Raw genomic sequence first — 143019 nt, forward strand, 5'->3', positions numbered from 1 at the left:
CCCCCAGAGAAAAGCAGTCAGTCACTGCCATGTCCCCAGTCTCCGGCCGCACTGCGTGCTCACCCGGCCTGTGACCGAGCGTTTCTATCTCTGGCACCCGACTCGGTGTGGAGTCTCCAAACCCAGCAGATCCCTACGGTGCGCTCCTGCGCCGCTCCTCCCCGGGGAGAAAGGGGAGTCTCCCCGGCTCTGCTGCTTGTTGGGTCCCTGCTGGAGGAGCAGTGGCCCGACTGGGCCGCGGATCACAGTTTATGGCAACCCCAAGCTGAGAGCCCGCGCCTGGGCTCCGTCTCTGCAGCCGGCTTCCCCGCTCCGATACCTGGGAGCTCTGCTGCACTCAGGCACCCCCGGTCTTTCTGTGACCCCGAGGGTCCTGAGACCGCACTGTCCCGGGAGGATTCCACCCCCCGCTTAGCCACTGGAGCGACGTCCCTCAGCGGAGCCGACTTCTAAAAGTTCCGATTTTGTGCTCAGCGGCTCTATCACTTGCCAGAAACGGCCGACGGAGGCCCCCTCCCCCGCTGTCTATCCTCCCGAATATCGCCTCGGATTCACTTCTCCGCACGTCCTACCTTCCAGTAAGTGGTCGCTTCTCTGTTCAGAGAGTTGTTGCTACTCTCCTCTTCAATCTCCTGTTGAGTTCGTAGGTGTTCAGAATGGTTTGATCCCTATTCAGCTGAATTCCTGAGACCAGACCCATTTTCCTTCTTTTTTAAGTTTTCTTTTCTCTCTCTTTTTCATGGCTGTTGTTTACATGCTATTTATATGTTTTTCTAAAAGCTATCTTACTCTAAAACATTTTTTGGGGCCACAAAACACTTTAGTTACAAAGTATACCTACTGACTACTATGGGGCAGGTCCTGTCACCATGGAAATCACTGCGGGGAGGGTTAAAGAAAGGTGGTGCCCACCCAAAGGGCCAAGCTCCCGCTCCTAGCCACCCTTCCACCTCAGGACAAAGTTCCCATTAGAGCCTGAGACTGGGAGGTAGGCTTAGAGCCCACGAAGGATGGCGGGCCTCGTGGGGACTGAGGTGCTGGTGGGGGCCAGCTGCTCTGCAGGCACCCAGGAAATGGGCAATGCTGGGAATGGGCAGGAGGAGGGAGAGCAGTACCCAGCAGGGAGAGCTGGAGGAGTACAAGCCAGAGAGGAGGCAGCAGAGGGCAGGGCCCTGGGCACTCCAGGACTCTGCGGCTCTGAAGATCAGGGCAAAGGGGTCAGGTCATATCTTGACATCCTGCAAAGGCGTCCACTTGTGCTGGTAGCTGCTTTTGCCAGCCACATTGCACCTTGGCGGGGAGGGGTGGGGTGGGGGGGTTCTCCTACATCAGAGAGTAGCTCTTGCTCAGCCTCGTGTAGCTCCTCAGCAGCTGTGGCTATCCACGGGAGTAGGTGATGGTGAACCTGGTCCACCTGCTTTTGATTTTGGACATCCATTACCACAGCCACCACCACCCCGACCCAGGTGATGAGGAAGAAAGGCCCCAACACATAATCTGCCGTAGAGTCACTATGGGCCGGGGGTGGGGGGGGGCACTGGGCACTGTGGTGCTCCTCCTGACATTGGCAGCCGGAAGGCTGGGTGGTCAGCACACGAAGTGGTGCCGTGGGGGCCACCTCCACTGGGTCCTCTCCCGCTGCTGCAGTCCCAGCAGGAACACCCTTGGTTGGCTTCCAGGCCTGAGAATTTTTTTTTTTTTTTGTAACTACCTATGCCTTTTTCCCCCAGAATATTTTGGACATATATTGCCTCCTCAGCCAGTGAAAGATCAGCCTCAGAGGCAGAACAGAAAAAAAATATTTGAAGAAACAAGGGCCAACGTTTTTCCAAATTTGATAAAGACTATAAACTCACAGACTCAAGAAGCTCAGTAAACCCCAAGCATAAGAAACATGAAGAAAACTACACTGAGGAACATTGTAATCCAATTACTCAAAATCAATGATAAAGAGAACACCTTAAAAGCAGCCAAAGGAATTATGTATAAAGGAGCAAAGACAAAGAGGACAGCAGATTTCCTATTGGAAAAAAAAATGGCAGGCAAGAAAGCGGTGTGGAGGGGCGCCTGGGTGGCTCAGTCGTTAAGCGTCTGCCTTCGGCTTGGGTCATGATCCCAGGGTCCTGGGATGGAGCCCCGCATCGGGCTCCCTGCTCAGCGGGAAGCCTGCTTCTCCCTCTCCCACTCCCCCTGCTTGTGTTCCCTCTTTCGCTGTGTCTCTCTCTGCCAAATAAATAAATAAAATCTTAAAAAAAAAGAAAGCAAGCAGTGTGGAGCATCTTTATAGTACTGCATGAAAAAGTCAAACCTGCTGACTAGAATTCCGTAACTCACACAAGTATCTGTCATAAATAAAGGTGAAATAAAAGCTTTTTTTTTTTTTTAGACATACAAAAACGGAAGGAATTCATCACCAGCAGACCCGCACGCACTACAGCAAAGGTTAAAGAAGTCCCTTAGGCAGAAGGTCAGTGACACCAGATGAAAATATGGAACTACATAGAGAAGGAAGAGCAACTGTGTGGGTAAATACATAAAACATTTTTTCTTATTATCTAAATCTCTATTTTTTTAAAGATGTATTTATTAGAGAGAGAGAGAGAGAGTGCATGTGCACGTGGGTGAGGAGGAGCAGAGAGAAAGGGAGGGAGAAACCCAAGCCCAAACACTGGGCGCAGAGCCTGACCCGGGGCTCAATCCCGGGGCTCCATCCCGGGGCTGGATCCCGTGACCCAAGACCATGACATGGAAACCACAACCTGAGCCGAAACCAAGAGTCCAACGTCCAACCAATTGCGCCACCTAGGCGCCCCTATCTAAATCTCTTTAAAGGACAGTGGACTGAATAGAAATAGGAACAATGTAGTGTAGGCCTTATAGGGCATGTAAAAGTAAAATGTAAACCACAGCCGCAGAAAAGTGAGGAGGAGAGAGATTAAACCGCGGTGTGGTCCCTCCTGTACGTGTGTTAACGTGGTTTGCAGGTGAACCGTGCTAAGTTAAAGACATACTGTAAACCTGCAGACAGCCTCTTCTTGGCCTTTCAGGTTCCTTTCTGGTAAACTAGGCACATTAGTTTAATGATAATCTATTTTTACTTGAATGAAAGGAAAGTCCTTTTGTAAACTGATAAACAAAATGTCGTGTTAGCCGTTTTCCCACCAACTTGCACTTCTTTGCGGTGACAGCGTCCTGTGACAGGTGATTTGCGCTGTAATGGAAAGGCAGTGTTTACTCATTTTGTCTCAAGCTTCCTTCTTTTTCTCTCTTCATCTCTCTTGTTTTGTCTGTCTCCTTTTCCCACACAGGGGATTCCAGAATCCCAGCGCTTCCAGTAGGTGAAGTGTTGGTCCAGGGTTGGAAAGAACGTGGAGGCAAGAACAGCCCACAAGTGCTGGGTGAAGGAGGAAGGTCCCGGGGGACGGACCAGGTGAGCTGCTGACCATGGCTGAAGGCAGACAGCCAGACACACCCGGCTGAAGGTTTCACCGTGGTTTGGTTTTCACTCTGCTGAGCTCCGGATCCACATGGCTATATGCCTCCTGCTCTTGTCGAGATCACCAGGGAGTTCCACAGGCTGTTAAAATCAGTGATCAGTTCTCAGTCCTCAGGTTTGACCTATCAGCGGCCTTTGAAGTGCTTGGTCACTTCAACCTCTTTAACACGCTTTGTTCACCTGGCTTCCAGGGGATCACTCTTTCTGGGCTCTTCTCCTGCCTCCTGCCTGTTCCTTCTCTGTCTCATTTGCCAGTTCCCCCTTTCCTCCCTGACTCTTAAGTTTCGGAGGGCCTCAGGGTTCAAATCTAGGGCCACTTCTTTTCTCTACATATCACCTCCCTTCATGTCTAATCCAGGTTCTAGAAGTTATTCGGTCCAGCCCAGGTCTCTTCCAGACTGGACTGCAGATTCCATGTCTCCCTCTGGGTGTGTATGCATCTCAAAATTAACATGTTCAAAATCGAACTCTAACCTTCCACTTAAAATCTGCTCTCAAAACACCTCCCCCCACCCCCGGTCTCAGTTAATGGAGCTACATGACAGTCTCTCTCTCTCTCTCACCCTTCCATCTGATCTGGTAGCAAATCCTGGGGACTTTATCTTCAAAGCATGTCAGGATCAGCCACTTCTCACACCTCTGCTACTAGAGGTAGCCAGTCTGAGCCACCATAGTCTCTCTCCTAAATTATTCTAACTGGCTCCTAATTGATCTCTGCTTCCATCTTTGACCTTCTTCCAAATATTGTCTATTCTCAAAATAGCACTCAGAGAAATTGTTTCAGAATCGAAGTCCATCATGTTACTCCTCTTCTCAAAACCCTTCAGTGGGTCCCATCCCAACCAGTAAAGCCCAGATCCCGGTAATCTGGCCCCAGCTCCCTCAGACCACACTGCTCTTCTCTCATTGGCTCTGCTCCAGCTACCAGGGCCTCTTTGCGCATGCCTAACTCACTGCGCATGCTCATGCCTCCTTTCGCACTCGCCGTTCCGGGTGGGCGCGTGGATGCTGGTCCCCGAGCGAGGCAGCGTTATTACTGTGCTAATGGAGCATAAGCTTCAGACCCTTCATTACATGTGCTAATGGAGCATAAGCTTCAGACCCTTCATTTTTTTAAAAGAGGGTCTCCAAATGGCTTAAAGATCAGGCCCCACAAATCTTAGATCTACTCCTGTTCTCCAGATATCTGCATGGTGCACGCTCCACCTCCTTCAAGTTTTTGTTCAAATACCACCTTCAGAAGTGCCTGGCTGTCTCAGTCAGTAGAACATGCAACTCTTGATTTTGGGGCTGTGAGTTCAAGCCCCACCTTGGGCCCACACCTTGCTTAAAAGATAAAAACTCTTCAAAAAATATCACTTTTAGCATAAAATTATTTTATTTATTTTATATATTTATTTGAGAGAGAGCACGAGCAGAGAGAGAGGCAGAGGGACAAGCAGAATCCCCACGGAGTGGGGAGCCGGAGGGGGCTCAATCCCAGGACCCTGAAACCATGACCTGAGCTGAAGTCGGATGATTAACCAGTTGAGCCCACCCAGGCGCCTCCAGCATAAAGCAACTGTAAATTGTACCACCAACCCTTTATTTCTGGCAACTCCCTATCTTCTTTTCCTACTTTATGTATATTTGAAGCACTTATCACCATTGGCAATACTAATATTTATCTTATTTTCTCTGTCCCTCACTAGATTTTAGCTCCACAAGAGCAGGGATTTTGATATCTTGTCTAGGTATATCCCCAGCACCTAAAGCAAATAGTAAGTGCTCATAAATTTTTGTTGACTGGAGGAACTTCTACTTTTGCAGTGAAGGAGTGGAATAAGGTAATTTGTATTTCTAGATTCCAAAAGAAAGGCAGCAGGACCCTGGGAGGAGAACAGAGATAGAAGGAATGGAAAAGATAGGTGGCTCTGTGTTCACCAAGGGCCCAAAGCCTATGACACCCTGACGACCCTCCTATGCTGGTGTTTGGTCTGGAGGTACAGGGCCAGCAGAATATGGATGTCCTGTGTGGGGCTGATGACCAGAAGCAGGAACAAGGATGAGGGCCCACTTCTGCTCTATCATTTCTAAGGCACCTCCCTGTGGAAGGATGCTTCACTTCTGAGCAGTATCCTTGAAGTCCTCCTTCTGCTTCAGAGACTTCTTCCATGATAAACCCTGTTCCCAGTAATGCTCTAGGACACTTGCTAGCCCTAGGGGGCCACCGAACACCTAAAAAGAGTGGAGGTAGAAGGGAAGCAAAGATAAGAGTTAGAGGGTCAGCAGTGGAATTAAAGGGTAGGTAAGATTAGTCCAAAGCCAGGGAAGTAAGACACAGCAGGGAAGTCCAGGACAGATCAGAGTAGACTTGGAGCTGCTCAAGATTCATGATTCTGGACAAATGCCACGAACGTGCAGGAGTTCTCAAGGCTCAGCAGTAAGTGGTACGAGCTGTGTGGTTCAGGGGCCAGGAGGCTTGGTGGTGGCAGAAAGCACAGGTGCATCTTGCCGACAGAGCTCCTAAGGCCCAAATCTCCTGCCAGTTGTGCCTGCCACCCAGGACCTATTATCAGCTGACTTTGATCTTTGACAGGGTCACTGCCTTTCCAGGGCTATCATTTGGCCTGGATCTCAAAGCCTTGTATCCAGCTGGGAGTATCCAAAGGACTTGAGAGATAGAGCAGTAGTCAGGAAAGCAAGTTTCTAAACATCCTCTAGGGATTGAGTTTGCTACTGATTTAAATGCCACTGAGCATTTGGGAGCAAAATGATGCATTTTTTGTATGGTTGTTTTGTTAAGGAGATAAATACCTATGACTTTGTGGTTGTGAACAAATTTCTTCAGCCCTCGATTTGAGAGGCATCTTCCAAAGCCTTATTTTAATTAATTTAAGCCCATTAGATTGAATTTCTGAGTGTTTCTGGCCTAAACTATGTTGTCACACTCAGATTAATTTCTCCTAGATGAGAAGCAGGGCAATTATGATTGTACACATGTGAGTCACTCATCACTGGCAAAGGCTACTGATATTTGAAAGGGTATTATTTACCTAACACGGTCAGTGATACACTGCTGAATGATAATATTTAATTAGACCATTAACTCAACATACAGCCTAATTCTTTCTCAACTAAATGGAGAGCGCCACCTCTAGCCAGTTTGGTTCATTGCAGTTTCTCACAAGTGCTGGTACCTATGTTGGTGAGGGGTGCTGGACTCTTTTCTGGCTCTCCACCTTGTCTCCTGCTTGTATGCCCTGGATCACGAAGGCGGTGAAGTTCATGGAGGAGTCAGGAGGGTAATTCTACTTTTAACTTTTTGAGGAAACTCCAAACTTTTCCAGAGTGGCTGCACCAGTTTGCGTTCCCACCAATGGTGCACGAGGGTTCGTTTTTCTCCACATCCTCACCAACACTTGTTTCTTGACTTGTTTTTAGCCATTCTGACAGGTGTGAGGTGATATCGCACTGTGGTTTTGATTTTCATCTCCCTGACGATGAGTGATGATGAGCATCTTTTCATGTGTCTGTTGGCCATCTGGATGTCTCCTTTGGAGAAGTATCTGTTCATGTCTTCTGCCCATTTATTAATTGGATTATTTGGTTTTTGGGTGTTGAGTCGTATCTGTTCTTTATGCATTTTGGATACTAACTCTTTATTGGATATGTCATTTGCAAATATCTTCTCCCATTCTGTAGGTTGCCGTTTAGGGTTTTTTTTTTTTTTATTGTTTCCTTTGCTGTGCAGAAGATTTTTAGGTTGTTGTAGTCCTAATAGTTTATTTTTGCTTTTATTTCCTTTGCCTCAGGAGACATATCTAGAAAAAATGTTGCTACAACTGATATCAGAGAAATTACTGCCTATGCTCTCTTCTAGGATTTTTATGGTTTTAGGTCTCACATTTAGGTCTTTAATCCATTTTATTTATTTATTTATTTATTTATTTATTTATTTAAAGATTTTATTTATTTATTTGAGAGAGAGAATGAGAGAGAGAGAGAGCACATGAGAGGAGGGAGGGTCAGAGGGAGAAGCAGACTCCCTGCTGAGCAGGGAGCCCAATGCTGGACTTGATTTTGGAACTCCAGGATCATGACCTGAGCCGAAGGCAGTCGCTTAACCAACTGAGCCACCCAGGCGCCCTCTTTAATCCATTAAAAAAAAAAGATTTTATTTATTTATTTGAGAAAGAGAGAAAAAGAGGGAAAGAAGGAGAGTGCGAGCAGGGGGAGGAGCAGAGCCAGAGGGATAAGCAGACTCCATGCTAAGCATGGAGCCCAGCATGGCCTCCCTCTCAAGACCCTGAGATCATGACCTGAGCCGAAATCAAGAGTCAGATGCTTAACTGACTGAGCCACCCAGGCGCCCCTTTAATCCATTTTGAGTTTATTTTTGTGTATGGTGTATGATGTGTGTGGTGTAAGAAAGTGGTCCAGTTTCATTCCTTTGCATGTAGCTGTCCAGTTTTCCCAACACCATTTGTTGAAGAGACCATCTTTTTCCTACTGCATATTCTTGCCTCTTTTGTCAGAGATCAATTAACCATATAATTGTGGGTTTCTTTCTGGGCTTTCTCTCCTGTTCCATTGATCTATGTGTCTATTTTTTTGCCTGTACCATACTGTTTTGATTACTACAGCTTTGTAATATAACTTAAAATCTGGAATTGTTATACTTCTAGTTTCATTTTTGTTTTCTTTTTTTTCAAGATTGCTTTGTCTGTTTGGGGTCTTTTGTGGTTCCATACAAATTTTAGGATTATTTGTTCTAGTTCTGTGAAAAATGCTGTTGATATTTTGCTGGGGACTGCATTAAATCTGTAGATTGCTTTGGGTGGTATGGACATATTAACAGTATTTGTTCTTCCAATCCATGAGCTTGGAATATCTTTCCATTGGTTTATGTTGTCTTCGATTTCTTTCATCAGTCTTTTATAGTTTTCAGAGTACAGGTCTTTTACCTCCTTGGTTAAGTTATTCCTAGGTATTTTATTATTTTTGGTGTAATTGTAAATGCAATCATTTTATTAATTTCTTTCTGTTGCTTCTTTATTAGTGTATAGAAATGCCATGGATTTCTGTACATTGATTTTGTATCCCACAACCTTACTGAATTCATTTATCAGTTCTAGTAGTTTGTGTGTGTGTGTGTGTGTGTGTGTGTGTGTGTGTGTGTGTGTAGTCTTTAGGATTTTCTGTATATAGCATCATATCATCTGTATGCAGTGAAAGTTTTACTTCCTTCTTACCAATTTGAATGCCTTTTATTCCTTTTTCTTGTCTGATTGCTGTGGCTAGGACTTCCAGTACTATGTTGAATAAAAGTGATGAGGTGAACATCCTTGTCTTGTTCCCAGGGAGGAGAGGTTTTAAGGTCACAAGGCAAGATAGTGGCAGAAACTGGATGCTGGTTTTTTGATTCTTGAGAAGTATTCAGAGTGTTGAACTGCTAATTTATAATTAGACTCTAGAAAAAGAGTTCTTTCTAGCTTTGTCATTTTGATGCAAGCTGCCCTTAAAAATCCTGTCTCTCAGAGCACTTTAAGAACAGGGAAAACGAGAACAGGAGTGGTCACCACCATTTTTCAGGACTTCCCTTTGGCACTCTCCCCTCAGGGCAAAGGTGAAGTGGTAAATAAAAGCAAAAAGCTTGTGTGTTGTTCCACCAAACCTTAGGAAACAAACACTAGAGAGACCTCAGAAGATGAACTAAATATCGGCACAGATGTGAGTGGCTGTCCCACACTGTTAACACAGCGTTCCTGGGTGACTCCATTGCTATCACAGGAATCAGGTTACCTGCTACCTCATGGGGGAAGTTCCTTTCACTTTGTTCTCTGCCTCTGGCTAAGACTGTGTAAATATTGGAACCGGTTTCAGGACAACTCTGCCCTCTTGGCCTCCAGTGGAATTAGGGGAAAAGTCTGTACTCGTGCCTGGGTGGAAAGGTAAAGGGGAGTAGCCTTGGGCATACCTACGAAGGGAACCCTGGAGGCAGGAGCCGGGGCTGTGGGCAGGAGCTGCACTCCAGAGTGTTGGGATTCTCCCTTTGATTACCTTGGAAAGTCTTACTGGAGGTTTTAATGCTGAAGCAAGCAAGGGTGAATGTGCCTATTTAATGTTGTTATTCCTTCATTTATTTACTTAATAAATATCTATAGAATGCCTTTTATGTGTCCAGAATTGCTTATAATATCCCCTCATATTCCTTCCAGTTGGCTTAGCCCCTTCAACTAAGTCCAGCTTGCCTGTTCCAGCATATGATAGGCATCCCCACATACTGCAGTATGCTGCCGTGTGCATTGGCCACATCTCTAGGGTTGCCCCTCTCTCTCCCTTTCTCCTATTTCCCCTTCCTCCTTTGGGGACCATGCCTTGCCCATGCCCCACCCCCACTTTTGGTTCCATATCTTAGTTCCTTGGATCCTGGAGGCTTTCGTTTGTTGTTTGTTTTTTAACCTACTATACATTCAGTATTAGTCTAGAATGTATGTTCCATAAGGGTAGGAATTTGCTGTGTCCAGTGTCTACATCGGGGGCTAGCTTTCCACATAGCAGGGGCTCAATAAATATTTATAGAATAAATCAATGAATACTGGGCAATTTAAAAAAGTGCGTAGGGCAGCACTACTGCTCTCAGACATCTTCTTAATTTAAAATTAATACGCCAGGATTAGGAGCTCCATTCCCTCCCCTTGAGCATGAGCTAGACTTAGTGACTTATCTCCAAAGAATGAATATGGAAATGGAAAAATAGGAACTTTACTGGGTAGAAATCTGGCAGACATTTCCTTAGCCAAGTGTCAAGGTTAATGTCATCTGTGTTAAGTTATGTTGATAATATATATCCTTGATATGATATGATGAGGAAGGCACTTCACCTCTGTGGTATTCTCCCCCCAAGACCGAATCCCGGGAACCATAAGAAACACATCAAACAATTGAGGAGTAGTCGACAGAATACCGGATGCATTCTTTCAAACTATCAAGGTCCTGAAAAATCAAAGCAAGACTGGGAAGCTATCATAAATTAAAAGAAAGTAGGAGACATGACATCTAAATGTGATGTGGTATTTTAGATTAGATCCCAGGGATGGAAAAAGGACATTAGTGAAAAAAAACTAGTGAAATCCAAATAAAGCCTGGAGTTCAGTTAATAGTGTTGTGTCAGTATTAGTTTCTCAGTTTTGACAAATATGTTTATATAAAATGTTCACATTAGGTGAAGAGTATATGGGAATTTTTCTGTACATCTAAAATTATTCAAAATAAAAAGTTTATTAAGGCGTAAAAGAAGCAGTATATTCTCCCTCTCTTTTTTAAAGATTTTATTTATTTATTTGACAGAGAGAGCGAGAGAGGGAACACAAGCAGGGGGAGTGGGAGAGGGAGAAGCAGGCTTCCCGCTGAGCAGGGAGCCCGACGTGGGGCTCGATCCCAGGACCCTGGGATCATGACCTGAGCCGAAGGCAGACACTTAACGACTGAGCCACCCAGGCACCCCTATTTGTTTTTTTTTTTTAAGATTTTATTTATTTGTCTGTCAGAGAGAGAGCAAGAGCACAAGCAGGTGGAGCAGCAGGGAGAGGGAGAAGCAGGCTCCCTGCTGAGCAAGGAGCCCAATGCAGGACTTGATCCCAGGACTCTAGGATCATGACCTGAGCCAAAGGCAGACGCCCAACTGACTAAGCCACCCAGGTGCCCCCAAACTCCATGATTATTGTAATAGCTATGATGTTAACTATCCTGAATAGTCTGGATTAGTAATTATAGGACCTGCAGTAAGAGCAGTTTTAACTCCTTTTATTTACACTTCATTTCCTTTTCTTGCTTTCCAGCCTTGCCATCGAGTGTCTGGGTGTAGTGTGTCTCTTTGGCACTCCTTAGGGACATGACACTGGGCCTCTGACTTCCTGCTGCAAGTCCTTCAACCATGGGTGAAGCTCTATTACTATTGTGTGCGTGTGAGTGGGACCCATCCCCTGAACCAGCTTCTGCTTATCAGAACACACTCCATGCAAGCAAGGCTCTCATCCTTCTCTCTTGTGGCTGCCGCAGCCTCACATCATGCAAGAAAATGAGCAGCCATTTGAGGAAACACCTCTAAGGATGACCTGCTGTGCCCTGAATGCCAGCAAACATCTCGCTTCCCTGCACACTGCCAGTTCTGCCTTTGCTTCCAGCTCGCTCAGTCCTGGAAGACGGGGCTGCTCAGTCTGGTGGTCTTTTGCTTCCAGCTTACCACGTTGCCCTTTGTGCTTCTCCTCATGTCCCATGCTCTCTTTGACTCCACTCTCATTGGCCCACTAGGATGCCAACTTGTGTTTCCATCCCCTGCCTCCCCATACCCGAGCCAGTGATGGGAGAGAGGAACGAGAATACTGGGCAGTTGCACTGGAGGCCGGCTGCAGAACCTGGTGAAATGGGAGGGATGAAGAAGTAAGGAGAGGTTCCAGAAACTCTTGGTCTGCCTGAAGTAGTTTTCCACTATGAGGAAACATTGTGCTAGAATAACCCAGAGATAGCCCAGCTGGCCAGGATCCCCTACAAAAGGACAGGTTGCTGGTGGTTGTATAACCGTAAGAACACACCTATTATAACCCACCGAATCTGCCAGGAGTCAAGGGGACACTGCAAACACCATGAAATTCAAACTCCCCAGCTCCCCACCGCACCCCACCTGAGCCCAGCCACTCCTCAGCCTCATCTCTTTAGACTCTCTTCATTTCTATAAGCTCTTCCTTCCGGTATGGCCACTGATTTGGCCCACAACTAGTCTGGATTCCTCAAACTGTCAACATCATGAAAGACCCTGTCCCCAAAAAGAAAAGGCAGGGCACTGTTCTAGATTAAGAGAGACTAAAGAGACATGATAAGTAAACATAAGTCATTATCCTCAGTTGGAATCTTGACCAAGGGAAAAAAACTACAAAACCACAAAAGGACATTATTGGGACAACTGAAAAAATCTGAGTACAGATGAACTGGATCCTACTACTGTTATCAGTGTTAAATTTCTTGAATGTGACAATATAGTATCATGGTTGTATAGGAGAATTGCCTTATTGCCTTGTTCCTTTGAAATAGATTCTGAAATATTTGGGAGTGGTGTGTCGTGATGTCTGGCTGCAACATACTTTCAAATGACTCAGCAAAGTGTCTAAGTGTAAGTGCACGTATGTGTGTTTAGGGAAGGCAAACATGACCAACTGTTAACGATTGGGACTTTAGGGGCGCCTGGGTGGCTCAGTCGTTAAGCGTCTGCCTTCGGCTCAGGTCATGATCCCAGGGTCCTGGGATCGAGCCCTGCATCGGGCTCCCTGCTCGGCGGGAAGCCTGCTTCTCCCTCTCCCACTGCCCCTGCTTGTGTTCCCTCTCTCGCTGTGTCTCTCTCTGTCAAATAAATAAATAAAATCTTTAAAAAAAAAACAATTGGGACTTTAGATTATGGTCGTATGGGTGTTCATTATACTCTTCATCTTTTCTGTAAGTTTAAACTTTTTCAAGATAAAAATTTGGAGGAAAAATATTCTATCGATCTTTGAATTTGCAATCCAAGGCAGTCACCTCCTCTATGAAGCCTGCTGCTTGGCCCCAATCTGAAGGAACAGCTCCCTCTTCCATCCTCCTGGAGCCCATGGTTTTGCCTGTTACATCATCGAGCACAAGCTGCCCTGGAGTGCCACAGTCCCTCTCCTCGGGCTGTGAACCCCTGCAGGGCAGTGACGGCAGGGGTCTCAGGAGGAGGAGAGGGTGAAAAGCAAGGCTTGCCACAGCCTAGCTTGGCCTGAAGAGCAACCCTCTTGCCTCTGACCTGTGCCCTGAATGCCAGCAAACATCTCACCTCCCTGCACGCTGCCAGTTCTGCCTTTGCAGTAATGGCCCTCCCTGCTCCTTTGGGGTCCTGCCCTCCCAGACAGAAAGAGGGACCAATTCCAGAGTAGAGGGATCTATTTCAATGTTGTCTCGGGGTCCAATTAGGGAAGCAGATCACTCTGAGTGGGTATATTAAGGTTAGGGTTCTGCCGAGGAACAGAATCAACAGGATGTATATAAATGAAGAGAGGGGTGGGAAGAGCAAGGGTTTGGGGGAGAGAGAGGGAAAGAGAGAAAGATTTTAAGGAACTGGCTCACATGATTGTAGAGGCTTGGCAAGTTCAAAATCATCAGCATAGGCCAGCAGGGTAGAGACCCAGAGAAGAGCTCCAGAGAAGAGTCCAAAGGTGGCCGGCCAGCAGAATTCCCTCTCCTGAAGAGGTCAGTCTTCCTATTAAGGCCTTCATTTGGTTGGATGAGGCCATCCACGCTATGAAGGATAATCTGCTTTACTCAAAGTCCACTGATTTAAATATTAATTTCACCTAACAACATATTCACAAAAACATTCAGAATAATGTGTGACCAAATACGTGGGCACTGTGGACTAGCCAAGTTGACATACAAGATTCAACATCAACAGCCATTCCATGTTAACTTGGCATCCATACATATCTCCTTAAACCGCACTTACTCTCCAAATAAAGACAATAATAAGGTAATAATTCCACCTAACTTGATATGACTATCTTGTATACAATTGAAAATGCACTAACCCTTTCCCTAGAAGAGGATGCAAAGTCCTTGGATGATGTTTATTCTCCTTGATATCCCATAACTGAAATACTATGCCGTAAAGTTAACAATACTATGATATAAAGTCAGAACATCTTATGTTACATAAGGGGGTAACAGAGGAAAGAAAACAAAGATATTAAACACACACACACACACACACACCACAAAATAAGGAAGAAATCCTCATGACAATTACAGTCCTTGTTTTCTGTAACTGGGAATGTGGTTGTAGCTGATATTTATAATTACCTTTTCCTACTGCCCATTCCATATTCCCTTTGTCCTTGGCTGATGTGTTTCTTTACCTGGTAGGTTGCCCTGAACCATCATTCATGGAGGATCAAGGTCGTTAGTAATCTTGCCTGAATTTGATTGTTGTAATTTTCCACTGACTTTAATGACAGGGCACCGTAATACTAAGAGACACCCTTCAGGGATCTCCTATACTCCACACATACTCTTTCTTACCTCCATTGTGATGTTCAAGGGGTATGTTTTTGCTCCACCTTCTCACAACTGACTCTGTCTAAAGCTACTTGGTCATCTTGAAATCTTTCTCAAGTCCTGATTCTGGGTCATGCTCAGGGCATTCTCTGGATATTTCCTTCTGTTCAGGCCATTTCCTATGTTCATTTATGTCTACATATACCTGGTAGGGGGAGCTTAAGATGAAGTTGGTTGGAGCTGCCCTTTGGCATAATTTTTTCTTAATTATCTCTAATCAGCGGCATTTACTCTTGACCCTCTGCTTGTCAGAGGGCCAAACTTACAGACATTTTAAGCTTAAAACAAACATTTACAAAGCTGAACTTTGCCTATTCAGTGACAAACACACAAACATCCAGAACTCTAAATATTGTATTTTATCATTAGTTCGTTTTATGAAATGAGTGTGAGAATTTCCCTTCCCTGCTAGAGGCAAACATTGAAATAATACACATACATTTTGGAAGAGATTTCCAGGGGTGTGTATTATACACTATTAACTGAGCATTAAGAGGACTCCAGGTGTATCTGCCTTGTAACTTACCTGGAGAGTACCCTGCGTACTGATAGTGCTGAGGGGGCATTTTTACCCCACCACCAGCTAAGGTGAGTGAACACTGAATGCAAGAAATATCAACAGAAGGAAAACCTTTAAGTCTTGGAAAGAGTCTGGTTGGGGGGAGGGAGTTGGGGAGGACCAGATATGCCTTGGGAAAATAGAGAGGCAGCAGCCTGGCAATTTGATTTCCCTTTTGAAATAGTAGGCTCTGTCCTTGGTAGCAAGAAGCAGAAAATATTAAAAAAAAATACATATTCATTTGAAAAAAATTGAAAAGCTATGAATAAAAATAAGCACATGGTTTGGTATCCTGATTTTTAAGAGTTTACTGTAACAAATATTCTTTGAAAAAACAGAATTTGAAGGCCAGAAAATTAAATCAGATTTAAGGGTTGAGAATCTTGTCCCATATTTTTCTCTTGCAAAGTTTATATGGTCAATTAGAACCTATAATTACTTTTCCTAGTTGAGGGCATCAGATCTTGGCATCTGTATTGTATTTGTTGAAAGAAATTTCCATATAATAAGGCGTTTGAGCTTCTGTTAAATCATCCACAGAAACAATGCCCAACAGGTTATAAAAAATTCTCTATTCCAAATACCCTTATAAACTGGAATTTCCGTTCTTTTTTTAAGCAAGAACCTTAGGACAATTGGTGGTAGGCTTAAAGAAATTCTTTGGAGGGTGCCTGGGTGGCTCAGTCCATTGAGCGTCCAACTTGATTTCGGCTCAGGTCATGGTCTCAGGGTGGTGAGATCGAGCCCCACATCAGGCTTTGCACAGAGCACGGAGCCTGCTTGAGATTCTCTCTCTCCCTATCCTGCCCCCCTGCCCCTGGCTCGTGCGCATTCTCTCTAAGAAAAGAAAGATAGAAAATCTTTGGAAAAGGACGGACTTACGTGGCATCTGTCTCTGTCACTTGCTAGTTGTGTTGCTGTGGGCAATTATTTGACCTCTCTAGGCCTCAACTTCCTTAGATGCAAAATGAGGATGATCTTAGGTCACTTTTAAGACTGTTACAGAGATTAAGTGAAATAATGCATACAAAGCTCTCGGCATGGGGCGCCTGGGTGGCTCAGTTGGTTAAGCAACTGCCTTCGGCTCAGGTCATGATCCTGGAGTGCCTGGATCGAGTCCCGCATCGGGCTCCCTGCTCGGTGAGGGGCCTGCTTCTCCCTCTGACCCTCCTCGCTCTCATGTACTCTCTCTCATTCTCACTGTCTCAAAATAAATAAATAAATCTTTAAAAAAAACAACAACAAAAACAAAGCTCTTGGCATAGTGTCTGGTACATAGCAATTAACTGCTAAGTTGTGCTGTTGAAGACAGGGACCCAGCATTTTGTTATCACTACATTCTGAGAACAAAGCACAATGCTTGTGATATATATAATAAGGCTCAGATGTAAACTGAAAGAAGAAAGGAAGGAGACTTATGGGTTGCTCTAGCTTGGGGTGAATGAGCAGAGTCACTGTTTTTTATCTTCTCGTACTTTCCCTCTTCAAAGATCCCAATTACCTCAAAGAAACTTTGCTTAAATTTCCAAACTATTTTTGGGGCACCTGCCTAGCTCACTTGGTAGAGCATGTGACTCTTGATCTCAGGGTCCTGAGTTCAGGTCCCATGTTGGGCACAGAGCCCACTTAAAAAGAAAAAAAATTTCAAAATGACTCCTCATACCAAACCGTGGTTAAAAAAAAAACCCAAAATTTTAGTTAAATACATCTGTCAAGAGACAGAAAGGGGGTGAGGATGCAGATGCCTGACACTGCCCCTCTTTTTCCAGAAAGGTCCAAGCTCTTGTCTTACTTGCTCATTCACTGCAGGGGAAAGGCTGGGTCTCCATTTCTCAGTCATGGGCAGAATTCAGTATTATAGTAACGTCAGGATCAAGGGCTCTTTTCAGCACATTAGATTTTGAGCACCACTGCTTTTAGAATAATCCATTGGGCTTTTTCTTCATTTCACTATAAATTATAGAAAAAAACTGCTTGATATTTCCAAATTCTGCAGAATTAAGGGCATGATACCTAGCCCCCCAACCCCATTTTTTTTTTAAAGAAAATTCAATTGTATCAAAACAAACAGAAGCCCTGCAGGATTTGGAATAGTAAATGGTGTTATTCTTCTCTCTTCCCCAGCAATGCTCAGCACAGAGGGCTGCACAGGTGGGCTCCTGGAGGGCTTCGAGGTGGCTGGCCAAGGGCAGGATTTAACCTGTTCCATTTGACATTCAACACTTAACACTGAGGGCAGAGAAGACCAAGGGCATTCAGAGGTGGAACAGGGTCAGGTCTGGAGGGGGAGGGCTGGGGCCTCGGAAGATGAGGGAATGATTAGCTTGACTGGGATTCAGGAAGCGTGTGAGCCAGGAGGCAGTTAGGAACTGATGTGGACGGGAGCCAACACTGTGGCTCTTGGGGCAGTGGGATCTCTTCAGGGGGCTTCTTTCAGGATGCTACCTCTTCTACAAAGCCCATCCTGAAGCCTTGCCAGGAACTCCCACTACACGTACATGTCCCTCTTTTAGAAGACTTACAGGACTTCTAATGATTCATTAATTTATGTACAGGTCTCATTTCCCTCCTTGAAGGCAGAGGCGAAGGGCCGCTTCCCTCCCAGACTAGCTGCGTAATTTGCAGCAGCACCGTTGGTGTTGAAATGAGACGAAATGTGCTATGTGCCACACATCCTGGCCTGAGACTTTGTATCTGGGTGGAGGAACAGCTTTTTACAAGGGGGTGAGGGGAACAGGAGGGCAGAAAGGAGACAGAATCTTGGCACACGCTGGACTGGGAGTGAATTGGGTCCCACATCAGCTCCACTTCCATGTTCAACCCCAGAGCTGAGAGTTTCTCTAGTTTCAAAGTCAGCAGCCAGGACCTCGGAAATAGGGGAGAGATTTAAGGGGTTCTGAGAATGACTTTGTCAGACTCATTTAGACCCAGGCCTTCAGCTGGCCCTATCTCTTGGGAGTCCCCATGCGTCCTGCCTGTCTCTGAGAGCTTACTGGTGATGTTCTAGAGGGCAGGGCAACTGGGAGAAAAAAGGAGCAAAAGCTCAGGCTGAACAAACTGATTCCTTGGCTAGCCGACTTGGGAAAGGTCTGCTGAGAATGACCCTGAAAGGTGGGCAGAGATGCCTCTTTTGGTTTAATGATTGGCTTAGTCCGGGTTCCCGGGAAAAACACTCTGAGCAAGAATTTAGGTGGAGGTAGTTTATTTTGGGAACAAATCCCAAGGAACAGGAGTGGAGGGGTGGGAAGATCAGGCAAGCAAAGAAGAACAGAGAAGAGCAAGCAAAGGGTTCAGTACTGAACTGATAAAGTTGGGCATCACCCTGGGCAACCGGGGCTCTATCCTCTTAGCTACACAGAATGCTCCTCAGAACTGCCAACCAGAAGAATGGAAGAGGGGAGCATTTCTCCACCAGCTCAAAGCGTTAGTTCTTTTGCATTTGCAGGTATGCGCATGTGTCAGAATGGGCAGGGATTTCCCTGCAGGGGTCCCTGGCTGCTGTGACAGTGAAAACCAGAGGCAAGAAGACAACAGGTGCAGCCAAGGCAAGGTGCTCTCAGGTAACACCTGTATGCAATCGTTTGTCACAGCAAAGGTGGAATAAAAAGATGGGTTGGGAAGCTGTGAGGTCAGCCACAGGTGCAGTCTGATATAACTTCAGGTGCAATGTCCTTTCCCTGCCTTCCATAAATAGAACTACGTTTCCATTTAATTCTCAGTTCAAAGTCAGGACCTCTGGTTTTTCTAGGTGGAAACACTAATTCTTCCTTTAATTAAATGCTTTTCTAGCAATGCATAACCCTCAAAGTGTAACCAGCAACCCAATGTAACGATTTATGTTATGGCTGTGGCATGGCGTACAGAGTGAGTATTCTGAAACACAACACCTTAGAAAGTACGCTGGCTTGAGTTTGTAAAATGGGTACAGAGAATCAAGTGCATCCTGCCTTTTGATCCTCCCATTCTTCAAGACTCTATGTGTCAGGAGCTGGGGATAAAGAAGAAACAGTAACTCTCAAGAAGCTCGTGGAACAGAGCTGACAAGTTTCTTTCAAAGCCCTACCAGGCAAGCACTTCCTTCCCGTTTTCATCTGCATAGCCCCTTTCCAATCAGCGCTTCTGTAATTTGACGGAAACATAGCTCCTGTCACTAATTTGTGGATAGTCGGTTTTTCATCTCAGAAAGTTGGCTTGGTCATCCTGATCTGTGGCCATTTGGCCCCTGACGTTCTATTGTTAAAACTCTGGGAGCTGTGCTATTCTTAAATTACTTTTAAAGATTCATAGGAGTAATTCTTTCAATGCAATCCGATCTAAAGACAAATATAAAAACCACCCAACCAACTCCGATGAGTTCTAACGTCAGCAAACATGCACAGAAGCTGGAAGGCGCCTCATTCCTCACCAGGTTCCCTCAGTGCCTGGTGCGGCACCTGCTCCTTCCAGCCCAAGAGCCCCAGCCTCTCCAGAACGCGGCTGGCGGTGGAGATCAGCGCCCGGCAAGGGGTTAATCTCGGGCTGGGAGCCAGATTGGGGGTACCCTCTGCTGGAGAAGGGCCAGGCGAGACGCGGGAGGAGGAAGGAGAAAGCGCAGGAGCACTCCCCTCCCCCGCGACACCGGCGGTTCGCTCCGCCCCGCCCCGCGCCGCCGGGCAGCTTGCACCCACCGTTTCTAGGCTCGGCCGCATCCGGTAGCCGGAGGAAGCCGCCCTAGTGGGAGCGTGCAGAGGGGCTTCGAGAAGGAAACGGCGGCAGCGCCCCCCCTCGGTCGTCCAAGCCAGGAGCGCGGGTATCCGCGAAGCATCGGTCTCAGGGGAACGCGCCAGCTGGGCCCTCCGCAGCCGGAGCCCCTCCACCCATTTGGTTTGGGGTAAGAGGAGGGGTCCGCATCTCGGCAGCTCGGGAGGGATGCGCCGACGCCCCCTGCTCAGTTTGGTTTGGCCTTGCGCGGCCCCTTGGCCGAGTCGCCAGGATGCGGGTGGGGCACAGATTCCTGTAGGTCTGGCCCTGCAGCTGCGGCCGGGGTAAGGGTGGGAAGATGGACGGGTCCTGTCCAGATCTGTGTCAGTCCCAGGTGGCCCTCACCCACCGCCTTCCTGGGCCTTCTGTCCGCGCTCTGGGAGCCCGCCTGGCGTTTATTCGGCATAACGTGCTCAACAGGAGGAGGCCCAGGTTGAACACGCAGCCCCGAGGCGCCCCAGGGGAAACCCTCGGCGCTCATCCTTACCCCCCTGCGCATTTTACGAAAGACCACCCCGGCACCCCAGTAGGGAAGGAAGCGGTCCAAGGTCATTTCATAGTCGGAAGCCGAGCCAGTACCGAAGCCCGTCGTTCCAGCCCCAGGCCCGACCCTCCCCTTCACCGCATCTCCCTCCTCCTGCCCCACATCGCGTCCTCCACGAAGCCCTGTTCTCAGGACTTGGGGAGTGCTCCTCCCCTCCCGCTGCGCCCTGGGAAGGATGGTAGACAGTGGTTAGGCTGCCGGTCCAGCCGCCTGGAGCACGAGCTGAGCCTGCGGATGCTGGAGGACCGGACGGGCAGCCGGACAGGGGGTGGGGTGAGGGGGGAGCACGGTGGAGGCGCCGCGGGGGCAGCTTAGGGATGCTGAGGCTGGGTCAGGCCCCGGCACGCCGAGCCGCGGGGGCGGACTGCGCGGCTTTGTCTGGGCGGTTCCGTCCCAGCCAATGGCAGCGCGGCTCGAGCCGAGCCCCTTGGCTCCCGCCTCCTACCGGCGGGAAGGAACTCCGGCCCTGCGATTGGCTGCGCGGCCCTCCGCGCGGTATGGAGCGAGGTGGCGCGGTCGCCTCTCCGGCCGCCCCCGTTCCGCTAACGTCCCTGAGCCTGCGAGAGAAGGTGTCTTCTTGGCTGTCCGCCCGCAGCCGCTTTGGGGAGAGTTTGGCGCTGCTCGCGTCCTTGAGCTCTGCTCGCGTCCTTGAGCCCCGCGGGGTTTTTTTCCAGCTAGTCGGCCAAAATCGGCCTCGAGTCAGCTGATGCGGAGTCACGGGCTAGCCCTGCTTGGGGGTAGTATGCAGAGGCACATGTTTCATTGCGGAGGGCTGCCCGCAGGCCTCCTGCCGCCGGGATCCTTCAGGACGCAGCGTATGTCCTATTTTCTACCTGAGCTTTGGAGCCCGGCCGTGCTCGGGTTTATACGCACCCCTGGCCAACGTGGAAGCTGACCTTTGGAATTGGTGTAGCTTTCATACTCTCTCCATACACATGCGTATAGTGTCTGTTTCCTGTCGGACACCAGTGTAGATATTTTGGAGGAGGCGGAAGTCAGTGATATAACACGTGGATCCTATCTGTGGGGAGCGCACAGACCAGGTGGGAATTGGCGGATAGGGGCTGTGAATGCTACCTCTATCTAGTATTGCTTGCTTGGGTAAGTGCTGTTCCAAGTGCTGTTACAGAGGCACAGAAGGAAGGGATGGAATGGAAGTGTCGGCGAGAGATTGATTTTTTTTTTTAAAGTTAGGGCATCAGGAAAGGCATCTTGGAGGAGTGTTCTTTGAATCAGCACTTGGTCATATGAACAAGTCACATGAGCAAGACATGGAAGTTGGAGAGTACAGGGCTTGTTGAGCGATGGGGTAGCAAGTGGTAATGCGTAGATGAGAAAAGTATAGTGATTTGGAGGGGCCAAGTGAGGTCCGGCTTGTGTACCCCGATTTGAAATATGGTAAGTGCTTATGAGTAGAATGGCTCTTTAATTTGTCAGTTGTGCTGATATTATTATTTTTTTTACATCTGCTCCAAAAATCTTGGAAATATCTTTGATTTTTCGTTCTTGCACATTCTCCATTAAATTTGTCAGTTAAATCATATGGGGCTCTGCCTTCAAAAGGTAGCCAGACTCTGCCCACGTCTTGTTACCTTCATAGTTCCACCAGGTCTGGCAGCTCTTCTGTGTATCTCCAGTGAGTACCTTTTCACATTTCACTGGAGTTGTGCACTTTATGGCTATAAATTGTTTCCCTGGATTACTGCCCCAGCATATAAATGGACTCCCTGCTTCTGCTTTTGTTCATCCTCAGTTTATCCTTAAGCCAGTGAGACTTATTATATTAAATGTAAGTGTGATAGGGGCGCCTGGGTGGCTCAGTTGGTTAAGCCACTGCCTTTGGCTCAGGTCATGATCCTGGAGTCCCAGGATCGAGTCCTGTATTGGGCTACAGGCTCAGCAAGGTGTCTGCTTCTCCCTCTGACCCTCCCCACCTCATGCTCTCTCTCTCTCAAATAAATTAACTCTTTAAAAATAAATAAATTTAAATAAATAAATAAATAAATAAATAGTCTGATCATAGTATTCCTCTGCTGAAAACCCCCTTAAGTAATTCACATATTATGTGCCTACTGGGTAGAAGGCACTGTTAGGTGTTGGGGATATGACAGTGACCAAAGCAGACAAAACCCTTTGTTCTCAGAGTTTACATTCTAATGGGACTGAGAGATAACAAGAGAAATAAGTACAATGTGTATAATGTTATAATGTAGTAAGTCAAGGAGGGGGGAAAATGGAAGCAGGGAAGGGGGAATAGAAAATGCCAGGGTGGGGGTGGGATTGATGGGGTAGCCAGGGAATGTTTAGTGAGGAAACATTTGAGTAAAAGACTGAAGTGAGAGAAGGAGACCTGTGGATAGTGAGGGGGAAGAATGTTCCAGGTAGAGGGACAATTAAGGGCAAAGTTTCCGAAGCAGGTGCTTACTTGTCATGTTCTAAGTATAGCAAGAAGGCTATTATAACCAAGGTGCAGTGAAGTGGGGGGGAGGGATGAGGACCCGGATCGTGGAGGGTCTTGGGGGCAGTCTACAGTGATTTTGGCTTTTACTGCAAGCAAGAGTTTGGTGCAGGAGTGAGATGATCTGAGTTATATTTCACAGGATCATGCAAGCCCATGTTGAGCAGTGTCTGAAGGGGGACAAGGGTAGAAGCAGGGAGCCAAGTTGGGTGGCAGCGATTGCAATAATCCAGGCAAGAAGTGAAGACAGCTTGGACAAAAATGATATCAGAGGGCTCTAGATATATTGTGAAGGTGGAGTCAGGATTTGCTGACCCCTTGGCTGTGGAGTGTGCAAAAAATCAGAGGGATCAAGAATGAGGAAGATGCAGAGAAGCAGATATTCAGTGCCATACACAAGCTCAATTTTGGACAGGTTATTATAAATAATAATAGATAACCTATTAAACATTCCAGTGGAGATGTTGGATGGGCAGGTGGATATGTAAGTCTGGAGTTTGGAGGAGAAGGCTGGTTGGAGATAAAGATTTAGGAGTTGGCAGCATGTAAATACTATTTAGAGCTCTGAGAGCTCACCATGGGTGTGGGAAGAGCCCACCAGTGGAGCCCTGAGACTCCCATCATTTAGCTAGCGGTCTGACTTGAATTTGATAGGCGAGCCCTATTATCCTGGGGTTGGAATGCTAGCTTAATCTGGCAATTGTGATTATGGCAATTTTGACAGCTCTAGTAACACTTTCTCTTGGGGCAGGACAGATGACAAGTGGAGAGGAGGCACAGGTTTCTGTTATCACTGCAAGATCTACAGCTTGGCATTCTCCGAAGATGGGGCAAGCTTAACAATGCTGTGGAAAGAACCTGTTTCTCTGCATTTTAGCTGGTATTGTTTTGGCTGCAAGGAACAGAGACTTTAGGCTCATTTAAATCCCATGGAGAATAAAGACCTCAAGTGCCTTACAGAGCTGGAGGACAGGAGGGCAAACGGGTCTCAGAAGCAGCTCCACCCTGAGGAGGCTCAGCCGTTGTGTTTCTCTTTTTTCTCCCTGCCCATCTCTCCTCCTTTCCGCATGTGTGCCTGACTCTTCTCTCTGCAGGTTGGCTTTAAGATAGATAGTAAGTGTATACTTTGTACTGAGTTCAAGCATAATTTAGCTGCCTAGTTACATTGCCTTTTTTTTTTTAAGAGTTTATTTATTTATTTGAGAGAGAGAATGAGATAGAGAGAGCATGAGAAGGAAGGGTCAGAGGGAGAAGCAGACTCTGCTGAGCAGGGAGCCTGATGCGGGACTCGATCCCGGGACTCCAGGATCATGACCTGAGCTGACGGCAGTCGCTTAATCAACTGAGCCACCCAGGTGCCCCTACATTGCCTTTTAAAACACTAGGCTGGCCAAACAGAAACAGCCAGGTAGAACACATTGGAGGCAGGCTGCCAATTCTCAGAACTTCGAATCTCACACAGAAGCTCACGGGTCTTAAGCTCCTCAGTGTGGGGTCCCTTTACAGGAGCATTTCCTGCCTAAACCCATCCTGCCGTCAGTCGGATAGGGCCTTCCTTTCCCACGTGGTAGTGCCCAGGCTCATCCAGACTTCATGGCTAGAAACACATACTTTCTCTTTCCTGCCTAAGGCCTGCCTCCTGTGTTCCATTTGCCTGCTGGTGGCCTTGCTTTTTCCAAGGATTTCAGTATGGGGAATGTCTGTCCCTTGCAAGAGAGACCCTGATCCTAACCCACAGGAATGCAACCAGCTATGTCCTCTGTGAGATAGTCCTGTCAGCATGCCACAAGGGAGCCCAACACTGGGGCGAGGATGCACACACTGTTTTTTTGGAGAGAAGGTACATTCCACAGGTTATGCATGGGTAACATATTGAAAATGGAAAGGGGTGCCCTGGAGAGTAGACCCAGGTGTTCTTAGTGTTAGAAAAGTTTCTCCCTTAGGGCACCTGGTGGCTCAGTCAGTTAAATGTCTGCCTTCAGCTCAGGTCATGATCCTGGGGTCCTGGGATCGAGCCCCACGTCTGGCTCTCTGCTCAGCGGGGAGCCTGCTTCTCCCTCTCCCTCTGCCTGCCGCTCCCCCTGCTTGTGCTCTCTCTCTCTCTCTCTCTCTCAAATAAAAAAAAAAATAAAATCTTTAAAAAAGAAAAGAAAAGTTCCTCCCAGATTCCAGATTGGCATGTGAGCATCTTGATTTCGTGACAGTATCTTACAAATTTGGTCCCTGGAAGTCAAGTCCTCTGTGCCAAGTTACCCTGGGGCAGCTGACTGAGTTGAAGGCCCAGGAGACTGTCCCCCTCCCGCCCCTCCCCCCCCAAGATGCTCTGGCTTCTTGCAGCGTCCACCTCTCACAGCCATCTCTGTTTCCAAACCAAAAAGGCAAGTGAGGGCTTTTCAAGTTTGAGAACTTCACATTTGCAGAGAAGAAAGCCCAGCACTAGGCATTAAGATGGCAAACAGTGCAGCGTTGGGCGTATGGTGGCGAGCATAGCTGCCTTCTAAGATGGCAGACATCCCGGAAGACTGCATGGGAATCCCACGGCCTACAGCACTGTGTTTGCAGTGGAAAAAGCAACATGTTTTAGAAACTTAAAAAGGAAGAAGAGTTCTAAAATCCTCCCATTCTGTGTGTAAGAGACGACATCACAAAAAGTGCGTTATTCAAAGGGCCGAGTTTTCGTGTACTTTAAGCTATTTTTACTCCAGCACTTTCCGATATTGCTGACTTGAGGGAAAATAAAATTGAAAGCAGCCCTCTGTGTGGAGATAACATTGAAGTGGTCTCTGCCACAGACACTGAGCAGAAGGGATGAAGGGCTTTAATTATAGGCTACTGGATTAGGAGTCCGCCAGTGGCAGTGACCTCAGACTCTAGTCCTGTCAGGAGAGGCAGAGAGGCATGTGTTCTGCCAGCTCAGCCGCTAGGTTGGGGGTTGGGGGCGGGTGAGCACCCCCGTGAAGACTCTGAGCCACGTGGGCTTGTGCTTCCTCTGAAGGGCCAGTTTGGGCTCCATTCTGCTGTTGCCTGCCAAGTGCTTGCTATGGCAACTTCAGTTTTGGCCGCAGGCTGACTTTCTACACGCAGCTCATCCCCACTTGCAGAGACTCACTGAACGCCTCTTTTGTGTCAGGCTTCTTCTAGGCATGAGGGATTCAGTGGTGAACAAGACGGACAAGGCCCCTGGCCCCACTGAGCTTATGATCCAAAAGGGGAGGATGAAGTAAAGAAACACGGTGGTTTTGGACTGAAGAGTGATCTTAACAGAGAGCAACCTCTGTGTGTTGCATGGGGGATCTGGACAGCCCCCCTGAAGTCCACAGAGTCAGAAGGACTCAGCCACCTTCAGTGAGGGAAGAGCAAAGGCCGGGGAGTGGGGGGAGGGGGCACAGAGGCAGGAAAGAGCTTGGCACACACACGAGAAGCTTTTAGAAGGCAATGTGGCCATAGAGCAGTGAGCAGAGGGGAGGGTGGTACCAGACAAGGGTGGGAAGGGAGGCAGAGGCCCATGCCCAACAGGCATGGAGAGGAGGCCTTTAGGCAAAAGAGTCACATAACTCGACTGGTATTTTTTTTTTTTAAGATTTTATTTATTAGAGAGAGAGAGCACAAGCAGGGGGAGGGACAAGCAGACTCCCTGCTGAGCAGGGAGCCCAATGCGAGGCTCAATCCCAGGACCCTGAGATCATGACCTGAGCTGACGTTTAACTGACTGAGCCACCCAGGTGCCCCACTTGACTGGTATTATAAAGATCTTTCGGGGCGCCTGGGTGGCTCAGTCGTTGGGCGTCTGCCTTCGGCTCAGGTCATGATCCCAGGGTCCTGGGATCGAGCCCCACGTCTGGCTCCCTGCTCAGCGGGAAGCCTGCTTCTCCCTCTCCCACTCCCCCTGCTTGTGTTCCCTCTTTTGCTGTGTCTCTCTCTGTCGAATAAATAAAATCTTAAAAAAAAAAAAGATCTTTCTGGCTACAGTGCTGGGAATAGTGTGGTGAGTAGGGACAGGAGTGGAAGCAAGAGCCTGCTGCATAGTCAGGGAAAGATTACACAAGCCAAGGGATCCCTATTTGTTTTCCTTTCTTGAGGATTAAACAGATTAAATACCTCCACTTGCTGCCCACAGTGAACCATGCAGTGGTTGGCTAGATAATGAATTGATTCCAGACCTAGTGGCCCAGGTGGCTGGTCATCAGTTAGGTTTGGGTGGCAGCACAAGGGCAGGAAGGAGCTGCCTCCCAGGCACAACCTCATTCCTGATAACAATGGTATAACAAAGCACAGGCAGGTGTGCAAACGAGAGGCTAGGATGGTTCACCAGGAAAAGAGTAACAGCTCGTCTGGCTGTGGTTGCCTTGCTCAGCTCCCTCCTAGCCTCCCCTTCCTGCCCTGGGCCAAAACTAATGCACACAGCAATCAACAGTCAATAATGCCCAACTAGTTCTGGTGCTGAGTAGCCTTAAGGTGACACCACGTGGTACATGGCCTTGTTGCAATAAGATTGATTTGACTTCAAAAGAGGGGGGTGGGGGGTGGGAGAGACTCTGTGTGTGTGTGTTTATGTGTGTTTTAACTTAGGCTGATGAACATGTGTCTCATTTTCTAGCTCCAGTCTCCATGCACCAGAGCTACTGATGAGTTGAGCCTCCGAGCCAGACCCTGTGTGTTGGTGGGGTGGGAGAGAGAGTAGAAGGTTGAACCCAGTGATTTGTCATGGGTTGGAAGAGCTGCCTTGGAGGCACGTGGCCAAACAGCGTGCAGGCTGATGCCCTGGGTGACCACAGATAGATGATCTGCTGGTTATGGGGAACACAGACAAGAGAATGGAGCCCCTGAGAGACGATGGACTCTGAAAAACAAACTGAGGGTTCTAGAGGGGAGGGGGGTGGGGGGATGGGTTAGCCTGGTGATGGGTATTAAAGAGGGCACGTTCTGCATGGAGCACTGGGTGTTATACGCAAACAATGAGTCATGGAACACTACATCAAAAACTAATGATGTAATGTATGGTGGTTAACATAACCAATTCCAAGAGAATGGAGCCCCATGAGTTGGAATCCCTGAGGGGATGGGTCCCCAAGTGCCCCCTGTGGTTGCTACTTCACTTGGTTGTAGGATCACCAGTCTGGTCCCACCTTCTCATGTTACAGACGGGTGACAGCATGCCCACAGTTGCCCAAGGAGTTGGTGGCACCGCCAGAACTAGAACACAGCTCCCAACTCTTTCCATCAGATGAGGCTGCAGCTTGATAAGGGAGGTGTAGGAAGACCCTGCCCGGTACCGTGACCAGATGTGGGCCAGACAGACAGAGCCCAGTTGGACTCTTACAACCTGGAGTGAAAATGGCCACTCCTGCCTCAGCCCCTGAAGGGTACACCCATGGAGGCAACAAGGCAACACTGAGGGTGCATTTTGTGTTTCAGAACCTACCAGGAGGAGGCCCACTGTTCTACCTCTTGTGGCTGCCATGCTGACCGCCCGCCTCTTCAGACCCCTGTCACAGCTCCCGGGGAGAACCCTGAGTTGCTATGATAGAGAAAATGGAACAAGGTAAGAAATGAAAGGGTGGGAGGAGGAAAAGATGGTAGAGGAGTAGGGGGCCCTATTCCAACCAGTCCCTAGAATTGAGCTGGATATCTACCAGACCACTCTGAACACCCATGAAATCAGCCTGAGAGGTAAGAAGATGGATCTGGATCTCTACAAACAGAATATTGCAGGTGGTTGGTTTCGAGTATGAAGCAGGGAGCTGTGATTCCACAGGCACATATGGGAAAATAAACGGCAGGGGGAGGGAGCCGTGGTGATCATACACCCCTGGTGAGTGATAGCCTCCTGCCCTGGGGACAGGGCACAGACTCACAGACTGGTAGTGGCAGGGAAAGGACTTTAGGGCAGCCCCCCAGACTGAAACCCAGAGCGGCGGGGCCGCACGTGCGAACTGGGGGCAACTGGTGGTTTTAGAAGCACAAAGGGCAGAGACGTGCCCCAACCTGGAGGCGAGGACTGGGAGCGCTGCTGAGGGGCGCACAACCCAGGATGCTGCAGTTTATAGCAGCACAGACAGAAACAGAGATAGCGTGGCCTGGAGAGCTCAATGAAGAACAGACTGCGATCTCGCCACTCTGAGACAGATGGTTGGAAACGATCTCTTCTGCTCTGGCTCTCGGAAGAGACACTGAAAGCCACCAGGGAAAGCTGCCAGAGAACAAAAGCCCCCCAAAACCTGTTTTCAATGAGCCCATCCCCCACCACAGGGGGCATGGCAACTCTGCCCAAACAGGGTTGCCTGAATAATAGTGCGGCAGGCCCCTCCCCCAGAAGACAATCTAGGAGAACAAGAGGCCAACAACCCTAAGGTCCCTATAAAACAGGTTCATCTTGCTTGGGTTGTGGTCAATAATTTGGACTCTACATTCCCTCAACCATCCCTCAACAGAATGACTAGGACGAGGAACCCCCAAACTAGGAAAGACTTAGAGACTGTGACTTCTGCCACAGATTTACAAATGGATACAGATACAACCAAGATGTCGGAAATGTAATTCAGGTAGCAGTTCTGAAGACAATAGGTAGAATGGAGAAATCGATTAATGGCAACATAGAGTCTCTAAGGGCAGAAATGAAAGCTGAACTGGCAGAACTTAAAAATGCTATCAATGAGAGCCAATCTAATCTCGATAATATAACGGCTAGGGTAAGCGAGGCAGAAGAACAAATTAGTGATCTAGAAGACCAATTGATAGAAGGAAAAAGAGAAGACCAGGGAAAAACAAATCAAGATCCATGAAAATAGAGAAATAAGTAACCCCATGAAACGTTCCAATGTCAGAATTATTGGGATCCCTGAGTAGAGAGAGAGAGAGAGGACTAGAAGATATATTTGAGCAAATCAGAGCTGAGAACTTCCCTAATCTGGGGAATGAAACAAACATTCCTGTCCTAGAGGCAGAGAGGACCCCTCCCAAGATCAAGGAAAACAGGCCAACGCCCCGGCATGTAATAGTAAAACTTGCAAATCTTAGAACCAAGGAAACCATCTTAAGGACAGTTAGGGGGCAGAGATTCCTTACATACAGAGGGAGGAACATCAGAATAACGTCAGACCTATCCACAGAGACCTGGCAAGCCAGAAAGGGCTGGCAAGACATATTCAGGGTACTAAACGAGAAGAATATGTGGCTAAGAATACTTTATCCGGCAAGGCTGTCATTTAGGATGGATGGAGTGATGCAGAGCTTCCAAGACCAGCAGAGACTGAAAGAATATGTGACCACTAAGCCGGCCCTGCAAGAAATATTAAGGGGGGTTCTATAAAAGGAGAAAGACCCCAAGAGTGATATAGAACAGAAATTTACAGACAATCTATAGAAACAAGGTCTTCACAGGCAACATGATGACAATAAATTCATATCTTTCAATAATCACTCTCCATGTGAACGGCCTAAATGCTCCCATAAAACGGCACAGGGTTGCAGATTGGATAAAAAGACAGGACCCATCCATATGCTGTCTACAAGAGACTCATTTTGAACCTAAAGATATATCCAAACTGAAAGTGAAGGGATGGAGATCCATCTTCCCATGCCAACGTACCTCAAAAGAAAGCTGGGGTAGCAATTCTTATATCAGACAAATTAGATTTTAAGCTAAAGACTGTAGTTAGAGACACAGAAGGACACTGTATCATTCTTAAAGGGTTTATCCAACAAGAAGATCTAACAGTTTTAAGTATCTATGCCCCCAACATGGGAGCAGCTGTCTGCATAAGCCAACTGTTAACCAAAATAAAGAGTCATATTGATAACAATATGTTAATTGTAGGAGACCTCAATACTCCACTCTCAGCAACAGACAGATCATCTAAGCAGAAAATCAACAAAGAAACAAGAGCTTTGAATGACACACTGGACCAGATGGACCTTATAGATATATACAGAACATTCCACCCTAAAACAACAGAATACTCATTCTTCTCCAGTGCACACGGAACTTTCTCCAAAATTGACCACATACTAGGTCACAAATCAGGTCTCAACTGATACCAAAAAACTGAGATTATTCCCTGCATATTCTCAGACCATAATGCTTTAAAACTGGACCTCAATCACAAGAGAAAATTTGGAAGAAATTCAAACACTTGGAAGCTAAAGACCACTCTGCTCAAGAATGTTTGGGTCAACCAAGAAATCAAAGAAGAACTTAAACAATTCATGGAAACCAATGAGAATGAAAACACATTGGTCCAAAACCTATGGGATACTGCAAAGGCGGTCCTAAGAGGGTAATACATAGCCATCCAAGCCTCAGTCAAAAAATAGAAAAATCCCGAATTCACCAGCTAACTTTACACCTTAAAGAACTAGAGAAAAAGCAACAAAATGATGCCTAAGCCATGCATTAGAAGAGAAATAATTAAAATTAGAGCGGAGATCAATGAATTAGAAACCTGAAACACAGTAGATCAGATCAACGAAACTAGAAGCTGGTTCTTTGGAAGAATTAATAAGATTGATAAACCATGGCCAGACTTATCCAAAAGAAAAGAGAAAGGACCCAGATTAATAAAATTATGAATGAAAGGGGAGGGATCATGACTAACACCAAGGAAATAGAAATGATTATTAGAAATTATTATCAACAACTATATGCTGATAAATTAAGCAACCTGGAAGAAATGGATGCCTTCCTGGAAATCTATAAACTGCCAAAACTGAAACAGGAAGAAACTGACAACCTGATTAGGCCAATAATCAGTAATGAGATTGAAGCAGTAATCAAAAACCTCCCAAAAAACAAAAAGTCCAGGGCCTGATGGATTCCCTGGGGAATTCTACCAAACATTCGAAGAAGAAATAATACCTATTCTCCTGAAGCTGTTTCAAAAAATAGAAGGAGAAGGAAAGCTTCCAGACTCATTCTATGAGGCCAGCATTACCTTAATCCCCAAACCAGGCAAAGACCCCATCAAAAAGGAGAATTTCAGACTAATATCCCTGATGAATATGGATTCCAAAATTCTCAACAAAATCCTAGCTAATAGGATCCAACAATACATCAAAAGGATCATCCACCACGACCAAGAGGGATTTATCCCTGGGATGCAGGAGTGGTTCAACACTCGCAAGTCAATCAGTGTGATAGAACACATTAATAAGAGGAGAGAGAAGAACTATATGGTCCTCTCAATTGAAGCGGAAAAAGCATTTGACAAAATACAGCATCCTTTCCTAATTAAAACTCTTCAGAGTATAGGGATAGAGGGAACATTCCTCAAGTTTATAAAACCCATCTATGAAAAACCCACAGCGAATATCATCCTCAATGGGGAAAGGATGAGAGCCTTTCCCTTAAGATCAGGAACACGTCAAGGATGCCCACTCTTGCCACTATTGTTCAACATAGTACTAGAAGTCCTGGCAATAGCAATCAGACAACAAAAAGAAATAAAACGTATTCAAATTGGCAAAGAAGAAGTCAAACTCTCTCTCTTTGCAGATGACATGATACTTTATATGGAAAATCCAAAAGACTCCATCCCCAAATTACTAGAACTCATACAGCAATTCAGTAATGTGGCAGGATACAAAATCAATGCACAGAAATCAGTTGCTTTCTTATACACTAACAATGCAACTGTAGAAAAATTAGAGAAATGATTCCATTTACAATAGCACCAAAAACCATAAGATACCTCAGAATAAACCTAACCAAAGAGGTAAAGGATCTATACTCTAGGAACTACAGAACACTCATGGAAGAAGTTGACGAAGTCACAAAAAGATGGAAAAACATTCCATGCTTATGGATTGGAAGAATAAACATTGTTAAAGTGTCTATGCTACCCAGAGCAATCTATACCTTCAACACCACCCCGATCAAAATTCCAATGACATTTTTCAAAGTGCTGCAACAAACAATCCTAAAATTTGTATGGAATCAGAAAAGACCCCGAATTGCCAAGGAAATGTTGAAAAAGAAAAATAAAGCTGGGGGCATCACGTTGCTGGATTTCAAGCTATATTACAAAGCAGTGATCACCAAGACAGCATGGTACTGGCACAAAAACAGACATACAGACCAGTGGAACAGAATAGAGAGCCCAGATATGGACCCTCAACTCTATGGTCAAATAATCTTCGACAAAGCAGGAAAAAAGATGGACTGGAAAAAAGACAGTCTCTTCAATAAAGGGTGCTGGGAAAATTGGACAGCTATATACAGAAGAATGAAACTCGACCATTCTCTAACACCATACACGAAGATAAACTCAAAGTGGATGAAAGACCTCAATGTGTGAGACAGGAATCCATCAAAATCCTAGAGGAGAACATAAGCAGTAACATCTTTGACATCGGCCATAGCAACTTCTTTCAAGATACATCTCCAAAGGCTAGTGAAACAAAAGCAAAAATGAACTTTTGGGACTTCATCAAGATGAAAAGCTTCTGCACAGCAAAGGAAACAGTCAACAGAACAAAGAGGCAACCCACAGAATGGGAGAAGATATTTGCAAATGACACTACAGACAAAGCACTGATTTCCAAGATCTGTAAAGAACTTATCAAACCCAACACCCAAAAAACAAATAATCAAGTCAAAAAATGGGCAGAAGACATGAACAGACACTTCTCAAAAGAAGACATAAAAATGGCTAACAGACACATGAAAAAATGTTCATCATCATTAGCCATCAGGGAAATTCAAATCAAAACCACATTGAGATACCACTTTACTCCAGTTAGAATGGCAAAAATTGACAAGGCAAGAAACAACAAACGTTGGAGAGGGTGTGGAGAAAGGGGAACCCTCTTACACTGTTGGTGGGAATGCAAGTTGGTACAGCCACTTTGGAAAACAGTGTGGAGGTTTCTCAAAAAATTAAAAATAGATTTACCCTATGACCCAGCAATTGCACTACTGGGTATTTAGCCCAAAGACACAGATGTAGTGAAAAGAAGGGCCATATGCCCCCCAATGTTCATAGCAGCAATGTCTGCAATAGCCAAACTGTGGAGAGAGTCACGATGCCCTCAAACAGATGAGTGGATAAAGAAGACGTGGTCCATATATACAATGGACTATTACTCAGCCATCAGAAAGGATGAATACCCAACTTTTACATCAACATGGATGGGACTGGAGGAGATTATGCTAAGTGAAATAAGCAGAGAAAGTCAATTATCATATGGTTTCACTTATTTGTGGAACATGAGCAATAGCCTGGAGGACATTAGGAGAAGGAAGGGAAAAAGGAAGAGGGGGAAATCGGAGGGGGAGACGAACCATGAGAGACTATGGACTCCGGGAAACAATCTGAGGGTTTGAGAGGGGAGCGATGGTTTAGCCCAGTAATTAAGTATTAAGGAGGGCACGTACTGCATGGAGCACTGGGTGTTATACAAAAACAATGAATCGTGGATCACTACATCAAAAACTAATGATGTATTGTATGATGAGTAACATAACATAGTAAACTTAAATTAAATTAAAAAAAAGAAAAGAAGAGAAAATCCCAGAGAGAAAATATGTCTCCTAAGTCATCATCAATATGGAAGCCAAACTTGAATCCCCATGTGAAATGAAAGCACAGGGCATATATTCTAAGCAGAAAAATCTGTAAACAGTTAAAGATTAATGCACCTTAGTGAGGCTCCGGCCAGATTTAAAAAGAAAAATCTTGCTAGACCAATGTTTTTGCATTCCTGGGGCAGAATTATACAATGAGGGATGGAAGGGAGGCAGCTGGTCAAACACACACATTAAAAAAAAAGAAAAGAAAAGAAACAAAAGGGTGGAGGTGCCCTCGAGGGTCACACTTGGTGGGCAAAACAGAGCTCCTCACACATGGATGCTGCAGGAGGTGAGAAGGCCTGACTCTCAGAGATGTCTGTCAGTACCTGCTGTCCACCAGCAGAGGAAACTCAAGGGTGTCCTCAAAAGAAAAGACCTTCACAGGGCACAGAAGAAGATCTTTCATCCCTGCTTTGTGTTTTTCAACTTTTTATTTTGAAATAACTACCCTTATGTGAAAGTTGCAAAAAGAGTACAGAGAGTTCCTGTCTCTCCTTCACCTCACTTCCCTGCATGTCAACATCTTACAAACCGCAGCGCAATCATCAAACCGAGGAAATTACTGCTGCGGGAATATGCTGAACTAATCTATAGACCTGATTCAGATTTCACCAAATGGCCTACTAATGGATCTTTTCCAGGTCCCACGTACAAACCAAGCTCCCATAGTGCATTTAGTTGTCATGCCTCCTCAGTCTCTTCCTACTGGGGACAGTTCTTCAGTCTTGGTTGTTCATAACCTTGACCCTTTGGAAGAATGCTTGTCAGTTTGGGTTTGTGTGGTGTTGCGTTGCGTGTACATTCAGATGTGTATGTTTGGAAGGATCCCCCCTAAGTGAGGTGATGCCCCTCTTGGAACATTGCATCAGGAGGCATAGAATGTTTTGTTTTGTTTTAAAATTTTATTTATTTGACAGAGAGAGAGAGAGAGAGCACAAGCAGGGGGAGCGGCAGGCAGAGGAGAGGGAGAAGCAGGCTCCCCGCTGAGCCGAGAGCCGGAAAACAAGGGGCTTAATCCCAGGACTCCGGGATCATGACCTGAGCCGAAGGTAGATGCTTAACCGACTGAGCCACCCAGGTGCCCCAGGAGGCATAGAATGTTGATGTGTCTCAATCCTTCGCTCACCTGGATAACTGCTCTTTTTAAATCTTACATATGAAACCAGTTAATTAAAATGTCCCGAGGCTTTCCTGAATGGTTTGCGCGATTTAGAGAAAGCATTAAGTACAAATTAAACAAGCAGCTCTTTGAGAACTTCTGGAATTGCCTTTTCCCAGGGGACTCAGAGTGCTCTGTTACCTCATTTTCTTCTTTTGCAGCCAGAGCAAGGAAAAAATAATATACTTTCCGTTCTTTTATATTTGAGAGGAGTGAAATTAAGGGTCAGGTTAAATGCAAAGTCTCAGCAGCTAGAAAATCGATGGTTATTTTCGATGCCAATAAATAAGCCTGTCTAGGAGAACATGCATTTAGGCTTTTAGGACCATTTGCTTAAAAGCATTTCCATGGGCTACAGAAGCTTGGTTGGAAACGGGCTTCAACTAGTAGAGGACATCATAGAAAAAGAGTAAGAAATGACCCTTCCCATAGAGGCCACATCCCATGGAAGGGGGAGTAGAGCCTGGCTCTCCTGAAGGACTCTGACCTGACAAGCTGCCCTGCTCACTGGCTCTGCACAACCCTTGGATTTTGAGTTTCTGGCTTTGGTAGAAGGCCCTGCCCCTGCCCTAGGAGAGGTGACTTACTGATGCATTCCCCACCTCCTGGATCCTGGATGCACATACCAACTGGCTGAAGGCCAGTGCTTGGCTCTGCCTGCCTGGGCATGACGTGTAATACTCCAGGATAGCCTGATCTGGGCAGAGTGGAGAAGGGCGCCTTTATCCCTTCCAGCCCTGGCTCACGTAGATTCTGTTGGCAGTCACATCACTTACGATTCATGGTTGACCATGATGTTGTTTTTACATATGCTGCCGTGTGAGACCATATTTCTCCCAGGCTGCGCTGTGTCAATGATATTTGCCCCTCCTAGACCCCATCTTGTTATAGCGAGCTTGTGAAATTACTTAATCATGACTCCTTGCCCCAGAAAGCCGGGTTACTCGTTATTGTTGCTGATTCATGATGGACGAGACACAGACCAATAAGATGGAGAAGAAGCCAGAATTAATGCTGGGCCAGCATGGGGTGGCATCTCAAATGTGGCCGACTGAGCCACCCAGGTACCCCTGGATAACACATTTTTATAAATATTTTAAAAACTTTATGTTTTGAATAGGTAATATATTCACATAGTACAAAATTCAAATGGTACAAAATAGTACATGGTAAATAAGTTTATCTCCTACCTCCTCTCCCCTGTTACCAGCTGCTCAGGTGTCCCTACCACCTCCATTTATTGTTCGTGGTTTAATATTTATTTAAAAATTAACAGTACCTTGGGGCACCTGGGTGGCTCAGGTGGTTAAGCGTCTGCCTTCGGCTCAGGTCATGATCTTAGGTCTTGGGATCGAGCCCCATGTTGGGCTCCCTGCTCCGCTGCAGGTCTTCTTCTCCCTCTCCCTCTGCCCCTCTCCCCTTTTGCTCGCTCTCTCTCTCTCCTCTCAAATAAATAAATAAAATTTTTTAAAAAGATTAAAAAAAAAACCTCACAGTACTTCTCCTTCTGGGAAGATGGAGTAGATGTACTTTTCTCTATTCCTCCCATTGGATACAACTAAAACCCCCAGGTTCTATAAAACAAGCATAACAAGACTCTAGAAGATGGAGAGAAGAAGATGGATCAGCTAGGGACCTCAGGGTCCAAGAAACAACACAGTGATGAGCTCTTTAGGTTTACTTTGCCCTTCATCTCTCCCATACCACACTGGAGCTGAAGAGGCTAGCAACCCAGAAATGCCAGTGAGCTCAGGACAAAAAGCCCCAGCAGAAGCCTGCTCTCTCTAGCCCAAAGGCCAGCCTAGCAAGACAGAAAACTTGGGACAGTAATTGCTCTACTCCAGCTGAACACCACAGGAAAACCTGTGGCCCCACCCCTATCTGCACCTGCAAAAGCCAGTGCTGAGCCTCAACTTCCACGATCACCAGGCTGTAGGGGGTACCCCAGTCCCTCCAGCAGAGGTAGTGTCCGAGAAAGCTTTTGTTCTCACCCAGCAGTAATCAGGCACCCTGCCTGCTTGGGTGGGAGTCTGGGAGAGTCAGGACTTTACCAGCCTCTCAGCAGTAATGAGACCACACGCTCCCATGCATGTGGGGAGCAGTAGTGAGGCACTCCAACCCTTCCCAGCCAGGGAGTAGGAGTGGAGACCGAGTCAAGGTGGGAACTCCCATCCCTACCCCGCACTAACACTTCCCAGTTTAGTTTATGAAGGTAGTATTACCCTGATTCCCAAGCCAGACAAAGACTACAAAAAAAAGAGAACCTTACACCAATATTCCTCATGAATATAAATGCAAAAGTTCTTAAAATTTTAGCAAATAGAATTCAGCAATACATAAAAATAGAAACCATGAAAAAATGGGTTTCTCCAGGAATTGAGATAACACACAAAAATGCGTGTATTTTTGTATTCTAGCAATGAACTTGAGGATATCAAAATTTAAAACAATACCATTTAAAATGCTCAAAAAATGAGATACCAGAGGTATAAATACAATAAACATGTACAGGATTTGGGGCGCCTGGGTGGCTCAGTCATTAAGCTTCTGCTTTCGGCTCAGGTCATGGTCCCAGGGTCCTGGGATGGAGTCCCTCATCAGGCTCCCTGCTCAGCAGGAAGCCTGCTTCTCCCTCTCCCCCACTTGTGTTCCCTCTCTCGCTGTGTCTCTCTCTGTCAAAGAAGTAAGTAAAATCTTCAAAAAAAAAAAAAAAGTACAGGATTTGTATGCAGAAAACTATACAGTACTGATGAAAGAAAATCAATGATTTAAATAAATGGAGACCCATACTAAGTTCAGGGGGGATTGAAGAACTCGAAAAAGTAAAAATGTCAGTTTCCTCCAAATTGTTATAGGAGTTTAGCACAATTTCTATCAAAATCACAGTCAGATTTTTATAGATAAGGACAAGATTGTTCTAAAATTTATATGAATAGGCAAGGAAGATAGGATAGCAAAAACAATTTTGAAAAAGAAAAATAAGATGGGAGCACATAGCTCAATGAAACATAAGAGAGAATCCAGAAATAGACCCACACATATATGCCGGACTGATGTTTGACAAAGGTGCAAAAGCAATTCAAGGCAGAAAAGAGAACATTTCAAAAAAAAAAAAAAAAAGGTCCTGGAGCCATTGGACATTCATAAACAAATAAATAAACTTTGACCTAAGTCTCACATTATATGCAAAACTCAAAATAGATTGTGGGCTTAAAATGTGAAACATAAAACTATCAAATTTTTAGGAAAAAAAACAAGAGAAAATCTTCGGGTTCTGGGATAGGCAAAGAGTTCTAAAACTTGACACCAAAAGCGTGACCCATAAAAGGAAACATTGATAAATCAGACTTCATCCAAATGAAACAGTTTCCCTCTGCAAAAGACCTTGTGAAGAGGAAGAAAAGACAACTTGTAGAATAGGAGAAAATAGTTGCATCCTGCATATGTAACAGAGGACTTGCATCTAAAGCCTGTAAAGAACTCTCAGAACTCAATAGTGAAAGAACAAACAATACAGTTAGGATATGGACAAAAGAGGGGCGCCTGGTGGGCTCAGACAGGAGAGCGTGTGACTCTTGATCTCAGGTTGTTAAGATCGAGCCCCAGACTGGGTGTGGAGATTACTTGAAGATAAAATCTTTTTTTTTTTTTTAAAGAAGAATATGGACAAAGGACACGAAGAGACATTTTACCAAAGAGGATATACAGATGGCAAATAAGCACATGCAAAGATGTTCAACGTCATTAGCCATTTGAGAAATATACTTTGAAACCACCATAATCAGAATGGCTAAAATTAAAAAAATGTGACATCACCAAATGCTGGTGAGGATATGGAGAAACTGGATCACTCATCCATTGCTGCTGGGAATGTAGAATGCTATAGCCACTCTGGAAAGCAGTTTGACAGTTTCTTAAAAACTAAATGTGCATCTACCATATGACCCAGCAATTATTCCCCTGGGCGCTTACTCAAGAGAACCGATGTGTACAAAAACTCACACAGGAATGTTGATAGCAGCTTTATTTGTAATAACCCCAAACCGGAAACAGCACAGATGCCCTTGACTAGTTGAATGGTTAGGGGTGCCTGACTGGCTTAGCCGGTAGAGCACGCGACTCTTGAGCTCAGGGTTGAGTTCGAGCCCCACATTGGGCATGGAGCCTACTTAAAAACAAAAACAAGCAAACAAAAATAGTTGAATGGTTAAACAAACTGTGGTATATCTGTGCCATGGAATATAATTTAGCAATTAAAAAAAGAACAAATTACCGGTACATGCGACAATCTGGTTGAATCTCCAGAGAATTATGTTGAGGGAAAAAAGCAATCCTGAAAGGTTATATACAGTGTGACTCCATTTATATAACGCTCTTGAAAGGACAGAATTATAGAGATGGAGAGCAGATTAGTGGTTAAAGAGGACGTCGGGGGGACAGAAGTGGGTGTGGCTATGAAAGGGTAACATGAGGGATCCTTGTGGTGATGGAAATGTTTTGTATTTTCACTGCATCTGTGTCAATATCCTGGTTGTGATACAGTGCTATAGTTTTGCAAAATATTGCCATTGGGGGAAATTGGGTAAAAGGTTACAGGACATCTCTCTGTGTTATTTCTTAACTGCATTTGAATCCATAATTATTTCAAAATAAAAGTTTAATTGAAAAAAAAACTATCAGGGGGGCGCCTGGGTAGCTCAGTGGGTTAAGCGTCTGCCTTCAGCTCAGGTCATGATCCCAGGGTCCTGGGATCGGAATGAGTTCCGCCTTGGGCTCCCTGCTCAGTGGGGAGTCTGCTTCTCCCTCTCCGTCTGCCCCTCCCCCATTCATGCTTTTTTTAAATTTCTCTCTCAAATAAATAAATAAAATCTTAAAAAAAAAAGGAAGGAAAAAAGTATCAGGAGGCAGCGTGAAACCTCAGGGTGAAGCCACTGAATTTGCAGAAGGCTTTGTTAACAAAGCTGTATCCCCGGACGGCGATTCCTACACAGTGGCAAAAATGGCCACTGCACCTGCTAGCTGACTTCGTCCCAGCTAAAAAAGGCTGGAGGAAAGAGGCTGTCTTCCTCAGCAGTACCAGCAGATTGTCCTCAGGGGCTTGGGGTAGGGAGCAGTCGGGGGGGGCACACTGGTGGCTGAGGGTCCTCTGAGTTGTTTGCCCCAGGAACGAGGTCCAGGCAGGAGCACAGCGTTTGCTCACGGCTTCCTTTTCTCCTGCAGGCGCATGCTGATGTTTTACTCCGTCTCTTTGGTCCCTATCAGCCGTCGTGCTTATTCCAATGAGGTGAAGCCGGTGAGTGGCAGCCCAGCTACGGTGGTCACAGCACTTCCCTAGGGGCCCCCAGCCCTGGGCCACCCTCAGAGCGGGACTTTATTGCCTCTGGGATGCTCGGAGCCACTTTCTCACTCTCTCAACCGCCCCACTTCCACCATCAGATGAAGTTGGGGGTTAAGAGTTTAGACTCTGGGTTCTCTCAGTCCAGGTTTCGGTGCCAGCTCTACCACGGACTGACTACCTTGGGCATTTCGGAAATATCTGTTTCCTCACTTGTAATGTGGCATAATGATCATACTTAACTGTGTGGAGTTACTGTGGGTATTAAATAAGAAAAATGTGTGCACAGTGCCTTGCATATGGTAGGAAATGATAAATACCTTGATGATGGGTGTCGTGATGATGGGGGTTGTAGATGAGGAACCTGAGGTCCAGAAGGGAGAAGTGACTTCCCCAGGTAACATTGTCAGTTGGTGGCAGAATTTGGGTTAGAACCTCGTCTCCTGATTCTGAGTCCCAAGCACTTTCCACTCTACTATGGTGCTTCTCGAATAGCTAGAGGCAGGTGGGGAGGGCCAGGACTGGCCCACTTAGTAAACACTAATCGTTACTGCCCAGAGGAGGTTTGGTCACCATGCTCTTAGGATCCTGGGTTCCTAATGTGGGGTCTGACCTTCTAAAACAGGTTGGCAGCAAAGCCGTCCTGGTCACAGGCTGTGACTCGGGATTTGGGTTCTCCTTGGCCAAGCATCTGCATTCAAAAGGCTTCCTTGTGTTTGCCGGCTGCTTGATGAAGGTAAGAGATAGATCATCTTTGTCACCATTGTCCTTTACACATAGTTACTGTTTTGTAGAGTTTTAAAAATTGTAGTAAAATACACATAACATAAAATTTACCTTAACCATTTTTTTTTTTTTAAAGAGAGAGGGAAAGAGAGTGTGGGGTGGGGAGGGACAGAGGGAGAGAGAGAGAATCTTGAGAAGGCTCTACACTCAGTGCAGAGCCCGAAGGCAGGCTCGATCTCATGACCCTGAGATCATGACCTGAGCCAAAACCAAGAGTCAGATGCTTAACCAACTGAGCCACCCAGGCGCCCCTACCATCTTAACCATTTTTAAGTGTAACATTCACACTCTTATACAACCATTGCTCCCATCCATCCCCATAACACTTTTCATCTTGTAAAACTGAAACTCTATACCCAATAACTGTCCATTTCCCCCTCTGTCCACCCAATGGCAACCATTACAATTTCTGTCTTTAGGAATTTGTCTATTCTAAGTACCTCATATAAGTAGAATTTTATGGTATTTGTCTTTTTTGTGACTGGCTTATTTCACTTGGCATAATGTCCTCAAAATTTGTCCCTATTGTAGCATATTACAGAATGTTTCCTTTTTAAGGCTGAATAATATTCCATCACATGTGTATATCCCATTTGCTTATCCATTCATCTGTCATTGGACACTTGGGTTGCTTCCAAGTTTTAGCTGTTGTGAATAAGGATGCTATGAACATGGGTGTACAGATATCTTTTTGAGACCCTGCTTTCAATTCTTCTCGGTATATACTCAGAAGTAGAATCGCTAGATCACATGATAATTCTGTTTTTAATCGAGGAACTGCCATAGTGTTTTCCACGGTGGCTGCACCATTTTACATTCTCACCAACAGGGCACAAGGGGTCCAATTTTTCCACATCCTCACCAATACTTGTTTTTTTTTAATAGTGGCCATCTTAATGCTGTGAGGTAGTATCTCATTGTAGTTTTGATTTGCATTTCCCTAATGATTAGTGATATTGAGCATCTTTTCATGTGCTTATTGGCCATTCATATATCTTCTTTGGAGAAATGTCTATTCAAGTTCTTTGCCCAGTTTCAAACTGGATTGTTTGTTTTTATTGTTGTTGCTGAATTTTAGGGGTTGTATATTCTGGATATTAATTCCTTATCAAATATATGATTTGCAGATATCTTCTCCCATTCTACAGGTTGCTTTTTTATTCCATGGGTAGTGTCTCTTGATGTACAAAATTTTAAAATTTTTATAAAGTCCAATTTGCCAATGTTTTCTTTTGTTACCTGTGCCTTTGATGTCATATCCAAGAAATCATTGCCAAATCCAAAGTTGTGATGCTTTTGTCCTGTTTTCTTCTAAGCGTTTTACTTTTGGGGGTCCTATACTTAGGCCCTTGATCCATTTGGAATTAATTTTTGTATATGGTATTAGGTAAGGGTCCAACTTTTTTCTTTTGCATGTGGGCACCCAGTTTTCCCAGCACCATTTGTTGAAAATACTGTCCTTTCCCTCCCATTGAATAGTCTTGGCACTCTTGTCAACAACCATCTGACCGGGGCGCCTGGGTGGCTCAGTCGGTTAAGCGACTGCCTTCGGCTCCGGTCATGATCCTGGAGTCCCGGGATCGAGTCCCGCATCGGGCTCCCTGCTCAGCGGGGAGTCTGCTTCTACCTCTGACCCTCTTCCCTCTCGTGCTCTCTATCTCTCATCCTCTCTCTCTCAAATAAATAAATAAAATCTTTAAAAAAAAAAAATCATTTGACCGGGGCGCCTGGGTGGCTCGGTCGGTTAAGTGACTGCCTTCAGCTCAGGTCATGATCCTGGAGTCCCAGGATCGAGTCCCGCATCGGGCTCCCTGCTCAGCAAGGAGCCTGCTTCTCCCTCTGACCCTCCCCCGTTTCATGTACTATCTCTCTCTCTCTCATTCTCACTCTCTCAAAATAAATAAATAAATCTTTAAAAAAAATCATTTGACCGTATATGTGAATGTTTATTTCTGGGCTCTTTCTTCTATTCCATTGTTCCATGTGTCTGTCTTTATGCCAGTACTAGATTATTTTGATTAGTGTAGCTTTGTGGAAAGTTTTAAATCAGTAAATCTATATCATCCAGATTTGTTCTTCTTTTTCAAGATTGTTTTGGCTCTTTCGGGTCTGTTGAGATTTCCTAAGGATTTTAGGATATGTTTTTCTGCAGAAAACATCATTAAGACTTGGACAGGTATGGGATTAAATCTGCAGGTTGCTTTCAGTTGTATCTACATTTTAACAATATTAAGTCTTCTGATCCACGCATGTGGGATGTGTTTCCATTTATTTCTGCCTTCTTTAATTTCTTTCAGAAATGTTTCATAGTTTCATTGTACCTCCTTGGTTAAGTTGATTCCTAAGTATTTTATTCTTTTTGTTGGAATAAAATGGAATTATTTTTGTAATTTTGTAACTTCCTTTTCAGGTTGTGCGTTGTTTGTGTAGAGAAATGCAACTAATTTTTGTGTGTTGACTTGATATCCTGCTACTTTGCTGAATTCATTTATTAGTTCCAATAAGTTCTTGGGGGAATCTTTCGGGTTTTCTACATATAAGATCCTATCATCTGAAAACATAATTTTCCTTCTTCCTTTCCAATTTGGATGCCTTTCATCTCTTCAACAGACTCCAGAGTTCCAGAATAGTGCACTTGTCTAGGTGGGGAAAGTGATTCCTGCTGCCTTCTATTCTGCCATCTTCCAAGAATCCTACTTCAAGCTGAGTATTTAATCCCAGGACTACCCTGGACTTGGGCTGGCGTTTGTAGTTGTTTTTTTTCATTGCTTTCCGAACAGCTGGTTCATCTGTTGCTTAAAACAGTCCATACCTTTTCTCTTCATTTGTAGTCTCACTTGTTCTTCATAGCTTTGTTCATTCATTCATTCACTCGTCCATTTGCCAAATGCTTATGATGTGCCTGCCACTTTGATAGGTACTGTAGAAGAATATTACCTGGTCCCTGCATCTAGGGAGCTCACTGTCCAGTGGTGAAGGACCGTCATCCACAGATTCACCCAGAAGAGTTAGAGTGAAGAGGGTTCTCAGAGTTGTGTGGGGTGTTTAATGAGAGTGCGTAGAAGGAAGGGATTGATTCTGGCGTGACAGAGGTGACCTTCGTTCTGGGTCACGGAGAATGAGCAATGCTGTCCCAGGTAGAGACTGAGGATCCTTTGCGATTCAACAAGTGGAATTTAGGGTGTCTGAGGGGAAGCACTGGGACGTGAGGCTGCAAAAGGAATAGGGGACGGTTCTTCCAGTCTGGAGAGTTGTGCAACCTCACCACAGGGTGTCACTCAGAAATTTCTCTCCCTGGGGAAGCTGGGAAATATAGTTCATATTCTGGGACATTATGTACCCTGCTTAAAATCAGGGGTTCTGCTATAGAAGAAGGGAAGAATAGGCGTTTGGGACAATTTGCTGTCTCTGCTCTGTAGATGAGGTATTTTTCTTTATTTTGAAGGCAGTAAGAATCCAGAGAAGGAATTTTTTTTTTTATTTTCTTGTTGTTATGTTAATCACCATACATTACATCATTAGCTTTGGATGTAGTGTTCCATGATTCATTGTTTGTGCATAACGCCCAGTGCTCCACGCAGAACGTGCCCTCTTTAATACCCATCACCGGGCTAACCCCTCCCCCACCCCCTCCCCTCTAGAACCCGCAGTTTGTTTTTCAGAGTCCATCGTCTCTCATGGTTTGTCTCCCTCTCCGATTTACTCCCGAGAAGGAATTGTTTTTATACTAGATTTAATATCTGTAAAAATAATACCTGTTCAATGTAAAAGTTTCAATAATATAAACAAACAAAAATAATAAAGTAATTTGCATTGCCACAGTTTGAACATATTTTCAGGTCAGAGAGGGTTTATTTGTCCTTTTAATTTTTCTTCTTTTGAATCATGAAAGTAATACATATTTATAATAGATTCAAATCAGACAGAAGTGGATGATGTAAAAAAGTAAAGTATTTTTTTTTTAAGATTTTATTTATTTATTTGAGAGAGAGAGAATGAGAGATAGAGAGCACAAGAGGGAAGAGGGTCAGAGGGAGAAGCAGACTCCCTCCTGAGCAGGGAGCCCGATGTGGGACTCGATCCCGGGACTCCAGGATCATGACCTGAGCCGAAGGCAGTCGCTTAACCAACTGAGCCACCCAGGGGCCCAAAAAGTAAAGTATTTTTACTGCAGTCTCTTGCCCCAGAGTAACTAAAATGTATGTGTGTACATTATTTCTGACTTTTGCTAATATAATCAAAGCCACAGTGAATATTCTTACACATATCTTTGCTGGTTTTCATTAGTAATTCTTGGGAAATTTTTCTAGATGTGGAAAATACTGGCTAGAAAGGTGTGCAGATTTTAGGTTTTATTCAAGTCTGTCACACTGCTGCTCCCAAAAGCCATACCAATGCCTACTCCCTCTGACATACATGCACAAACTTGTTTCAAAATGGATTTGGGGGTGATGGGTGAGGCACACTTGGAGTTGGGTTCTCTGCATAATGTGGACTTGCTTCAACAAGTCCTCACAGGAGCTGTGATGCTACAGAACATTTCGTGCCTTTGAAGTTCCTTCTCCATGTTTCCAGTGCCTGTGCCATCATGCTGGCTTGTCCAGTAATGCAGGGACTATGTCCTGACTCCATGGTGCAGAATTGTGCGGAGGAGCCTTTGAGAGAGAGAGTCAGGGCCTTGGATTCTAGTCCCATATCAGCCACTAGCCCAGGGACTAGGCAGACACCTCCCCTCCCCGAGCCCCTTTCTTATAATAAGGGGGTTGGACTGGGTGCTCTGACGTCCTCCTACGCCCACAGCCACGATCCTGACTTAGTGACTGGTGTTTTCTTTAAAATACCAGACAAGGTGACTACCGGATTATGTCTGTTGGTGTTACTTAGTGACTGTTTTGGTGTCATGTGTGTCTTTGCTGGTCAAAAGCTAGAGGAGGCAGAAGTCACTAGAGGTTTGAGTTAATGATGCCAATCAGAAAGCAGTCAGAGCCACTGGAGACCTCGGATAAAGTCTTCCAGCTTGCTGCTGAGATGTTAAGCCATGTGGTGGATTCTGGCTACATCTGTACCCCCAAAACTCTGCCTGCTCTTACTTAGACTTACTCCAACTCTTGTGCTTCAGGTCTCAGTGCCTTGGGCCAACGCAAGGGCTTGGCTCCAGCAGATGTCTCTAATCTCCTGCGGCATTAACTCCTCACTCTCTGCGGGATCATTTTGGCGCGCACGCACACACACACACACACACACACTGACAACCTCCCATCCCATGTGCACTACTAGCTCATTTCTCTGCACCCCCAGAGGGTTGTTTGTACTGGATAGTTTCACCTATTTACTTCCCATTTTCCTTTCAACCCATATGGATTGGGCTTTGGGCCCCTCCCCTCTGTTTATTTGTTCTTTCATCCAACAAATATCTCTTGAGTACCTACAAGAGCCAACAATATTCTGCTTTGGAGATACAGCATATACCAATTCAATGAAAGGTTCTTGCCCTTGTGGAGCTTACATGGGCGAGGGGGGAGACACACAAGGGGGTAGATAAATAAGTAGATTGCTTTCCTATGGGATGTTGAAGTTATGGAGAAAAATAAAGCAGGAAAAGGAGATGGAGGGTGAATGTGGTAGAGGGGGTGTTGGGTTTTAAAGAGGAAAGAAAGACCTTACCGAGAAAGTGACATTGGAAGGAGGTGAGGGGTTAGGGAGCAAGTCTTGCAGATAGAAGGGGTAAGAACAGTCAGTCAGGCCAGAGCCCCAGGCAGGGCATGTGCCTTTGTGTTAGAGAACAGCAGGAGGCGTCTGCGGCTGCAGTGAGGCGGGGAGTGGGGAGAATGGGGTTTGGGGGCAGATCTTGCATCATAGAAGGGACAGAGTGCCTCTCTCTGGGTGCAAGGGAAGGCTTGATAGGCCAAGGTGGCATCTCATTGCCATCTGGAGGGACAAATGGGAGTTCCCTGTGGTGGGTAGTGATGGCATATTTAGTCTGAGGAAGCTGAAGCCCAGAGCCCTCATGGAGTAAGGGGAGACCAGCTGAGAAAAGAAGGCAGGGCCAGACCAGGGGGGCCCAGGGTGCCTCTGACATGGCTTTTATCGAGGATGCCAGCAGCCCCCATGTCGCCAGATCAATTGGCCACTTCTCAGACCACATCGTACTGAACCTATCACAACTTTAACAAACAAACCACTCTTGCATGTTATCCCTTGTTTTGTGACTTTTGGACACCCCACTCTCTTGGTTTTTCTTCCCCTCCCTTGCTAGCTGCTTCCACTGCTCATCCTGTGACTATTACAAGACCCCAGGTTTATTCCTCTTCACTGTTTCTTGTGTGTGTGAGAGATGCTCCCATTTCACGTGCTGAGTGTCCTCACCCTGCCTTGGGGTGCCGGACCACCTAGCAGGACAGGCTGAGGGTCTGTGCAACCTTGCTGCCAGGTTCAGTCCGTCATCTGCCTCAGTGTGGTAAGAAATGGAGGTGGAGAAGGTTGAGTTAGTTAACACTGGATGTTAACTAATTGGAATTAAAATAAAAACTTAAAAAAAAAAAACAACTATTAGGGAGCTTACAGTTTATGCCCTGGAGTCTGAGGCCACAGAATGGTATGTTAATATTTACCGAAAGATGTCTAGAGGCCCAAGAATGAGGCTGGAGTGGCTCATCTGGAAGTAGAACAGAGACAGCTGCACCAGGAAAGGGCTGTCCTTCTGCCCGGTCCAGACACTCTTGCCTGGACCTGATGTGGATGAGGGGGAGAGCTCCTGGAGTCATTGTAAGGGTGCCCACCCAGGGAGACTCCTAGGAACACCCATGTGGTCCCAGCCAGAGGGGTGCCTCCCTGAAGCCTGGGCTGAGGGAGAAGAGGCTCAGCTGGAGGTGTCCAGTGGAGGGATCTCTGCAGAACCCATGAAAGCACCACGACAAGGGAGGGCCAGCTCTCGTGCACCTGCTATACAAAGTCACCAACAGCAGACAACAGGACCAGCCTCAGAAGACTACAGTGTTACCCCCTAATTTGCCAGCCCCTGAACCCAACCCTGGAAGGGTCAGAGATTAAGGAACAGGTGAGAAGGAGCTAGAAAATAGGGAGAAAGGGCAGTCTTCACCGCTATCTGGTGTCCCATGGGCTTCCCACACTCCCCTAGGTCTGGGTCAGGGCAGGCTTTAAACTGCATACAAGGTGGAGGGCTTGGGTTTTCAAACCAGGCTGGGCTTGAGTCAGTTGATTAGTAGACTAAACTGGACTCTTTAAGTCAAACAAAGACGCTCTCTATCATCTGAGATTGTGTGGAAACACTATAAGAAGTGCCTAAAATTTCATCCAGCGGTAGAAAAGAGAGCTCACAGATGAAATGTAAAGGGATAATGAAAGAAGTGGGTTTATCAGTAAACCAGTTCCACAGGCACCGACACAGCAGGACTGAAAGCTTGTCCCCGAGCAGCAAGACAGATGAAGACGAGGGCAGAAACCCCGGAGCCTGGGAGGCGGTGTGGCCTTGGACTGAGGACAGGTGGATCTGGAAGGGGACCGGCTGCTGTGTTCTGCAGCCCCTGGGCTGAGGGTGGTCAGGAAAGGTTTTCTCTGAACAGGTGAAGGCAAACTGACAGTCTCTGTCCCCGCTGACGTGGCCATCAGGAGCAGCATGTGGAGGCTGCTCAGAGTAATGAGGACTCCTGGGGAGATCTGTCGGGAAGGGAGGAGGTGGGTTTCTCTCCTGAGATCCTGAATGCTGAGCCTGAAGCTGTGAGCCGTGGGACGAACCCCCGGTTTCCTCTGAGGAAGGGCTCTTAGCTGCCACGGTGCCAAGCTGAATTCACGTGGGCCCCCTGAGCTGGGTGAAGAGCCTCGCCTGGGGACTCCGGGGGCATGGGCTCCATGCTGGCTAGAGGCTCAAGGAGAGGTCTGGTGGGGAGTCCGAGAGCTGCTGAAAGGTGGTGGCAGGGTTCACAAAGGCCACGAAGAGGACAGGTTGCTCAGGTGCCTGTCCTCTTGGAAGTAGGCAACAGCCCCCGCTCAGGGACCCAGACCACCTGGGCTCTGCTCTGGGGGCGCCTTGAGGGGGCACGACATGAAGACTGCATTCAAACAAGATATGTGATTTCTTGGTGTCTGTGGGCACCAGCCCTTCCCTCCTCTGGACTGGAAGCTGTCGTCCCCAGGACTTCTTTGCTGGTGGACCCTCTCGGGGAACTGCAGCAGGAGCTCTAGGCCTGTACATAGAACACCTGCCTTGTTGTCCGGGAAGGTTGGCACCTCCAGGGATTTCAGGGCCAAGCCTTGGACTAACCAAGCCTCGCACCTGGCAGCTCTGTGCAGAGGGACTCCGGGTGTAGCTGGCGTGCCTGGTGTCAGGCGGGGCCGAGACTCAGAGGGCCACGCATGTTGCTTCTCTTCAGGACCACTGCGGAGGCTCCCTGTAGAGGATGACTGTTCAGGAGTGGGAGAGATCTTGGGGGGCTGGGGATCGGCCTGACCTCCTGTCTGATGCTTGGGTTTTCACCGCACCATGTCCCGCACCCTGCCCCAACCCCGACCTCCACCCTCACCGTCTGAGCTCCTCCCGGGCAGTCTCGCCATCTCTGAACGATGAAGGTCACTCCTCATCTTGGGCTGAATTTGACTTCTTGCCTCCGTTTCTGTTTTGTGGGCGGCATGGGACCAGTCAGCTCCCTCGCTGTCATGTCCTCCCCAGGTCTCTCTCCAGAGCGATTATCTCCAGAACCTCGGGCCCCAGTTGGCACAGTCCCGTCACCATTCTCTCCTATGTCTCTCTGACATGGCGTGATGCAAACGTCTCATCCTGGGGTCCTCCTGGTTCAGACCACTTAAACCAGGCTCAGCCTAATTCGCAGAGAACTTTTCACGGTGGACATATGCGGACATCCTTGTGCTTCCTACTCTTGGCCTTGCTGGGGAGGTTAGCTTCGGTACACCTGTATCCCAGGCACGCCCTTGGCTGAGAGGAGGCATTTCCCTCTCACTTCAGCCCCTGGCAGCCCCTGCCGTCCTCCTGCTAGATGCCTTCCTGTTGCCTGCACCACTGAGGAAGTCACTTCCGATTACATTACAACTGATGGTGTTTGATTTTCACATCCATTGTAGCTCATCCCTAACTAAGGTGGAAAAGATATGGGTCGTAGAATGGATGAAATATGGTAATAGAACCTGCCTCACGGTGTGCAGACTAATGAGAAATGCATATCAAGTGCTTAGCACAGTGGGAAGCACTGTCAACACTCAGTAAATGATGCTGGTTTTTATTCACGCCCTCCAGCAGCTCACCACTGCACCCCAAGAAGACCCCCGCCCACCTCCCCAGCCTCCTGTGCAACCGCTTCCTTATGCCCCTGCTCTGCCTGCAGAGGCCTTACCTCTGCCTGAAATGTCCCATCCCCAGAGCCCCTCTGGTCCATGGCCTTGGCTGTCACTGCTCCTGAAAGGCCTGCCCTGGCCGTCTCCCCTCCTGCAAGCTTTCATGTGGCAAATGCTGCCCATATTGTCCGCTTATGCATCCTCTCCCTTCCCGAAAATGTGCCTCCTTAAGAACAGGGGATGAGTTATTTATTTTTGTGTCTCCAAGTTCTTAGCGCAGTGCTGGAACAGAATGGAGGCCCAAGAAATGCTTGCTGAGTGAGTGACCCTTTCTCATGTTTAATAATACCTGGATTTACATAGCACTGTATAGTTTAACAGGTTTTTAATAAAGATGCCTCCATCATTCCATTAACCTGAGCAGGTCGGGACAGGTGGTGATGTACTTATTTCTAAGCTGGAAAAACTGGGCACCTGTTAAGGGTTGCTTGCACCTGAGGGCACAAAGCCTGGGTAGTGACGGGACTGGAGTGAGAGCCTGCTCTGGCTTCTGACCATCTTGGTGGTGACAGGCCTGTGGCTTAGACCAGAGGTGACAAACTGGCAGCCCCCTAGTCACATGTGGCCTGTGGATGCGCTTTGGCCTACACTGTGTTTCTTTTTTAAATGTGAGTAAGTTGCCAACACTTAAAAAATTGGGAAATCCTAATTACTAGCTTAAACATCTGAGCATCTGGCGAGCCTGGGTTACACCCATAGCCATGTGGGCGGCAGCTAGCAGGGGGGGAGAGGAAGCCACATGCTTCATTCCCAGCCCACCCCCCCACACCCCCCACCCCCGTTGTCAGACACCTGCATGCCTAGCCCTGATAGGTACTGACTTCGCAACCTTTGCTTAGAGAAAGCCTCCCGCCAATGAGGCCTTGGGGGCTTGTGTCTGTGGCACTTGGGTCGGCTTGATCTGTCATCAGTCCTGGGGTTGAATAGAACCACCTGCTGCTTGAGCAGCCCCAGTAGGTCTCCAGAGACCCCGTCCTGCAGTTGTTAGTTGTTAGTAAGCCCCAGGCTTTGGCAAGGCCTTGGCCCTGGTCCTCCGACTGGAGGCAGGGTGGGAAGGAGGTGGTTGAAGCAGCAACTCTCTCCTCCCCAGGACAAAGGAGACGCTGGAGTCAAGGAGCTGGACAGCTTGAAGAGTGATCGATTGAGAACTGTCCAGCTCAATGTCTGCAAAAGTGAGGAGGTGGAGAAAGTGGTGGAGACCGTCCGCTCGAGCCTGGAGGACCCTGAGACAGGTAGGGGGCCCGCTGGGGCAGTAGGGCTAGTGCACCAGCCGTTCCGAAGGCACCTTTCCTAAACACTACCGCCCATTTGCCAGTATCCTGTCAAAAGTCCGCTTTCCCTGTTGTTGAAGCTCTTCTTGCACAGCGGGAGGAAGTGGGTTAAATTAAATACACCCATGCAATAAGGCAATGTGAAGTAAAGCCAGAGGTGCTTTCAAAATCTCTAGGGGTGGTGAATAGATGAGCACGGGGGCAGGTCAGTTCAGACAATGCTCATCGAATGCCCACTCTGGGCCAAGTGCTGGGGACACAGAGATGGCCACGACACAGTCCTTGTTCCCAAAGACCTCACGGTTCACTGGGGGGCTAACCCAGATGATCTCCACAGCCCCTCTCAGGAAGCAGCACATGATAGAGGGACACAGCCCAGTCCTGGGTGGGCTGGGGAGCCTGTTAATGAGAGCAGATCACGGCAGGGTGCAGGAGGGCCGTTCCAGGAGTAGGGGAGAGAAGGAACAACGGTGGGAAGCGCACGGGGTATGCTGGGGGACGAGTCCGCGGGCAAGTCTGGTGGGGGTGGTGGGGGTTGAGGAGGGAGGTCAGGCAGTGCCTGGGGTCCATGGCCACTCTCCTGAGGACACCGGGAGCCACTGTAGATTTCCCAAGGGGAATGACCTGTCGGTCTGGGGACTGGGGTAGCAGTGTGGAAGCTGGACTTAGAGGGAGACATGAGTGCGGGAGTACCCCCAAACAAGGGCAGCAGGTGTTGGGGATGAGGAGAGATCAGATCCGGGAAGACACAGCTGGCTGGACTTGGTGATGCATGCATGCGGGGGATGAGGGGGAGGCATGAGGCCTCTCCTGACACCTGGTGCCCACCCCCGCCCCCGGAGGAGCAGGGTGAGGCATGCGGAGTGCCCATGGGGTGCCCTGTGGGAATGTCTGGGTGGAGACCAGACGTCCAGGGCTGGAGGTGAGGCTAGAGTGGGGAAGATGCAAGGTGTGCCTCCTGGGGACGTGAGCAATCAGGGGCTGGAGAAGGGGAGAGGCAGTTGGCAGAGAGGTTGGGTACTGTGCCCCCAGAAGCCGAAGGAACAAAAAGTTTGAGGGCCAGTAGCCCACAGGGTCACATGCTGCAGGAAGTTCCAGTAACGTAAGGACTCGGGTGTTCTCCCAGTTCAGCCCATGGAGGGACCTCGGTGGGAGGGGCTCTGTGCAACAGAGGGGAGGAGACCCCATTCAGGGAGCACACAGCCATGGTGCATTCTGGGCTACCTGCTTCCTCTCAGACGTTTACCTTTGAGCTTCCCTGCAGACCAGGCAGACAGGGTTCTCTCTTCCCCACAGGTGGGCGGGGCATCTCTCCTGAGTGGTGACTTCAGGCACGGGCAGCGGGGAGGGGAGGAGAGGGCACCCCCTGCGCCGGTGCTGGGCGCTGCTGAGCATTCATGAGCCGGGCAGAGAGGCTGCCATCTCCCAGCGGCTGCCTCAGAGCTCCTGTGCCGAGAAGCTGTTGCTCGGGCTGCCAGCCTGTCACTGACGTCCCCTTGTCAGCCCAGGGCCGCCCCCACCTCCAGAGCCGGCCATTCGCAGGCTGCCCTGGTCTCGGAGGAGAGGCCTGTGAGTTCCCTCACTCACTGCACATCTGTTTCGCAGGGCCAGGGCTCCCGTCCCATTACGGAAAGGCAGGATGGGTCCCATGGGGTGCTTCCCAGCTCAGGAGGTACAGCCTGCCTCGGCCCTCCTGCCCGCCTTCATCAACCAGGAGGCAGGCAGACAGCCGCAGTCGGCGCCATAAAGCCCCGTCATGGCAGCCTGTGGGTCTGTGGTGATTTAAAATGGCCATGGAAAGAAATCGCCGCTGTAGACCCGAGCACAGAGTGGGGCTGGGCCAGAGCTGGGGGCTGCTCGGGACCCCGGTCCCGGTCCCCTGCCACCAGGACAGAACCACCTCCATTCCCCATATCCGTCCGGCCAGTTCGCTTGAGCGGAACCACAAGGGGGGGGGCACTCACCCCCCCTGCCCTGGGACTGAGCTCAAACCCTCCTCCCACCCCGATGCATAAGCTTTTCCCTGCTGCCTTTTTCCACATGACACATTCCAGCGAGGGTTGATAAACCACAGCATGACCTTACTCACCCAATGCTGCATTTTCTGGAAAAAGATTTGAAGATTTTTTTTTTTAGGTCTGAAAAAGATGAGAAATCTGTCAGACATGTGGTTGTCCAGGTCTCTCTCTCCCCGCTTCTCCTTCCACCTCTCTTTCTTCCCTGTGGCCCCCACCCCTGCCCCACCAAGGGCTGTCTCTGTCCCCGTAGAGCGGCTGCTCTTCTCCCCTTCTCTGGCAATGCTGTCTTTGAACTCCACGTGGCGCCCTTCTAGAGCTTTCAGACCAGCTTGGGGTCCCTAAGCAGGTGGCCACTTCTGACTCACTCTACCCAGGCAGGATCCTTCCAGGAGACAAGTGGAGAGTGTGCGTTTTGATGGCGAGATGTGTGCCTTTCATCCCGCCTCTGTGGAGCGGGGCAGCCAGCCTCGGGGGGGGGGGAGGGCGGTGAGATGAAGGAGATTGTCTGATTAGAGCAGGTGAGCCATCTGCCACCAGCCCCTGCACTTGCCAGCAGAGCTCGGAGGGACTGGATGGACATCTGGACAGTGCCCACCCCGACCCTAGCGAAAGGCTGAGTGAGCCAACTGGCACACCTGATCTTGAAACCATCACTTAACCTCACAGTCAGGAGATATTTATTGAGTACCTGCTGTATGCCTGGGAGTGTGCTGAGCACCAGTGAAGGTATGACCTGGCAGGAGGAGTTTGTGGTTGGACACCAGCCAGATGTAAGTCGGTGACTTCATGGCAGGACCCCTTCAGAACAGTTACAGCACTGGGGACGTTGGGCCATGGAGAAGGAAGACCCTGCCTTACATCTGGGACACCCTCAGTCTGGGAGTGAGAAGACTGAACTTACTGTGGGCTGCACCCTCTTACTAGAAGTGTGACCTTGGGTTTGTACCTTCCCCTGTGTGGGCCTCAGCTTGCCTATCTCTGAAGTGGGAAAAGTGCCCTGCTCACACATCCAGTGCTCACACCTAGATCTGACCACTACGGGAACATGGGCAGACTATCAGCAAAAGCTGTCCTCAGGCTGAGGGATGGGGAGCTCAGCAGAGCCAGGAGAGGCCACGAGGCAGAGGAGTGGCCAGCTGTTCAGCCTTCCAGAGGGCGGAACAAGAAGCATGGTAAAGGAGGCCTCACGCACCCCTACGGAGGGAATCGTCAGCAGGAAGTGACGGACAGAGGAGGAGAGTCTGGCTGAGGGGCCGACCGGAATGGAGGTGGAGCACAGAGGCTGTGACAGGGAGACCCGGGAGAAGTTCTCCAGTGATCCAGGATGGAGATGACAAGGACCCACCCTAATGCTGTGGCAAGAGGAAAGAAGACACGGATTCTATGACACGGCAGAGGGAGCCAACAACAGCACAGGGTCGAGCATGATGGCTGTGTCTTCACACAGACCTGGGTCCAAATTCCATCCTGTCCCGCTGTTAGCTGAGTGACATTGAGCAAGGTGCTTAACCTCCTGGAGCCTCAGCTGTGTCCTCCAGACCTGGGACAACTTAGCATCTGAATGAATGCCTGCAGAGTGCTTAGCCTAGGGCCTGGCCACTGTCCTTTTGATCTTGATCAGTAGTATTAACAGTTCTCATCAGATGGGGGAGAAGCGAGAGCATCCCGGGGTCTGTTAGCGAGGAGGAAAGTGAGGCGCGGGCTGGGGCTGCTGGAACTCGCCGTGCTGGCATGTGGGGGGGGGCGACCTTGGGGCACTGAGGTGAAAGTGACCGTCAGGAGGAGACTGCAGTCGGGAGAGAGCCATGAGTCCGAGGGTTACACGGGCACCCTTGACGTCTGGATGCGCTGGGGCTGTTGCAGGAAAACAGCCGTCCCTCAGACCTGCAGGAATGTTCGCTGTGAGTTTATTTGGAATGTTGGCTGGGGACTCCAGAGAGCTCCTAGGTCCACAAACTCTTACTCCTTATCAAGTCAGCAGAGCTATAATCCAGGAACGATGTGCTTTCACAGGTCAAGTTCAGTTACACTCTTTTGGATACCAGTGTCAGATGTAATTAGTTTTTAGCTGGAAGAAAACCCCACAGCTGTGTATTTTAAGGTGTGATACGGTCTTGTGTGAATCAAACACAAAGCAGCTGGAGATTTCGATGAACGTAAAGAAGACGAGGCTGCCTAGGCACTGAGTGTAATTTGGGAGAAGGTAGTCTAGGACATTGACGAATGCCTGTATTTAGGGGGCGGGCAGAAGAAGGGTGGTCGGGGCGGGGGGCATGCAAGAGATGCTTGGGTATCATTAATGCCAAGGAAGGAATGAGTGTCAAGAGTAATGAGTAGTGCTCATACTGGGTGAAGTGAGTGAAGATGGGAGGGAGGGATGATGGGGCATCCTTAGGATGTCGCACCCCAGACACTGTGGGACAGCAACAGGGCTGGAACCGAGAATGGCAGGGAAATGGGGTCTGGAGGGTGTGGCTTGTGTTCTCAGAAGCCTGGTGGTGGAGGGAAGGAGAACAGACGGTGGTGTGAGGCTGTAACACGGTAAAGAGGAGGTTCTTTAGGATCTTGAGACATGGTATTTGTAGACAATTGATTCATCTGGCAAACATTTATTGAGCATCTGATGTGTACAATGTTGGAGGGAGGGAGCCAGGGGTAAGAAAAGGGTTGAAGTTGCATGAAAAAGGAACAAGGAGTGATGGCTTGTGGTTTGGAAGGTGGAGGGCGAAGTGTCAGCCTCGGCAGGTGGTGGGAGGCCTCCTGCTCTTCCCGGGAAGAAGAGAGGGGTGAAGACCCCCGGGGAGGTCTGCGGGGTGGGGGCTGTAGTGGCCATGTCACTGCGAGGTAACTGGTGAGACCCGAGGGCCTGCGGCTTCAGCTCAGCCGCTGTGGGGAGTGAGAGTGAGAGCTTCATGAGCACTTTGTTAACCAGCAATTTCCTTCCCTAATAAATGTCCTTAATTCTCCGTAATTGAAGGAGAAGGCACCAGAGGTCCGTTGAAGCTTTAATTTGGGTAACACGGAAGGAAAGCAGCTAGAGACCAATTACTCTGTCATTTACACAAACTCATTTCCATGATTAACTTGGAAAGCGAAGCGGGGCCAGGGTTCCCACAGGCAGGAGGACAGCTCTGCCCTGAGGCTGCAGCCCATGCAGTCCTTACACCCCACAGATTGGACTCAGAGGCTCTGCAAAGCAAGGTGGCCTCCTCGGGGCCTCCTTCCCTCATGCAGCTCTGCCTCTGACCTGCCGGGCGTGCTGAGGCCATCCTCCTCCTCAGGGCCTCTGCTTCCCTGGCTGTAAAAATAGTTGTGAGGATCCGAGGATCCTTCTAGCACCAGTGTTCCCTGAGTCTACAGAAGCCAGCTGTCCCCTAGCTGGTCTTACAGGAAACAGTCCACCCAAGTGTACTCAGGGCGTGTATGCTTGCTCCAACTCTGAACCCCCCCCCGGGACCACACAAGGCTGAGGGCTGTTCTCGACCTGCAGAGACCAGGTGTATACACATGGGCCGTGGGGCTCACCGGTGATAACCAGCAAACAGTGCATGCTTCAGAGAGGGGAAGATCCGAGCATGGAGTCATGGTGAGGAGGGTCTCAGGATGGATCAGGACTGGGGCCCGACTTGAGGTCAAGTCTTAGCTGAGCCTCTAACTGCTGTGAGACCTTGGACACTGGGTCCCCTCCGTGGTCCTCCAGAGAAGACTTGGCCTGGAAGACTCCTGAGGTTCTCCTGGCTTCTGGCTGGAGGTCAAAGGCGAGCGAAGGTGCGGAGGCAGAAATGAATACACAGTGCAGGGGGAGGGGAGGTGACTGCACGGAGCCCGTGGGACTGAGTGAGCCGAGGTGGGACTCCAGGCTGTCGACACAGGGCTGGGTCATTGTGGCTCCAGAGAGTCCGTGCAGGGAGAGGCAAGATAGTAATTGGACGTTTTAGACTTAAGGGAGGGTCACAGCCAGCACCGTAGGCCTCTCTCTCTCCCGTTATTCTTAGTGATTCCAGAAAGTGTCCCGAGAGCCTTGGACAAGAAGTAGCAAGTTTTGGGGACAAAGCGGAGAGGGGCATGGGCTGCAGGCTGATGGTGCCTGAGGCCAAGCGTGTGTGGTGACCGTGGTTCTGTCGCATCCTGTCCAGGCCTGTGGGGCCTCGTTAACAATGCGGGCATCTCAACTTTCGGAGAAGTCGAGTTCACCAGCATGGAGACCTACAAGGAAGTGGCGGAAGTGAACCTTTGGGGCACGGTGCGGATGACAAAATCCTTTCTCCCCCTCATCCGAAGGGCCAAAGGTGAGTTGGAAAGGGATTTCCTCCTGTCCCACCTTTTCCTCTTTGCTTAGAATGGAAAGAGGTCTCAGCAGAGCCAACCTCCATGCCTCAGTGAGGCTGAGCACCGGACTCTCGGAGGCTGTGCAGGTCCTGTGGATGGTGGCAAGTGGAGGTGCCTTGGCCAGCCAGATGGAAAGGGATGTGTGCTTTTCAGAAAGGAGGGCAGCTGAGAGCTCAGCCGTCTCGAAGGCTAAAAGATGATAGCAGTCACCCCACTCTGGGGACCTAATCTAGAGAAATAACCATGCTTGCGCACCGAGCCGCGTGTATATACACCAACTATCGAGAGAGGCACGGCTGAGTCAGCTTTGGCATATCCATTCTATGGGTTACTATGCCGCGGTTAAAAAATAAGACAGTTGTGGTAAAGTGTAAAATATAGAAATAATAATAATAATAATCAAGATTAGAAATTTAGAAAACAGACAAAACTCTCAAACCATGTTGGGTAGCCAAAGAAGGCACTGATCTAGATGTCCTCCCCAGATAGCGAACGATGATGGCAAAAGGGGATGATCCACACGGCCTACCCCAAAGTTTCAGCAATGATAGAACGAACCCAGAGAGCGGCTGTAGGATTTTAGAAGAAAACTCCAACCCTCCAGTGACTTCCAACTTAGAGGTTTCTGAAAGGTGTCTCCCCGCGGTGCCCAGGATGGGGCCATGCATTCACTTCCTGAGGGCACTACCGGGGCAAGCAGGTCCCAGGTCCGCTTGGGCTTACTTGGAAGGGCTCCACCTCCATCCCAGTACCTGGGGCTGGGCCTGTGGAAAGCCTCTTGAGGTCACCACTCTCTTCCAGTGCCGAAGACTCTGTCCACATGTCCTAGCCCTGAAATCAGGTTCAGAACCCTGGCTCGGCCTGCTTGCAGCCAGAGCCCTAGTGGGCGCTAGCGATTTGCCCATTACACGGTGCCCTCCTGGTATGCAGGCCTGCTCATTTCTCTTCCCCTGTCCTGCCTGGCACAGTCAGGGAAAATCTGGCCATGTGGGCCTGAGCTGGCCTCAACTATGAATTAGGAGGCCCCCTGACCCTGGGTAGTTCAGGCATCGAAACAGGTGTCAGGGCCAGGAGGCCAGGTTCCAGCCAGGCCTCTGAAAGCCTGCCAGGCCCCAGGCCCTCTGCCTGACCAGTCAGTGCCTCCTGAGCAGGAGTTTGCCGTCTTCCTTTGCAGGCCGCGTCGTCAACATCAGCAGCATGCTGGGCCGCATGGCCAACCCGGCCCGCTCCCCCTACTGCATCACCAAGTTCGGGGTGGAGGCCTTCTCTGACTGCCTGCGCTATGAGATGCACCCGCTGGGCGTCAAGGTCAGCGTGGTGGAACCTGGCAACTTCATCGCCGCCACCAGCCTCTACAGCCCTGAGCGCATCCAGGCCATTGCCAATAAGATGTGGGATGAGCTGCCTGAGGTGGTGCGCCAGGACTACGGCAGGAAATACTTTGACGAGAAGATCGCCAAGATGGAGACCTACTGTAACAGTGGCTCCACAGACACATCCCCTGTCATCAGTGCTGTCACCCATGCTCTGACCTCTGCCAGCCCCTACACTCGCTACCACCCCATGGACTACTACTGGTGGCTTCGAATGCAGGTCATGACCCACTTGCCTGCAGCGGTGTCCGACAGGATCTACATACACTGAAGACTTTCCCACTGGCCTCTGGTGGGAGGGAAGGGAGAGGCGGAGGGAGGGAGGGTCTTGGGTAGTTACCTCTTGAGTACCTACTTGTGCATTACCCACAGTCCTAGGAGAACCTACCACCAGTTGTAGCATTCACCAGAGGGGATAGGCCAGCCCTACTTGTGTGCACAGCGAGTGGTTTGGGCCTTCTCAGTCAGCGTAAGGAGTGGTGGGCAGGCTCCCCACACCTCTGGGCAAATACGGTACATCCATCTTTCCCAGGTTGACTTCATACAAAGAGTTTGGGAAGACACGTTTATATTAAACACAGATTTATTATTAAATACAGTATGAATCCTTTACGTTTTAAAGCCAAACAACCGTTCAAACATTTATCTCATTTGATCCTTAAACCAGCCTCATGCGTGAAAGAACAGATATTTTTTTTTTCTTTTGAACGTGAAGAATGTGTGGCCCAAAGAGGATACACGAGTAACCGTTTGTTGTTGACACATAGTCCAGGTTATGTGTTTCTGCCACCACTGTAGAAACGCTTCATGGTGTGCGTTCCAGGGCTGCTCTGGATCCAGTTATCTGAGGATCCTGTGATGAGCTCTGTACCCTCACCTGAGCCAGACACACCACATGCCCTCTGTGCACCCCTCTGCATGTCCATGGTGCCTGTGTGTGTGGCCCAGAGCCAGCAATACCAAGGGGTGGGGACATTCTGGAAATTTCCATTTGTGATTTCTGCCACCTCTCTTAGGACTTGTGTAGAGGTACTTGTTGGCTAAGAGGTTGATTTGCTTGTTATGAGTCCGCTGAGTTTTGCTTGAGGTGGGACCATGTAGACGCTGCATCCTTGGCAGGAGCCATGGTACAGCCTGCACCTGGGGTAGGTCCAGGTTCCCTGCCTGTCTCATGTGGTACACACACACACACACACACACACACACACACACACACACACACACACACACACACACACACACACACACACACACACACACACACACACACACACACACACACACACACACACACACGCATGCGCTCAGGGGGGCCTTTACTGCATGCTTGCTTTCCTGCTGTGGCCTTATTTATAATTAAGAACCCAGGTCACTGGTAGGTAGAGTCAGTGTTATCCCTTCTTGGGTTTGGGTTTGAAAGCTGCTATTCCTGCAATTGTCCAGAGCTTGGCTGTTTGGACCAAAACCAGGCATCACTCTCGCCCCCAGGTGGCTGCAGGCGGTCCTGCGCGCCAGCCCCGCCAACCAAACCGGCACTTCCGCCTGTCCCGGGAAGGGGCAGGCCTGCCGCTAGAGGGCGCTCTGCCTCTGCTGCAGCCCGAGCGGCCTCTGCTCCCGACTCGGTTGCCTCCACCCAAGCCTCAGGTCTCAGAGCGTTCCCGATCCCCACCTTCCTTCCAGTCAGGGCACAAAGAGCAAGACCCTTTCAGAAACAGCATCCCTGCTCTGCAAGTCGCTGCCTGGCATAAACGTGGAGCCTGGTTCCAGGAGACGGCAGAAGAGCTGGGCAGCCAGGCCTGGCCTCTGGGCTCAGGCCTTGCCAAGGAACAGGGGGCCTCACAAGGAGGAAATTCAGCCTGCGTTATGGGCTCTGGTCCCCTCTGTCTTCAATCAGGGGCGCCCTACCCAGCCCGCTGTCTGCAAGGTGAGGCCGGGTTGGGCCGGCAGGGCTGAAGCCCTCCGGAGCCCAGAGCCGGACATCCGAGGGCCATCGTGTTCACGTTGCAGCCACATCCTTTTGAATCTCACAGTGCTGACCTTTCAGAGTCGCGTTTCCACAGCTTTGGAGACTTTGTTTCCATGCTCGATTTTTTGAGAGAGGGACAGATGCAACACTTGGAGTTACGCGTGTGTGTGGACACCCGGGAACTAGAGGGAAGGGGGGGCAAGCTCCCGAGCACTGGACAAGCCACGTCTTCCTCTGCAGAGGTCCCCGGGAGTCGGACAGGACTGCTAGACCGGCCCACAGGCCGCCCTGAGTTTTATTTTTACCCCAGCGACTGCAAAGCCCAGAGCACCTTCTTTCCAGATAATCTCGATGCCAATTAAATGACCAAGTTCACTCTGCTGGCCTGGAGCCTACATGGGTGCAGGTCTAGTTCTGATCCTTCCAAGGGACGTGGAAGTAGGCAGAACAGAGGTGGTTGTTCCCATTTTACAGAGGACATAACTCAGACCCAACGAGGGAAAGTGACTCACCCAGTGTCACAGTAGGTCTGTGACAAAAGTCTCCTGAGCGGTGCTGTTCACCATCACCTCACCCCAACAGCCCTGGGAACTAACCTGGCACCCAGGCCCTCCCTGCTTGCCTGTCAGCAGAGAGCTGCCCCTTCTTGGGGTGGGGATGGGGGGTGAGGGGAGAGAGGGGGCTCCCGTTCTGCGGGGTACAGATGGCATCCACAGGTGCCACCTTGGGTAGGAGCATGATCTCTAGGGTACTCTCCTTGGTGGCTGGAGGCTGGGTGAGAGCTCTCTGAAAGATGCTTCTGATGGGGGGCGCTTACCATGCCACCTGGGGCCAAGAGGCTTGCGAGCGGGTGCAAGGCCAGCCTGGCCCTGCCTGCCCCAGGCTCCTGGGGCCGTGTGTCGGCTACCCGTGGCAGGGGGTCTGCCAGACTCCCCACTTGTGAGGCCTCTTCGCTTCCTGTATCTCACACAGGTCCTGGCTCTGCAAAGCTCTGCGCAGCTCATCTGCTGCAGGTGCAGACATGAGCAGGCAGAGGCTCCCTCCGCTTGGGTGGCACCAGGCTCAGGCTGCCAGATGACTAGAGGCACATCTGTGTGGTGCTGGCTGCCTTACATAGCCAGTTCGCTGCCTTTTCCCGGCGTCCCACAGCAGCCCTGGGAGGGAGGCCGGGGTGGGGGGGTTACTATCTCCTTTTACACATAAGGAAACCGATTACCCCAAGTCTCTTGCCAAGGGAGGGATAGAACTGGGTGGCCAAGCCAGCTCTAACCTCCAGCCCGGAGCTAGCGATGCATAAAAAGCAGGGCAGTGGCACCAGGATCTAAAATAAGGAGGGGGAAAAAAATACCTCAATTATGTAACAGCGAGAAAAATCTGTAAGCATATACACAGTAACAAGCACAGAGTGTGCTGCCACATGAGCCATCCATCCCCGCCTTCCCGGCCCCCTGTGGGAGAGGGGAGGCCGGGGGAGCCCGTTCGTGTGCCAGCAGGAGGAAATGTGCCTTCACAGGGCCAACACTGCCCTCCATCAGGGGCCTTTCTGAAGGCAGGCTCTAGGAACACTGAGACCCAGCCTTGGGCAGAGACAGAGTCTATACCTGCTCCCAAAGTGCTGGAAGGGCTGTAGAAGCACAAGGCTGGAGGGCCCTCAGATAAGGCTGTGGAACAAGGAGAGCTGTGGGGCCTGGTGCTCTGCTGGAGACCAAACAGGCAAGCCCAGAGCATCATAAGGCCCTCCTGGTATGTGCGTGCGCTAAGGCAGCTGGTCTGTGAGTGGCCCTTCAGACGTACTGGGTGAGCCCTTCCCGGGCTAGGGACCAGGGACCAGACCTTGGACTAAGACCGGGAGAGGCTGCTATGACTCCCAGAACCTCAGAGAGGGAAAGGGGATCCAACCACCACCAAGCCTGACTCCCAGCCTCCCGGGAGCTGGCCAAGCCTTGAAGCCCTCCAGCGACAAGGAGCTCGTTACTTCCTGAGACAGCATGTCCTTGGTTAGGGAGAATTGATCCAAAGACTGAGCTGAAATCTACCACCTGGAACCTAACTCCTCTGGCACTTGGCTGTGACCCAGAACTGCACAGAACATCAGGTATTTGAAAATGGCCAGAGCAGGTGCAAGAGCCCAGGTCCCTCACTTGACAAGGTTTCCATACTCCTGTCTGCACAGGAGGTTGCAGCTGTGGTTACCCCATCTTTCATTCTTAATGACACACACCAGGCGGAATGACCACCTGTGTCCCCTCCAGCGGCAAGAACTTGGAGACAGGTTTTAAGACCTTCAGTGAAATGCTGACAACTTCTCACACAGGGGCCCCCTCACTCCTAAGTGCACTCATGACTCCTCTTTCATCTGCTCCTCACAAACAGCTTATGAATTAGGCGGGACCACTACTGCCGTTTTACGGATAGAGAAACTGAGCCTCGGGGAGGTGAAGTGATTCGCCCGAGACCACTGGGCCAGGAAGTGGGAGAGCCTGGCTTCCATCCCTGGGGCCCCTTCCTTTACTCCTAGGCTGCCTCAGTCTCCCCATCAGGGCCCCTGAGCTGGGCTGGAGCCCACTCAGAGGCTGGCCGTGTAGCCTGTGAGGGACTGATGAGGGGAGGGCTGAACCCAACTTTGTCCTAGCCCACAGTTTTACAGAGAGCCGTGTGGAAGGGAGGCTGGGCCTTGCGTCTCCCTGGAGCTGTGGCCACTGTGTCTGTGGGCTCTGCCAGTGGCCTGGGCCCGGGGGAAGGCCTGAGCGTTGGAGACAGCAGGGCCAGGCAGCGTTCCCGGGACCGTGGCTGAGGACCGTCCTGTCTCAGCACCGATGGACATGTGTTAGAGGAGAGAGAGCATGAATGGGGACCCACCTCAGGGGATCTTGGGGCCCAGAAACACCTTGTTCTGCTCTCTCAGACTTAATTACTCTGTAAAATGTGAGGCTGCTCCCACTTATCAAGTTACAGATGAGCTTAATTCCAGCGCACTGAGTAACCACACCGGGCTCCTTCCGAAATAGCAGTGGGTGGGCCGCTCCTCTCAGCGTCTGCTGCAGCCACCCCGGTTTCCGGAGATGCTGCTTGTTGTTCTCAGGGCCTCAGTGTGGCTCAACTCTGCTCCCCGATGACGGCAGTGGGCTTGGCGGACAGCTCTGGGCACCCTTCTCTGTAGGCCATCCAGCCTCCCGGTCCATTATTGGGTTGTTTACACTGCCGGGGCCTCTCTCCCTCCGACTTCTGTTGTGTTCTAGCCAGAGGTTTTGGTTCATCATATTTGACCAAAGGTCTACCAAGTGGCGTGGGATTTGCCATGAGAAACGAAGAAAAAGCGTAGCGCTGGATGGGTGAGAACGCATGCGCTCTGTGAGGCTCTGCAGGCACCTTAGAGGAAATAGGGTGAAGAGCAGCAGGCCACGCCCGAGGCACTAGTGATGTAATGAAGGGCAGCGAAAACTTCCCTGCTGCTGGCAGGATCGACAGACTGGTTCCAATGGAAGGAACTGGCGGAAGGCATGATGTGATTCCAGGGGACTTGGGTGGGAATGGGGGAGCAATTGCTGGTCATCACCCAAATGCCCCTCGTGTTCCCATATTCAGAGGATCAGCCCCGTGGTCAGTGCCCCCTGTAATAATTGAGCCTCTTCTTTGTGCCAGGCCCTGTCCTGGGCACACAGTGTCCAATGGCAGGCAGCCCACTGCCCTCCCAGAGCTCCCAGGCTAGCCCACAAAGCCTGAAACTGTAACCCAGGGCGACAGGTGCCATGATTTGGAGGAGGAACTGAAATGCTTTATTCTACCAGAAATGAATAAAAGTATAGCCATTTTCAATCCACACACAACCTAATTTGGCTTCTTCCTTGCATAACTTTGGAGCCCCAGGCAACAGCAGATGGGGGGTGGGCATGAAAGGCCAGGGATCCTTCCCTACTTGGGGAGTCCCCAACTTTCTCAAAGGAAACATAAAAGTGAATGTCCCTGGAAAAGCATGGCTGGGCCTTGTCCAAATGCCAAAGACATAAGGTAGCCATGCCAACAGTGCTGGGACCACTTGAAGAATGGCTAGGCAAGGGGCTCGGACACATGGGGCTGGGCACATGATCTGGAGGCTGAAGACCGAACTGGATCAGATGCTCAGGCTAAGCACAGACATGGAAGAGGGGACACCACTTGGAGGAATGTGACAAATTGGAGTTTTCAGCTTTGGGTGTTTATCTTCTGTGAAGCTAAGTGTACGACAAAATACAATAGGACACTAAAGAGATGCTCTTGGGAGAGCAAAGAGAGAAGAAGCAAACCTGGGGGTCCTGGAGCTGGCAACCCCTGGGGAAGGGAGCCTGCTGGTGGTGTCCCATTGGAAATGGAAGGACCTCGGAGACCCTGCAGTCAGAGGATGGGAAAAAAAAGGCCTTGTTGGAAATTTCATTCTGGGCAAGGTTGGGCAGAAAGAACACAAGTTTTGGAGCCAGACAGACCTGACTTTGAATCCTGTTCTGCAACCGTCCAATTGTACAATGTTCTCAAGTAATCTAGCCTCTCCCAGCTTTGGGCTCTTTCTGTCTTACATGGGGGTGAGAGTGGGTCTCCTGTAAGGCTGTTACATAGATTGGATGAACGTGGAACTTCCGCAGCCTGGCGCCTGGCACCGGGGGAGAGACGCAGGAGGCACGGCAGTCAGCGTAGCCGGGGCCTAAATAACCTTCTCCCATCCCCACCTTGGCCTTTCTGAGAAACGCATAGGCCTTCGTCCATGGATGTTTCAGGGCCAGAGACAGAAATTGGGAAACACTCAAGGCTGAACCACAGCGACCAGAGCCCTCCTTCCGGCTCACCCTGCTCCTTCTGGGGGCCTGGGGCAGAGGAGGAAACTTCCTCCTCCCAGTACCCCCTTCCGATTGCTAAACACAGAACAAACTCAACAGCCTTATTATCACCTCCGTGCCAGAAATCCCTGAAGGGGATGCTCGGTGGATTAAGGAATTATTGGCCAGAAGGGCTTTGGCCCTAAAGTACAGGCAACAAGTGCATCCCAGGCAGAGAAGGGGGTATTTTCTGAAGCGCCAACTCTTGGAACTGCCCAGGGGGATCATCCCAACCTTTCGGCTTCGGGGAGGAGGACGGTGCAGTTCCTCCTGCCCGCAGCTGCCTGGGTTTGGGCTCTTGCTGTTGCCTCTCAGTTACGCCTTAGCCAGGCCTGGCTTCCTTCCTGTCTTTTCTTCCTCGGCATCTAAGTTCTGAGGATTAAGTGCTATCTAGAATCAGGCCGCAAGGGATCTGTGGTAAGATTTCACTCCTAGCCTGGAGGTGCTCCCAGCTGTGGGGGGGCAAGGTGGGCTGTGCACCAATGTAGGGGAGCTGACCATCACTCAGGACAGCCCGTGCTACACTGGGTGTACAACCATGTGTGGGAGCCCAGGGTAGGGACAGGGGACTTCTGACAGGGCAGGTTACAGGTGCTTCCTGAAAGAGGTCACGTGAAGAGGATTTTGGCAGGATCAGGAGGCAGGGCACTTGGCTGGGCATTCACACCTAGGGGAGACGCGTGGGACAGGCCCACCTGCTTGCTATGCCACTTTGCCCCTCAGAACCTCTGCTTTGCTCAGTGTCCCCCCCCTTAGCCAGGAGGGGGCAGTCAGCTGCCTCTCCTGGAGCCTTCCTGCCTTTTGAGTTGAGGCCAGGGAGGGTGTGGGAAGTCATTAAACAGGACAGGACTTTCTCTGACCCATGGCAGGAGGGCTAAGTTCCAGTTCCAGGTTCTCAGGGGCAGACTGAGCCATGGGGAGTGGCTGAGGAAAAGCAGCACGCTCCCATCCCTGCGTTTTAGTGCTTAGGAACCTGGCTCCCAGCTGCCTAGCTGGCCTGGACAAACCAAGAGGCTTGGAGCAGAAACTGTTATAAGTCTCTGATATCCATTCTCCCCTTCTGTAGGACTATATCCATCAATGTTTAGCTGGGCACATGGCTACCCATAATAAAGACTTCATTTCCTGAAGGGGGGGAAATCGGAGGGAGAGATGAACCATGAGAGACGATGGACTCTGAGAAACAAACTGAGGGTTCTAGAGGGGAAGGAGGTGGGGGGATGGGTTAGCCTGGTGATGGGTATTAAAGAGGGCACGTTCTGCATGGAGCCCTGGGTGTTATACGCAAACAATGAATCGTGGAACACTACATCAAAAGCTAATGATGTAATGTATGGTGATTAACATAATAAAATTAAACTAAAAAAATAAAGACTTCATTTCCCAGCTTCCTTTGCAGTTAGAAGTGGTCATGTGACTATGTTTTGGCCAATGGTAGTACAACAGCTTTCAGGAACCTTCCTTAAGAGATTGACTAATAGGCACGCTTTGGCTCCCTTATCCCTTCACTTGACTGTCTGGTGGGAACCTGGATGCTGCCATCTTGAATCATGAGGTCAAGGCCATGTGTGGTATTACAAGATAGTGTCTCAATCCCAGACACTGGGGAACCACTTTCCTCCCTTAGCCACCCATTTAGATTTTATGAGAGAAGAAATAAACTTCTATCTTTTCTGCATTACCACTGTTTTGGGATTATTTCTTTGCAGGCAAACCACATCTTAACTAATGTAGGTCCTTGATGGACAGAAGATAGGGAATCTGTTGCACACACATGGGGGCAGGAAGCCACATTTGATAATAATAGTGATGAGCACTTATTGAACACTCCTAACTGCCAGACCCTGGGTTAAGCACTTTATATGCATTATCCCATTTGATCCTCCCAGTGATACTATGAGGCAAGATTTATAATCCCAATTTTATAGATGATTAAACTGAAGCTTAGGTTTAAATACCTTGCCCAGTCAGTCAGAAAGTGACAGGATTCAGAACCAGACTCCCTTTAACTGCTGGGTGCAAGCACTGACTGTTCCTCAGGCAATGATGAGGGTCCCTGCCAAGCTGACTGCAGCCTCCCTGACCTCACCTGGGCCACTGGGGCCTGTGGCTCAACTTAGATTGAGAGATTCACGAAGTTGTGCCTGCGTTGAACTTGACCATAAATCAGGCTGAGATCGTGGGCAGCCCAACTTTGGTGCTTAAGTCATGAGGGTGGAGGCCTCAGGAATGGGATTCATGCCTTATGAAAGAGGCTCTGGAGAGATCCCTAACCCCCTTCCAGCATGGAAGGACCCAGTAGTGAGAGGTGCCAGTTATGAACCAGGAAGAGGGCCCTTATTGGACGATGCTGGTGCTTTGATCTTGGACTTCCAGCCTCCAGAAATGAGAATTACATTTCTGTTTTTTATCAGCTACCCAGTCTGTGGTATCTTGTTATAACAGCCCAAGCTGATGAAGACACCATCTCCTGTTAAATGGCTGAGCTGAGAGGGCTCAAGAACTCTCTTCCTCCACCTCCTCCCACTCTCCCCACCTTCCTTTCCCTCTCCTTCCTCCTCTCTTCTCTCTCTCTCCAAACTCCCTCCCCGCCCCTCCATTTCCTGAGGCTCATGGAGGTTGTACCGGAGGCCCTTATACAGCATGGTCCCTTCCAGGTGGGCTTTTGTTTATCTGCTAATATTTCCAGGGAGCATCAACCACAAAATGCCTGAGACGTAAAGGACTCATCTAGACAGTCAGGAAACCTTGATACTACTCCCCACTCTACTACCAAGTTCCTTTGTCACCTGGGCAAGTCCCTCTCCTCTCTGGGCCTCACTCTCCTCATCTTAAAATAATAGTAATGATAACAAAAACAACAATCTTACCACTTTTTTTTTTTTTTTACTGTGACTCAGGCACAACATGTTCTAAGTGCATTTATATGCATTAATTCACTTAATCCGCATAACAACCCCATGAAGGAGGCATATTACTATTCTCATTTTATAGGTGAAGAACCTGGGACGCAGAGCGTTTCCAGTTGCCCACAGTCAGCACAACAGAGTGAAAATGTGAACAATCGACTTGAAAGAGGAACTCAGTAACAGTCTCTTGTTTAAATGACATCTCATGCAGTCAAGAAGAAAGTGGGGGTCTTGGGTAGAATGGGGGTGGGACTAAACTCTCACCCCCCTTGGCCTCCCCTGAGCTCTACAAAGTTTGGTGTGAAAGCCACCAAACTCTCTAAGGGCCCTCCGGTTGGAACATCCTGAGAGTCTCTGGTGACAGGGGTCTCTGGGGTTTGGAGGGCCCTGAATAGAGCACGTGGGGCCCTGCCATCTCCGCCCCGCCTGGGATTGAGGGGTTGATCACAACTTGTCTGGGAGTCCGCCAGCACGATGATGAACCGCCCCGCCCCCCACCAAATGGCCTATTTTCCGAGCGAAAACGGACAGCCCCGGGCTTCTTGCTTGACCTCGGCTCGTTGCAGAGAGCAACTCCGCTTCAAACTACCCGCAGCACCTCCTCCCCGGAGCGGCGGAACCGAGGCAGCGACGTCCTTCGGACAGACCCGCAGCAGCCGGCAGCCGCTCGTCCCGGGCAGGCGCCGCCGTCCCCCGCCACCTCCCCGGCGTCGCGCAGGCCCCGGGGCGCATTCCTGCCACCCGGGGCGCCGCTCCCCCGCCGCGTCCTCAGCGCCACTCCCGGCACTCGGGACTCGGGACTCGGGACTCGCCGGGCGCTGGAGGCGGTGCGGCCCGCGGGCCCGCCGCCCGGCCCGGCTCACACGCGTCCCCGCCTGAAGCTTCGCAATCGCGATCCTCCTCAGCTCCTGGCTGAGCAGCTGGGCCGCTGGAAATCAGACAGATCGGAGGCCGCGCCCTGCCCCAGCTCGGTTCAGTGACGGTGGGACCTGGGTCAAGTCTCACCAACCTCTTAGCGACAGAGCTGTGAGCCTGGCCTTCAGTCCTTGTCGGCCCTTACCTCCCCTGTGTGGAGTGCACCTCCCTTCAAGCCCCTTTGCCATATTAACACGGTGGGGTGATTTGCGTGTCTGACTCTGCCCACTCCCCACCCCCAGGCTGTCAGCTCCCCTTGGCAGGAAGCCAACCGCAAAGGCCCACCAAAAAGTCACTCTCCGGCTCATGGCTCATGCAAGTGCCCTGTGGACCATTGGTGGGAGACACCCAGGGGCCTTTCTGCAGGTGGGTCAGTCTCAGGCTGGCCACTGGCAACGCCTGGCCGCCAGTGCTCCAGGGAACCATGGAGAAGGCTGGGCCAGGGCAGCTGGAAGGAATTTCCATTTGTCCATTCTTGCCAGGCCTGCTTCTGCTTTATTTCAGCAAGGGGCTCAGTGCCTCAGAAACGTCCTGCCAAACATTCTTGTTTTCAAAGGAGATGGTGAGTCCCTTGCTTCCCGGCCAGATTTGTTTATTATAGCTCCATTCCCTCCTCCGTTTACAAGCCATACCCCTTTTATGAGCCTCCTTCCTCAGGCTGTGTAAAGGGCCTTGGGATGAAGGAAACTTTGTTTCTCTTTGATGCCACACTGAGCTGGAGACACCTGCGCTGCGGGTTAGAGACCTGAGCTGAAGGTGGTTTTGAGACAGGTAGGGACCAGGGGACCAAGCCCCAAATGAAAAACGTTGTGCACCTAGGGCACTTTCTGTTGGCTGTTATCTTTCTTTTTTTTTTTTTTTTTTTTTTATAGGTAGGCTCCATACCCAGCGTGGAGCTGGCCACTTAGTCAACTGAGCCACCCAGGAGCCTTTGGCTGTTATCTTCAAACATTTAAACCACTAGTCTTAACAGAGCAGAACCAGGTTGTGGCCGGGATATGGCCCGAACGCAAGCCGGACTTAAACCAGAGGACCACGGCTCCAAAAAACACCAATGAGCTGTGCGAGTTGCCTCGGATATCGACCAGTCAGGACGCGGCCCTTCAAACCAATCAGGATGAGGCATTTTTTCCCTCCCTTTCCCTCATTAGTATATTGGACCCAAGTGGGAACCTGAGCTGGAACTTTCTCTATATAAGCAGGGCCTCCCCGCTGTCCTGGTAGGGTAGCGTAATTGCTGTTTGTCGGTGTTGTGTCTACCCATAGCTTGAACTGTAAACTAAGTAACCCCTTGCTTGTACCTTTGATTTTTGGGTCCAGCCTGTTATCTATTGTGAGCTCAAGAACCCGACTCCCGCACCAGTTTTTTAGGTTGGTTTGTTTTCCCCACTGGTTTGTTGTGTGCCCAGAGCTTCATTTTCCACATCTGCGCAATAAATCAGTGGTGCTTCCTCGAGTCTCAGCGATTCTTCAGAAGTAGCTGATAAGGGGTTTGCTTTAAGATCTTGTGAAGAAAGTATTCCGCTTTAAAAAAAAAAAAAGGCGGGGGGCTTGAAAACCACTGACCTAGATGACCTCATACCTGCGTCGAGGAATTGTCTGCTTGGGTTTCTGACTGGAGACTTTTCTTAGCCTTAATCACTGTGAGGTCCCTGGGTCTGGCATGTGATAGTGAATGCTTTGTGCTTGATAGTCGTGCGATAGAAATTTCTTATTGGGGAATGAGGCACAAAAATGCCAAGTGAACTGGACGGCTGGTCATGTCTGTGTACTAAGTTGGACTGGCTCATCAAACGCAGCTATGCCAGTTTTCATGACCTGGGGCTGCTGGATGGGGCTTCTTAGGATGTAAAGTATTACTAATGTGAAGATGCACTTTGAGGATCAGGTAATGATTGTGATAATTTGGTTAAATGCACTATAAATATTGAGATGAGAAAAATGAAGGGATGAAGAGCATCATACAACAAAGGACTTGCTGACCCAGGGTAGCCCCAAGGAGAGACGGGAATTCAGTCCTTCTGCAGAGCTCTCCTGCTTCCTGGAGTTGCAGGTCATTTCTGTGCCCACCTCCTCTCCCTCCCTTTCCAGGCCTCTGTCTTTTCCTACAAGGTAACGACAACGAAGCCTTCCCATACTCTGCTCTCATTTGACACAGCAAACCTATAATGGAGGGAGGGACGGGAATTAGTTCCCCCATTTTACAGATGAGAAAAGAGGGTCAAAGAGGAGGGGATTGAGCAAGGTGAAAAAGCAAATTTTGAGCAGAATGGTGTCAAAATGCTGGCGTCCTGATAACTTCAGGTGGGCCAGGACTCCTGCCAGCTGGGGAAATGGCTCTGAGAAGTGTGATGCGGCAAGATGGAAAGACACCGTCTGGGCGAATCCACCCTCTTGAACCTGCTCCACCAGGCTGTGGCCCAAAAGGGTGGGGTATGATTTCTCTTGGTCCCCCGGGGTCCTCCGAACACTTCCTAGGGCTCCTGAGCCAGGACACTTTGAGCGATGGACAAAGGTTTCTGGCAGAACCAGACCAGAGATAGGAAGACCCTGATCTGGTGACCCCCACCCCCACACACGCACCTGGCAGTGAGAGGGGTCCTCATCCATGGCAGGTTCCCTGACACAGGAATGCTGTGTGAGCAGAAGGGACCTCCTTGCCAGCCAGCCCACAAGGCTCTGAGAATCTTCCCTTGAGCGTTGCTGGCAGCTTCTTAGCTTCCTCTGCTGTTTCTAAGATGAGCCCAGCACGTCCTCAAGGGACCCTGAGTGGAAATCAGGATTCTAGTCACATCTCCAGTGTCTGTAATCCCTCCTGCTTGGGCAGCACGTGGGAGCTTACAAAGCGCATTCACACCAGAGGCCAGGGAGGCAGGCAGGGTGGACAGCAGAGAGCACATTTATCCCCATTTTATGAACTGGACAAAACAGAGACTCAGGGAGGGGAGTGACTTACCTAAGCTCACACATAGCATTGGAAGAACCAGAGCTAGAACCTGGGCTGCTCCTGTGTCAGGCTGACGGCCTTGCAGTGGCAATTCCTGGTTTTGCCTGTGGGGCTTCCTACTCGGCTAAGACCACCGTAGCCTCTCTGAAAGAGACTAGAGCAGATCGATCTTTATTTCCAGCACTTGCCCACGACAAGCTGCACCTCTTACAGTCAGAAAAGGGAGGGCCTTTGTTAGGGGCTGGCTTTGGAAATAGACACTTTCCATGCCCTGTCCCAGTCCCCACCAGCTAGGGGAGTGGGAGTCAGGAGGCCTGGGCGTGGGGTCTGGCTCAATAGCTGACTCTCTGGGGGCCTTGGTCAGGAGGGCTTTCCTTTTTCAGTCTCAGTTTTTTCCCCTGTAAGATGGGATGAAAGACTGGACTCACTATTCTCAAACAATTCATATTAGGATCACCTGGGAAAGTTTGTCCAAAACCCAGATCTTGGGGTTTTACCCTAGACCTAGTGTATCAGCTGTGGGAATGGAGAAATCTGTGGGAATCCACAGTGTTAACTAGTTCCCTGGGTGATTGTGAGGCCCACTGACATCTGAGACGACAAGACTAGATAGTCCCTATTATAGGAGGTCTCTGACATCCTATTATTTGAGGCATCAGGAAGTGTGGTAAGTGCACTCTGACTCTCTGCTTATTTCCTTCCATATTTTATTCTTTATAGTGGACTCAGGGTCCTAGAAGTGGAAAATATCTTGAACAGATTACCAGAGTACAGCCTCTTCAGGAAAAGTACAACAAATACGAGAAGGCCCAGGACGGGCAGGACTTTGCATTCCCATGAGGCCATGAGCCAGCTGTGGGTTCTCTGGACCTCCACCTGTCAGGTGTTTCCCAGGCCACCAGCCTGGGATGTATTAGATGACCTATCCCATGGGCATATCCCAACAACAGGATGAGTTCTGTGATGTGGCCTTTACCCACAGATTTATGGGAATTCTGATTCCATCCAAGGGCTCTGTCTGGCCCAAAATGGCCACCTTCCTTCCCTGTTCCTGAGGAGCCTCTCACTTCCAGCCTGCCCAAACAGTCCTGCCCACGGCTGGAGTGAGTGTCTGCATGCTTGGCATCTGCATGCATGTTTTCATGGAGAGGCTAGATGTCATTGCTCTGCGGGCCCCAGACTATACCAGTTATGGTTCTTGGCTGAAAACAACAGAAACCAATCCCAGCTGACTTAAGCTGAGAGGGAATTTATTTAAGGATAGTGGGAAGCACTGAGACTCAGCAGCAAGGCTAGAGAGCCAGACTTGGAAAACAGGTAGAAACAAATCTGACTGCCTCCCATAAAGACTCATCCTGTGGGGATTCCCCAAAACCAAAGAGGGGATTCAGATGCTGTGCACCCCACAAAATGACAAATTCTCTACTCACTTGTAGATGGATTAGCCAGAAAGACTCTACACCCAGAAAAACGTTGGTGATTTTTGCTGAGGCTGGTGCCAATAATTGCATTTCCTATTCTTCTAGTGAAGTTTCAGAATCCCATGTGCATCCCATCTGAGAAGGGTCCTACCAGGAATCATCTCCTTCGCTCTACCCTATTTATTCATTATGATGCTATTATCGTGTTTTCCACACTCAACTAGTGGCGCTGCTAGCTTCTGGCCTCTCACTGCAGATCAGCCCTCGTCCGCCTGCCCAAACACTCATGCGCCAACACCCTATCCCATGTCTCCTTGATCTGCCCCACTGTCCCAGAGGAAGGGCATCTGATCTCCAAAACCATCTGCTAGGATCGCACCTTTTTCTCCAATCACTTTTCTCCTTCATCCAGCCAATCGGTGATGTTTACCGGGTAACTACTCTGTGCCAGTGACCATGCTGCGTGCTGAGGAAGAGGACAACCCCGTCTTCGTGGGGCTTATCGTGCAGGACTTAGGCATTAGTCAAAGAGTCATGCAATATCTTATTACCGACTGGGATAAACACTAGGAAGGAGAGCTCACCAAAACCTTGAAAGTGTTAGTAGGGGCACCTGATCTGGTCTGGGACGCTTCCATGGAAAGGTGACATTTGAGTTAAGATGTAAAGGATGAGCAAGAGCTAGCCAGAGGAAGGGAAAGGAAGGGGGAAGGGAGGAACGAAGGGCAGTCTACGTCGAGGGAACAGCATGGGCAAGGATTCTGGGGCAGAGTGAAGTTTATCTCCTCCCAGAAGTTAAAGGAAGCAGGATGGTTGGAGCTCCTACTGCAAGGGGGCGAGTCATGCCCCCCGAGACTGGAGAGGTAGGCATGGGCCAGACCAGCAGAGCATTGAACTCACATCATGGATTTTAGTTTTTACAAAGAGCAACAAGGAATGGTTTTTTTTAAAAAAAAAAAAGGTAAGGAGGAGTTGGGGCTGGCAGGGTGGAGAACAGATTGGAGAGGGCAAAGGTGGATAAGGGGGCTTGTGAGGATCCAGGTGAGAACTGATCACGTCCTGGCCTACTGAATGGTGGCTATGGAATGGAACAGGGTGGACAGATTCAAGACATATTTAGGAAGTGAAACTGATAGGACTTGGTGATGAACAGGATATGGGTTGGGGGTGGGTAAGTGAGGGAGATCATGTGTCTAAGATGACTCCAAGGCTTGTGACTAATGCAACCAGGTGGATGGTGTTAGGGGAACACTTGTTCTCTACTCCATGTTTCCATGTGGAGGGACTTCCATTAGAGTAACACTCCTGGGCGTCGTCCTGATAGCTCCTCCTTCTACATTAGGGAGGAGGGACTGGGCTAGTGTGACTCAGAGCCTTCTGGGTTTTCTGGTCACTTCTGCCTGCCACAGACAGGTGTGATTCAGTGTGTTCTCTGAGCCCTGCAGTGAGCTTCGTGGGGCCAGCTCTGCCCCCGGGGGTAGAAGCCCGAATTCTGGGACGCACGTTCAGTTCAGGCTGACATAACCAGTTCAGCCAGCCTCAAACCACGGTTCTGCCCTGACAATGGAGCCCCTCCACACCAAAGCCCCAGCAATGAGAGGTGTATTTCCTGAGGTAGGGAACACTGAAGGAACAGTAGGTTTTGAGTGAGAGATCATGAATTCAGCCCTGGACCCCTTTCCCAGCCACTTTGATGTCTTAACTTTGGCTAAAATGTTCTACTAAATCTGTACACTTATCCACGTGCCTCTTTTTAAATTATTATTAGTTTGGGACATGAACTACGTCAAAACAAGGATTTCTAAAATTTTACTTGGCTGTGGGTAGCTCAGCCCGGACTTAAAATGTGAGCTAAGTCTCCTCAGAGAGGTGTAAACCTTCACCCCATTCTGGAGGATTGTAACAGTAACAAGTATCCTGACTGAGCACTTAACACCCCTCCTATACTGTGCTAACATGATCTCACTGAATCTTCCCCACTTTTTTTATTCCCACCCTGCAGGTGCAGAAACTAAGGCCCAGAGAGGTTAGTAAAATGGCCAGAGACAAGGCCATCTGGCTAATGAGAGCTGAATCTGAGATTCCAACGCTCTTGCTCTTAAACACTGCTGACCTGGAGGATGTCCTGGAAGATTTTTAACGTACCGTGTTAAAAGTAAGAAGCACAGGGGCGCCTGCCTGGGTGGCTCAGTTGGTTAAGCGACTGCCTTCGGCTCGGGTCATAATCCTGGAGTCCCAGCATCGAGTCCCACGTCGGGCTCCCTGCTCAGCGGGGAGTCTGCTTCTCCCTCTGACCCTCCCTCCTCTCATGCTCTCTCTCTCTCTCTCATTCTCTCTCTCAAATAAATAAATAAAATCTTAAAAAAAAAAAAAGTAAGAAGCACACCTGTCTCTGATGCTCTCGGCCGAGGGATCCTAGGACCTATTAGCCTCTGCTTTTCTCTCCCCCACCTGGTCCCTGCCAAGGCGAGCCTTTGAACTCAGAACTCTCCTTTCCTCTCTCCAGCCAATTTCCAGACATCCCTCCCCTCTTCTAACGCAGAGACAACCTGTCTGGTAAAGCCTCGCAAATCCAGCACCAGAATCATCTGGAAGAGTTTAGCAGGCAGGCAGGCAGGCCAACTTGAAATCGAGTTAGCAGGGATTTCGCCCGAGGCCCTCACGTCAACTGTAACGTAATCACTGCCCGATGCAAAAAACAGGCCGCCCTGGAGCTGGTAATGAAATCGGCTCGCTGTGTTGTCAGTCACTGGCTTGTCCTCATTTGCATCAGGAGGGCAGGCTGCTGTGAAATTCAAGTCTCCTAAAGTTCTGCATCCGAAGCGGGGAGGGCACGTGACCCCACTCCCCCACCCCCACACGCGGTCTCAACCCCCCACCTCCCGCCACCGGGCCCCAGCCAGGCCCTCTGTGCCGAGCTCAGCTCTGCGGTCTGAGCCCCCGGAGGCAGTCCGATCCTGACCCCAGGGGCCTTTCAGGGTCTCTCCCAGGCTCCCGTGGAAAACCAGAATAACCGTGCCAGCCCCAGGGAGCCGTGGCGAGAATAAATGACTTCATGTATGAACATAGCTTTATAAAATGGGTAGCTATCTTGGTCATCTTCATTCTCCTCATCATCAGTACTTGGTTTCCCACCTTTGCTGTTTTTTTTTTTTTAAGAAGACAAAACCCAGTGCCATATGTAATATTATTTATTTGATACTTCGTTTAAATGAACTTTAAATAAACTCACTTTTGAAACATCGCATCCTCTTAAGCAACAGTATCTTTGAAACCACAGGTTTAATGGTTTTAGTTCTATTTTTAAAGGCGTATTACAACAAATGTGTGGCATTGAAGTACAGACGCTCACCATGAAGCCCTCAGTGGCCTCGTGGGCAAGCAGTCGGCTGCTGCCCTTGCTCTGAGGGGCAGCCCCAGGCGAGAGCGGGCACCGATCTCAGTGTTCTCATCTGTAAAATAGACAGCGATACTGCTGTCCAGCCTGTGGTCCTATTCTGGGGCGTGCTGGCTGTGACCACACTTGGTGGCGTGCCATTCGCTAGCCACGTTGATACCCTGTAGGTGCCCTGTCCCCGCTCCGTTCCAGGTTTGCCAAAGAACTGCTTGTCCTAGGCTTCCTCGGCCCCAAGTCTCCTCTTCTTGGAATATGCTGGGTTGTCGCTCAGGGTAGATGTGTTTTTTCTTCTGTGTTTCCTCTCCTCAGGCTAGAACGCCCCCCCTCCCAAACCTATTTTAATCCTTCATCCCCATTCTCATTCCCCCTTCTTATCCTGCCTCTGCTGAGGGTGTCAGGCTATATTGAAGGGAGAGCATCCCCGGCCCAGCCCCTCCAGCCAGCCCTCGAGTCAGCCCCAGGGTTCAGGAAGGAGACTTGCCAGGAACCTTATCCCCACTGCGTGGGCCCTCCTCTTGCTTGCTTGTCCACCTAACTCATGGGTCTGGAAACGCCTTTTCTCTGGACCTTTCCAGCAGAGGCAGCTGTTCAAATTCTGCTCTTTCCTTCTGCGTGATGACTCAGTAGGCATTCCCTTGGACCTGGGCCCCTTCCCCCACTTTCCACTTGGGCCAACAGGGTAAATCTCCACAAGAGGTCTCAGGGTGCCTTCAGCTCCAAGTAGAGGAGGCTGAGGCCTGGGGGTGCTGTTCTGTGGTAGAGGAGAGGGTGGGAGTAAATTCCGGCCTGATGCCTGGGATGCTTTGCATTTCTGTGAGCTGCCCTGCCCAGCCAGCACCCAGGGCTTCATAAATGTCCATTTGGAGAGTCCACCTGCTTGTGTGGTGAGGTACCTGAGACTGGCTGGCCCCCATCAGACACAGGAAAATTAGAGGAAGTTGGGTACTGCCTTTAGAAAACTGATGACAATATGATTCCTTTTATTGTATGAGAACTAAGGGAAAATGCATATAAAACAAACCTAGACGGGCATCTGGGTGGCTCATCGGTTAAGTGTCTGACTCTTGATTTCGGTTCAGGTCATGATCTCAGGGTTGTGGGATCAAGCCCTGCATCAGGCTCTGCACTCAGCACAGAGTCTGCTTGATTCTCTCTCCCACTCCCTCTGCTTACCCTCTCTCTCTCTCTCAAATAAATAAATAAAATCTTAAAAAACAAAACAAAACTGGAGCTTTTCCCTGAAGAGTGGAAGGGAGGAGCAGTTTTCAGTTTTAGAGTTTTACTCAGCCTATCCATGTACCATGGATCCAAAGAATGTCCAAAACAGCCCCTCAGGTGTGAGCTGTCTCTTCTAAACCAGTCAGAAGCTGTGAGGTTGGGGCTCAGAAGTGGCTCTTTTACTCCTGGGGATAGTCCCTGGGCCCTCCTCGGCCCTTGGTCCTTGGAGTTAGACCAAGGTAGACTGGGGTTTCCTCCCACTTGACCTTCTCTCTTTTCAGCACCCCTTCCCCAAATCCTGCTCCTTCTGACTCTCTTACCCCACTGCTCCCACTCCCAGGTCCCACCTGCATCCTCAGCCTCTAAGATAGGGCAGCATTTGGTCACCTTGGGTTCTGCTCTGCCTGGGCTGGAGAAACAGGCCCTGGGTTCTGTAAGGTGAGCTGAGCTTGCTCTTGGCCAAGCTGGCCTCCTTGGTATATCCCCTGTGTATTGATGTACTTATGGATCTCTGCTCTTTCTCCCCCTTGAGTTGGCCTAGCTTTGGTTTGTCAGGCCTCAGGAAAAGGCAGAAGAGTGAGGTGAGGGTTTGTTATCATCTGAACATTTGTGGCCCCTCGACCAGATTCATATGTTGAAATCCTAACCCCCAAAGGGGATGTATTGGTAGGTGGAGCTTCGACAGGTGATTCGATCCCTGAGAGTAGAGTCTTCACGTATGGGATTCGTGCTCTTAGAAGAGAGATCCCACCAGAGCTCCCATGCCCCTTCCACCATGTGTGGATCGCCGGATCATGCTAGCACCATGATCTTGGACTTTCAGCCTCCGGAATGTGAGCAATAAATTTCTGCTGTTTGTAAGCCACCTGGGCTATGGTACTTTGATAGAGCAGCCTGAATAGAGGCTCTGCATATAGAGAATCTGCCCTGCATATATATTCAATTATTTGACCAGAACACTAAATTTCATTTTCCCGTGACATCTATTTCATTGTATTGGAAATTGTTATCTCTTCATAAATGGAGTTCATAACTAGTGGGCCCAGCTTATAGAATTCTGGGGGAAAGAGCTTCCAGAACAGTGATATGGGGTACTTCCCACAAAATTAAACAGGTTGAAGCTGTCTGTGAGCATCGACCCTCATTATGACAGCCTCAGCTTCTGCGATAGTTAGTAGGTGATAGCGGGACATTCATAACAGAGATTACAACAACAATAAAATAATAGCTCTTATAATCAAACTACAGTCAAAGTGCTGAGCTCTGTGTCTGATAATGAGGACTCAGACATAAACAAGACATGATCTCTGTCCTCAAGGGCTCTGAGTCTGGTCATTGACTCAAAAGTTTGAAATGACCCTTCAAATCAACTCTTCTCTCCCTCCCAGCCCAACCGGACAGCCATCAGCGTGCCGCAGCTGGACACTGGTATGACTGAGGGTCAAGCACCCTCCCCTTTTAGTCCTTCATGATGTTCTATTCTCAGATTTTGTGCACATGGTGCATGTCTGCCTTTTTACATTTCCATCCACACCAGTTTTTGTTTTTTTGCTGCTTAGCTAAATTCCCAAAGATGAGAAGGAAGGGTGTTTATTCATGTAAATCACTTGGTGCAAGGATCTGCTCAGCTGAACACCTGGATCATATTTTGATAATGATGATGTTGATGTTGACAAAGCTTGACAATTCAATAACTATGTAAGATGTCCTATTCTTCAAAGAAAGCTTGGCTAGAGCTGAACTAAAACCACAGACAATTCAGAAGAGGATTCTTTTTAAGAAAACGGTGAAAGAAAAGAATTTGCAAGCCCGCCCGGTGAGAGAACAGCTCTCCTCCCAGCAATTTTGTCTGCCTTTGGCACTGTCCAGGTCCGCCCCAGAATGGCGTACCGCCCCTGTGGTCCTCACCCCACCTGCTTCTGTCTGTCACGGCCCAGGGCCCTTTAGTCCCTAAAGGCGAGGCTTCCCGCCTCCGGACAGGCCTGGGCTTCCTCCGTGAGTCACGCTCACAGCAGTGAGCATGCTCAGGGTGTCTCAGTGCAGCCTGCATCATTTGCCTCGGGGTTCATCCAGAAATTTCAGGAAGAAACTGCAAGATACCATCCTAGGCCTACTCCAAAGCTGTCCTTCAAAAACAATAGCACCGTTGAAGATGAGTGTTACTTCCAAAGTTAAAGGTAAAGTCAGACAAATCAGTCTGAGATATTCTGTTGGTCAAGCTGGACGCTTTGATATCCGCCTGTCAGGGGCAGCAGTGAGACCCCGGAAGCTTCTGTGGAGGTTTCCTTAAGTCCTTCTGTCCAGGGCTGATACTCAGCTGGTGTGCAGGATAGACCGTTCTTTCCCTCTAGCTTCCATGTGCCCTCTCATCTTCAGAAGCTCCCAGGGAAGCAGCTAGAATGGCTCCCGCTTGGACTGAACGGGCAGCAGCCACAGTGCACATTTAGAGGTGGAAGTCTCTAGATCCATTTTTCATCACAAGGCTTGCAGTAACTCCACAACTACCCCTTAAGTTTGCCTGGTCACGTCCACATCTCTGGCCTGATCCTCCAGTGGAACAATGCAGGGCAAAGTGCGCTGTCAGCCCCTGAGTTTCTGGGAACCTGAAAGGTCTGTCCCTCCTTGGCCAGGGAATTGGCTCATGGGAGCTGGGACTGGTTAATGCAATATCTGGCACTTCCTCTACAGATGATGCAAATGTAAGGCAAGGACCTTGAAAACCAAATTCTAGAAGATAGCAAGAAGGCAAAAGTGTAAGAAAAAAGAAAAGACAAGTGACCGAGACTGATGTGTAAGTATAGAACTGGTACGAAGACACTGGTTTCCCGAAGGAGGTGGTTATTCCAGTGGTTCTCACCCCAAGCTGAAGGCCCTCTGTTGGATTGGGAAGACATCTTGGGTGTGTCCAATAACCTGGCTATCTTCTTTGCTCTTTGCTGGGTTTCAGCTTGAGGAACAGAGAAGAGGGAGGATGGTTGGTGCATAGGGCATGTGTGAGGGACAGAAAGATGCGGATGGGAAAGAAAAGAATTCTCCAGCTAACATCTGAGATTTGCCATCTGCCAGAAAAACATTAGCAAAGCACTACCCCAGGCCATTAATGTGGGGTTCTCTACATCCATGGAACAATTTCCATCTGACAGCCTCTTAGCCTGGATATGTATCTCATATTCCTCAATCCTGAGCCAAGGAAGGGAGGGAGGTAGATGGACCCGGTGGGCCTGCAGGTGATCTGGACTGACAATCAGAAAGAGCCTTGAGTCTGGTGCTGGCTCAGACACCAACAGTCTAATCTGTCTTTCATGTGATCCAACTTGGATCCCCTGGACATGCTGGAAATAATCTCTGACAGTTTTAGCATGGTTTGCTGGCTGAAGTAGCTGGGAGAATGGAAATTTGGAGAGCAAGAACCAGACCACGGTAATCTGTTGGCCACAGCAAGTCATGCTGCCGACTGCCCTCAATGCAATTCAAGTCATCATTTATCACTAACTCTTCTCTGTGGATTACCTGCTGATGGTGGCCTACCACTTCTCCAACCTGGTGGGTACAGACAGTCTACTGTGATAAGAGCATCACAGAGTAGTGGTTTCTTTTATTATTATTATTATTATTATTATTACTATTTTTTTTAGAGAGAGAGCGCATGCGTGTGAGCATGGCGGGAGAGGGGCAGAGAGAGAGAGGGAAAGAGAGAATCTTAAGCAGACTCCATGCCCAGCGCAGAGCCCAATGCTGGGCTCAATCTCAAGCCCCTGAGATCATGACCTGAGCCGAAATCAAGAGTCGGATGCCCAGCCGGCTGAGCCACCCAGGCACCCCCCAGAGTAGTGTTTGAATTGAGAGGATCACAGAGTATCGGGGCTAGAACTCCTTCCTTTACAGCCAGGAAACTGAGTCACAACAACAGTTATTGGTTCACGTTTCTGCTTCCACCATTAGATTATGAGGTTCTCTAGGGTCAGGACTATGTTTTTGAAGCCTCAAAGCCTAGCAGAGCGTTTGGTCATTAGAAAATGCTCAATAAATGTTTGTGACAATGAGAAAGTAAGGGAAGATGGGTGGAGGGAAAGAGGACTTGCCCAAGGTCACACAGGTACCTGGGCCTCCCTGTAGGCCTCTCTCTTGAGGCATGCTGGCCACTAGGAGAGCTGCTCATCCCCCTCTCAGCACTGCCCACTCTAATCAGCGCCCTCAGCAGGTCAGGCTGGCTCTCTATCACCCACAAGAGTCACTGATACCAGACCCCATAGCAGGGCCCAGGCAGAGGCCCCCAGTCTATGATGTGAACAACGTCAGAAGACCAAGCCTGCTTTCTACCAACTCCCTTGCTAGGATGAGGCCCGAGGCATCAAATTAGGCTGGTGTCTGTGGCAATGCAGGACCCAGGGCTGGAGCCTGAGAGCCAAGAGGGAGGGTCCCAGAGTACCTCCGGGGCACAGGCAGGATGGAGCCTAACAAGGCATCCATGCAAAGGGATGGAATTCTGGAATTCCAGAATTCTGGAAAATCCAATGAGGCAGGACATCAGAAACAGAAGTCCAGAGAGCAGAAGGGACCTGCTGAAGCTCATCCACTGTCAGGGGGCAGAGACAAATTAGAGGCAGGGTTGGTCTCTTCAGAGGACGAAGAGGTAGGCTCGGAACAGAGAGGAAGAGAGGCAGCCGGAACAACAGAGCAAGTCCCTGAGGAAATGGAGTAGAGCAGCAGATCCTATTAATAGGGCAGCAACAGCTTCACCCCAGGCTGGGCAGGGGGAGTGGGAACAGGGAGTAGGAAGATACTAAGAGAGGGAGCTGAGCCAGTCTGAATCAGACTTGCCCCACTTTCTGCCAGCCCTGGGAAGCTACCTCACCTCTGCCCCTTGCAGTGCCCCCACTTTGGGGTGGGGAGGGCCCAGAGTTGGGATTGACCCTCTTCTAGGCAGCCCTCAACCTCAGGACCATGTTAGGGGTGTTATCTTCTGCAGATGAGCCCAAGCATTGCACGTTGGGATGAGGGTCTTGAGTAAGGTCACTGTAGCAAGAATACAGAAGAGCTTCTCGTGGGCCCAGGGGCAGGAAGGGTGCCCAGGCAGCTTTGGAATCGGGTGAAGGCCAGTGTTTTTCAAGCATTTTTTTTTTTTTTAGCAGTAGAATCCTTCACCCAAAGAAATGTTACTCAGAATGTGTCAACCTGCTCAAAGCAGAACTGCTCGGTTCTCTCAACTTTCCTCTTACCCCAGGGTTAGTCCCCAGAAAATGAATGGAGCTTTACAGCTGGACCAATTCAACTTCCTTAGCAGACCAGCAGGGAACCTGAGGCGTAGAGAGCAAAGGGGACATGATCATTTGCTCTCATGAGCAGAGACACCTAAGAATTGAGGTCGGTCTCCTCTCCCCAGCTGAGGGCTTCTGCTGGTAGAACCAACGTCCTCCAGGGTGGGGCCAGACTGGAGAGACCTTCAGGCTAAGGCATGTGGGTTCCACAAGATGGGGAGCCATAGAATGTGTCTGGGCAAAGGCCTCCCTTCTGGCATTCTGGTTTGACAGCCCAGCTGGGACCGTGATCTCCTGGTGTCTTAATCCGGCATATTTGAGAAATAGCTCCAACAATGCCGGGTCAAAGAGACTGTGGGGATGGTGGCTTGGGCTCAAGAAGGACAGATGTCATTGGTTAAGTTTTGGTAAATAGACGAATTGTCAGTGAATAAGTTCAATGGAAGAATCAGTGCTTCCTTAAGCTGCAGGAGAAATCATGCCCATTCATTCATTGACCCAATGATATGGCTTTAATTAGGAACTCAACAATGATTTTTAAAGCCCCATCCTGAGCTTGCAAGTATTGCAAAGACCTAATACGTATATTTGGAAGCCAGACAAGACTTTCTGCTTCTGTCTTCCCTGCGGGTTTGTCTTGGTTATGCCTCCTTGTAGTGGGCTTCCCCTGGTTTTTAGGACAAGTCTTAGTGTTGGTTACCTTGTGTCTTGGAAGGCTAGCTGGGACCTGGAGTGAGGTGAAACATCTAAAGTGGGAAGCACATGCATTTCTTCTTCTCTTTTTTAGTTTTTGCTTTTTTTTTTTTTAATATGATCAAGTTGAGAAATGCTTGACAGAAAATATCAGTCACTTCCTGAGGTCTCAGCATCAGACCACCCCTCCACAGTCACCCAGGAGAATGGCTCTCTCAAGCCCTGACCTCTGCCCCCCCACCCAGCACCACCTGGTACATTATACATGTGGAGTGCCTTATAGTTTGTAAAGAGCTTTTAAGTGTATTCTCTCATTTGAGCCTCACAAAAGGGCCTGAGGCAGACCCGGCAGGTGTTGTCTTGATTTTAGAGATGGTAAAAGTCAAGGTTAGAGAGGCAAGGGCACTTGCTCAAGATGGTGTCACTAGTTAGCATTTATTCAACAAAATTTCATTGTTTTATTTGTACTTATTTATGAATGATATTTGTTATTCCAGCACAGAGCCAGCTCTGCTGACTTGCTTCTCAGGACTCTTTTAGCCATACCAGGCTCTTTCTCCTAAGGATATAAATAAAAATGGATTTTCCACTGGAAACAGGTCAAATGACTTAATACAGCCAGAGACAATTCAGAGGGACCTGGTAAATCCTAAATGAGTCATGCTTCATTTGAATAACAAACCAGAGGGACTCTCAAGCCTGCAGCAGAAAGAAATAGAATTGTACAGTTGGAGGGAACTTGATTATGGAGAGCAGTGACTTTTAAACATTTTTAAAGCCCAAAAACCATTCCTAAAATAAAATCTCACCATGCAGCTCCACGTGGAAGCCTAGCAATGCAGCATCTTTGTGGAATGTGAGGCCTCACTTAATATCTTTAGAAAACCCTCTTATTTATAGATGAGAAAACAGGCCCAGAGGCCCAGGGAGAGGTCCCTTGGGGAATTGGGGCCTGGCGAGCGAGGGAACCCCACTGAAGGGTCCCCATGAAGAATGAGCTGCTTGTCTCAACTTGCTTTTTCATCATGTCCCCCACTGTTCCCCACATTACTAACACATCCAGTCCTTTCTAGTCTCCTTTGCTCAAGCTCTTCCTTCTTTTCAGAATGCATTTCCACTGTGAAACTTGCGCTTTGTTCCCTCCAGACCAACGTCAAAGGGACTTCCCCTCCCCTATGAAGTTTCCTTAAGGATAAAAGCGAGAGAGACTCAGTCTCATTTCTGAACCCCCCTGGAACTTTGGTGACAATCTTAGGATGTTCTGCTTGTCCTAGAGCCATTTGGGACTTAATCCCACTCCTGAGCTATCATCCTGCTTGAGGACAAGGGCCTCTTCCCACAACCTGACAGTGTCTTCCAGCTCTAAAATACTACGAAGCTGTGATCTCAAAAGATGTTACTCTAAAATAGAGTTGTTGTTGTTGCTGTTTTTTCAAATGGAATCAATGTGCAGAATCGGTCTCATTTCCGAATATCCAAGTCCTGGCTAGTCATATGCCATTAAAGCTAAACAACGTTCCTCCCATCTTGTCTTCTTCCTCATTCTTCAGCCTTTATCACACAGCTCTGCACCAACACTGTCTGACTGACCTTGACCAGGGCCCATGAAACCAACACTGGCTGCCTTCGGGGACCCTGGCCGAGGAGTCTGAGCAGCCTGGGCCCCCAACCTGGCCCTGCCATCCCTGGGCAAACCACGTCCTCCCTCGGAGCTTTTGCCCCTTCCGCAATGATGCGTGTGCACTCCTGTGAGAAGCTAAAGACAGGTTATAGGGAGAGGCCTTTATAAGCTGCAGGCTGCCTTGATGGTTCACTTGATGAAATCAGTGAGAAAAAATTTAGATTTGATTTCTAAAATTTTCTTTTTCTTCCTTCGATTTCTAAGATTTTCAAAAGTGGCGTAATACCCAACAATGGGTTTATGTGAATGTTCTCTTTCTTGTGTGTTGCTTTGGCATGATAGATTTGCACACTTTCGCTTGCAGGGGCAGCCCCAGGCCCTTGTGTTTGCTGCTCTGGAAATCAGCTCACTGTATTCTACTGAGTCCAGTTGAAAATACTCATTCATTCGCAAAATGTTTTTTGAACATCTACTATGCCAGGCTGTTATGGGTTGAATTGTGGCCCCCCTCCCCCCCAAAAAAAAGATATGCTGAAGTCTTAGCCCCTGGTATCTGTGAATGTGACCTTATTTGGAAATAGAGTCTTTGCAAATATAATCAGGTCAAGATGAGGTCATACTTGCCCTACTCCACTATGACTGGTGTCCTTCTAAGAAGAGGAGACCCAGAGCCAGACCCAGACCCAGAGGGAAGAGTACTGTGTGAGAGTGGAGGGAGAACTTGGAGGGTTGGGCCTATAGCCAAGGAAGGCCCAGGGCTACTGGAAGAGACAAGGAAGGATCCCCTCCTAGGGGCTTTGGAGGGAACACGACCCTGTAAGACCTTGGTTTTGGATGTCCAGCCTCCAGAACTGTGAGAGAATAAGTTTCTGTTGTTTCAAGCCACTTACTTTGTGGTACTTTGTTATGGTAGCCCTAGGAAACTAAAACATTGGCAGACTGGGGATCTGGTGGAGAAAAAGACAAACAGCCTGCCCTCACAGAAGTCACGTTCTAATGAAGGAGGCATGACCATAAACATGGATGGATAAATGTGAACATGGCAGATTCAGGTACTGAGGGGATTAAACAGGGACACAAGATATTTTCGTTCTTAACTGAAGAAAGAGAAGTCCACTGAAGGGGAGCTGGGTGGAACCAGATCATAGACGGCCTTGGGATGGGAAAAAGGATTGTCATGGAGCCAGAGGGGCTATAGACAGAGTTAACTGGGCTGTTTGAATGGATTGTGGTGGCTTGGAAGAGAATGTTGGCAATGGAAATGAAGCAAAATGGGCAGATCAACATATCATATGGTGGTAGAACCAAAGGATCTTGCCGATGGATTCGCTGTGGAGTTGTAAGAAAGAGAGGAATCGAGGATGAATCTAGATTTTTGGCTTAAGGCAAAACCATTTCTTTTGAGGGTGGGTGGTGAGGCCATTTATTAAAATGGAGAAGGTTAGGGAAGGCATGTGTTGGAGGTGAGAGGGAGGGAATCAAGGGTTCTGTTAGCTTCAAAGATGCTTGTGAAACATCTTTGTGGAGATGCAAGTAAGTCTTTGGCTCTGTGAGTTCAGTGGCCGGAGGGCCCCTCATCCAGGGTCTTTCTTCCTGTCTCACCAGACAAGACATCTTCTGAAATCCCAAGGTCTCCAGGAAGACAGGAGGGAGGTTCTTTCTACTGGAAGCCTCTCTTTATCCAGTGTTACAGCTGGGCACAGGCACCCTTGGAGGCTGTGCAACTATGCGTGTGCTAGGAAACTTGCTAAGAAGCCCAGAAGTTTTCAAACCCCTTCACAAAGTATTTTATACTTCAAAAGCTTCCTGCAGCGTCTTTAGAGCTTGTCTAGCTTCATCAGCAGAGTTAGGTCTCTCAGGGCTTCTAGGATAAACTGCGTGGGAGGGTGGGGGCGAAGCTGCAGGTGAACCTGGACAGTATTCCCAGGACGCCAGGCTCCAAGCTGCTTGTCTAATTAAGAAAGCAGAAGAAACCTTTTGCTTTGCACAGACGCACTTCCTGCACAAAGAGCTTGGGTGGGTGGGGGGCGGGGAGAGACAGAAATGCCTGCACTCTGGGCAGGCCAAGCCTCACGGAAGGGTGCTGACTCAGAAGTAGCAGCTGCTTGCCCTGGGAGTTGGCGGTTGTTGGCACAACCGAAGATCAATTAAAACACGCCATTCTGGTGTGCGCTCCCTACACCAGTCCCTCTGGGGTGCTTCCTCTCCCTTTCAGCTCCTCCAAAGACTTCTTTGCTGTCTAATGAACCACCCGGTGGCCTGAGGAGGCGGGCCGCACAGGAGGGAGGGAAGCTGCAAACAGGAGCCTAAGACCCAGGGCTGGTCCTGCCCGCCCTGCACCCCCCCTCCCCCGACCCCAGTACTATTCCTGAGCCTGTCAGCCAGTCACTGAGCTCCCTGGGACTGCCGTTCCCCAACTAGAACAGATCCACCTTGCCCTCCTCTGCTTCTAGGGGTCATCCCGAGAGTGAAGAGGGAATGCACATGGCCACACTCAAACTGTCAGCTCCTCTCCAAGTTTAATGATTTCTGTGACATAGAGCAAATACAATAGGACAACGCATATATGTTTAACCTATCTTAGAAGTAATCGTAAAAGAAAATCAAAAGAGATCCTACTTTTCTGGTTGCAAAGTAGTTTAGGAGAGCAGAAATGGACAATTCCAAAACTCCTGAAGTTTCCTGCAGTTGATACTAGCTCTCCCTGGCCCCAGGGGCCCAGAGAGGAAGCTGTAACTGGGTGCCAGAGAATGACTGCGGAAGGTTCCAGGACCTGCTAAGGAAGTGTTGCCAGATTGAGCAAATAAAAATATGCGGCCTCCAGTTAAATTGGAACTTTAGATAGACAGCAGATAATTGTTGGTATAAGTATGTTCCAAATATTGCATGGGATATACTTATACTAAAATATTTTCATTGTTTATCTGAAACTGAAACGTAACTGAGTGTTCTGTCTCTTATCTGGCAAGTATACAGGATCCCTGGGCGTCAAACAGGGGATTCAGCAGGCCTAGAAGCCACTTGGATCACTCATATGCCTCACCCATGCCTCCAAGAGGGAGCCCTGCCTTCAGGGTCGGGGCTCCTTACCTTTAAGCAATTTGGATTAAGGAAATGGTCTGTCTTTGCTAACTCAGTCCATCTGTGTGAGGGCTCCCTATGTGCAAAAGGGTGTTGTCTAAATATGCAAGGCTGTAGACTCAGTCACCAGGGACTCAAATCTCAGAGAGTGTGAAAGGGAGAACAGGAGAGCAGACTCAAAGGAGGAACCAGGTAAGGGATTAGGAGGCTGTTAACTGGGGAGGAAGATCAAGGAGAAAGCAAGGTTGGGGGGCTACCCATCCCATGAAGCCGCTTTCCCCACAGACTGGATGCTTGGGACCCACGTCTGTAATGTCCTTATGCAACTCTTCCCTGCAAGGTCCATGCACTGGGGGTGGTAATGGGCTTTGGACACAAGCTTTTCTATGAGGTGAGGGGAAGCAGAGAGAGAGCATTACCTCAGGCAAACGCCTCACCTGAGAACAGTAAATTTGAGATTCTCTGCCGTGGCTTGTCATTGGCAACATCAGAAGTGCACACAAAGGAGAAAAAAAAGAAAACCGGCCACTGACCCTGCCAGATCCCAGACGCAGAAGACACTTGTCTGGGCCCAGAGTGTCCTTCCTTCCCTTCCTTCCTGCCCTTCCTCTTTCTTCCTTTCCTTTCTTTTCTTTTTCTTTCTTTCTTTCTTTAAGATTTTATTTATTTATTTGACACACACAGAGAGAGAGAGCACAAGCAGGGGGAGTAGCAGGCAGAGGGAGAGGGAGAAGCAACACCCCCCTGCCACCACCGCTGAGCAGGGAGACTGATGCGGGACTCGATCCCAGGACCCTAAGCTGAAGGCAGACGCTTAATGGAACTGAGCCACCCAGGCACCCCTCTTCATTATTTCTTGACCAACCACCACATGCAGGGCCCTTTTCTGACTCACGGGAGAATCAGCCAGAGTCCCACAAATAGGATGTTTATAGTCAGAGGTAAGAAAATTAAGAAGGGAAAAGATTGAGGACTGAGAAGTCATGCCCAACTGGGGAATCCAGGAAGGCTCCCTGTAGGAACTCGTGTTTTGTTCTGAGTCCTGAAGAACACATGGGATTTAGACATGTAAAACCAGGGAGGAAACGGGTGAGGCAAGGAGCAGACGTGGAGAAGCCCAGAGCACATGAGGAAAGTGGTGGTCAGGATGATTTCAGACCATTCTAAGTTTGGTTTCAGGGTTTAAACCAAGAACTCAAGGGAAAGCCAAGTTTGCATCATCCTGGGATGCTCAGAGAAACATTCTGACCCACTTGTTTACGCATTTTCCTCTTTCCCCTCTCTTGAACACATCTTTCTCTGTTGGAGGCTCATTTATAACTCAGGCAACCTCCTTCAGAGGGAGCAGGTGTTTCTCCGGAATGAACCACCTTGGGAAGCAGAACGTACAAGTGGGGAAAAAAGCATGTCACAGCACAGTCAGGCAGAGAGAAGCCTGGGTCAAGGCAAGGGCAGAGGGGGAGGAGGCCAGTTGGCGTGAGGTGACAAGGCAGCAAAAGAGAGCCTGATTCCCTTCCGACCCCCCACCCTGCCCCCCACTTCTGAATTCTGGATTGACCTTACCCTCCTTCAGCCCCACGGTGAGACATTCTATCATTAGGATGCCTTTCTTTGAGTCTTGACACCTCCTCCTTCAAGATGTCCCTTTCAAAATGTTCACATCCTTATGAAGGACTGTCCACTTTAACGTCCTCAGAAAGCCGAGCCTGGGGTAACTGCATAAGGGTATCGGCCTCATTAGGGGGCGTGATCCCAAGGAGCAGAAGTAAGGGAAAAGGGGTGTGGGGCCGAGGGAGAACCAATAGAAAGGCATATTCCAAGCTGGCCACAGCTTGGTATAAACTCCAACTGCTCATTTCGTGACACCATCTTCCGAGAGGTCATAGGATGACCATATGCCACGTTCCTTCTCAGTCTAGAGGAGGAAGAGAGAAGAAAGGATCCGCTGGCTCCTATCTCTTTACGGAGACATTTGGCCCACAGGGCATGCATTCCTCCACTCCACGTTGCATGAGCATGAACCTCAGGTAGGCTGCCAGGCATTTTATGTGTCGGGATCAACAGGGAAGCCCGGTAACTAGGGGCAAACGGCGTGGCCTTGAGGTGAGGCACTGTGGGGTCAGGCTCAGGTGAAGGTTGTTGGGGCCCACACAGAATTGGTCACTGCAGTGAAGACTGGGGTTGAAACACATGGCTTTTGGAGAGGACAGAGAGTTTCAGGGGATGCCCAAGAGGTATCTGGTTCAGGGACAGTCCTACATCTTATTCTGAGCAGCTCCCGCCTGGGTGACCAGTTGTCTCTTTAGCAGGTGCCTGCCCGCAGGGGCGAGCTGCTGAGAACTGGAGCTGGGCACACACTGGGCCTGGCTGCGGGGGGAGGCACTGGGGGCAGGGAGGGCAGCCAGCAAACTCAGTTCCCCACGCTCTGACCCAGCTTGGGGTGAAGCTGGGCTGGTGGCCTATGCCTGGGAGGCCCCCAGAGGGCCTCTGCAAGCAAATACAACCCCGCCCCTAACAAAGACAGAGCATTAAAGGGACTCCTGAGGCCCCAGCATTACTAATGGCCTCTTCCAGCAGGGGAGGGGGGGGGATCAATAGCTGTTTAGAAAGGGCTTTGGGGAAGAAACTAGTTCTGATTAAGAAAAAGGAAACGCGAATACCTGCTTTCCATGAGGATGAGAGGATGAATCAGGATTTCCCCCAGATTGACAGTGTTTCTATAAACCTTTAACTGACACCTGCCAGGAAGGAGGGTCTGTGTGTGTGAGTAGAAATTAACAGCTAGATTGATTTCTTAATCTGATTTTCCCTTATCTATTCAGAGATTCCAATTCCAACAGAGAAAATACACAGTTTTCTAAAACACATTAGGACCTTCTTTCCCCAAACACTCAGGAAATGAAAAAGGCTTTTAAAGCTCTAGAGGACACTTTTGAAATGCTGCATACTTTCAGTTTGGCAGTGAAAGTGAAAACAAACCCAGATTCCATTTGAATGGCACAGTGTTTATCTAATATTTTTCTCCAGGAGCTCCAAGCTCTGCTAGATGTAAACATTTTCTTCTTTCCCCTAAGGGAAATAGGTGGTCAGCATTATTGGCTCAGTTTGGCAGCTAGAGAAGCAAAGCTTGTGATGAGGGAATGGTTTGTCCAAAAGAAAACAGTGACAATATTAGGCGGACCTGTTCAACACTTTGTCTTCTCGATTAAGTTGCTGTTTCAAACTAGAGATTATTGTAAAGACCCTTGATCAAGCACCTCCTTGTAAAGGGTTGCGGTTGGGGGTTGGGGAAGGGGGCACCATAGATCATAGAGGGCCATTCCTTCATGGTCTGGAAATTTGTTCGCTTCCTTTGTCCCTCGCCCTGCAGGTCTAAATGTGGGTGCTCCTCCTGGGTAGAGAGGCCAGCACTCCACTAACCTAGTGAGGGCTCCCCCGGGCCTCCCCATACCTTCATCCAGATCAGGATGCTGGCATTCACCCCAGTAACCTAGTGTGGCTTATATCATGACCTAATGATACTTGAGTTCAATTCCCCTCTGTCAAGGGCCTTCGATGTGCTATCCTCAGCAGGGCACTGAGCGGCCACATGCGGCTCCACTTGGCAGAGGCGGAAGAGAGAACCAGTGGGTGCTGACTCCGGGGACCGTGGCCTGCGCGAGATGCTGGCATTCTGCTGCCAGTGGCCTGGCTGCAGGGGGAGGCAGTGTCGTGCTGTGGACAGTTGTCCCAGCTTTGGTTGCAACCCCAGCACCGTCAGAGTTGTTGGTCTTGGGGAGGTGACCTGTTTGGCCTTGCTGAACTTGGGCTTCCTCATCTGTAAAATGAAGGTAGGGACCTCTACCTCAGAGGGAGAGGATTCTATTGTAGCCAATCTGTATATTCCTGGCAGCCAGGAGGCATTCAATAATCTGGGCATTGTTATGCCTGGTCTAGTTCTGAGCGTTTCTAGGTGATCCGTTTCATTCGATTGGAAGCTGTGCTTCCCTGGTTCCCTTTGTCCCTCCTGTTTAGGCTTGTATCTGCCAGGGAGGTCCACAGGTGGAAAATTACAGGCATTCTGGAGCACGCCTCACAACACACCCACTGTTCCCACAGGAAAATCAGGAAGCTTCCAGACTGTAGGGCCCAGGCCCCCCATCTGCAGGGTGGGGTAGAGTGGTGTTTGAACACACTTGTTTTTCTGTGCAGATTTTTTTGGAAATCTGCAAGGGCAGAGCCTGTTGCTAATGAGACAGTGTTTTCCATCACTGTCTTCTCCATCAGATGTGGTCTATTAGGCTTGGGGTGGGGGAAGGGGATCAGATCTCCAGGGACTCAGGATCTCTCCCAGATTTCCTAACTGGCCAGGAGCAATTCCTGTAGGAAAAAAAAAAATCGTCAGGGGAAAAAGAACCAACCTGGTTCCTGGAGAAGCTGCACAGCTCCCCGCCCCCACTCCCCGCCCCACCATTCCTCCCCACCGCTCCAGCAGCTGCTGTTCAGATGGCCGCACAGCTGACCTTGACACTGACAGACAAGCCCCACCTTGTCCCGCACAACGCATTCCCACGGGGCTGCTTTCACTGAAAGGTATAGCATTGTGCCATTCATGCCCTTGCACGAGTAGGCAAAACACATATTACAAATGTGTGCAATTTGTGCAGGAGAAGGATGTATCTTTGTCTTCCACTGGTGTGGAGGTTTTCTATGGGCTTTTTATTTTTTCAAAGGTTACATGAGGTACTGGATACCTTCCTCTTATGGGCTGAATTATGTCTCCCCCCCACCCCTGCAGATTTATATGTTGAAGTCCTAACTCCTAGTACCTCAGAATGCGACTGTATTTGGAGATAAGACCTTTAAAGAAGTAATTAAAGGGGCACCTGGGTAGCTTAGTCGGTAAAGCGTCTGCCTTCAACTTAGATCATGATCCCAGGATCCTGGGATCGAGCCCCACATCAGGCTCCCCACTCAGCCGGGAGCCGGCTTCTCCCTCTGCTGCCCCTCCCTCCTGCTTGTGTGCGCGCTCTCTCTCTCCCCCCTCCAATGACAAATAAATAAAATCTTTTAAGAAATTAAAAAAAAATAGAGGTAATTAAAGTAAAATGAGATCATATGAATGGGCCCTGATCCAATATGACCAGTGTCCTCATAAGAAGAGGAAATTTAGACACGGACAGGTACAGAGGAAAGACAGGGAGAGGGTGGCCATGCACAAGCCAAGGACAGAGGCCTCAGTATTAATCAACCCTGCTGACACCTCAGTCGTGGACTTCTAGCCTCCAGGACTATGAGAAGATTAATTCCTGTTGTTTAAGCCACCCAGTCTGTGGCTCTTTATTACAGCAGCCTTGCAGAACGCATATACTTCCCATTTAGAGGTACTGTCATTTTTGTGGTCTGTTGTTTTGAATTGGCAATCTCTCTTTTCCCTGAGTTTGAGGGATATATTCAAAGGGAGATGGTTTTATTGATGAGTAAGGTGTATTAGAAACCACCTCGTGAAGCTCTTGGCAGATTTAGAAAAGGACAAATGCAAGCCCCTGCTCGCCAGTGTTGATACATTTGCACCGGAGATCTTCAACTGTAGTGATAATCAGAAAGGATGGATCTATTTGTCCTGACACAAAAGGTTGTGAATTCATGAGATTTGTCCTGCCAGGAAAAATGAACAATTATGGTAGCAAGTTCTCCATCTTAAAAATTGATCTATAAACATCATTAGAGAACTTGATATTTGTTTCACTTAAAAGGCTCTTTTTTTTTATTTAATAAGAAATATGTTTCTGCCAGTTGTAATTGGAGGTAACCTAATACAGTGTGTTCTGGGCTTCAGTTTTTCTTTCAATTGTTGATAATTCGATAAACCCTTATTACATCTACAGTTATTTCTGGGGCCAGAATATTCCAGAATTTTTTATAGTAATAACTTTCTTTTGAACAGCACTTTCAAAGAAGTCTCATAACAATCCTGTGAGGCAGTACATGTATCATTACTAATAACTAGCATTGGTGTAGTATTTTATCTTTTACAAAGCACAATCATCTACACTCTTATTTAATTTCCAGGGAAATTAAATGAATTAGTTGAAGATCAGTTTTTCATGCTGAGCTGGGATTAGCCATCCTTTTTCTTCACAGATAGGCTTAGGGTTTTGGCATCTGGTATTCTAAAAGTCCTGTAACTAATTTCTACCCATCCTTCCAGGCCCTCTCCAGACACCACCTCTTCTATGCAGACTCCCCAGGTATGCACAACGTGGAACTAATCACTCCTTTATCTGTAGCCTCAACGTGCTTTCTCGGGCCTTTCCTTAGAGCTCTCACCCACTGTGGCTTATATTCTGGTTATCTGTGTGCCCATCTTATTATCCCAATAGACTGAGCTCCATGAGGTTGAGAGGAAGACTTAGCCAAACCAACCCAATACTCAACCGACAGTGCTCAATGCGGGTTCTGAGTGTGAAGTGGAATGGGACGTACATTGTCCTTACAAATGTCAGGTTCAGAGGCACTCCTTGGCCAAACAGGAGTCCATTGCTTCCCAGAGCAGATGGGAATGTAGACTCCTCACCCATGAGAACTGAATACATTTTTCCCAATGGGACGGTGTCTAATTCAAACCACCCTGCACCTACGCCATCTTCCTGCCACTCCCCAACTGCATCCTTACTTCTGTTTCTTAGTTCTTCTGTCTTTTCGTTGGGTAGGTTTCAGAGGTTCTGACCACCCATCCTGCATTCTACAGCCTTCCCTGAAACCCCCTCCCCCACCCCCCGCCACCCTGGTCTTCAGACCTGCAGTGACGTTCAAAATGCAGACCCATTAACCATTAAATTCCAACCTGAGGTCATCGAGGAGCCAGGGGCAGCAAAAACTTGACAGTCTGGAACCTATTAGTGAAGTTTACCACTCTATTAATATCTCCAAAGTGTTACTATCGATAGAATGTGCTTTAGAAAATTTTCAGTCCCCGATTTTCCAGGATGGTGGAATATAACTCAGTTACCCATTTCAGCTGCTAGATGTTCTTTACCCATATAAATACTTCCCGTCACTGGTTTCTCTATAGTCTCTAGGTCTCTAAAGGTGTTAGCTGGACAGTGATAATGGAACATGCTCTAAAATCCGGACTACTGCCACTCCCAGGACCCGGTCCCCAACCCAGGTCTGATCTCTTCGGCCCCTCCCTCCCCTCAGCCAGGCTCCAGACTCTCAATAGCTTCTTTGTTTGGGGGGAGATTTTCTTAAAACTACAGGTTGAGCTGCTAGTGGCTGACACATCGGCAGACAGCAGCAGGCTGCACGCAATTCTTCCTGGGCAATTCACTCAGAGCAAAGAGTGATCTTTTTTGAGGCTCCAGAATATCAATATGTGGCTGCTTTGCTAAAATGCTTTCCGTCTCTCACAGTCAGAGAAATCTGCTTGCCTTGAGCTAGCCTCCAGTTTCTTGTTAAGAGCTAATTTTAGAGCTAATTTGGGTTCCATTAGTATATGGTTCTGTTGCAAATCTGACAAGAACATTGGCGGCTTGATGAGTAACAAAGGGAGGAAAAGCCTTTTACCCGAACTGCAGCAATGCAGCACATATGGGGCCATTTCTCAAGGAACAGATTTTCGTCTTTCATGCCATTTCAGAGCTGTTTCCCTCTGAAATTACCAGCTCTAATTTAATGCAGAACATGTCTGGATGTCACTGCAGAGATCTAGTTAAACTTGAGAGGGCTGGCAGGTCCCACAAATTTGCAAAAACAGTGTTCATTTGTACAGTATAATGCTCCCCAAGCCCATGCTTGTGGACTGGGAATCAGAGCTGGGGGCTGAGGGGGGGTGCTCTGCTTTCAGAATAAGAGCCAGGGAGTGATTCTGTTTCTAAGGTGGGGGCTCTACTGGGAGGGGAGCTTAGGGCATTTCCCGTTTCACCCCCTAGGCAGCGGATCCGCCTCTGCTGCCCACGTGCTGGGGCCCACATGGCTGTAACTGAGGTCCTCGGGTCCAGCTGTGGCCGTGGTGGGGGAGAGGTGGGGCCTACTTGCTAATTTGAACTCTGCCAGGAGCGGGCTGGTTGACTCTTCCTTGAGCCTCTGTTGCCTCACTTGTAAAAGGCGGGAATCTGAGCTTCTCTGATAGCTAAGTTCAAGGCCCTGGAAGAGTAACTCCCATTTATCTTACTTTGTACATGTTTGTTATGTCCTGTGATCATCACAACACCCTGTGAGGCAGCCATTCCGATCCTACAGTTGGGAAATTCCGACTCAGAGAGGCAAGGACTCTTGCCCAGGATCACACAGCTACTAAGAAGGAGAGCCGAACCTTGCACCCAGTTGGCTTCATTCCCAGTTCAAAGGTCTCAGAAGTCAACAGACAGAAATCAGAAACCAAGTTTGAACACTGAATCTTATCACCAGGGGCCATCTTAGAGAGCAGATAGCCATGCCCAACAGGCCTACACTGTACAAACTTAAGATTGCACAATGACTTGGGGAATTATAGTCCTGCTTTGGGATGTGCAGGATCGTGAATGAGCACCCCGGAAGACGCTGAAGTATCTGAGGAAACACACTAGAACTGGTTCTTGTCTTAGCTCTGTCTCAAGTTGCTGGGTGACCTTGAAGAAGTCACTTGGCCTCTCTGAGCCTCAGTTCCTAAATAAGATAAGTGGATGAACTGCTTCCACTGTTTAGAGGGATAGGTCTATGGTTATAGATGTTTAGATGGCTAGGTCTATGGTTCTATGGCCACAGGTTCAATGCCAAAACTAAAGAACACAGCAGCAGGTATAAGACTTTTGGTCAGGGAGTAGCCTCCTCGTCCAAGACATTAAAACTCTGAAAAAAAAAAAAATGCTCCAGGCAGTTAAAAAGTGCAGCTGATACAGAGAGTGAGTAAAGCAGATTACTTCTGTAAGTGACTAAGCAAATGCTAAAACAGTGGTTGCACTCAAATCCTACAGGAGCCAGACAAGTTAGCAGGGAGGGAGGCAGGCACCGGGTCGGACACTAGCGAGTGACGGGGACTACGGTGCCTGACCCCACGGCATGGTGACCACTCTGCTCCAGGCACATGTTGCCAGGCAGGAACGTAGTTGGGGTGCAAACAATATTCCAACTTTTCAAGAGAATCGGAGATCTGAATATTCATGTGAAATAGCCTAATTTTTAAACATTGGAAACAAATCCAAAGACTTAAAAACCTTTTCATGCCAAACAAAATGTGTCTGCCAACCATATGCTGCCCAAGAGCTCCAGTTGGCTGATCCTGTGCTAACATCTTCTGAGTTGGTTTGTGTCTCTCTGTGCCTTAAACAATTCCAGAGGGCCTGTTTCCTGGCCTTGCTTGGGAGCATGCTACAGAAGTGACCTGCTGGTGCCATTTCAAGTCAACAATACTTTGCATGACACAAATCTCATTTCCCTGTCCGCAGCCTTTGAGGCTGGACCTCTGACTGGAGCCAGCACGCACGGCTGGTTCCCACTCTGCCGGCCTGAAAATCACCTTCTCCAGAGAGATAAACAGTGAAAGAGGAAAAGGGCAATGTGGCCTGGCTAGGAGGGTAAAACAGATGAAGTTATTTCTTCTTAACATCATTTCTACTCTATTGGATCACATAACCATTTTTATTTTTAATTTAGGTACAAATTAATTGCCATACAAATGATCGAAAACACAGATGAATGCCCTCACCATGACTTGAAGCTTAAATGGCAATTACTTGGCTCGGTAATCCAATATAGCAAATATTAGTGTCGCTGTGGGGCGTCCTCCGTCTCAGGGCACTGCTAATGGGAAGAGTGGACATCCCTGGAGATTCCCTGAGAACCTGAGCAAACCTGCCAAGAAGGTGTTGCCGACCCCAGAGCTTCCCTGTCTCCCTGTCTCCTCTGTCCAAGCGCAATTGAATCAAGATAATAGAGGATCTGACAGTGTTTTCATGTACTGTTTTTTCCTCTGAAGGACTTCTTATTATGCTTTGTTATTCTGTACTTATTTTTCTCTTCCCAGACCCATGTGAAATGTCAGTCCCAGAGAGCGCTTCAGCGAGGCTCTTGTCCAGGATACCCACCACCCCCCAGGCCCCCAGGCTGGGAGTGAGAGCCCTGTTGTGTGCTCACACAATCCCAATGCTGGCCTCGTTAGGTCCTGATCGCTCTGGGCTGGAACTCTCCAGTTATCTGGCCGAGTCTCCCCTAAAAGGACAATAAGCATCTTGGAGGTAGGGGCAGCAGCTTACCCATCTTAGTGCTCGTGCTCAGGGCATATGGCACCTGGAATTGGTGTCCGGAGTGATGCTCAGAAACAAAACAAAATAACTGTGGGGTCCCCCACATGATCTGTCTGGGGTCCCCCCTCAGTGTACCCTCTCTCCCTGTACACCACACAAGCAATTTCCTCCTTTGCATCAGAGGCTTTTGCAATTTCCTGCCTAATTTTGTCATCTTTCATGTAACAGTGACAGTGAAAATATCCTTCTAGAAATACCTCCATGCTTTCCATTTGCTAGATCAATCTCATCTCCCCCTAACAAGTCAAACATAGCTACTTTTTGATCAAATGAAAAGATATTCTGTGAACGATGGGATTGTATGGTACACATTATTTTTTGAGACAAGAATAAAGTTCTTTAGTGGACAGCAGTCAATACCAGACTCTAGATTAAATCTAATGAATATTTTTTCCTTGCCTTTGAGATTGTTGCATTGGAAGCCCTTTTGAAATTTTTATGTTGCAGATTTTAGATTCTCATCACAAAGAACTGAAGGTAAACTGTTCCATTAGTAGTTTTCTCTAAACACTATAGCCATTCGAGAGCTTGTTTAGAATTCAGAGAATTTCTGAGTCACTTGCAGGAAATTTTCTTAGTCTGCATACTTTACATTCCAATAAAAGAGCCCTTACTTTTCGTCAAAAGTGGTTTAAAGCATCAATTGTAAGCCAGTCATAATGACCTTCTTGTAGTTTTCTTGATTTCCTTATAGAGGTTAGTTGCACCAGTTTGTGCTCAATGGACTTTTTCTGTTTTGAAGTCTTGTACTCTACACAGAGCCTAGTACAGTGCCTTAACATTTGATCCATGTTTGTTGAATGACCAAATGACTGAATGAGTAGATGAATGTCTTTCATTTATTCTAGAGAGTTCTTCCTTAGATGATGGTGATACAACTCATAGATTTAGGCTAACAATGTCAAAGATAAAACAATGCAGAAATATCTGATTCATTCAGCATTTTTTCACTTTTCAGATTTAGAGAGTGAGGTTCAGAGAATTCCAAGATCACCTGAAACCCTCAAGGGGAATTTCAGAAAATTGTACCAGAAAATATGGACCTTAATGTAAGCCTAGTTTTCATGGCAACTTAACATGCTTGGCGGGGGGGGGGGGGGGGGGGGGGGGGGTTGTTCATTATTTTCTGTTTTTTGTCTGTTTGTTTGTTTTATTTTGTTTTTTTACCTTTGTGAAGTTTTCACAAACTGGGATGCAGGAGTATATGAAATGATTAGTTCATCAAAGCTCTTAATTACTTCTGGTAATTCTTCATCCACCAGTTACCATGGATTGGAGTTCAGTATTTGGTGGGTCAGATCCCTCCAGAGTTTCTGTGACTAATGCAGGAGGTGTGGATAGAGCTCTGGGTCCCCAGTCAGAAGATGGGGTCCAGGACCCAGCCCTGCAAGCAACAGATCCACGCCTTGCCCTCATTCATAAAGTAGAAGGGCCCCCATTCTACCTTCCTCACTGGTGGCTGGAAGAGCCAATAAGATAACACATGTGGAAATGTTTTAGAAATTGCAAAGCATATGCAAATGCAAGAGGTTAAGACTATGCCCCACAGTGTGCCCCTAGGAACAGACTAAGCAGATTCCATAGGGGGTGTAAGGCAACCTTGGGGTGCTGTGCCTCCCTGCTCGAGAACTAAAAATTATGGGAAATTAACTTTCTGAGAGTCAAACCAGTGGCTCCCAACTTTTTCCAGTATAGGTCCTCCTTTTTATCACCAAAATATTTCCCATACCTACTCCCGCGTGATAATATTTATATATTGAAAAAAATTTTTTTAAGATTTTATTTATTTACTTGAGAGAGAGAAAGAGAACAGGAGCCCAGGAAGGAAGAAGCAGACTCCCTGCTGAGCAGGGAGCCTGACGTGGGGCTCCACCCCAGGACCCTGGGATCATGACCCGAACCTAAGGCAGATGCTTAACCAACTGAGCCACCCAGGCGCCCCTATTTATATTTTTATTTGTTGATTGAGAAAATACATATTGGCACAAAGCTCTTATGACCACTTTTCCATTTGTTTCTATTTTACCAGTTGCTCTCTCATAGTAATACTTTTGACAAATACTGGTACTAGATTAGAGCAAACTATGTTAGTTATTGAACCTCCAGGCACTCAGGGATTAGCTGGCTTCTCAAAATAATTCCCTCCGCTCTCAGATCAGGGAATTCCGCATTAAACTGTACAATGTAAACATGATGAATGGATCAGAGCCAAGTAATGCAATCACCTTAAGTAGATTCTGTCCTCTGGTCAAAGTCAGACTTTATTGGTGACATTAACACATCCAAAGAAACAGGGTGTTGGTCACAAGAAGACTTGGTTGCCCATGGAAGCCAGAAACAGTGGCTCCATCCAGCACCCTCCCAGTCCTGCCCAAGCAGGACATGCACTGACCTTGGGATTCAGTCTCCACTCTTGGTGGAGCAGCTTCCATTTCACTGCAGGCTCAGTTGAGGAGGTTTGCTGCCAGCAGAGTGCAGCCAGACATACCGATTATTATGGTTTATTGCAGATGAATGTCCTAGCTTTAGATCATATAACCATCCTAAGAGCTTGGATAAGGTGAGACCAGCCCCAAGCAATGGCTGACAAAGCAGGCCTCTGAGCCAGGCCCTGAGGCCAGTGGGTAGCCCTGGGGAAGCTATCCTACTGGCCCTCACATCTTTTTGCATCATCATGAGCCATGATTCCTCAGCCTCAGCACGACTGGCATTTTGGGTCCAATAATTCTTTGTTGTGGAAAGCTGTTTTGTGCATTGTAGGATGTTGAGCAACGTTCCTGGTATCCACCTGCTAGAGGCTAGTAGAATCTCTCTTCCCACCCCCTAATTGTGACGACCAAAAACGTCTCCAGACATTGCCAAATAGTCCCTGGGGGAGGGGGCAGAATGCTCCCCAGCCTCCAAATTGAGGACCCCTAGTACAAACCATCCCAGTGAAATCTCTATAGGATGCAACCACATGAAGTTCTTTTCAAAAGAAGAACTCATTCCTGAATGTGTAATACATTCAATTTCTATACAGTGTTGCCTTTATCCAAAGGATGTTAGAATTCTTGAAAAATCAATTTCAGGGAGATTGTGGTTAATTTAGAAATACGGTCATGCTCTACTTCCCTATAATGCAAAAGAAATAGGGATTCTGGCAACTGAGTGAACTGAAACTTTCTTTTGATGACCTAGTGATTCAAGGGTCATCCTTCTGAACATCAATTGTTCCTATTTTCAAAGTGTAAATTGGGATGGATTGTACTGGCCAGGGGAGTTCCTGAAAGCTTTTTGTTGTTTTAAAAAAATAAATCCTTGATTTGTTTTCAATTCTTTATTATATACCTCTACCTCCTCAAAATAACACAAAAAAGATATTCCAGTTACCTGAGAAATTCGGTTAGTTTTGTGCTGAAAAATTGAGGATTTTTGCTCAGATGGCTCCAACTTTTTCTAAACAGTTCTTTCATCAAAAATTCCTTCATTTGAGGAGACCGTTCCCACCATAGTCAAACCCCTTACCAGTGTATGGTCCATCACTGCTCCTACTTACAGAGAAATTTCCACCTGGTTCTGTTCAGGGGCAAGGTTTTCCATGATGGCCTCATCCCTCCTCCTGGCTCCCAAGGCCACCATTTGCTGTTCCAGACCTTAAAAGCTCCCAGCACCGGAGGTGAGTAGGGGTCCACGCCGAGCCCCACATTGAGTGCCCTCTCATCTGTTCCCTTCTTCCTCCACCCCTCCCCCACTTCAAGGACTCAGGTGTCTTCACTCCTGCAGTCTGGGCCCAGCTGCCTCTTCCTGCTTCCCCAAGCCCAGTTTTGACTGGTCTTTGGAAGTGGAAAATCTGGTTCTGCAAGCATATTCTCAGCCTTTGTGTCTAGGCCTTGGCCCTACAGTTTCTGTGAGTGTGTGTTTCTGGTCGCTGTGGACAGTGGCGGGGGCGGGGGCAGGGGGGTGCCCTTGGGTACCAGTGAGAGAGCAGAGTGAAAGGGAAACACACAGATTAACTCTGGGAGACAAGAGTATGAATTAAAACCTTTTTGTCTTGGAGGTGCCTGGGTGGCTGAGCTGGTTGAGCATCTGACTCTTGATTTCGGCTCAGGTCATAATCTCAGGGTGGTGGGATCCAGCCTGCGCTGGGTATGGAGTCTGCTTGGGATTCCCTCTCCCTCTGCCCCTCCCTACTCGCTCTCTGTCTCTCTAAAAAACAAACAAAAAAACCCACCTTTTTGTCTTGTCTCTTGTCTTACAAACTATGTGAGACAAAAACGAAGACAGAGAGAGGTAATAATCAAGGCAGCCCTGCACAGAAAGCCTCTTCCCTTGCGAGCTACATGCTGAGACTGCAGTGTTTCAGGATGGCTGGGGCCTTGAACTCCATCTTTAGTCCTTTACCGACTGGGGAAAAGAGAAAAAAAAAAAATCCCTGCTTGGCTTTTTAGTCATGGTATTAAAAAAGAGCTTCTTTTGTAGCCCTAGGATATAATGGTTGAGGTTCTGAGTTTGAGACCCTGCAAATCACCCCAATGGGAACCCCTCTGGGAGGAGGCGTGGTTGCCAGAGCCCAAGTGCAGGCAGGCTAGCCCCCACTCCGGGAGACCCCTCTGATGAGAAAAGGGGAACCTGTAGCCACGGCAGCAGCTCTCTCCCTCACCAAGGTCTCCAAGGACAAGCGGGAGAGGAGGAGCACCTGGCCTTCCAGGTTCATATAAATGCTCCTCTTAGAAGTGCCATTCTCTCTTTCCCCAGCAGGGTGGGCCGGGTGCTGGCACAGACACCCAGCAGCTGGGGCTTGCCCTTATGGTGCCCTGATGGTGCCTTTGTGCAGGAGGGACACAGCCCTTTGTGCAGAAAAGCCCCACCCAGGGCACCTGACCTGGAGTGAGGCGCCCACGGTATGGCAGCCTCCACCCAGCTGCTCAGCCGGGAGCTTTCAGAGGGACGGGGCACGAAGTGCTCAGCCTTCCCTGCTGCAGCCCTGAGCTCAAGGGCATGGCTCCCCACACCCCGCCCCTGCCCAGTAAGAAGTCAGGGCAAATAGCCTACGCCTATGGGGTGCCAGATACTTTATAGATAGATACATATAAATATAGATATTACATATGAATATACATATATATAATCTCAGCTAATCACTCAACAATTATGTGAAGTAGGCATTTTTGTCCCCACATTAAAGATGAGGTAACCAAGACTTAGGGAGGTTAAGCAACTTGTCCAGAGTCACCTAGCTGGGAAGACGTGGTGAGTCTTCACAGAAAAGGACTGACCTAGAGGCCCTGAACAGCTTTCTGGCTCACACAGCTGAGGAGAGATTTTACCTGCCTCCTGAGGCAGAAATGCAGGAAAGGGCTTTGCCTGGGAAGGTCTATTAGAGCAGTTTTCAAAGTGAGACAGGACCAGCTGCGTAGCATCTCCTGGGAAAAATCACCACTCTCTTCAGAAGTGCACACTTTTTTTTTTTTTGAGATTAAAAAAGTTTCCAATTTGGGGTGCCTGGGTGGCTCAGTTGGTTAAGAGTCTGACTCTTGATCTCAGCTCAGGTCTTGATCTCAGGGTTGTGAGTTCAAGCCCCATGTTGGGCTCCACCCTGGGCATGGAGCCTACTTAAAAAAAAAAAGTCTCCAATTTGCTTCTCATCTGTAATTTTATTATGATAGTCACAGCAATAAAATGGCTTGAGGGCCAGTCAGGAAAATTAAGAGTGGGGTCAGGGGGTGGGGGGAAGCTGGGGAATTCTCAGTCCTCATCTGAATCCAGCTAGGGTTGAAAGGAACCCCAGAGGGAGGAGAGGTGGTAGCAGCTGGAAAGAAAAGACCAGGCCCCCTCGATCTGTAGGAAAAAGTGGTGGGGACCCCCAGAGAGAGCTAAAGGTGGGTCTGTGGGGGAAGGGGGGTGTTCTCAGCAGGAAGCCTTGTGTGTTCAAATCTCTGCCACAGGCCTGCAGGGCTGAGTGTGAAGAGCTGTGCTGAGCCCCGGCATCCGGTCGGAAGTGCGAGTCTGGAGCTCCTGGCTCGGGATGTTGCAGCTGTTCTGGGGATCTGCACAATTAGAATTCTCGTAGCGCTCAGAGCCCGCAGGAATCCAGTCACGTGGTAGACGTGGTGCCTGGAGCTGGGGTCAATGAGAGCTCAGTCTGAGAGAAGAAGCGTTCCTTCCCTCTGAGACATATCCTGCTTTGGTTGTGCACTGCTGGGCTTTTGCTCACAATAAACGTAACCACTTGCAGGAAAAGGATCCTGCAAATGGTTTCTGGGTCTAGCCTGGAAGCTCTCAGGGGCTTGGGTGGTAAGTGTGAGACAAAGGAAATCACTTTTCCTTCTGAGCAGGATTTTGCCAGCCTACCATTTCTATCAGAGGATCTTTATTGACGTCTTCCTCTTTTAATTCATGTTCCTCTCCACCGCAATGCTGACTTCTCTCCAAGCATGCTGGGATCTGGTTCCTGGATAACTTTAGGGCTACAGCTTTAGAGAGATCACGTCTCTCCTATCTTGCTCCCCTGGCCAAGAATATGTAATTAATTAAGAGGGCAAAAGTTTTCATTAGAATCTCCTAAATCAAAACCAAGTCTTTGTTATTTCAAAGTTTGGGGGACTGAAAAAGGACCAGATCCCCTTCTCTTCTACTTCCTCCAAGTGTCTGGGTGGAAATGCATTTCCTAGACATTTATGCTCACCTCTCTGATATAAATCTCCTAGATACTTTCCCTCCAACCCACTCAATCTCCCTCTGTGAAATGAAATATTGGACCCAAGATCTTGCCCAAGCTGAGCCTTCCCTGATCCAGCTTGTTCTTATTACTGATGAAACCTTCCCCCAGACCCCAGAACCAACAGCTCTTTCCAGAGGGAATTGGATTCCTCCCCGTTGTTCCCTCTTTGTTCTGTGCTGCTGCTTTTTGTCCTTCCTAATCAACACCTTCACTCCTGTCAAAGACCTCCTGTCAGAAATCGCTACTGTCCTGTGTAATGGGCACTAATGTTCTGTCAGAAATCCATGCTCTGCTATCAGCAATCACTGTTTTCCTGTCAGAAACCACTGTTGTGTCAGAAATGACCACTCTTCTTTTAAAAGTCACTGTCTTAAGAGAAATCACCACTCTCTTCAGAAAGCCTTGTTCTCTTGTCAGAAGTCCACTAACATCCTGTCAGAAATCAACATTTTCTGTCAGAAAATCCCTGTTTTCTTGTCATAAACCATTGCTCTCCTGTCAAAAATCTCTGGTCTCCTGTCAGAAATTCCTGCTCTCCTGATCCCTGTTTCTTGTCAGAAGTCATTACTTTCCCATAGGAAATCATTGCTTGTTGCCTGAGCCTTGTCTCCACAGGATATTCAGAGTGGTTCGTCATGCTTTGACATGGGTAGCTTTCCTGTGACCTCCTCACTGCTGGTTGTTTGCACCTGCTTTGCAGCATCTCTTTAAGCTCAGTGCTGGAGAAGTGGGCACAGCACTGGGAGTCCACAGTCCCTTATGCCTCTCCTGAGTGATTACAGACAAATCCTTTTTGCTTGCTGGACCTTTTCCTCATCTCTTTGTTAGGGATGATAATATCACCTACTCTGCCTATTTCACAAGGTTATTTAATTTAGATCGATGACAGTTCTGACTTTCAGAAGCTGTTACTTGGAGCCGACATCTCTCTGCCTATAATTTTCACACACTGTTGTCCCACAGGGCTGGCTAGTCTAATACTCATCTGCCACAGCCTTCCAACCCCATCCCCAAATCTTCTCTTACCCAGTGGAAATGCCCCCAGTTCTCTAACATCCAGATTAACCTGCTCAGTCCTTGTATGGCATGGTTTCTAGACCTGTTACCAGCCTCCCTGCCCCTCCCCGCCCCTGACATGTTCTAGTTTGTCTGGGTTTCCCTCAGAATGTGGTCTGAGCAGCTCAGGGGAGAACAGGATTTTTTTTTTTTAAGATTTTATTTATTTATTTATTTATTTATTTGAGAGAGAGTACAGAGGGAGAGTGAGAGGGAGAAACAGGCTTCCCGCTGAGCAGGGAGCCAGACGCGCGGGGCTTGATCCCAGGACCCCGAGATCATGACCCCAGCCAACGGCAGACACCCAACCAACTGAGCCACGCAGGTGCCCCTGGGGGAAAACAGGATTATCATCTCCCTCCTTCTAAAGCAGAGAATTAATGTGGCCCAAGATTGCATGAGCTTTTGTACCATTTACCATGTAGAATCCTCCCAGTCAGAAGCTCCATTTATTCAAGTAACTTTTTTTCCTCAGAGGCTTATAATTTTCTTTGAATAGATTTTGCATGTCCTTTTCAGTTCATTTCAAAATATTTAATGTTTTGGAGTCTTTAGGGAATGGGATGTCTTTTTTTATTGTATTTTTTTTCCCAGCCTTCATTACTGGAATCTAGAAATGGTATTGATTTAATTTTAATCTGATAATCTGCAGTGTTGCTGAACAGATTTGTCATTTCTATTAATGTTCCTAGAATGCTCCGTATCTTTCTTGGAGTCCTACTCATTCTTACAATGGGGGAAGCTTTGTTTATGGCAAGCTGGAGCAGTGCTCCAAGCTGTGGCATTTTCTCCTAGGAAACACTCAAAATGGGTGACAACACTCTCTTTAGCAGTTTGGCAGGCTACACCTAAAAAAGTATATCAGGAGAAAACATGAGGATGACATTATTAGAGGGATAATCTTTTTTTTAAAAGTAAGCTCTACCCCCAGTGTGGGGCTTGAACTCACCACCCCAAGATCAAGAGTCACATGCTTTACCAACTGAGCCAGCCAGGTGCCCCTAGAGGGATAATCTTTAATTAATTCTGATTTCTATTTTTAAAAGTAAATCATTCAATAACTCTGGTAATTCAACCATTTATAGCAACAAATTGCTTACCACATACTTCGCAACTGAGCAGTGATCACACCAAAATTGAGAACACCTGGCCTGATGATTAAAGCAGGATTTTCACTGAATTGTACACTTTTAAAATGGTGAATTTTAAGGTATGTGTGTTATACTCCCGCCCCCCCCCAAAAAAAACCAACAAAAACTCGCGAAAAATAAAAAAAAACATAAGCCTTGGAGGCAAGATGTTGAGTTTTTATCCAGCTCTGCCTCTAATAGTCTCTATGGCCTTTTGGGCAGTTACTTGATTTCCTTGACCCTCAGTTTCATCCTATGCAGAATGGGGTTATGAACTGTCTCTCCTTCATTCCACTGAGAAAAGAAACTCTCCTCTCACATCGTATCAAGATATGGAGTGGCCAATCAAAATATCTTTTTCCTAGACATAATGATTGGTACAGATGTGCTCACATGATCCAAAGAGGATCAGTGAAGGTCTAGAAGACGGCTGATGTGGATGTTGACTCAGGGGGCTCTCCCTCTGAAATTATAAACTGTAAGCTCATGGGACCAGGGCTACTGGAGGTCATTTTTTCATCACAAGGAAAGAACATACTAGAAAGTAAAGTTAACACAGAGGAGACGGAAGGAGCGAGAGATTCTGACAACATTGTTTGAGCACGTGGATCCAGTCTAGCCAGAGCTAGACAACTCTTGGTGTTTTCATTTCTGTGTGCAAGTAATTTCCTTTTTTTCTTACGCTGGTTTTAGTTGGGTTTCTGTCATAAGCAACCCAAAGAGGCCTAACATCGAAATCTATTTATAAGGCTGTTGTGAGAATTATTTGTGATAATACATGTAATGTATCCAATGCTTGTATATAACACGTATTCAAAAATTGAAACTTACTATTATCATCATCAATACCATGCAATAGATAGGGACAGTTTTGTGTTTGCTTTCTACCTTGCAGTAGTTAAGACAGTGCTGAGTATAAAGTAAAATCTTATTAAACATCCTTATAGACAAATTGATATCTTTCTCTTAGTGCAGAATTTAAACAATGAATTAATCTGAATTTTTCTCTCCTTTCTACTCTTAAGAGATAGAGAGAAATCTACAAAATGGAAAGAGTGTTGAACCGGGGGTCGAGAGAACAAGGTTCCAGTTCTGATGATGCTTTTCACATACTGTGTACCCTCAGGAAGCCCCTTCCCCTCTCTGGGTCTTGGTTTCTCCATTTGTCAAATTGGGCTATTGGTGCTAGATGATCTTAGTCCCTTGTAAGCGCTAACGCTGAAATTCAGGGGAAAAGACATCAGGGAATTCTCTCAATGCCCCATGGTTTTGGGGGGTTAAAAAATTCAGTCTCATGCCCCTTTTGCATCCCTTCCCCTGGCCTCCCACAAGGACACGTGGTCAGGGATAGTCAGGGTACATGCTGATAACCACTTTCAAGATTCTGTATCCTCTTAAGGAGATACAAGGAAGTTTCATACTCCACTTGCTCATGTAGAAATGTTGCTGAATACGTATTAGGATGATTTTCAGCCACGAGGCCTGAAATATAATGTAGTATTCAGAAAAATCAATGGAAAACAATATTTTTCATTTATCAAGCATTCATTTAGGGCCTTCTAGACACACACTGTGCCAAGTACTAGGGAAACAAAGGGACTAAGTCCCTGTTCCTGAGGTCAAGGAGTCTTATAAGGACTGTTCCCTGAATGTCTTGTTCATCGAGATTTCCCTGGAGTTCAGAGGCAAAGAGAGATCTTGCTAACTTTCTTGGGTGCCCACTGTGTGCCAGGCACTGGACAGAGTTCGTGTACATTGTCGTGTCACTTGGTTATAACCTTCCTGCACATGTGCCTCCCAGAAACACTGATCTGGCCGAGGCATGGAGACCTAATACGTCTTTGTAAAGCCTTCACACAGAGGCCCTGACCCTCACAGCCTCATCCCCTCTCATCCTGCTGTCTGATCATAAATGAAACTTCCCTCTGGGGTGGAGCCTGGGGCTGCAGTGCATAAAGGCATCTGAAGCCCCGGCTTTGTGGAGGACATGAAGTATCGATTTTTACTCAAGTATCTGAGTAATCATTTTTATATTAAAAATAAATATTGATAGATCATGGGGTAAACTTTAAGATTTGTACACATTTAAGATTCATCCACTTTTTCTAACAAATATTTATTGAATGAGTACTGTGGGCCAGGCATTGTCTGAGGCCCTGGGGATTGAGCAGTAAATAATTCAGTAAAAAAAAAAAAAAAAAATTCTCGGGGGCGCCTGGGTGGCTCATTCGGTTAAGTGTCTGCCTTCCGCTCAGGTCGTGATCCCGGCATCCTGGGATCAAGCCCCACATCGGGTTCCCTGCTCAGCGGGGAGCCTGCTTCTCCCTCTGCCCGCTGCTCCCCCTGCTTGTGCGCTCTCTCTCTCTGACAAATAAATAAATAAAATCTTAAAAAAATTTTTTTCAACGGGCTCCCATTCTAGTGAAGTAAACACAAAAAGCATAGTATTTCAGATGCTGACAAGTGCTATAGAGAAAAATAGAGCAAATAAGGGGACCTCATGGGCAGGTCCGGCTTGCAGAGGATTGCTTCAGTCTTCTCCATCTGTCTCCTTGGGGCTCCTTGTCCTTGCCTCTGCCACGTGGGCTGCCTGGGTGGGGGTGGGGGTGGGGGTAGGAGTTGGAGGGTGGTAGGAGAGAGCCAAGAGATCCACTGGCCAAAGAGCTGCATCTTGAGCATATTGACCCAAAGAGAGGAGATGCTGAAGAAAGAGAAAATGTAAGCTAGCCCATCCAGGGGTACCTCATGGCCCAGAACCCACACTGTGGACCTCAGTCTGGGCTTGAGCCCTCTTCAGCAGGCTTCTGTCTGTATTTCTGCCTCTTCACTCAACATGATCCCTGCTTGCGTTTCTTGGATGCCTAGGTGGCTGCCCTAGGGAACCTCCTTCAGCTCATCACTCCCCTTCACCCGGCTCGACCCAAGCCCTTTGCCCTTTGGGCCAAAGGCAGCCCTACTCTCTGTTACCATCCCACGTCCCAGGGCTATGGAGCTGTACCGTGTGCCAAGCACGCTCCTAGCCACACACAGTGGTGGTTTCTCATGGATCACTGGTGGGCACAGGAGAAGGCAAATCAGAGAAGGGAGCTTGGCGAGCAGGGGGATACAGGGTCCATCTTGCCACATAGGACAGACACTGCAAGCCTGTGGCTCTCGAACTTGATGCATCAGAGCCACCTGTGCGCTTGTTAAACTAGAGACTCCGGGCCCCACCCCCAGAATTTCTGATTCAGTAAGTCTGGGGCCCCAGTTGTCTAACAGGATCCAAGTGACCTCTGGACTCCTGGGGTCACTGGGGCCACACGGAGCTTCCCTGCTCTAGGCCAACTGCGGAGGCAGGCTGAGCCCTTCCCTCCTCTAATTGGTGAACCCTTCTCTCCCTCCACTCTCTTCCCTTCCTACGCCATCTGGTTTTTGCTCTCACTCTAAAAAATGCTTTTGGAATGTGATCTGCAAAAAATTCTACAAAGTGGCAAGTGGCTGGTCATCGCTATCGTCCCCTCCAGGAATATTTGAATTTTGACTGTCTCATAAACCCCAAAAGCTAAGTAAATAAAACTCCGATGGTAGGCTTGAGAGATCAGCTAGTGAATGGTGGCTGTGTTTGGGGGCCCAGAGCCTCTGACACCATGTAGGTGGCCGCTCGTCATACCTCCCGCTGTGCCTGTGGGGGTCCGTCTCCGGCTGCCCGCCTGGGTAAGAGCTGAAGTTCTGTGATCCTCTTCTCTAGAAGCAGTGAGGCAAAGATGCCGCTACTGAAGAGGAGAGCCACTAATGGCGATAATTAAATCCCCCAAAAGGAGACAGGACCCTCCGTGTCCTTTGTGTTCCGGAGTGTCTCTCGCTTTGGCGGAAAGAAAGAAAATCTGCTATGACAGGTTCTGATGCCCCTACCGAGGGCCGCCCTGCTGTGTTTGCGTCAGGCCCTGGGTCTGACTCAGAAAAATACACAGAACAGGATTTGAAGACTTAAGGTCATGCCCCCCTACCCCGGGTTTAAAAAAAGAAAGAGTGGGCCGGCTCAGAAGGGTCGGGGAGGGATGCATAAAGAAGAGGCTGGAAAATAAGGTGCGTGGAGGGAAGTCAGCCATGGCCAAACTGCTCATCTGTCCAGAATTTCACCCCCGAACTCTTGCCCTCCGATCCTGAAAGGCATGTCTTGGCCTCACTGCCTCTCACCCTGATCCCGAAAGGCAGTTGTCTCCTGGAAAGAATGAAACTGCTGACGAGAGACGGGGCAGAGAGGAAGGAGCAAGGTCTGTGGGGGGCCCGCGGGGGTTGTCCCTCCAAGCTGACTGGAGGATGGTGACGCGGCATGGGTGGCGAGCACTGGCCTGTGAGCCAGAGGCCTGGGTTCTTGCTCTTGTGCGGCCTGTCCTTTCCACACCCACCGAGGAGTTAGCTGCCATGACTTCTAAATATCCCTGCAGACCCTGAAATTCTCTGACCTCTGCCATCATCATCTGCCGTGAGAGGTACTTCAGGTAAGAGTTGGTGCATGAGGACCACTCAGATGACACTATTTTTTTTTTTTTTAATCTCTTCTCTTGGCCCCAGATGGAATTGCACATAATTCCATGGCTGTTGCAAAGCATTTCTCTGCTCTGACTTCAGTGGTTACTTCTGAAGCCATGTTCCACACTGGGAAACCCTCCCCATTTTCTCCCCTCTGCTCCACCTCCCACTCCTGTCTCTTCCTTTCCATCCTTGTTGGTTTTGCCCAAGGAACTCTGCAATCATCCCATCTGCCCTTGTCTGCCCCTGAGAAATACCTTTCTACGCTGCCCGTGACAACCCAGGTTGGAAGCAACCAGAGTGTGAATTTGTTTCACAACATGTAACTTTGGTAACATGCCTCTGTGTGTGTGGGTGTGTGTGTGGGGGGGGGGTGTGCACGCGCGCGTGTGAGCGTGCGTATGGCACAAAGACTTACACTGGAGGCACTGTAACATGGAGGGTAAGATCTCGATATAAGGTTTTGGCAACACACACACCTAGATTTAAATCCTGCCTCTGCCGGGGCTCGTTGGGTGGTTCAGTTGGTTAAGAGACCAACTCTTGATTTTAGGTCAAGTCATGATCTCAGGGTTGTGAGATGGAGCCCCACAGAGGGCTCTGCGCACAGTGGGGAGTCTGCTTAAGATTCTCTCTCTCCCTTTCCCTCTGCCCCTCTCCCCCCTCAAGTAAATAAATAAATCTTTTTTAAAAAATTAAATCCTACCTCTGACACTTATTAGCTGTGTGATCTTGGGCAAACCGCCTAACCTTTTGGAGCTTCAGTTTACTTATCTGCAATTTGACAATAATATGTACCCTAAGCGTTTGCTGGGGGCCACTCCCTTCTCGGATGACAACAGTTGTTTCAGAGAGAATCAGAATGTTCCATCAGTGTCTTGGGCATGCCTTGTGGATGGTAGCACTTCTTTCTACTGCTGCTGCCTCTTTGTGGGGCACCCTCCTGTACACCCGAAGAAACCTGGAATTCGGAGCCAAAGTTCCCTTGATAGGCCACGGCATCCAGGAAGCAAGCGCGTGGAAGAGGCCCCTCTTTTCCTGACCCACTGGCCCATCAGCCTTCATCAATCACATGTCAGGCACATGCAGAGTTCTTTCCTGACAGTTTAGGGTGACTTCAGAGAGTAGGAGCAGAACCTAGAGCACTAGTGTTTTGGGGCTTTTTCTTGAATCCACAAGGAAAGACTTTTCAGTCTTCCTATGGAGGGCCCGCTTGGATGCCACCCCACTCCTATGACTTTGGACCTCAAGTGCAGAAGCACACCGTCCTCTTTGGTCTGAGCAAGGCCCTGCTCTTGTGTTAGTTATTCATTCCCTTGCCCTTCTGCACCCCTCACATTTTCCTTCCCCTGTAGGCAATTGTGGATTTACTCTGCATCTTTTTTTTTTTACTAATTTCCTGTGATCTGTGTTTATTTTACATAAATGGTTCCATGTCACATTGTGCATTCTTTTTCTCGCTTCTTCCCCGCCTCCCCCGCCCCGCCCAGCACTATGCCTGTAAGGCCCATTTGTGTTACTGTGCTCACTTCTAGCTGGCTTTCTCCCTCCGCTTACCCCGCAATGGATTCTGGGTGACCTTCCACTTCCCCACCACAGATAGCAATGCTGCAATGAGCTTCCTCTGACAGCAGCACCTCCTCCCTCTCCTAACCTGACTCACCTACTTACAGATTGGTTGGCACAATCTCTAATCTTGGGGTCCAACAACTCATAGAAAGTGCTCTCTGCCTACATCCTTCTTGAATCGTGAAGACCCTGGGCAGAGAATTGATGTTTGCACCACCTTATCTCATAGGGCCCTCGGGGAGGGGGCTCTAGACCCGTGGTCCTCAACAACAGGAGCTCTTACGTGAGGGCATATCAGGCCTCGCGCTTCCTTCTATTGGTTGGCCATTTCAAGGAAGCCCATCTTCCAAAGGCAAACAACTTTTCCCCCCTCAGAAACATATTATTTCTTCATCCGCAACACATTTACTCTGCCCTTGGGGTCATCTTAAGGAGATTTTGGTTTCTTTTGGGGGGAGAGGAGCCTTGGGGAGGCACAGGTACGTGTTGCTGGCATCTCAGAAGAGCTACATTTGACTTTCATGGCTGCTCTGGGCTTTTATGGGGAAGGGCATTGGCCTCAATTAAATTCTTTCATCAGTAATTCCATTCTAATAAGAAAGGCTCAGGGGTTTGCCAGTTCCTCCCAAAGCTTTATCAGGATTAAATATTGTTTACTGAATGATATCTGTTATTATTCAGCAAACTTTCATGGATTTCCAGACTTTTTTTTTTTTATGCTTCTCGTCCTTCTTCTTCAGTCTGGCTACTTCCTTGGTCAAACTGTCTCTTCTTGGGGGTTCAGAGGTGCTGCACAAGACTCAAGGAGCACCGCACAGGCAGCCTCGACCCCGGCCATGCCTCTGTATCCCTCGGCTAGTGGCTTGTGTGGCCCGGATCTAATGGCTCCTGTATGTCTCGGATTTTACAAAGTGTTCCGTATTCCTTGGCACTTCCAAGATGTAGCAACTTTTCTCTCCTTATATCAGCTGTGACTTAACACTAGACCATATATATTTTTATGAAGCTTTCTCCTCAGAGACGAGGAGAAAAAGTGGGGTTTTTTCAATGACTGATCTAATCTTTCTCCTGAAGTCCTGTCCCTGTTGGGGAAAGACACAGAGTTAATGACGACTTGCCAATCAACAGTTCCTGTCTACTCCAGTTTGGAGAGACCCCTTGGGGGTGAAAGCTTTGAAGTTCTGATTCCCTTCCCCTTCTACCATCCCACCCCTGGATGGTGGCAGGGTGTACGGGGAATGGCCCGAGAGCTCTTGCTTGTCATGTGCTAGCCGCTGGGCTCTTGTGGGCTCCTATGGCCAGCCAGGTGTCTGACCAGTGTCTGGTTTCCACAGGGGAACTTGTGGTTCAGTCAGGGCCTGGGGTGCCTCCCTTGCTGGCCCTCAGCCTCTGAGTCTCAGCCTCTTCCACCATCAACCCTAAAGCCGCTGACGCGGACTCACTCCATCCCTTACCACGGAGCCCCCTGTCAGGTCGGCTGGCTTATACTTCAGCTACCATATCAATTTCCCCAGGGGACATAAGGGAACTTATGAGCTCTTTTACAGCACACGAACCTTGAGTTTGGTCTGGGAGCACTGATGCAGGCCATTTTCTAAAGGGCCATATTTTCCTCTTAATGTGGCTACCTCCTGTTAGCAATGGGGGGCGGCAAGCTGACTTCCTTACAGAGAGCCACCATGGAGGAGAAAGCTCATTAAAAAAAAAAAAACAACAACACAAAAAACACCACCTTTGCTTTTGGCTTTCCCCAAAAGCTATCTAGCATCCCCACCCTCCTGGATTTCAAACTTGGGATGTAAGGTAAACTCTGAACTTCCAACTTGATTATTTCCTTCCCTAATTTTAATTTCTTTTCCTTCTCCCAGGGCCCACTGGAGTGGGAGGGAAAGGAGCTCCACCGCTTCTCCTATTACACCCTCCATCTTCCATAGGGCAGCAGCCCTCACAGCCAGGCCATCATGCAGAAAACTGGGGTCTGCTCTACACTTAGGAAGGAATTAATGATCTGCGGTCCCCAGGCTTGGCTTCTGATGTGGGAGCGGCCAGGCAACCGGGAACTAAGGACAAAAACACAGTGGTTTACCATCCCCTAACTATCTCCATTCCATTTTGTCTTTATGTATGACCCCTGGTCTTTCTCTAGATTAGCACTGTTGCTTAGGCAGATAAGATATATATTTTTAATTTCGACCACATGAAAGTCACCGTGTTGGGTGCCTGGGGGGCTCAGTTGGTTAAGCAACCGCCTTTGGCTCAGGTCATGATCCTGGAGTCCTGGGATCGAGTCCCACATCAGGCTCCCTGCTCAGCGGGGAGTCTGCTGCTCCCTCTGACCCTCCCCCCCTCATGTGCTCTCTCTCTCTTTCTCTCTCTCTCAAATAAATAAATAAATTCTTAAAAAAAAAAAAAAGAAAAAGAAAGTCACCGTGTTGAGGGAGGAGACAAATGACCAGACATGGTTTCCGGCCACACAGAACTGATGTTCTAGGAATGGCGATAAATGTAAATCAGCAACTAACCTGCAGCAGGAGGTTGTAAGTCCTTGAGAGGTGCAGCGCAATGGCTACAGCAAGGGGCTTTTGCAGAGGACTTGGTGTGCTTTGGATGAGATGCCAGGGGAGAGAGGGTTGAAGCCACATTTGACGAAGATTTCAAGCCTGGCTTCGGGAGTGTGGAGGTTTTTGTGGAGGATCTGGTTCCCTCCAGTAGCTTCTGCTCCTGGACTTGCAGTTCTAATCGCTCACCACACACGGGGCCTGGGTCCGGGTGTTTGGCGTAGTTCAGCACACCTCATGGGAGCCACACGGAGTCGCACTCTCTGTGCCAGACCTGCTCCTCATGAGAAACTAAGTCCAGAGCAAAACTGACTCTTTCAGAATTTGCCCCACAGGGAGAAAATGGCCTTAAAGGTGGAGGTAGCCTATGGAATGCCTCCAGAAGTTACCTCTCCTTTCCCCCAGCAAACAGGTCACCTGGTCACCCTCATCGGTGCCAGCAGCTAGAGCCCCCAAGACGTGGATCGTGAAGAGCCAGCAGGGTTCCACAGCAAGATGGACCCAGGAAGGTGGATGATTCACTCTGTAGGCGCTGGTGGTGAGGCTGGGAGGTCCCGGGCAGTTGGGGGTGCATTAATGCAACAAATATTTACTGAGTGCCTACTGTATAAGAGGTTTTGTTCTAGACATTGAGAACACAGTGGTGAGAGGGAAACAGAAAAGGGCTCTGCTCTCCCTACAGTCTAACAGAGAATGTAAACATTAAATAAGTAAAAAAACAAACAAACTATGAACAAGAACTATAAAAGTTTCAGAGAGTGGGAAGTGCTACACAAAAACTTAAAGACAGTGAGGTTAGGGCTAAAGAGAAGGGTCTCCTCTTTGGAGGACCTGGTCAGGGAAGTTCAGCAAGATATATAATAGTTCTTGTGGACCTCTGAATTGAGCATAAATGACCCTATAGTTATTATTGGAGTAAATTATATTAATCGTCCTCACATGCCTGGAGTGTTTATATGTATTATTCTTGACATCCATAGTTAAACTATTTAGCATTAATTCAATAACAGGCCAAACTTACCTTGTTTTCTTCTAAGCTTCTGTTAGATTGGATTAATACAGTTCTGTCTACTTCTAGTTGAAGTGGATGCAGTTAAAGAAGTTGCTTCTTTGGCTCAAACTGCAAATAAGTCTGATAGCCTTGCCCAGAGAGCAGTTGCCATGAAGAAAAAAAAATGGGGTAAGCCATCAATTCATTGAAGAATGAATCAGAGGAGAGGAAATGGAAGTGTTGGAGATGGGGAATATGGACCATAAGTTGTGAGCAATCTTCTCATTTAGAGTGCATGGGAACGTTACACCTCCTTTCAAATTGGTCATTTAACAGAGCCAATAATCAGTCATAGGTCATTTTCATCTAAAGTAACCTCTTGTTTTCTCTGAAAGGATCCTCTTAAGAAAGCACAAAACTCAGGCACTAAGACGGTCTAACAAAAACACCCTACAACAGTATCAGCTGCTGCGACCTAAGGGTTCTGACTTCAGAGAAAGAGAAGAAGCGAGGGCAGGGAAAGCTCAGCTCATGCCAGTGTGGAGGCTGGCCTGGTACCGGGTGGGTGGAGGCAGCCATCTCCTCTCCCAGGGAGGACCGCTCATTCACTCTGCTCCGTGATTTAAAGTGCTATTGATTTGTCTGTGACATTCAAGTATTTCTGAAGATTAGGATTTCAAATATTCAGTTTCAGAGCATTGTGCCCCAAATGACCAAATCTAATGGAGATGAGAATGATATATAGAAATGAGAGGAGACGTGAGCAGTATGCCTTAAATCTCATTATCTTTTTGATAGATCCCTTAGCTTTCTGTTCAACATTGTATTTAATTTTCTTTTTCTCTATGGTGAGATCAATAATCTTAAGTATTATTTCTCAAAGTTTCCATTACCAGTAGGAGCCTCAATAAGCAAATAGCCAACACATGCTTAATCGCTTAAACTCACAATACCAGATGGGAGGGATCTAATTCTTCCTCTTTGTTCTGTGAGAGGGAAAATTCACTATGACTTCAGAGTGGGAAATCTAGGTCAGCATTTGTAAAATCCATCTTCTAGTAGGAGGAGACATTTGTATTTTGGTTTCTCAGGGGACTAGAGCCCTCCATGCCAAGCAGAAGGAGGAGAGCTAGATATGTGGGAGAGAGAGGAGTGCATGTTGGTCCAAGGAAGCTGCCTTCTTTATGCCATTTGGGTCAGTCAATAATAGGAACCACCCCTGCTGAGCTGAGGCTCAAAGTGCCAGAGATGGCACATTGGAAACGTAGGTGGTTACACACAGACATACCTTGGAGATATTGCGGGTTCCATTCCAGACCACAGCAATGAAGCAAATATCAACAATAAAGCGAGTCAGATGGAATTTTTGCTTTCCACATGCATGTAAAAGTTGTGTTTACATTATACTGTAGTCTATTAAGTGTGCAATAACATTATGTCTAAAAAAAAACCAATGTAAATACCTTAATTAAAGATACTTTCATGGCTCAAAAATGCTAACTATTATCTGAGCTTTCAGTGAGTCACAATCACTGAGCGCAGATGACCATGATAAATATAATAATGAAAACGTTTGAAATATTGCAAGAATTACCAAAATGTGACACAGAGACACAAAGTGGGCAAATACTGTTGGAAATGTGGTGCCAATAGACTTGCTCCATACACGCTTGCCTCAAACCTTCAATTTGTAAAAAACAAAAAAAACCCCACAGCGTCTGTGAAGCGCAATAAGGCTAAGAGCAATAAAACGAAGGTATGCCCACATATGGCAGTAGCCATTAAAACCCTCTCCCGAGAACCAGCCCATATCCCCTTCTCAGAAAATCTACTCCCTGCTAAGACCTCCCATTACCCATTCCCTTACCTTCTGCCACAGCTGATTTGACCACGTGTAGACATGTGACCCAGCTGGACCAATCAGATGCTCTCTCTGGGGGATGTGGAATTGGGTCTCAGAAACTTCGTAAATTTCTGCCTGACACTTGAACTGACGAGGATATGAAGCTGGAATTGGGGCACCCATGTCTGGATGTGGTTAAGTAAGCAGAGAAAGATAATTATGAAAGCAAACACTTGCAAAGTGCCAGACACTGTTCAAAGAACTTTATGTATATATATATTTTTTAACATTTTATTTATTTATTCATGAGAGACAGAGAGAGAGAGAGAAGCAGAGGGAGAAGCAGGCTCCCAAGGAGCAGGGAGCCCCATGTGGGACTCCATCCCAGGACCCTGGGATCCTGACCTGAGCCGAAGGCAGACGCTTAACCATCTGAGCCACCCAGGCGCCCTGAACTTTATGTATATTGATTCATTTAATCTCACAACAATCCTATGAGGTAAGTACACAATTACCTTCACTTTATAAATGAGGAAACTGAAGAAGCTTAAGGTTATGAGCAATTAAATTGTGTGGCTAATATTTGAATCTAGGCATTTTGACTCTAGATATTGTCCTTAGCCATATGCTGAACTGCTTTCTGAAGCAATGGAGGGAATGAGAGAAAGAGAGAGAGAGGATTGAGGCACGTGCCTTATAGAGTCAGTTATAAGAGACAATATGGCTCTAGAGAGAAAGATTTGGAGAGACAAACCAGCCTAATTGCCATCAGTTTTGCAGTTTTTGGCCTCAACCCTTATGAAACCTGGCCACACTTCCTGCCTTTGAGTTCCGTCAGATCCCTCTATTTCTAATCAATTTTCTTTTTTGCTTAAGCCAGCTTGAATGGGTTCTGTTCATTTCAAACAAATGATCTCTGACTCAATAAAATGGAATAGGAGGGAACGTTTTCCAGCAGGGGGTCTGAGATTAGATTAAAATTGTGTTATGTTAATCAGCTAGAGAAGAATGTGAGAGATGTTTTAATTTTGTTCTTCCTGGAATTCACAGAGTATACTAAGCAGGGATGATATAATTGCTTTAATAACCAAGGTTAAATATCATACAAAAGCATGGTTTAGAAAAAGGAATGAAATCTCTGCCTGATAACTGGAGCCTAATACAATCATAGCTTCACTTCCACCTGAATAGGAATTGGACCTAAATTATAGGGATAGCCTTTTAGAATGACAATAAACCAAAGACTGATCAGTATAAGGTATAAATAGAGGATATAGATGATGCACTTTTTTTTAAAGATTTTATTTATTTATTTGACAGAGAGAGAGAGAGACAGCAAGAGAGGAAACACAAGCAGGGGGAGTATGAGAGGGAGAAGCAGGCTCCCCACTGAGCAGGGAGCCCGGTGCGGGGCTCGATCCCAGGACCCCAGAATCATGACCTGAGCCGAAGGCAGACGCCCAATGACTGAGCCACCCAGGCACCCAAATGTTGGCTTTTTAAAATAGACATTCCATGGAAGTCTATAAGTTCCATAGTTGTTTTTTTTTTTTTAAAGCAGAGCATTTAGTAAATTCTTTCGTGGTCTGATTGAGAATTTCATCACTTGAATGAAACAGTTCACAGCAAGGGGAACTGATATTCCAGACTTGATTCTGCCAGCAAAGGACCGTTACTGACGTGAAATTCATGAGAGTTTGGGAGACAGTGCCCATCCCACTAAAGCAGGACAAGTCAGATGTACATCTTCAGACTTTCAACATAGATGATCTCATGGTTAGAACCTCTGAAAGGGAGCATGGCTAAAAAAGGATGGCTCTAAAAGTAAAATTCTGAACCTAAAATTGTGAATGAGCCTAATGAGGAAGGAAAAGAAATCTAAAGAAAACAGCATTTCTGCTGATGAGCTCCGATTTTAAGAGGACACATAAAGATGGAAGGATGTATGTCACAAATTTTTCAGGTTGTCAGAGGAAGACCAAGGTTTCAAGGGTTGGGAGAAACTAGAGATCAATAGCCAGGAAGATTCTTCTGATTATAAACAGAAGAACGGGGAAAGAACAACCCATTCCCAAGCTCATCAGATAGTCTGTTAAATAACTAGAGTTAAGAAGGAAAACCTTCACCAAAAAAATACAGTTTTGTAAAATTTCCTACAATCGACAGAAAGGAAGCAGAATGTCTTCACTCCTATTTTGCTTTCTTCTTGACCATTGCAGACTTTCGAATTTAGGAAGACCGTATGTCCTAGGCTGTTTAAGATAAACCCAATTTGTACCTGTGGTGCAGGTGTAAATACTAATAATGTTCCATATCATTATCAGAAGTCCTAGTGGGAACATTGGACAAAATAGGATAGAGATGGCTGCATAATTTGCTGGACCTGGTGCAAAAGTAAAATATGGAGGCTCTTGTTCAGAAAGTAAGAAAAAAATGCTGTTAAAGGTATAAAAACATAAAGCTTTTTCCTTTTTTCCATAGTCTCTCTTGACTTGTCATGTTTTCTATGTGTTATTTTATGTTGTTTTAAGTAAAGAATAAATAAAATTTTAAATTATTAACATGAATTTTACCTTTCGTCTTTATATTGTGTAATGCCATTTTTAAATGCATTTTAAGAGCTTGTTTTTTAAGAGAGAGAGAGCACAAGAGAGAGCATGCTGGGGGGTGGCGGAGGGGCAGAGGGCAAGGTAGAGAGAGAATCTTTTTTTTTTTTTTTAAGACTTTATTTATTTGACAGAGAGAGACATAGCGAGAGAGGGAACACAAGCAGGGGGAGTGGGGGAGGGAGAAGCAGGCTCCTTGCCGAGCAGGGAGCCCGATGTGGGGCTCGATCCCAGGACCCTGGGACCATGACGTGAGCCGAAGGCAGACACTTAATGACTGAGCCACCCAGGTGCCACCTAGAGAGAGAATCTTAAGCAGGCTCCACACAGCCCAATCTCACGGCACTGAGATCATAACCTGAGCCCAAATCAAGAGTCAGATACTTAACTGACTGAGCCACCCAGGTGCCCCTCAATGCAGTATGAGAGCATTAAGTGGCATGTGGAATCATCAAAACTACACAATTCCTGTTTTGTAGTTCACACATGTATATGTATTCTATTCTTATCAAAACAGTGGAAACGTGGCAAAACACACCTGAACTATTTTTTAAAAGATTTTATTTATTTATTTGAGAGAGAGAATGAGAGAGAGAGAGAGCATGAGAAGAGGGAGGGTCAGAGGGAGAAGCAGCCTCCCCGCTGAGCAGGGAGCCCGATGCGGGACTCGATCCCGGGACTCCAGGATCATGACCTGAGCTGAAGGCAGTCGCTTAACCAACTGAGCCACCCAGGCGCCCACAACTGAACTATTTTTATTTAACTTTTTGACATGTGCACATTCTATCAATACTCACCTTTGGCTTATTGAGGAGAAAGAAAGAACCAAAAGGAAAAGGAACTATCAGCTGTCCTTTCTTCCATCTGTATCATAATTTGCTGTGTAATTTGGCTAATACAGGGAAGTAACATGAGTATGAAAGGGTATGATAGAGTTCCTTGGTCAGTTGTGTTTTTTAAAATACCATTGCTGGCGTCCTTGGTTAGCTGAGATGGTTAAGTGTCCAACTCTTGATTTTGGCTCAGGTCATGATCTCAGGGTCGGGAGATCGAGTCCCGAGTCAGCTCCGAGTTCGGTGGGCAGTCTGCCTGAGGATTCTCTCTCCCTCTCCCTCTGGCCCTCCCCCCACTCGTGCACTCAAGCGCGCGCGTGCTCTCTCTCTCTCAAATAAATTAATAAAATCTTAAAAAAAAATACCATTGCATTCTTCTGTGCCCAGAGCAAGTCTGGTTCAAAGGGAGAATGTAACTTCTCAGATCTGTTGTTACCCCACACACTCACTCACGGGTGTTATACACTTTGTACTCACTTGAGTCTGGCTGCACTCCATGCATCATGGGTCTGCTGGAATTCTGCTCTCAGGGCCCCAGGAACACTATTTGTGAAGGGAGGGATGAGGAACCGTGATGGACACACATATTAGGCATATCTCCTTTGTGTGCGTCCTCCACTGTCTCATCAGATTTCGCTTCCAAAACACAAGTTCAAAGATAAAATCAAGAATTTCAAGACAGTGATAAGGAGATTTACGGTCATGTGCCCATGAAGCCGGTTCTGGGTGAGATAAGGGTTGTGTGGGTTTTCATGAACTTAAGTGGAGAGCTTATGAAAGCACAGACTGTTGGGTACCACCCCAAGTTTCGGATTCAGTAGGCCTGGGCTGGAGCTCAAGAATTTGCATTCCTAACAAATCCCCAGGTGCTGCTGATGCTGCTGGTCCCGGGACCGCCCTTGGAGCCCCACGAGTGAAGAGCAGTGCGTCTCACCCTTGATGGTACAGACACATCACCAGGGTATTTGTTAAAACACAGACTCTGCTGAAGCAGTTCTGGGGGCAGGGGCAGGCTGGGGGAGGCTGACACTGCTGATCCGCCACCACACTTTGAGTAGCCAGGGTCTAGAGCCGACAATGAGTATCATAGGAGGAAGAGGGGGTGGGACTTGAGCTGGACTTTAAAAGCCCGGGCAGGAGTTGCTTACGTGACAAAGAGGACAGAATGCATCCCAGGCAGGGCAAAGGGGAATGTGGAAAGAGAGGAAGCTGCAGAGCACAGGGAGATGGATTTGGCTGATGCAGAGGCTCTTGCTGGGGAACAGGAAACTGAGAGCAGAGAGACTGGCAGGGCCAGAATGCAGGATGTCCTCAGGTGGGTTGAAGGTCTCCCTGGAAGTGGCAATTTTGGAGAGTCGGCCTGGGATACAGATATCCCAAAACAATTCTCCATTTCAATTCTCATTAAACCCTGATCTGATAAGGAGCCAAACTAGCCGTGCCTGAGGGACCAAACACTCCTGGAGTTTAATTTCCTTTGCGGGGCATGCTGTGCTGAGCTTTAAGGCAAGGAGAGGGAGCAGAAAGGCTAGAGGCAGGAGACCGGGCTTCAGGATCTGGCTTGGGTAAGAGACTCTAGGTGCAGCCCGCTCCCCTGTAGGATCCCTCTATACGGCAGGCGGTCTCATATGACCTTTCGGGTCTCTTTAAACAAAATTATCTCCATGACATTGGGAACCTGGGTTTCTACCCCTGTCAACAGCCTTGTCAGGAGGGTCGGCCCTACCAGACCCTGGTGTCCTGGGTCAAGGCTGAATAGGAGCGTGGGAAGTGGGCTCAGTAGTTCCCAAAGCAAAAAGAGCTTCATGGTGCTCGTGCACCCCTCTTCTCGGTGTCTCTTTACAGGAGTAGGTGCTGAGTCCCCAGGGACTGAGGCCGTTTCAGCTCTCAAAGCAACATTCCCAGGACATTTACCTTGACCACTAAGACCTAAAGCAGCTCCAGGTGTACCCAGGAAAGTGTAGGGGGGGGGGCATTGAAAACAAATTGCCAAATGAATGAGACTGCGGCCTGAATTGATTCAACACACCCTGCAGCTTCTTCCCACATCCCTCTCTGCTCCCTGATATCCTAAACTCAGGGTTTAGGGGGAGATTCTAATGCCTTTGGTGGGGACTGTTGCTTGGGTTCATCATGCATGGGAGTGAAGTGAAGGTCATTGAAAATAAACATGATTCTCGCAACTTGTAGATATTAACTGAAACTGTACAGAAGATGAGAGAATTTCTCTTTGAAGGCTGGAAGACAGAAAACTTATCTCCTCTGCTGCAAGAACAGAGAGAAAGCACCTTAAATTATCCTGCCTCCTGTTTGACTTTGCTCCTGTCATCCAGAAAATGCTCCGGACCTCCCCTTTACCCCCCAGAGAGGTGGGTAAACCCACTTCACTGAGGTTTTTAATTCCTGGGGTAATCCCTTCCTTCCGAGCCAGGTGGGGGGTGGGGAGACCCTTTGCATCCAAATCTTTCATCTGAGTTGGAGCAAAAGAGAAAGACTTCTATAAAACTGTCAGGAACATGGGAAGGGGCCTTGAAAGGAGGGCTTGTAAATGGCCAGTTCACCTTTGATCAGTCGCCCTGGACCCTTTTTATAGCCTAAGATTATGGGTTTAAGTGCCCATCGTGTGTCCCCACAGGAATCATGTGATTTCAGAACAATTAGATTATTCTAAACGTTTAGAGGGATTGTGCACAAAGGACTTTCATTTTCATTAAAGGAGAAAGGAAAAAAAAGAAAGAAAAAGAAAACATCAATCCAAACCGTGAAGCTGATTCCTGAGTTAGTAATAAACTGGAAACCCAGTCTGTTTCTTTCCATGTAATGGGATACTCTCTGGCCTGGCCATTCCACTAAAATCTATTAATGACAGGGGTATGAGATAGAATTTTATTCCCCGCTCCCCACCCCCTAGACAAAAGAAACAAAGCATTTGTTGTCTCTCACTGTTGGATTTTTTACTTCATGCTATTAAAATGTAAGAAAAACAGAAACTTAAGAGTCTGACTTTCTCCACTTGGGTATAAACAGATATTAAGGCTGACTGCTGATTTCCAGTTAATTTAATGCATGTGGTCAAATGCTTCATAGAAAGACTAATTCATCATGGCTGCGTCTATCTGTGCGTGCTTCTGTGAATCACCTCCCACCCCAATACCACATGAAAGGGAAGAAGGTTTATAATCTGGTGTTCATCGCCAAATCTGGCCAACAAAAGATGAACTATAAATAGCTTCATGTCAGTGTTTAGGGAAAGTTTGTGATTTGGAAGATGGAAGAGACTTTTCCAATGTGGGGGGAGGGGCAGTGGGAGAGGGAGAAGTAGACTCCTGCCGAGCAGGGAGCCTGATTCAGGGCTCCATTGCAGGACTCTGGGGTCATGACCTGAGCAAAAGGCAGATTCTTAACCCAGGCGACCCTAAATCAGCACCTTTTGTTATCTGGCTCTAGGTGCCTACCTCCTTGTCCAGCGCCTATGGTCCCCACTAAGATGGAAGTGGAATTGACGATTCCATCGGCCCAGTGCTGAGCCATGGGTTCCCCCTTTTCTGCAGTGGGTCTAGCCCTCATTATGGAATGACCTGATGCATGTCATCATCCTTGAGAGGGACAGCAAGAGTCTGGGGGACAGTTAGAATGCTCTTCCCTGGGGTGAGAGAGCCAGGCAATTAAATGCTGTCATCATTCCTGCACAAGGCCCTGACGTCTGCAGAGCTAGACAAGTAGACACCAACCTCTTGAGAACAGGAGTATCCCTCTAAACTCAGAGCAGACCCTAAAGACTGATTGATGGGTGATGTGACCTGCAAGGGATGGGGTCCTCTTCAAGGGACCTGATTAGCAGAGTCCTGATTAGGGGAGTCCTCATAAAGGAAACTAGTTAAAACATGAAATTTTCCATTTTTCAAATAATTTTATTTTCTTCCCTGTCCTTAGCAACACACACATTCATCTCATGATTATCAACAAGCACCAGAGATTTTTTTTTTCTTGTCTCTGACCAACAGAGCATAGTTTCCTACGGTGCCAATGACAAGGAAATTTGTGATTCCTATATCCTTACACATGTATTTAAATATTCAATGCCTGGGTCTTTATGACCTCAAAAACCTCAGGCAGCTGGAGACCAGTCAGTCTAAGTATTCACATACTCATTTGCTCATCCAACAAATAAAATGCCGAGGTCTGGCATGTGCCAGGAACCACCCAGGGCACACAGAGGCGAATAAGACATAGACAATTGTTTGGTGACGCAGAGATAAGCCCTGGATGAGTTCATCCAACTTCTCACATTCTTGCTGCTGCTTTGGCTCTTTACAGAGCCTCCTTCTGTGTCCTCAGTCCTGCCGAAGCCACCACAGGCTGTCAGCTTGTGTCTCGTGTGCACACGGTGTGGGCCGCTTCGAAATGGGGCACATTCCCAGTCAGTCTCATGGTGATGGCGTCAATGTACGTCTTGTAGTTTTACGTTCTTTCTGCTGGAGGTTACTGGTCATCTTAAGCCTGTGGCTGGGAGAGCGGATTCCAGAACGAGGCTCTTAGTGATAGACAGTGAAGAGGCCAGAGGGCCCAGTCCTGTGGGGAAGAGAAGGGTAGCTTTCCAAGCTAGGAAAAGGACCTGCTTTTTTAGAGGCTATTATTTCTGTCATGGCCAGACTCCCCTGGGCTTTAATGGAAGTAGGACCTGGAGCCCTATTTGGTCTGCCAGAGGAGAAGGCATTTTGCCAAAAATCTGGGACGTGAATTCCCTTAGGATGGAATGGAGTGGGTGGGGGCGGCCTTCCCAAGTGCAGGAGGCAAAGCTGAACCAGGGAGGGAGCCGCTGAACCAGGGAGACAGAAGCAACGGCCTCTCAACTGAATGATCCCTCAAGTCTCATGGCCCAAACGGACGAGCTTCTCAGGTTCTCACCAGGGAAGGCTCTCCCCATTGGCAGGTTCTTAGTCATGGTGGCTTGGAAACTTGGATCCTCACCTGGGGATCATTTTGCAGCTTTCTACCCTTAGCGATTCCTCAGGTCTGTACCCTCATTGGCAGCTGTCCAAGTGCCAGCCCCGGGAGGAGGTGGGAACCCAAAGGGACCCCACTGACCCTCATCCTTATCCATGGAAGACCAAACATGCCAATCCCCCCTTACTAGGTAAATCCAAGAGAAAAACTCTATCGTGACAGGATTTGCAACACAGATTAGTAATCTTTATGATTTATGCATTCCATTTGTATTGCGGTAGGGTCAAAAAAATACTTGCCGAGCCCCTGCCTGATAAGCTCTTCCTCCTTCTCTCCATCCCTGCTCCTTTTCCTCAGCCCTCCACTTCCAAGGGAAGTCTTCCTCAACTCCCTTCAAATCCTCACTCCGTCAGACCTAGCACTTCCCTGTCACGGCCCCTGTGGCATCGGACCCTTGGAAATGCATTCATTGGTGCGCTCCTTCGCCACACTCTTCTTCGGTCCCTGGGGGTGAAAGCCCTGACTTGTTTCTCTTTCACCTCTCTCAGTGCCTAGCGCTACACTCAGCACAGAGCAAGGGGCGCCACTAAACATTTGCGGGACAAGTGACTGATGTGGCTGAAAGGGATACCGGTGACTGGGGCAGACACTGCCGACAGCCGGTTCGGCGTAGGCGTGCCAGGCCCTCACTTTGTGCCAGGCGCGGTGCTGAAGGGACATCACTGCTGCTCAGTCCCCTTCCTCCCGGCCAGGAAGCCCTCCATGCCCCTGGAGCTTGCCCCTGGTAGGGTATGGGTCCCCTGCATTCGCAGGGCCTTGATGAACACAGAACGAATGCTCCTTCTGATGGCATACTCATCAGTTTCCATTTGAATTGTCCTCTCCTGCAAATTAAATTGCCATTTCTTCCCCTGGGGGTATAATAATCCCTGCAACAGATTGTTTCCTGTTCTATAAAATGACTCCCTTCCGCTTGCCACACCCCTGCCGTGGCATTACCTTCTCGCAGTGATTTCTCCAGTCCTGTCTTGGGCTCCTTCTTCCTTTTCAAATAAGCCTCTCTGTCCCTCAGCTCCCCCAGCTGACCCTGGAAGTCCTTGCCAGCCTCAGGTCACTGTCCCTTGGCTTCATGTACAGATGATAGAAGAGGATGGTCGTGGCATGCCTGGGTGGCTCAGTCGGTTGGATGTCTGACTCCTGATTTTGGCTCAGGTCAGGACCTCAAGGTCGTGAGATCGAGCCCTGCATCGGACTCCACACTCAATGGGTAGTCTGCTTGAGATTCTTTCCTTCTGCCTCTCCCCCCCCCCACCCCCCACCCCCGTGCTCGCTCTCCCTCAAATAAATAAATAAATAAACCTTGAAAAGAGGAGGGTCAACTCTGTCTCCTCACAGACAATCTTCTGCCTGCCACGTCCCCAAGCCCCCCACTCCTGGATTGTTTAGCCTGGGCAGCTTCTTCCTCTCATTTCCCAGCAAACTTGGACAATTGAAGATTCAGTCAGAGAGTGGGGAGGTCTACCTCCTGTGCCAGGGGAATTCACTTAGGTCTGAACGTCTTAGCCTAGGAAGAGCTCCCTGCCCTGCCCAGAAGCCCCTCTCATCGGCCTGCTGGTATCTAGAAGGGCACCAGGCACTCGTGGTTGGCCAGCAAAGAGAAACAGTACTGGAGTGGGGTGGGGTGGGTGGGGACGTGTGGGAGAAGAGGCTGGGCTTGGGGGGTAGGAACCAGGGCAGGGTTCAAAGGAACTGGGCCACCAGCTGCACTGTGGGTCACCTCTGCAAGGCCAGAGGCACAGAGGCACAGGGGGCTCCTACCCAGGGCTAATATTGAAGGACGTTATGTTCTGGAAGGGACTGAGATGATAGCACAGGCATGATTGTGCACACACATGCACACGCACACACGCACACACACCCAGAGAGCAACAAACCCTCTGAATTTACCCCAGGCTTGAAACCCAGATGGGATTGAGGGATTGGGGTGGGCTGCCCTGTAGTCCACTCAGTCACTGTAGGGGGCCAGCACGGCCACTGGTTACATTAGGAAGGAATCAGGTTATCAGGCTGACTGGGTGCCGGAGAGCTATCTGCCCCCCAGATTCACTCTCTGTCTGCACTGAGAGAGGACTCAGCCACAGGGGCTCACCCTCCTCTGGCTGCAGGTTGGTTTCAGCCAACGAGGAGCCTCAGCAGTTAGAGCGGGAGGAGGGAGCTGTCGGGGATTTATTCTCCTGGCTCCATCCCTGTGACATGGCCTTAGTCATGTTCCCTTCCTTTCAGTGCATCCCAGCTCTGCACACTCTCTCTTTCCTGGCGCCGAGCACCCATCCCTCCCCTGTGCCCGAGGGCCGAAGGGACAGGAACCGTCTGGGGCTGTGAGCCCCGGGTTTCTGAACTGCCTTTGTAGTTCTCCCATACTCCAAACTTTCATTGGCTGGCAGTTAGCCCCTTTATTATCAAAACCCCCTTGATTTATCCTATGTTGACGGTGCTGTTTGTTGGAACCCCAAGTGACACAGATGGAAAATTGTATCTCAGTAAGATTTCCATTTTGTGTTCAAAAATACTGTCAGGAGCTCAGCCGAGCTGAGAGAGGTGGGGCACAGGGGGCTCCTACCCAAGGCTAATATTGAAGGAAGCATGTTCTGGGAAGGACTGAGATGGTAACACAGGCATGTTTGTGCGTGGGCGCGTGCGCGCGCGCACGCGCACACACACACACACACACACACACACACACACACACACACACACACACACACAGTGGGAAAACCTGGTTAAAGCAACAATGAGCCCAAATGAAAGTAATGGTGAAGGCTTTAATCACTGTGATAGTATAAGCTAGAGGCAAATGTTTTGTCTCCCCCTAGGAGGGGTACACGGATGGATCAGCGCAGATGTGGGGTCTCCTCACGGCTGAGGGAGCCCCCAGTAAAAGGCTCGGTCAGTTTTATGGCCCCTGGGGTGGGAGGAGGGCTAGGAGGGGGAAAGGGCTGGGTTCTGAGCCACCGTGGGCAGAGTGCCTTCAAGGCTCTCCCTCCTCCCTCTGTAAGGAAGTCTCTGCAGAGGCCCAACAAAAAGATGTCTGCTCCAGGCCTCAGACAAAGAGACCTAGGAGTATAAATATGTGAAGGGTACGGCTGGCCAGGAGGCCGGAGCCCCAGAGTGCAGCTCCCTCCAGAGACGGCGGTGCACCGGCGGCCTGCCAAGGCTGGGCTGGGGAGGGCCGCGTTCCTGGTGGGGCCTGCCAGCTAAAGCCTCTCTAAGTGCCCAGGGTCAGGCCGGGAAAAATCACCCAGAGGTTTGTAACCAGGAGCCGGGCTCCTAAATACAGGCACACACAAAATGGAGGAAATACATCCAAATGTTAGCGGCGGTTTCTCTCCATCAAGACTATCCACTAGAAATGTGATGTGAGTCACATTTGTAATGGTAAGGTTTTTAGTAGCTAGAGGAAAAGAGAAACAGATGAAATTCATTTTAATAATACACTTCAGTTCAGCCAATATGTTCAAAATATAATTTCAGGCATATAAGTATTTTTAAAGCTATTGATGATATATTTTGTATTGGTTCCCTTAGTCCAGCCTTGGACCGTCATGAAGAGGAGGTGTAGCTGTGGGAGCCAGGCCTATGTGGGGGCGGGCACCCGGGCCGGCCGTCAGCCATCTCTCTGCCTGCCGTGCTCCCTGCATGGTCTGAGCACCACCCAGACCGAAGCCACCCAGCCCCACTTGAAAACATGCAACTCTTTCTAACCAACTCTCAATGCCTTTCAAGGAATAAGTGGAACACTAAGCTTCAGTTCCAGAGATAGAAGGAAAACTCAACGATGCAGGCCAACTCTGCTCTGTGCCAAAAGGTGAGTGTTTGCTGTTGCACTTTGGGACAGTAAAAAAAAAAAAAAAAAAAAAAATCATTATTTGCAGCAGAGTGCATTGTCCCAAGCTTGTAGGAAGCACTGGCAGGGTGGTTGGCCGGTTGGCAGTCTGGCTGGTTTGGGTACAGCAGCCACGAGAAGGTAGCAGAGAACTTGGCCCTAGGGCTGGAGGCAGCGTGGAAATAGGAAGAACCCGGAAGTGGGCATCAGGACTCCTCCCCCTCCCCCACCTTGTGACCTTGAGGAAGGCCCTTCCCAGCCCGGGACTCGTCTGTTTCTCCACAGCCTGGGGATTCGGTTAGGATCCCAAGATGATTTCTGAGATCCATTCCAATGACAGCCTTTTGTGATTGCCTCTGGAGGAAGCATTTATGCGCCCGGCAGCCCAGAGGTGAATTTGAGAACGACTTCCAAGTGTGGACCCTGGCCCAGCTGGGGCCAGAAGAGGCAATAGGCTGCGGTTATCACTAGGGGTGGTGTCAGGTGGAAAAGCACTGAGGACCTGAGGAGGCAGGATTTGGTGAGAAGTGCCTGGGCAGGCAGCGTTAGCGGACATAATACTGATGATTCCCCCCCCCCCTCACTGGAGGAGCCCTTTTTTGTCTGAGGCAATGTTTTCCACAGCGCCAGGGGACTGTGGTCATTTCCTAACAAGAGTTTTCCTATTTTGTGCAGCTGTGGTCTGGCATTTGCAACATCAAGTGTTTTTAAGCTGAACCTCACTTGGGTCCTCCAGGGCCAAGGGCTGGGGGGTAAATGCAGGCGCAGTGCATTCTGGGCTGTGTCCTCTGGCCCTCCAACTGCAGCTACTCCCTTTCCCCCAGGGCCTTGGGATTATGGGGTTAGATGTATAAAATTACAAGGTGCCAAAGGTGTAAGGACCTTGAAAGGCCATTTAGCGTAATCTTATTTCATAGGAGGCCTGTCCCCTGCACTTCATCCTTTTCAGATGTGGGGAGTGAGGTGTCATGGGGGGAGAGAGAGGGAATTTGCTGTGAATGCTTTATTTTTATTTCATTATCACCTAATACCTCTTTCTCTGTTTCCTGATTACTCCATTCCTGTCTTTTGGCTTTCAGTGTTTATTAGAGGTGGTAGATGGACTACATGGACACACAGATTCATTTAATAGACATTTGCCAAGAGCCTTGCGCTGCTGAAGATGCAGGGTAAGTGAGACACTGGTTCATTGTAGCCTGGGAGATTTGCTTTCCCTGCCAACCACAGCTCAAGGCAACAATGCTCCGTTACATTCATGGAAGGCACTGCTGGGGGAGCACAGAGGAGAGGTGGTTTGCCCTGTCCGGAGCAGGTCAGAGATTGCAGAAGGAGATCCATCTTAGATTGGCAGATAGAGGTCTACTTGTATATGATAGGAACGGATATTTGCTTATTTGGTAAAGGAGCTGAATTCAGCCTGCAACGTGGGTAGGTGTTTGTATTTAATCCATGGCCATCAGGCAAAAGCCACGCGAAACAGGACCTTCCCAGGCTCCAGTCTCATAAAGTTCTGCCTCAGTCTGCAATTATGCAGCCCCTTTCTCACCTTATCTTTCTGGTGTTCGGTTTACACCGCTGATGGCGATGCTCTTGGCTTATTCACAGCCTAAAAGCCTCGGCCAAAGCCTTTCTTGTCCCACCAAAGATACAGACCGTGGGGGAGGAGGCAGAGCAGGCCAAGCCAAGGCCATGCCTGAGTGTCATTCAGGAACCACAGTGGGTGTGGGGATTCCCTTTCCACCGAGGCCGGGGCAGAGCCTGGTGGGAGTGAAAGTTAATCTTCTGGATCTCTTTGAATAGAAAGTCAGTTTGAAAATGTCAAGCACCCAGCATAGTTAGTCCTTTCTCCAGGTGGTCCTTTACTTGTAAAAGGAGCACTATTCAAGCCCTAAATGTCAGCTTCTAGCCCCTGCACAAGGGGGATCAGGTAGCCCCCTGAGTAGTTGAGCCTGGACCCTCACACTGAGGCCTGGGCTCCTTGGGGGGCAGCCAGACACCCCATCCTGGAATCAGCCCCAGAGAAATGGCCCTAGGTACTGAAGGTTTGGGGGTGTTCGTCCTGTGTGAGTTTAATGCACCTCTTCCCTGAGAGCAGTTCCTAACTCTTTACCCTTAGACATGCAAAAGATGACAACTCTTTAAACCCACAATTAGACGGGAGCTTTGATTCCCAGGCTTGGGTTTCTACCTGGCAGCTGTCCCCGTATCTGGCCCACTGCTCTCAACTGCCCTCTTTTCTATGAGTCGAGCTCTCTCTTGGCTCTAGTCTATTAATGGCCTTCCCCATCCCCCTGAGGCACCATATGCTTAATGACATCCTATAAAGAGGATGGATCTCCCTTAGCTGTCCTCTAACTTTTGGAATGCACCATCCCCTCCTTAGTGTTGGGAAAAAAAATTAAGCTCAAGGCGGCCAGAGAACTAATGGACCTGACTCTCCCAGGGAAGGGGGAACGCAGGCTCCAACCCTTTGCAGCTCCCCGAGAGAGGTGATCAGTCTCAGGCCGCCTAACAAGCTCAAATTTGCCAGCTCAGTCATTGTCCTTTGCTCACCTCTCCTCTGCTACCCGAACTGTCTTCCTGACACTCTGAACCAGGAATTTATCTCAGGAGCAAGACATAGTGTCTTGTCGTAAATGACTAGCGTAATGTCTCAAAATTCAAGGCGATATAAATCTGTGCCATTTGGCTTATGATGAGCTGCTATTACCAGAAACATTTCCAGTGCAGATTATTTTAAATGTGAGAATTCTTTTTTATTGTGCCCTGTCCATTAAGATCATAGACTGATTATTATTGACTATTAATGGACTCCAACTATATTCCCAACACATGAGGTTCCTACTCAAATATTTCCAAACTACTACTTTAGATGAAATACACATACAGTAATGAGTCAGGTTTAGGAGAAATGGCTTACCCTCCAAATCTTACATAACTGCACTATAATCTTGGCTTTGTTCCTATCCAGATACTGGGCTGAACACTGACAAAACAAGCCAGCCGATTCAAACTAAGATCTCATTTGACTTGTTTCCCCCTCCCAAGCCTCCACCCCCAACGCACACACTAAATTAGCACATTTCTCAGGCATCATTCAGAACAATGGTTCTCAATCCTGGCTGCAATTAGAATCATCTGGGGAGCTTAAAAAAAAAATCAATGCTCAGGCCCCACTCCAAATCAATTAAAATAGATTTTCAGGGGCTGGGCCTCAGGCATGGGAATTTTTATAAAGTTTCCCTGGTTATACCAATGCTGAGCCATGGATGTGAATCACTGCTTTGGACATGAGCAAAATTAATGATTATAGGTTTGTTTGCATAACAAACTTAATTTAATATTTCTATAAAACTTAACATAATCATGCTTTCAGTCAAATAAAGCCAAGAGGAAGGCATAGCTATCTAGTGAAAAGTAGAGATATTTGCTTCAGTGCTAACTAGATTAGGCTACCCAGATCGTTGGAGGTCATAAAACAGTAACATAAACAAGTTTGGCCAACTAAGTTTTAGCACCCGTTTCCTATTTGGCATGTTTCTGGTAGAGCCAGGGCTGTATGAATGTGGGAGGTAGTCATGATTCACTCTTTATTCTCTCCATTGAGGAGCCTGGACGAAAGCCAACGGTCTCTGTGTGGTACTGGGGGTGGGGGCGACTGAGATGAAGCTCAGGACACAACTTCTTCCCGCTGACTATGGCATCTTCTGGAGAATTCAATGACAACCTAAAAGCATCCGTTCCAAGGATGTTTTCCTAACCACTGCATCCCTCCAGCACACACACACCCTGGGCCAGTCCTGACGGCGACTCTGTGTTCTGGGCACCACCACGCTCCGGAAAAGGTGTCCTGGCTGCTGCAGGTCTGTAGCTTCCCTGCTGAGGCAGAGCCTGCTTTCCTGGATTTGTTCGCCAGATTCATGTGTCCCCAAATGGTCCTTCTCGCAGAGAGGTCCGATCTGCAAGCCTTACAACAGCTTCATTGCTTTAGAAGAATGGAAGAAAATGTCTGCTTCTAATTACCACATTTACAGCTCCTTTTTCTCTCTCCTATGGAAAACAGACCCAACTCCTTTTGAAAACTTGCAAATATTTCACATTTGTTTGGAGCACAGATTTTATTTCCAGGGTTTTGGAAAGCTGAAGTCACCGGCACATGGCTGCTGGGTGATATTGTTGCTGAGTGCAAACATCACTTGTTCCTAGCACAGCCAAACCTGCCTTCTCAGCCCTGCTGGTGCCCGGGAAGGGTAAGCGTGCTGTGGAACAGTCCCAGGGGCTGTGGGGGTGGTATTTTCTGTCTGCAGGGACCTCAAAGAGAAGAACTGAACAGGTATAGAGTGGTCTGTTTTGAGCCCTGCTCCTACGCCAACTCTGTCCCAGGCATCAGTTGATTCTAGTTCAGACCTCTCTTATAGCCTGGGACTGAAGAAACACCTTATGACTCTTTGGCAATAAAAATGGAGTGGCATAGATCCTGGGATATTAGGCCTCTGGTCTGCTTCTGTGTCCATTCTAAGTCTGGTTCCACTTGCCATCCCATTAATCTGTTGGACCCTTTTCTATAAAGGGCACAGAAAGAGCAAGATCTAGTCTGGGGTAATTGTCTACTGAGGTCAGGTGCTTTGGTATCCTGTTCATTATTGTGATCATGGTGGTGCCTGGGTCAAGTCTACATCCGTGTATTTTCATGATGATCAAGTGTCATGGGGATTGCAAGACTATTTACAATAGACACCAGTAGAAGGAACCCCTTACATTACAGAGGGAACTATGAGTCTCAGCCAAGACAAGTGACTTTCTCAAGATCACACACTAGTTAAGGCCAGAGATAGGATGAGAACCCAGAAATCCTAACTCCCAAATCAGTGTTCTTTCTACCATCTTTTGCTGTCAAATTTTAATGAGAACCAGAATCCATGTATGATTTGATCAACATATTCATTTCCCAGAAGAGAAGGCTACTTGGGGGGAAATAGCATTATTAATAGGATGTTATTTGGAATGGATGGGAGGCTAGTCCCGGGTTCATGCCGGGAAGAAATGGATGAAGCCAAGAGTCCCAGGTAGGAAAAAGCCATGCTGAGAAAGCCACCCAGAGAGATACTCACTCCCCACGTTGAGCCCAGGGAAGACCACAGGAGCCAGGAAATTTTCTGTAACCGTCACGGGTAGTCAAGAAAGAAGTGAGGCTCTGAGAGGAAACGAAATCCCTGAGTTGGAAGTGGAATTATTCTGAGAAAGAAGAGAGAAACTAACAGAGGGAAAAGTTAATCCCTTCTTCACTGCTCTTTGTTCCTGGACATAAGCTGACGCAAGTAGGAGGAATTTCCAGCCCAGAACCCCAGTGAGAAGAGTCTGGTCAGTTGATTCATTTACCCTATGACCAGTCCAAGAGAGGAGCACTGCACTGACTTAAAGGAACACTGCCATTTTATGGGGGAAAACCCCACTGGGGAATGAAGCTAGAATCGTCTTTGTTCCCAGGTCAGCCCAGTGGCCACAGTTGGGGGGTGGTTCCCTTGGTGCCAAGCATGAGGGACAGAGTCTGCCGGGCCTGCTGGCAGGATATGGCTGCTCCCTCCCGGACTCTCTGGAAAATATACTGGCAGGGAAATTTGAACTTGGCTCTTGAATAGGCTCATTTTGTCTATCAGTGTAACCTGAGCACCAGGCAACCCCCGGGGCGCCGTCTCGGGTGACTTGCCCCTTCAGCAGCTCAGGAGACTTGTCACTCAGAGCCCACGCCTGGTGTCCTCCCTCTCCAAGCCAAGCAAACCATGATGGGTGACTAGAAAACCGTGTCTGATGGGCTGGAGGTCAATCCCTGGGCACAGCCCTCCACTCCACACAGGAACCAGTCATATTTGATGGGATTCCTGGTAACAAAGAAAATGGGCTCGGAAGGAAATTTCTGAGAAAATGGTGAGGTTTGTATCAAATCAAGAGTGGGCTGGAGGTCACTTAGGTAGAGCCCCAAGCGGCTCCTAAGGGCCCCCCATTCAGGGCAGACAGTTGCCCCCATAGCAGGTGCAGGCCAACTGCCTGGGGACATCCTGCACTGAGGTTCCTTCCCTCTTCCCTGCAGGGCAGGATCAGAGCCAGCAGTTGCATTCCAGAGGCTGAGAGTGGAAAACCCCGTCTCTCCGTGTATCCTCAGTTCTGGCCACTGCACTGTGGAAAGCTCTTCTCCACCTCACCGCCCCCTCCGACATTCTCCGTTCACTCCCAGATCCTGAATGATAGCACTGCAGAGCAAGGGTGTATTATGAAAGGCGCAGTTGCCCCCTCAAGGACTCTGACGGAGGACAGGCACAAAGACAAGAGTAAGGGGCGAAATGAAGTTCCAGTGTCCTCAGCAGGCAGCCAACTCCCATTGCCAGGGAAGTAGCAGGAGGTATCTGTTCTCTTCCAAGCAAATCCTGAGAGTGACAGCACTGGTTGATGGCCTCAAAGCTACGAAGTTCCACCCTGAGCAATACTCAGGGCCCTCTGGGGACAGTGCTGGTCAGTCAGCATGGATGTGTCGCCCGTCCACTCTACCTAGCTCTGGGTTGGCACCGGGAGACCGTGGGGAGGAAGCCAGACACGGCCCAACACTCATGGAATTTACATTCCTGTCAGGAACACCAACAGTAAGCCAAAAATCACAGGTACAACAAGTGTGAAGGAGACGGGAGGAAAAAAAGGGGCCAGGAGGGCCAGGAGGGCCAGGGAAGGCCTCCCAAGGGAGTGACATAAATCTAAGATCTGGGGGATGAAAAGTCATTAGATCGGGGGCCAAAACAATATCCTAACTTATACATGGTCTGAGGGAAGAGCAAAGGGCTTTTTCATATCTTAACTTCATCTGATCTTCCCAAGAACCCCAGGAGTAGGGGACTAGGGTCAGCATTTAAGTGTTACAGAAACTGAGGCTGAGAGAAAGAATTGTCTTCTCCAAGGTCACCCAGGGGCCAAGCCAGGGACTCACAACTCGGGTCCTGATCCTTCCAAGTCCCAGGAACAGGCACTGTGCCATGCCGCCTCCTTCTCTCTAGAGTGGGTTTTAGGGCTTCCTCCATTCGTGAGGTGAGTTTTCACCAAACCATGCACGCTTGACCTTCCCTGCCAGTGTAGCCATCGGCTCATGGTCTCGATAGCACAAATCCCTGACCAGCCCCATCAACCCCCATGATGTGGTGATGTTAGCTCAGGGCTGGAAGACTATTGTCACTTTTCTCAGGGAAGCTCTTACGTGTTATTCTGAAAGGGAATACTTGGAATAACACCCTTCCCCCGCCCCCGCAGCTTAACCTGCCTTCCCTTGTGTGAAGAAAGGACCCAGGAATTCTGGATACCAGCACTTGGAGAGCCCAGAGAACCCTCTGCTCCCTCATTAGGGCAAATTGCTTCTCTCCTTATTATGACAGTCTAGACTCTTTGTCCTCCAGGCTCTCCTCGGGACATTGTGTAAGAATAATTCTGTTATTTTATCTTTTGTTAGCCCTTGACTGATAGCAGGAGACACCGTGGGCTAAGCCATGTTCACACAAATCCTCAGTGGCTGTTCTACCAAGGCGCTCCTCAGGTTATGAGTCACCTCTGGGGTACAGGATCTGAATAATTCAGATTTTTAAATCCTGGCTTTTATTCCTCACAGCCAGGAGACAGCTTTACACATGCATTTGGCTTGATCAGGCCATCGTGTGCCTCACGCCTGTAACTTGCAAAGATTTCGTGGGGCCCTCCCTGTGCAGAGGACTGGGGCAGCCAGGGAGGCTCAGGTGGACACCCCCGGGAAGCCTGTGGCTTCATGTGGCACTCAGGGGTGGAATGGGGGTACAGCCCATGTCCTGAGCATCATCTCAAAGAAGCAAAAATCCCATAGCTCAAGCAGGCCCCCTCTGGAAGCCTTCCTGTTTCCTTTCATGAAGTGCCTTTCAGGTCCCTTTGTCACTGCCCTGAAAAATCCAGCTCCTCTCTGTACTGCTACTTCTCTCTCACTGCTCTTCTCCTGACTTGTCATATTGCTTTGGGGCAGGAGGCTGCTCTTAATTGGTAGTAATTCTGAGGCACCCAGAGGATTCTTTAAAATGTTTGGGAAATCCTCACAAAAGATGATTGAGACTCTCAGATTGGCCCCTTCCTCTTCCCATCCCACACCTTCTCCTTGAGTGATTCGCACCCTCCCACAGTTTCATCCTCTGCCCCTGTCCCCTAGAGGCTCCTGGGTCTGCGTCGTGGCCAGTTCCCTTCCTTGAGCTCCCGACCCACACATTCATCTTCCTCTTGGATCTGCCTGGATGGTCAACCTCCCCATGCCCCGGATGGAACTGATTGTCTTCACCCCCAAGCCGGCTCCCTATTCTGTTCTCCGCCTCGGATAAGGGCTCCACCCACCCAGTCACCCAAGGCTCAGTGTAGCCATCTGCTCACTGAATTCTGGCAGCTACTTTTTAATGTCCTTTATGTCTATTCTCCTCTATATTTACTTTCCAAGTATGTTCAAATAGTCTCCTAACTGGTCTGTCTTACAGCATTCTTGTTCCTCCGAGCCACTTGCTACGCTGCTATAAGAATAATTTTCTACAATGCAAATCTCATCATTGTGGGATTTTAGAATTCTTTTAATCAAAGGGCAAAAGGATGAACCAGTGTTCGAAGAAGGAGAGAAATTCACACTCTTCCTGGACTGAATGACAAGTCCATTTGATAAAATATTATTTAGCTGATAAAAAGGATACAGTAGCTTTATACGTACATGAAAGATGTAAGTTGAAAAAAGAGCAAATTAGAGAATACCATAGGCGGTATGATAACTTCTGCATATTTTTCAAAAAGAATATATGTAAGTATTACACATAGTTTTTCTGGATGGAATTATAAGAAACTGTTAATAGCAATTACTTACTTTAGGGGAGTATTTACTGTGGACAGTGGGAATGGGAGAAAGTGACTTTCAATGTTCATCTTGTATGTTTTTATGTCGCTTCTGCTTTCTAACATCTGTCTTTTTAATGCCAACAGAGTTTACCTAGATTGTAGGATTCGGCTGATTTTATACTTCTTTATAGTTTTCTATTAAAAAAATTAAAATCTAATAATATTTTGTATTCCCTAGAGGCCGGAGAAAAGGGGATGGGGGCTAACCTGGCCACAACGAAGACAGATTGTACTAGCTCCAATTCTAAACACGAGAAACTAGAATCAGGGAGGCAGAGGGCTGGGGGAAGGGAGAATCCCTTGCCTGAGATCATTCTGTGAAAAGGCGTTGGAGCCAAGAACAAAGACCAGAGCTTCTGGGTTCCAGCGTGACTCCTCCCCTACACCAACAAGAAATAGGAAAGGGGTGGTGGGGAAGGGAGTTAACATTTACAGAATGCCTACTGTGAAGGCATTTTAGACAGTCACCAGCCAGCTTCTGTCCTTAGAAAGCCTTTAAACAGCAAGACACAACTTACCATGGACTTCCCAGAACTCACAGTCTTAAAGCAGGCACAGAAGTTTACTTTCTGGACCCAGAAGGAAACACAATAAAAATGGTACCCGTGCAAACTCCCTTACCGTGTATCCGGGGAGTCTTCTTTTTCCTGGGGATCCTATTCACTGCAGAGACTTGTTTGTGGAACGCAATGCTGGTGTCTCAAGGTGACCTTTCCTCTAGTGATACCTGAAGAAGGTATCATCTGGGAAAGTAAGGGTTAACCTGGGAGTCAGGGCCTGCTGCCAACCAGAAGGTTTAGAGCAGTATTTTTGGCCACT

General features: G+C 48.3%; 1 protein-coding gene and 1 long non-coding RNA gene across 6 annotated transcripts; both read left to right on the plus strand.

The window, feature by feature from the left end:
* Window positions 1–2395: 2395 nt before the first annotated feature.
* On the plus strand, window positions 2396–12338 carry LOC113916343. Its single transcript, XR_003517914.1, has 3 exons — window positions 2396–2525; window positions 3309–3430; window positions 11320–12338. It is a non-coding gene; the product is annotated as an uncharacterized LOC113916343 (long non-coding RNA).
* Window positions 12339–19758: 7420 nt separating this feature from the next.
* On the plus strand, window positions 19759–60797 carry BDH1 (3-hydroxybutyrate dehydrogenase 1). 5 transcript variants are annotated; one of them, XM_027585724.1, is made up of 7 exons: window positions 19759–20028; window positions 28316–28442; window positions 40846–40918; window positions 41586–41696; window positions 52203–52344; window positions 58538–58690; window positions 59905–60795. In XM_027585724.1, exons 2-7 carry the CDS (start codon window positions 28360–28362, stop codon window positions 60372–60374), a joined length of 1032 nt encoding a protein of 343 aa, XP_027441525.1. In that variant the 5' UTR covers window positions 19759–20028; window positions 28316–28359; the 3' UTR covers window positions 60375–60795. The 5 variants fall into 5 exon arrangements, with proteins under 5 accessions (XP_027441525.1, XP_027441522.1, XP_027441524.1 ...); XM_027585721.1 differs by lacking the exon at window positions 19759–20028 and adding an exon at window positions 21124–21257 and having other exon boundaries at window positions 59905–60797; XM_027585723.2 differs by lacking the exon at window positions 19759–20028 and adding an exon at window positions 21322–21543 and having other exon boundaries at window positions 59905–60797.
* The last annotated feature ends 82222 nt before the right edge of the window (window positions 60798–143019 follow it).

This window comes from Zalophus californianus, chromosome 1 (genome assembly GCF_009762305.2).
Source record: "Zalophus californianus isolate mZalCal1 chromosome 1, mZalCal1.pri.v2, whole genome shotgun sequence".
Lineage (NCBI taxonomy): Eukaryota > Metazoa > Chordata > Mammalia > Carnivora > Otariidae > Zalophus > Zalophus californianus.

Bases quoted from the DNA above. Each gene is read 5' to 3' on its own strand.
- BDH1 (XM_027585721.1), top strand. From the start codon at position 21,149: ATGCGGAGTCACGGGCTAGCCCTGCTTGGGGGTAGTATGCAGAGGCAC. The intron at 40,919-41,585 runs GTGAGTGGCAGC...CTTCTAAAACAG, and splicing joins ATTCCAATGAGGTGAAGCCG to GTTGGCAGCAAAGCCGTCCT. The intron at 58,691-59,904 runs GTGAGTTGGAAA...CTTCCTTTGCAG, and splicing joins CCTCATCCGAAGGGCCAAAG to GCCGCGTCGTCAACATCAGC.